Source organism: Zalophus californianus, chromosome 11 (genome assembly GCF_009762305.2).
Source record: "Zalophus californianus isolate mZalCal1 chromosome 11, mZalCal1.pri.v2, whole genome shotgun sequence".
NCBI lineage: Eukaryota > Metazoa > Chordata > Mammalia > Carnivora > Otariidae > Zalophus > Zalophus californianus.
The window spans coordinates 100,524,774-100,664,956 of NC_045605.1; the positions used below are offsets into that span (position 1 = coordinate 100,524,774).

At 43.9% G+C, this 140,183-nt stretch overlaps 6 protein-coding genes and 1 long non-coding RNA gene across 21 annotated transcripts; 5 read left to right on the forward strand and 2 right to left on the reverse strand.

The window, feature by feature from the left end:
• Positions 1–1,235: 1,235 nt before the first annotated feature.
• ZDHHC5 (zinc finger DHHC-type palmitoyltransferase 5) lies at positions 1,236–27,556 on the forward strand. 4 transcript variants are annotated; one of them, XM_027581384.2, is made up of 13 exons: positions 1,236–1,572; positions 3,699–3,749; positions 4,889–6,084; positions 15,495–15,616; positions 19,620–19,777; positions 21,317–21,489; positions 21,639–21,741; positions 22,573–22,664; positions 23,097–23,229; positions 23,822–23,945; positions 24,374–24,486; positions 24,940–25,808; positions 26,213–27,556. In XM_027581384.2, exons 3-13 carry the CDS (start codon positions 5,981–5,983, stop codon positions 26,376–26,378), a joined length of 2,157 nt encoding a protein of 718 aa, XP_027437185.1. In that variant the 5' UTR covers positions 1,236–1,572; positions 3,699–3,749; positions 4,889–5,980; the 3' UTR covers positions 26,379–27,556. The 4 variants fall into 4 exon arrangements, with proteins under 4 accessions (XP_027437185.1, XP_027437184.1, XP_035579048.1 ...); XM_027581383.2 differs by lacking the exon at positions 3,699–3,749; XM_027581385.2 differs by lacking the exons at positions 1,236–1,572; positions 3,699–3,749; positions 4,889–6,084 and adding an exon at positions 15,343–15,407.
• A 151-nt stretch (positions 27,557–27,707) lies between these two features.
• Positions 27,708–35,035, reverse strand: MED19 (mediator complex subunit 19). Its single transcript, XM_027581390.2, has 5 exons — positions 34,674–35,035; positions 30,339–30,595; positions 30,076–30,172; positions 29,448–29,542; positions 27,708–29,235 (listed from the first exon to the last, which is right to left on the reverse strand). The coding sequence occupies exons 1-5, from the start codon at positions 34,939–34,941 to the stop codon at positions 29,167–29,169; spliced, it is 786 nt and encodes a 261-aa protein (XP_027437191.1). The 5' UTR covers positions 34,942–35,035; the 3' UTR covers positions 27,708–29,166.
• Positions 35,036–35,226: 191 nt separating this feature from the next.
• Positions 35,227–44,432, forward strand: TMX2 (thioredoxin related transmembrane protein 2). Of its 2 annotated transcripts, XM_027581387.1 has the most exons (8): positions 35,252–35,515; positions 41,446–41,506; positions 41,751–41,864; positions 42,130–42,206; positions 42,444–42,550; positions 42,733–42,798; positions 42,891–43,020; positions 43,564–44,432. In XM_027581387.1, exons 1-8 carry the CDS (start codon positions 35,327–35,329, stop codon positions 43,708–43,710), a joined length of 891 nt encoding a protein of 296 aa, XP_027437188.1. In that variant the 5' UTR covers positions 35,252–35,326; the 3' UTR covers positions 43,711–44,432. The 2 variants fall into 2 exon arrangements, with proteins under 2 accessions (XP_027437189.1, XP_027437188.1); XM_027581388.2 differs by lacking the exon at positions 43,564–44,432 and having other exon boundaries at positions 35,227–35,515; positions 42,733–42,787; positions 42,891–42,983.
• Positions 44,433–44,880: 448 nt separating this feature from the next.
• SELENOH (selenoprotein H) lies at positions 44,881–46,624 on the forward strand. The gene is made up of 4 exons (XM_027581391.2): positions 44,881–45,161; positions 45,248–45,393; positions 45,511–45,641; positions 46,417–46,624. The coding sequence occupies exons 1-3, from the start codon at positions 45,040–45,042 to the stop codon at positions 45,609–45,611; spliced, it is 369 nt and encodes a 122-aa protein (XP_027437192.1). The 5' UTR covers positions 44,881–45,039; the 3' UTR covers positions 45,612–45,641; positions 46,417–46,624.
• A 154-nt stretch (positions 46,625–46,778) lies between these two features.
• On the reverse strand, positions 46,779–54,935 carry BTBD18 (BTB domain containing 18). Its single transcript, XM_027581382.1, has 4 exons — positions 54,661–54,935; positions 54,416–54,491; positions 53,345–53,512; positions 46,779–49,386 (listed from the first exon to the last, which is right to left on the reverse strand). The coding sequence occupies exons 3-4, from the start codon at positions 53,466–53,468 to the stop codon at positions 47,327–47,329; spliced, it is 2,184 nt and encodes a 727-aa protein (XP_027437183.1). The 5' UTR covers positions 53,469–53,512; positions 54,416–54,491; positions 54,661–54,935; the 3' UTR covers positions 46,779–47,326.
• A 379-nt stretch (positions 54,936–55,314) lies between these two features.
• On the forward strand, positions 55,315–56,406 carry LOC113914851. Its single transcript, XR_003517544.2, has 3 exons — positions 55,315–55,580; positions 55,935–56,079; positions 56,312–56,406. It is a non-coding gene; the product is annotated as an uncharacterized LOC113914851 (long non-coding RNA).
• Positions 56,407–60,958: 4,552 nt separating this feature from the next.
• CTNND1 (catenin delta 1) lies at positions 60,959–107,405 on the forward strand. Of its 11 annotated transcripts, XM_035722996.1 has the most exons (22): positions 60,959–61,204; positions 76,930–76,991; positions 83,930–84,049; positions 85,298–85,589; positions 87,796–87,867; positions 88,825–88,977; positions 89,391–89,926; positions 93,057–93,520; positions 94,841–95,024; positions 96,033–96,150; positions 96,629–96,782; positions 97,178–97,195; positions 97,654–97,722; positions 98,525–98,652; positions 98,754–98,904; positions 99,356–99,548; positions 99,900–100,014; positions 100,571–100,658; positions 102,754–102,816; positions 103,593–103,696; positions 104,103–104,189; positions 104,476–107,405. In XM_035722996.1, exons 4-22 carry the CDS (start codon positions 85,395–85,397, stop codon positions 104,485–104,487), a joined length of 2,904 nt encoding a protein of 967 aa, XP_035578889.1. In that variant the 5' UTR covers positions 60,959–61,204; positions 76,930–76,991; positions 83,930–84,049; positions 85,298–85,394; the 3' UTR covers positions 104,488–107,405. The 11 variants fall into 11 exon arrangements, with proteins under 11 accessions (XP_035578889.1, XP_027436213.1, XP_027436218.1 ...); XM_027580412.2 differs by lacking the exon at positions 76,930–76,991; XM_027580413.2 differs by lacking the exon at positions 60,959–61,204 and having other exon boundaries at positions 76,952–77,060.
• The last annotated feature ends 32,778 nt before the right edge of the window (positions 107,406–140,183 follow it).

Here is a 140,183-nt window from a genome sequence, read left to right on the forward strand (position 1 = left end):
ACAAGAATGAACGAGACCCTGATACATATGCCATGTCAGAGGAGGTAGACTAGACCCCGGAAAACTGAAGGTAGACCTTTTCCCCTTTACCTTGCTGCCTAGTACTAAAGTATTAGACCACAGTTAAACCAAGAACATTTGACACCAAACCCGAGGACAGACCGCAGGAATTAGAATCACACTTTACAGGTGAGCAACTTTGGCTTCAGAGAAGTGGCTGCTGGAACACTTTTTTGAAAGACTGTTATGTAATAGCCAGAGCTCCTTTCAAAAGAGAAATGGCCTTGAGCTAAATGAGGAGAGAACACCTGACCTTGCTCTTGGGTTCACAGCTGGGTAGGGCTAATTAGGGCAAAAGTATGGCTCTCGAATCTGTAGAGACAGCCAGCAGCTCGCCAGGGACGGCCAGATTCCAGCCTGTGTTCCCGGCCTGGGGCGAAGTTAGGAAAGCGGGCGCCCATCCCTTGTGCTGCAGTGAGAAACTAAGGGAACGAAGCCAAGAGCCCGCTCGCGCTCTGGGGGGCTGCCACCGCCTCAGGCGGCGCTCACTCCCTGCGCTTCCTTCCACGGACGGCACTAGCTGTGCGGACTGCAAGTCTCTCGCCGATGTCCTTCCTCTTCCTCCCGGGCCTTTGGCAGGAGCTTCGCCCCACACGACCCTACCAGTCCTGGCGCCCCCTCCATGCGGGAGCTACAGCCAGACCGTTCCATTAGCTCGCTCCACCGAGGACGCCTCCATTAAGATCGCTTTAAATAAAGTTATCGCCATCGGAAAAATAAAAAAAGGCGGTGGGAGGGTGGGAGCTATTCAGTCGCCAAGCGGTTGGCCAATGCACGAAGGGGCTGATCCGGGAGGACGGCGGGGCCGACCGATGATTGGTTGTGCTGGAAGCCTGTCTGGACCGTACCACACTTAGTCGGAGGGGGTCTGGAGAATGAGGATGGCTCCTCGCTTTTGAGTATTTCCAGCACTCACATATAACTATTTTTACTTCCGAGGATTTCTTCTTGAATACTGTTGGAATTGAAAATAGGACGCAGGAAAACGAAAGACTCGCCCAGCCACTTCCCCATTTCTGACTCCTGCGCAGTACGCCAGTCCTCCTGTCCCAGTCGTCTGCGGAACCCGACGGCCGTGCGCGCGCGCGCTCGTTCTCTAGCGTGCGTACGGCGCTGTGCTTCTGCAGCCAATCAGGCCGCGAGGTCGCCGCGGTCGCCGGGTTCGCGCGCACGCCCTAGAGCGGAGTGGGGGTGGGGGCTATGGGTGAATGGGAGAGTGAGCGGAGGCGGGCGCGGCGTCGCGAGCCGCATGAATGAGAGAAACGGGCCCCGCGCGAGACGTCGCGCGCGCCCGGGACAGGGAGCCAATGGGAACGCTGGGAGGGCTCGAGACCCGGCGCTGAGGGCAACGGCCGCGCGCCGGCTCGAAGACGAGCGTCGCCGGGCGGGGGCGCGCGCAGCAGGGCGGGCGTGGAGCGTGCGGGGGCCGCGCGCGGCCTCTTAGAGGCCGGACGGCACTGCCAGGAGGCGGCGGCGACAGCGACGGCGGCGGTGACGGGAACCGCGCCGGGGGTGAGTACCGGGGACACCGGCCCCTGCGGAACCGGAAGTGCCGGGCCAGTGAGGTGGGAGGGGAGAGTGACCTCTAGGGAAGGGGGACCGAGGTGGGGGGGAGGTGGTTTGAGGCCCCATTCCTACCCCCGGGCCGGGTCATCCAACTGCGGCGGGACCCGTGGGCCCCGGAAACGGACGACGAGTAGAGGCCGGGGATCCGCGGCCGCCGGGGCACTGAACGGGTTAGTGCCCGGTCGCCCGGTCCTGGCTCGGGACCTCCGCGCCTGGCGCTCGGCCGCCGCCCCTTCCGCCCCCGGCCCTGCGCCCCGGGGCTCTGCCGTCTCCCGCAGCCTCAGTGGGCCCTACCGCCGCGTATTCCGTCTTCTCGGTCTCAGCCAGCTCTGCCCCAAATGGTGATTCTCCCTACCCCAGCTCCGGGGTGGGGACGGGGTGCTGTTCCCCTTCTACCTCCCCGCATTTCAGGTCCCTTGCCCCCTTTTGCTGATACTTACTTTGGCTCAAGCCTCATCCTGTTACCTGTTCTCTCCCATCCATCCGCTTCCTCCCTACCCCCACCAGTTGGGAGCTCCGTGCTTTTAGTACTTTGTACTTTTTGCCACTGGAGCTGGAATGCGTTTGCCAATATTTTACCTATAGGGATCTCTTTGTGGGACAGGGAGGTGGAAAGTGTTTTACCCACTTAGCCAAATGAAAACACGCTAATGAGAAGTAAGAAAGTGACTTAAAAGTTATGGAAAGAGGTGTAGGATCGTTTATGTGTTATACCCTAGACCATTTTTTGCGTTGGATTTTTCACTTCCTGGTTAATGCCACCTTGTCTAGGTTGATCTTCTCTCACATCGCTACCCTTTTATCCCAGTATCCCTTGTACTCGATCAGATCTCTTCAGAATGCTCAGTATCACTCATTTTTAATAACCCACCTAATGGTTATAAGAATTGTATTGCCATGTACTTGGCTACTTCCGTATGTAATAACACCCTTATTAAACTTCTGCTTGATTCCAACCAACATCTTGATATTTGGGTTATTCATGATACCTTGATTACTTTGTGTTCAAATTTACTATATTGCAGTGTTACACTACTTTATTTCAACAAATGATAACTTGTGTTATTGGTGGTACTGCTGATCTCCATTCACCCCTTTGAGGTACCTACTTGTATTAAATATTTATACAATATGATCTGTAGTTTATTTTCTATGTACATATTTCCATTCCATAGTTACTTTGTGCCTGAGTATGTCACACACATTCTTGTACACCTTTCTCATGCTGGTACAGATCCAGACTGCTGGTTGTGATGAACCACACTCACCCTGCAGTCTCATCTCTACTGCCCACAGCACATTCTTCTGCAAAGACTTGGTGCGTCTTTATTATACCCAATAAATTGTTCCGTTTTTGTCATCTCCCTTCTAATGTATATTCCCTAAACATTTCAAAGGTTGATCACTTTTGTTTCCCTGTATCGTACTCCCCAAATTGTATTGCCTTTTATGACCCTGCATTACTATGGCAATATTATCCCATGTGACTTTTCTCCTGTCAGAAAATATAATCTGAAATAATACATGGTGTCTAAATGATATTACTTACTCTAGATAAAATTGTAGCAGTGTAGCTTTCCATCTTCTCTACTGTTTGGGGTTTTGAGGGGAAAGGTTTTTTTGATTTTTTTAAATTTTTTATTTTTTTTTTTAAGATTTTATTTGACAGAGAGAGACACAGCGAGAGAGGAAACACAAGCAGGGGGAGTGGAAGAGGGAGAAGCAGGCTTCCTGCTGAGCAGGGAGCCTGATGCGGGGCCCTGTCCCAGGACCATGGGATCATGACCTAAGCCGAAGGCAGATGCCCAACGACTGAGCCACCCAGGCGCCCGGAAAGTTTACTTTAATAGTACTGCCCACAAACCAAGAATTTGCTTCTTGTTCACAAAGTTACTTAGGCCTAAATTGAGAAGGTTGGGCTTTGATTCCTATAGAAACTGTTAAATAATCATAAAATCACGGGCTAGAGGGGGTTTATCTTTTTTTAGGTCTTTAACAATTTCTTGTACTCTCTGAATGTTCACTCTATTCTAATATTGCTCTTTGGCCCTCTAATACTCTGTTTTTTTAAGGAGAGAGACAGTGCATCTTGAAGGAAGGTGTCTTTGCCTTCCATGCCACAGGTAAGAGAGGAAGTGGTGAATTCCAGGGCACATTTGTATTTCACTGTCTGAATCTTCTGACGTATGAATTTCTGCCACCGGTATTAAGGGAAATACTGAACTGCTTGGGTCAAATAAACTTTTATTTTTAATTTTAACAAGTAAAATTTTTGGTCTGCAGATTCCAAGATGCAGTCACTGGGCAAGTAGTGTAGTGGATGAGAAAGTGGTAGAAAGGCTTTGTGTTGGCAAAGGGGCATGTGAACTCTGGTTCTTAACCTGACTGCTCAAGTGATTAAGTAGAATGGCCTCAGGCATTCTCTAGCCTTCAATTTTATTGAGTGGGGTAAGGGACTGTGTCACCAGATAATGTGAGTTAAGTGCTTTGAGATCACAGATGAAAAGCATCCTATAAAATCCAAAGTGTTACTTGGCTACTACTGTCAACAGAAATAATTGTTACTCTTAATCATATGGGGAATGTGGGGCTCAGTTGACTTCTGATAGGCCAATGTAGGAATAAACTGTTGAATTGGGAAGAAAAGGACCAGCCTCTGTGGTTGACTCAGTTTCTCAGAGCAGCTCACCTTTTAGTTCAAGGACAGTCTTCACCCAGGTCCTTTCATGGCTTATTCCAGAAGACCAAAAACTCAGCTTTTGCCTCTTCAGGGTTATAACTAAAAAGCGTAGAGAGATAAGAGACAGAGACATACATGGAAGGGAAATGAGACATACTGTCCTAATTTTGAGGTTACTTTTTTCTTTTTTCATTGTTGCAATAAATACTCACTTTGTCCAAAGAGAATCTCTTTTCTAGGACTGCCCTTCACTGCTGTGCCCTTGTTTGTTTTTAGATTTTGATATTCTTGATACTTGTAACTGCCCATTTGTGTCAGGTGAGATGCACCCCTTATAAGAGCTAATGCTTTGATGACCTCAGGCCAGGTGAAACCATGTTCTCTTTCCAGTATGAACAGCACTTAGAAGAGTGAAGGATTCTGAATCCTTTCCCACATGCACATAAGTGAAGTGTATGCCATAAAAAGGCACTTTTTAAACAGAGTAGCCTGTGGGGTGTCAGCCTTGATGTTCTTAAGAAATTTGCTGAAAGAATTTATCTGGTGAAGATATTTGTGTTTTTTTTTTTTGTTGTTTCCCAGGTGAGGCACTGTAACCCAGTTGAATTCTGCATCTAGAAAGCCCAAGACTGAAGAAGATCAAAGACATTGACTAACCTGGAAACAGGGACTTCTTTGGAACTTTGCTTTCATCCACAGTACTGTTTTAGAACTATCATTGAGTGGAATTGATTTCTTCATCTTATTTTGTTAATTGGGAAGAACATGGCTTCAGGGATTTTACGTTTCCCTTTAGTTTTGCATGAACTCGATAGGAAACGGAGCCCTTAAAGGGCTTGGGAATAACAAGAAGAGATTGAAGACAGACAAGCTTGCTCGTGCTCTCTCTTTCTGTTTTCCCTCCCCCTTGGAAGAAAAGGATTTACAACTCAACCTTGTAACAGCTGCGGCCCAGCTTTAGCCATCAAGAGAAAATAAATAAAATTAAACCACCATTGCCAGACTACAAGCCCTGAAGTCAAGGTGTGGGAGTGGTGGCATTGAGAAAACTGCCTAAAAGGGACCAGGACTGCAGTAAAAAAAGCTTCTCTTTAAAACTGGAAGGGGCCTCAGGTTCCCTTTTGGATTAAAATAGAAACACCGGGCACACCTCTTTTAGGTGCAGCTCACATCTGGTGGAGTGTGGTAGTCGTGGAGGTGCTAGAGTGTCTCCTCAGAAGAATTTTTCCTTGCCCGAAGTGGTCTTCCCTACCCTGATATTCTCCCCTGCTTGTCCTTTGAAGACTTGCCTCCATCCATGAGCTATTCCCTGACCTGTCTGACGGCCCATGTTCTCCACCTGCAACCATTTGTATGTGTACAGCCTGTTTGTCTCCAGTTTTTAAACTGTACAACCTGTGTTTCTTAATCTCTCCCTCTTGCCTTGTTCTGGGGAGTGGTTATTCATCATTTGGAATCACCTTTCCCCCTCCCATGTGTTTTCCTTCATTTGAGATCTTTTGACCTTTGGTTTTTTTTGGGAGGGGGAAGGGTGATAATTTTAGATTTCTGTTTCCCTGGTTTCCTTCTGTACTCTTTTTCTCCGTTGTTCCCCTCATCCCATTTTCTTGTCTGTTCTGCCGCTGTGTGGGCCTGGGCTATGCGGCAGGGCAGACCTCCCATCAGAGCTCCAACATGCCCGCAGAGTCTGGAAAGAGATTCAAGCCCAGCAAGTATGTTCCGGTCTCAGCAGCCGCCGTCTTCTTAGTGGGAGCTACGACCCTCTTCTTTGCCTTTACGTGAGTTTTCTCCCAGTGGTGGTTTTTGGGGGGCTCCATGGGAGGTGAGGGGGTTATTTGTCACATGAGTTTTGCTAGTTACTCGCCGTGTGCCTGGGTGTCTTAATGTCTGATAGAGGCAACAACACATCTCAGAGACATGGTAAGCACAGAGAGAAAGGCCTATCCTGTCAGCCTTGTTAGAAATTTTACTCTGTTGAATCATCTCCCTTCCCCTGCCTCCCTTTCTTGGGCATCACAGATGTCTTTGTGTTTTCTTACCCAGCTCTCCATCATTAGATGATCGTGAACTAGGAAGGAAGTAGGAGGAAACCACCAGAGAGGCTTGAAGCAGCTTAAGCAATTGGTTCTGCGAGAGAAAGAACTAGAGGTTTTTCAAACAGTAATGGTTTTTCCCCAGGATGTCGAGCTGAGTGTACTGGAGAATTGCAGAATTGATTTAGGAGATAGACCAAGGAGACAGCTGGGCTTTTCCTGTTGCTCAGATGGTTTTCTCTGCACATTAAGAGCCAAAGCCTGGACCAGTGAAGGCCACTGGGAAGGGGCAGATTTTACTTAGGAAGAGTCCCGGCAGGCTGCCTTCACATCCCTTTCTGCTGGAGGGATGGCAGTCATTCCTGCATTCCCTGGTCCTGTTAGGAAAAGCGGTTGCCACCGAACATTTCCTGCTTAAGATATTCAGACTTTGTTCATCTGCCGGTCACTGGAGGAGACTGATTTATCTTTCCTCTTCCCACAGTATTTTAGCTGTTGACCACCTGGCCGGCCTCTTCGCTGTTCCCTGTTTATGAATTAACGTGTAGCAGGCTTCTGAACCTTAAACTGTTGAGTCACTGAGTTAGTGTTCTAGTTGTAGCTCTTGGAACAATCAGAGCATGCTAGATTTTTCTGGGGAGTTCACTTTGCCATGATTTCAGGCTCAAACCTAATTGTGAGATGCTATTTAGAGCAATGGGAGGTTGCTGGGAAGAGGAAGGAAATGGACTGAAGTGGTAGGGAATAAAAGCAGTTTGGACTCATTGAAGGATGAATGAAGCAGGAATTGCTGGGGAGGGGGCAGTTACTATTATGGGGAGAAACCTAAGAACCGATATTATCTGAGGAGGGGAGGAAACCCTCCCTTCCCCTCTAAATTGAGCTTCATATATCAAAAGGAATTCTAAAAGATTTGGATTGTTTGGCCTACAGAGTCAGTAAAGTAATGATGTTTTTCTGTTGAGTTTTTAAACAAGGAAAAAAATGAATCTCTTATCTAAGGTATGAGCATCATCCTGCTTTTTACCCGTTCTTCTGGAGGGTAGAGGTCATGGATTCTTTGGCCCCCAGCTCTCTAGCCTGAGCATGCCTGTTGATTCCCTCAAGGATCTAAAGCAGCCCTACTCTTCTCTATACTCTTCTTTATCTGACTTTTCTCATAATTTTTTTCTCTTGCTTAAATTCAGCGTGTTTAGTGTTCTATCCTTCATGTATTGACTGTCAATAAGGAGATGTGAGTCTTCAGTTTTAGACTTGTTTTTGTAAAGATTTTTTTTTTTATTTGAGACAGAATGAGAGAGAGAGCACGTGAGGGGGGGGAGGGTCGGAGGGAGAGGCAGACTCCCCGCCGAGCAGGGAGCCCGATGTGGGACTCGACCCAGGGACTTCTGGATCATGACCTGAGCCGAAGGCAGTCGCTCAACCAACTGAACCACCCAGGGGCCCTAGACTTGTTTTTGTTTCTGCTATTATGGCCAGCAAATAGAATCAGCCTTTTTTTAAAAGATTTTTTATTTTTTATTTATTTATTTTTAAGATTTTATTTATTTATTTGACAGAGAGAGACACAGCGGGAGAGGGAACACAAGCAGCGGGAGTGGGAGAGGGAGAAGCGGGCTTCCCGTGGAGCAGGGAGCCCGATGCGGGGCTCGATCCCAGGACTTTGGGATCATGACCTGAGCCGAAGGCAGACGCTTAACAACTGAGCCACCCAGGTGCCCCTTAAAAGATTTTTTAATGTTTAAGTAATCTCTATACCCAGTGTGGGGCTCGAACTCACGACCCTTAGATCAAGAATCACATGATCTACCGACTGAGCCAGCCAGGCGCCCCTAGAATCAGTATTTTATTTTATTTTTTTTAAGATTTTATTTATTTATTTGACAGAGACACAGCGAGAGAGGGAACACAAGCCGGGGGAGTGGGAGAGGGAGAAGCAGGCTTCCTGCTGAGCAGGGAGCCTGATGCGCGGGGCTCGATCCCTGGACCCTGGGATCATGACCTGAGCCGAAGGCAGACGCTTAATGACTGAGCCAGCCAGGGGCCCCTAGAATAAGTATTTTTATTTTATTTTATTTTTTTAAAGATTTTATTTATTTGAGATACAAGGAGAGAGAGAGAGCACATGAGAGGGAGGAGGGTCAGAGGGAGAAGCAGACGCCCTGCTGAGCAGGGAGCCTGATGCGGGACTTGATCCAGGGACTCCAGGATCATGACCTGAGCTGAAGGCAGTCTCGTAACCAACTGAGCCACCCGGTGCCCTAGAATCAGTATTTTATTTTATTTTATTTTTTTTAAAGATTTTATTTATTTATTTGAGAGAGAGAGAGAGAATGAGAGAGAGCACGAGAGGGAAGAGGGTCAGGGAGAAGCAGACTCCCCGCTGAGCAGGGAGCCCGATGCGGGACTCGATCCCGGGACCCCAGGATCATGACCTGAGCCGAAGGCAGTCGCTTAACCAACTGAGCCACCCAGGCGCCCTAGAATCAGTATTTTAACCAAGGGTTGGTCATATGAGATCTTTGTATCCTTGTAGCCGTTGTGGTTGTGTGTCAGGGGGGTGTGTTACAAGACCAGGTTGATACCCTTAGGCCTGCTTGATTGAGGAGGGTCTGTTTTCCTTCAAAAGGCAAGGCCTTGGGGCTCCTGGGTGGCTCAGTCGTTAAGCATCTGCCTTCGGCTCAGGTCATGATCCCAGGGTCCTGGGATCGAGCCCCGCATCGGGCTCCCTGCTTGGCAGGAAGCCTGCTTCTCCCTCTCCCACTCCCCCTGCTTGTGTTCCCTCTCTCACTGTCTCTTTCTCGTCAGATAAATAAATAAAATCTTAAAAAAAAAAAAAAAAGGCAAGGCCTTTGGGAAGCTGGGAAATTCAGGGGCCTGAGTGGTCTCTCTTTCAACCCATCTGTTCTTGAGATAGAGCAAGCAGAATCCTCATTCTTATTTTGTTAATCTGAAGCCATTGAAGTGCTTGGCTGGTTATACCAGTTTCGCCACAAAGAGTTGTCCTGACATAGGCATTTTCTGGACTGATAGTTGAAGCTATTTAACCTACTTTCTCATTCCCTGGTGCCAGAGAAATAGGGGCCCTCCTTATTCCATGGTCTCAGCCCCAGGAGAAAGAATTTTGGAGGACAGTAATGGACTTTGGAATTACTGCCTCTAATCCAGAGTTAGAAGAGACTTAAGTCATAGCTAGAGTTTCCCCTGGCAGTTTCCTCTGGGCTCTTTTCTTCCTCCAGTCTCCCCTGCCCACTTCATGGAGACAAACACCCTGTTTATTTTTTATCACCTAGCTCTTGGTAACTTGTGAAGTTCTCATCTCTTCCTTTACATCTGACCGTAGCAGTTCCTCTACAAGTATATATCTGGGCTGAGCTGCCTCTGTTGTCAAAAACTGTTCCCCCACGGATTATATCCTTTTTGAAGTTCAGTTCCTTGGAGGAAGCCCCCTCCCCTGGTTTAAAACTATATGCAACCTAAAAAACAATTTCTGGTTTCAAGTAGACAAGAGGAAGCCTTTCTTTTGTTTGTTTGGTTTTGTGTTTTTGACTTTAAAAAATTTTTTTAGATTTTTATTTATTTATTTAATTTATTTGTCGGAGAGAGGGAGAGAGCACAAGCAGGGGGAGCAGCAGGCAGAGGGGGAAAGCAGGCTCCCTGCTGAGCAAGAAGCCTGCCGCGGAACTCCATCCCAGGACCCTGGGATCGTGACCTGAGCCGAAGGCAGACGCTTAACCGACTGAGCCACCCAGGTGTCCCTTAAGATTTTATTTTTAAGTAATCTCTACTCCCAACGCGGGGCTCGAACTTAAAACCCCGAGATCTCTTGAGTCACTTGCTCTACCGACTGAGCCAGCCAAGTGCCCCAGAGGAAGGCTGTCTTTGAACCAACTCCTCTTTGGGGCCCTGAATCTGTAACTGTTCTGTCATCCTCTTCTTCTCTTCACCAGGCTGTAACTGTCTGTTCTTAGATCAGTCTAAGTCCCAAGTGGGAATGACTTCGGGACCTAGAGGACTGGGAGTAGGAGGGAGAGTCCCTTTCATTTGGCAGACATAATTAGTGGAGGCATGTAGGTTTCAACTCATTAGGAACAATTTACCCTTGGTGTTTCTCTGGCAGGTAGAGAAAGCTGTGAGCAGAATTTATCAGCTGGGTTTGGTCGCCAAAAGGTGATCTGCCCTGGAGAAGCTTGAATAGAACAGTTGAGGCCTTCCCTCCAGAACCCTGATCCCTCCCATTCACTGAATTTGTCCCGTACCAAAAGTAAGTGGGAGAGTTATTGGGGATTCTGTTTTAATTCTTTTCCTCTGTTGGGGAAGGAGAGTGTCTGCTAAATTAACCCTCCTCCTCCCCCCAATTAAATCCTAGACCCTGTGTTTAAGATAATGGGCCTGGATCCTCATCTGTCTTAGTTTAATCCCCTTTTGTGATTGGCAAGGGTAGGGGGCAGTGCTAAGTAAGAGGAATCAGCTCTGTTGGGGGGTCAGGAAACTAATTTTGGTAAAGTCTGTTAACCTTTGTGAATCTGTTCTTTGTAAAATGAGGAGGTTGACCGAGAGTAGTTTATTTAAGCACAGTGCCCCTTTTTCCAGTGAGATCTTACGTGGAACCCCAGTGTGTCAAACACAAGAGGAGGGCTGCTCTGGGTCAAGCGAGGCTGGTATGTGGAGGCCCAGCCACTTGGTGTCTCCTCTTTGCCTCTCTGGGGACCCCTGAGTCTTAGAGCTCCCGGCAGTGCCATTTGAAATAAATCACTGAACTGCCTCCCTAAAATCTCCTTGAGCTCTGAGTTAAGTCAGCCAGTGTCTCATTGTCGAGTTCTAAAGTTGGTAGGGAGGGCGTAGTGGTAAAATCTTCTGCTGCAAGCTGTCCCCTGTGGGAAGGATACATGTCAGGGTTGTCCAGAAATCCAGGACGGTCTTTTCCAGTGACCCATCCGTGAGAGCGCTTTCTTCTTTTCAGTTTCTGCCTCTGGCCCCTCCCAACCCTTTACCCACAGAGTTGGGTAACCCTAGTGCCTCTCCCTCTGGTCCTTTTTTTTCTTGACTGCAGAGGTGCTAGCACCTGATTTGAGTGGGAGCAGCCTCGTGATTTAGGGCATTAATTGAGCAGTGGATGTTCCTTTTACTTCCCACGTTGTTTTTTCATCCAGGAATAAGTGCCCAAGTCCTACATCTTGCACTCAGCTGCTTAAAAGTGTGCGTAAGACACGACATATCAGGTATCTTAGGAGAAACTTCCCCACCTAAGAGAGGAAAAATTGTTTTCCCATGGAATCTTGAGGATCCCCAGGGGCAGGAAGTGGGCTATTCATTCCAGCCTTGCTTCATCAACAAGGAACACTAGCCGTAGAGTCAAACTATGTGCTAGGCATGGGCGGAATGCTTAGACCTGTTCTTTAGGAGCTTAGTGCCTCTGTTTTAAGTGTTCTTGAATTTCTAGTACCTCACATAGGGGAAGTGGAATTAGGGATGAAGGTGGAGCTGGAATGATAATTGATGATGATGGTGATAGTTAATAATGGGGGGGGGCGTGTCTTCTATCCAGTGAATGCTCAGTAGTAAGCTAGCTGGTTTAAAAAGAATTCCAGGATCTTTTCAGATATTGTCTCCTTCATTCTAACATCTGTATTATGTAGCTGAAGTAATAAGATTGGAGAGTTTTCTGTAGATTACCTAAAGCTACATAGCAAAGCATCGATTGAGACGGGATTAAGATCCAAAGCTTCTTGACTCCTACTTTTTCTTACCAGCAACTTAACCATTTTTTTATGATAGGAAGTATTAGGGCTAGGAAACAGATTTTTCGGGAGTGTGGATATTTTTTATTTTTTTTTTTAAGATTTTAATTATTTGACAGTGACACAGCGAGAGCAGGAACATAAGCAGGGGGAGTGGGAGAGGGAGAAGCAGGCTTCCTGCTGAGCAGGGAGCCCTGTGCGGGGCTCGATCCCAGGACCCTGGGACCATGACCTGAGCCGAAGGCAGGATGCTTAACGACTGAGCCACCCAGGCGCCCCCAGTTTTATTTATTTATTTATTTAAAAGATTTTATTTATTGACAGAGTTAGCGAGAGCAGGAACACAAGCAGGGAGAGTGGGAGAGGGAGAAGCAGGCTTCCCACCGAGCAGGGAGCCCAGTGCGGGGCTCGATCCCAGGACCCTGGGACATGACCTGAGCCAAAGGCAGACGCTTAACGACTGAGCCACCCAGGCACCCCAGTTTATTTTTTTTTAAGTCATCTCCATGCCCAACATGGGGCTTGAACTCACAGCCCTGAGATCAAGAGTCACGTGCTTTTCTGACTGAACCAACCAGGTGCCCCAGAAGTGTGGGTATTGAAACCCACTCTCTCTGAAAACAGAAGTGCTGGATGGGTGGGCAGAAGAACCTGTTCTTCCTGGGTTGGTATAGGTCTGGGAGTCTCATCAGTGAGTCAGCCAGCCTTCTGGGCTCCAGCCACTCCCTCTGCTTTGGAACTCTGGGATTATTGCCGGAGGCTGAGGACCAGCCCTGACGGCTCCTCCTCAGTCCAGGCCTCGTCGTCTTTCTTCAGAGGCCGCAGATCCAGACAGGCCACTTGGAGTGGTCGCCTAGGAATTTGGCAAAGTACTGTAGCAACAGCAAGCCCCTCCTTGAGCCAAGTAGAATATGGGATGTGGCAGGAACAGGCTCTGCTTCACGCCTCTCCTTGGTGGGGTGTTCCATCAGCTGGAGTGTGAAGGTTGGAAGCAGTGGGTCCTTGATTTCAGTCAAGGGGCAGATGCTGCCTGGGAAGTGGAGTTATTTGCATCATTTCTAGATGCTGCCACTGTGGGGGTAGGCTTATTTTGGCAACAGATACTGAAACTGGATTGTAGGATTACACGATTCAGCTGGGATGAGTCGGTATCAGGAATGTCACAGGAGCGGGGCGCCTGGCTTGCTCAGTTGTGGAACGTGCAACTCTTGATCTCAGGGTCGTGCATGTGAGCCCCACGTTGGGTGTAGAGATTACTTTAAAATCTTTGCGGGGGGGGGGGGAAGAAAGAGTGCAGGGGTGACATTCATTATCCAGGGATGGGTGGGTGGCAGCGTACCCAAGAAGTTGGGCGATTTTCTTCATTTGGAAATGCAGAAACTGAAGAAAAAAATGGGGTCAGAAAGAGTGCCATTTGGGCCTGCAAGGGGCTGACATCTCATTCTCTCACCTTAGCTCCCCTCAGGGATCGAGGAACCTTTAGTCTGTCAGAAGCTCAAGAGGCCACTGTAACTATAGTCGTCAGTTCTAGGAATGAGACTTTTAAATCATGGGCACCTCAGTGTTATAAGGATTTAATTTCTTTTTCCCTTCTAATTATCTTCCCAGGCTGTAGGAGTCAAGTGAGTCACCCCTTCTCCTCTTCCCCTGGCGGAAATTGAAGCGACAGCGAAGTGCTAGGGAGGGGCTCTGACCTGGATGACTGGTTTTCAGTTTCTGTCCCTCCCTCCTAAGGAGCCTAGGAGGTCAGCCTTTGGGTGGGGCTGTGTAAGGACTCTTCTTGCTTGTATTCTACCCCAAACCCTGCCGGAGTTTGGGGACCTCCTTTCTGAACCAGAGAACCCCCCAGAGGAAGAGGCTTCTGTGGGAGACGTGGCTAGAGGAAAACGAGAGCTGTGACTGAGGGTCTGTTTTCCCCCTGAAATCCGTGCCTGCACCTCACTTCATTATTTTGTTTCCCAGTTACGTACTCACCTACCCAGAGAAGCAAAGAGTTCATTGATATTTACTATCTGGAAAGCCTACCACACTATAAATATTTACTTGATTTTTTTTTTTTAATGAATGGTGAATTTGAATAAATAGATGGGAGGTGGTAAAGGCTTGTGAGATGCTTTGCGACAATCAATTTTGTCTCTTATTAGTTTATATCTGAATAAGGAGCTCAGTAGCTATGAATTGTCTTGAATCACTGTTCAGGGCTGTGCTTTTTGTTTTGATGGAGACAGACCTCTCTCAACAGAATCCAGGACTACAGCGGATTCATTCTCCAGACTCATTTGCTGTCTTGTTCTCTAGGCTCCTTCGTCCTCTCAATGAACTCTTCCTTTACTTCTGGCTGGTCTAGATAAAGGGGACAAGGTCAGATGCTGTCCTCATTCTGGAGATTAAGTTCTCAGCCACAAAGCAGATTAGGGTATTTAGCCACTCTCTCGTAAAGGGAAGTTCTTTGGGAACTGAGATAGGAGAGAGAGGGCATTTGATAGTACTGACAAAGCAGCCAGCACTCAGATGTTTTTTGGAAACTTCCAGCTCCCAGGAAATCTGCAGAAAGGAAGAGTTCTTACAGCATTCCTACTTAGACTCATATCCTGAGAGAAACTGAGTTTAATCCTGGACTAGGGCATTCCCCTCTATTTTTTTGCGGGGGGGGGGGGGTCAAAGAAAAGTTACCTAAAGCATATCTCTTGATTTGGACCCTGTGGAATATTGGATATGTTTGGCCAGTTTCTTTTTCCTATAGGATTTAGGGCTGATTTGGTCTGCTCCCTTTTTTTCCTCTCCCCTACTCTTCTACTTGATTTACTAGTTCTAGATCTTGATAGCCATATTTATCTGTGTGGTCCTGTCTCCCTTGAGAACTAGCTTTTAGTTGAATAGATCTCTCAGGACTATCTGATGCAGTGAAGAAATTTTAGGCATTTAAGAGTGGTTGGAAGCCAGCTGGGAAGAGGCAAGGGGAGCCAGAGAGGCAGGTGGTATCCCATGCTTTGTGCCAGTGTGCAGGTCAGTGGGGCATGGCTGAGATCCAGCAGCCTTGGCCTGCGCAAGAGAAGGGACTGTAGCTGGCACCAGTTACATACTTCGTCCCTAGCTCTTCTGCCTGGTTAAAAGGAGATAAGGATAGATTCTAAAATGTGAAAAGATCCACAGGGGAAGAAGGAATCTGAAGAACACAGACCTTTAGTACAAGGGGTTATGGTAGGAGAGATTCTGAGTCTTGTACCTTGATCTAAAAGAAGCATTTCTGTGGGGAAACTAGACCCACTTGTTGTGAAGGATGAAGATAATTTGAGACAGCAGAGGTGAAGCACACACGATTTATAGGTATGGGGGCTGAACCTTTCAGATTTTTATATGGTTGGTGTCCCAAGCGTTAGGGGCAGCCCCTCATTTTCTTTATTATCTGTGCAGCTGTCCAGGACTAAGCCTCTATGTGTCACCTGCAGTGCCCATCTACAATGCGATTGTTTTTCTCTTTGTGCTGGCCAACTTCAGCATGGCCACCTTCATGGACCCAGGGATTTTCCCTCGAGGTAAGATCTCCTTCTCTCTCGGAAACTCCTCAACTATCTTTGAAAAATAATGGGTTATGGACATACGCATTTGGTCCTGGGCCTTAGGATTCTGAGGGTTTTGGGATACTTCAATAGTCTAATGATGAAAAGTGGGTCAGAGTCTTCCAGAGTAGGTGTCATAACTTCTAGTTGGGTTCATTCACATTGGGTCAACTTTTTGATTTTCAGTTACTCATTCAGCAGAGATTCATTTTGAGCATATGGGTCAGGTGTTATCCCTAGGCACAACAATAATTTAGTATGATTTAGACAGTTATAATAGGGTGGCGTGAACTGTAGTGAAGGCATGAACAAGATTCTTTGAGGCCATAGAAAAGGGTGCACTTTATCTGCCCCAGTAAATTGGGGAAATGCTGCGAGGAGGAGGCAGGAACAACTTTCAGTGGAGGAAGGCCGGGAAGCACATTTTGGGTCCAGGAAGCAGCATGTGCCACGATGCCGAACTCTGTGGGGTGGAAGATAAAGCACATGGTGGGGCCAGAAGGGGTAGTAGGAGGTAAATGAGAGCCAAATTGTCAAAGACTGTGTGCTAAATTAAATAGATTATATTTCTTCCTTTGGACAGTAGGAGGTCTTTAATTGGAGGAATCTCAGGATCAGATTTCCTTTTACAAAAAATTCTTGAAAGAATGTACAGTTACCTTTTGGGAGGCTATTGCCATAATGTAAACCAGATGAGAACTTGAAGTTCTCAACCAGTAGACTCAACAGATTTCTTCATGACCATTTGCTTATTGGGGGAGAGTGAGAGAGTGAAGGAATTGTCTAGGGTAGTCCCAAGGCTCCTAACTTGGGAGATAAGTTGGATGCTGATTTTTATAAACCAAGATGGGCGTTACAGGAATGTTGAACATGTTTGGAGGGAAGATAGCTTCTTAAGACATGTTGAACTCGAGATAGTATGGTCATTCAGATATAGTTGCCCAGTGGCCAATTGAGTAGTCAGACTAAGAGACCTTGGTCTCAGAGGCTTCAGCCATGTGGTGTTTGAAGCAACAGGAGTAAGAGTGTCTACAGAGAAAGTAGAACGAGATTAGGAAAGAATCAAGGTCAGATCTGACCAGCATTGGCATTTTAATAATGAGCAGAGGAGGAGGAGCCATTGGAGAGTGATTGGGCAAGAAAAGTTAGTAGGCGAAGAAACTGGACAAAGTGGGAACTAAGGAAGGTTCATGAAGTTCATGATGGTTGGCAGTATCAGAAATTAGATCCAATAGTATGAAAACTCAAAATTGCCCATCGTTTTGGTAACTAAGGAATTTATGATCTTGACAGGAATAGTTCTAATAGTGTGTTTAGGTATGTATGTGGGAAAAATACAGTTAAATTAGCGAAACTGTGATGGTTTGGAAGGCAGTGAATGGGCAATGAGGAAGCAGAGCCCATGAGTATTCAGATTACTCTTTCAAGAAGTTAAGCAGAGAAGGCAGAAGATGCAGTGTCTTAGGAGAGAGAGAGGGCTTTGTTTTTTCTTTTTTTGTGATAGAGAAGATTAAAGCACTCTGGTAGCCTGAGGAGATAGAAGTGGAGAAGAGAGAGAAGCTGGAACTGGAAAAGGGGGATAATAGAATTACCTCCTAGAGGGAGGATGTGCTTTCCCATGCATTTTGGAAGGGTTAAGCTTACAGAAGCAGCAGGCTGTTCTGGCAGAGGAGGTGAGAGTCAGGAACTGTCAGTAGAGGTAGAGAGAAGTTGGTAAGAGTTGGTGCTGATAACCAGTATTTCTCTCACCTGTGAAGTTAACTTGTAAGGGTGAGGCATAAATCTGGAAGACAACTTTGGAGACATTGAGGTTTTCCTGAGATCATTGTGCTCACAAAGCCGGTATCACTGTGCTTTATTTGTGACTTCTGTCTCAAAGATTAGTTGAACCTAAGGAACTTGGGAGTCCCTAGCACCAAGGAGGGCTATTTTTTTTTTTTTAAAGATTTTATTTATTTATTTGACAGAGAGGGAAAGAGAGCACAAGCAAGGTGGGGCAGCAAGCAGAGGGAGAGGGAAAAGCAGACTCCTCGCTGAGCAAGGAGCCCAATGCGGGGCTCGATCCCAGGACCCTGAGATCGTGACCTGAGCCAAAGGCAGACGCTCAACCGACTGAGCCACCCAGATGCCCCAAGGAGGGCTATTTTAGTGAGCCTTTATTGTTCATAATTTAAATATTTATTGATCTGTATGAAAGGCATTATCCTGGTCATTTGGGATTAGTTTTTTTTTTTTAAAGGTTCTTGCTTTCAAATAGCTCAGTCTATAAAGAAAGATAGGGAAGATGTTTCTATGAATAAATATCCTGTACTGTGCTAAGTTATAAGCGTAACCTAAGAACCACATAGTACTTTAAGAAGAGAAGGTGCTCACTTCTGGTGTGGAAAGATCAGAAATTTCAAAATAAGTAGCATTTTAGTTTTTTTTCCTTTAAAAGAAAACTTTTTAATAGTTTTTTTTTTTAAAGATTTTATTTATTTGAGAGAGAGAATGAGAGAGAGCAGGAGAGGGGGGAAGGTCAGAGGGAGAAGCGGACTCCCCGCTGAGCATGGAGCCCGATGTGGGACTCGATCCCAGGACTCCAGGATCATGACCTGAGCCGAAGGCAGGCAGTCGCTTAACCAACTGAGCCACCCAGGTGCCTGAAAACTTTTTTTTTTTTAAGTAAAGATTTTAATAAGTAGTAAATATTCATTATGTAGAAAGCATAAAAAAGACAAATACCACCTGTAATTTCACAGCCAAAGGTAACTACTATGGGTGCGCCTGGGTGGCTCAGTTGGTTGAGCCAACTGATTCTTGGTTTTGGCTTGGGTCATGATCTCAGGGTCCTGGGATTGAGCCCCCCATCTCCCTCTCCCCCTACACCCCCCCTTGCGCTTGCTCGCTCTCAAATAAAATAAAAAGATAACTGTTCCTATTTCTTTCCAGTGGTTTGAAAATTTAGATATATAACATTTACATATAGCACTTATCTATAGCAAATGTATGTGCGTTTTTTTTTTTTTTTTAAGATTTATTTTAGAGTGCACACATGCAGGGGAGGAGGGGCAGAGGGAGAAAGAATCTCAAGCAGACCCCTGCTGAGCAAGGAGCCCTACACAAGGCTTGATCTTATGATGTCATGACTTGAGATCATGACCTGAGCCGGAATCAAAAGAGTTGATGCTTAACTGACTGAGCCACCCAGGCGTCCCTACGTGTGTGTATTTTTGTTTTCTATTTTCCAAATGGGATCTTTTTGTTTGTACAGTTCTTTACCTTGCATTTTTTTCACCTATTTATATTTTAAAGCATTTCCCCAGTCAGTGAAAGTTGGAAACTTAATTTTTAATCCCTGCTCCTTCATTTATTTAAACTTTCCTTCCCATGTGTATTTTTTCTAGATTAATAATAAAAAATAAAAATTGTATACTGTAGATGAGAAGGCAAATAGTGCCCTTTAAGTTTTGAAGTAGGATCGTGAGTTTCTGATAATTGAAATGGAAAGGGCATTCAGGTAAGGAGAATGGCTTGAGCCAGCAAACGATACTGAAATGTATACGGAATTAATAGAGTTGGGGAAGATCTTTTGGAGAAGGGGTTTGTGCATGGAAAAAAAGGGTTGCTGTTAGTTCCTCTCTTGGATTGCTATAGTTTTCGTGCACTTGTAGACATTGTACTGTTATGCAAACTCATTACATATGTGCTTTGATATGTAAATTCTTTACAAATATATTCGTAGTATGTAAACCAAGTGTCAGCATACCCATATCAGAGCTACCTCTGAGTCATATTCTCTTGAACCTCATTTTCAGTGTGTTCCAGTAGTGTCGTATACAGGGCTGATCTCACAGTATTAGTTATTAGTTCCTGTTCTCTCTTCCCCAGAAGACTGAATTCCTCGAAGGCAGAGGCCATATTTTAAATACCACTGCATCCCTTATGCCTAGTACAGTTCTGGCATAGTTGTTTTTTAATTGATTTTTTTCCCCTGCAGCTGAGGAGGATGAAGACAAGGAAGATGACTTCCGAGCTCCCCTTTACAAAACAGTGGAGATTAAGGGCATCCAGGTGCGCATGAAGTGGTGTGCCACCTGCCGTTTCTACCGTCCTCCTCGATGTTCCCACTGCAGTGTCTGTGACAATTGTGTGGAGGTACGAACCCTGACGGGGGTAGGCCTAGATGCCTAATCTAAGTTCTCTTCTTCCTACCCATTGAATAAGAATCGAATCCTCTGCATTCTGGGTCTTGGGTGCAGTATAGCCCTGGCTGACTATCTGGGCTGTATTCTAGCTCTTTCAGAAAGTGTTACCAATTAGATGAATGGGTAAAGAAGTGGTATATAGACACAATGGAATGTTACTCAGCTATAACAAGGAAGGAAATCTTGCCGTTTTCAACGACCTGGATGGAGCTAGAGAGTATAATGTAAGTGAAATAAGTCAGTCAGAGAAACAGATACTATATGATTTCACTCCTATGTGGATTTAAGAAACAAAACAAATGAGCAAAGGGAAAAAGAGAAACAAACCAAGAAACAGACTCTTAACTCCAGAGCGCAAACTGCTGGTGACCAGAGGGGCGGAGGGCAGGGGCGGGTGAACTAGGTGATGGGGATGAAGGAGGGCACTTATCCTGATGGGCACAGAGTAATGGAGAGAACTGCTAAATCACTAGACTGTACACCTGAAACTAACAGAACACTGTATGTTAGCTATACTGGAATTAAAATTTAAAACTTGATTTAAAAATTTTATCTTGGTCTTAGATTATATAACAGCTATAAATAGCAAACACTCTTATGTGTATATATGGATGTATATGTACATTTAATGTCTATAATTTAGATGAAATTGGAAATAAAGTATTATCAATGATGAACGCATGAGAGGTAGAGCATAAATATTCTTCTGTTATAGGAGGGACCCCAAGTGGGCATAGGCTTTCCCAACTCTGTAGCCTTCCTGACTCATCTTTTTGGTTATTTGTCCTGGCTTTGTGTTACCTCTTGCATCCACTACATCATGCTGTCTGTTGCCTTCAGATCTTACAGCTATATTTCTCTTCCTGCTTATCCTTCTGCATCCCCTGTCTTTTATTTTTAACCTTTTTTCCCCAATTTTTTTTTTTAAAGATTTTAATTTATTTATTTGACAGAGGGAGACAGCGAGAGAGGGATCACAGCAGTGGGAGCGGGAGAGGGAGAAGCAGGCTTCCCGCGGAGCAGGGAGCCCGACGTGGGCCTCAATCCCAGGACCCTGGGATCATGACCTGAGCCGAAGGCAGATGCTTAACGACTGAGCCACCCAGTTGCCCCTCCCCCAATCAGTTTTTACTTCACTCTAAGCAGTTGTCTGCCAGATTTTCCTTCCAGGCCTCTCTTTCTCATGAATCTTGATATTTTTGCAAAGCCTCTGATATTCATCCCTTTCAGAGTTCCTTGGTCACATTGGATAAACTCTTGAGAGAGGGCCTTGGCCTTCAATCAGCCTCTGGAAGGTCTTCCCCCTTACTGATCGATAGAGAAAGATAAAGTGCCTGAGCTTATTGTTAATTTGGCAACTAAATGGCGAACACGATGGCCTGTTACTGAAAGCAGCGCTTCAGTTCTGACATTTGGTCCCTTTCTTGACTGAAGTGATCTAGGGCTGTGGTCCAAGGATGCTTCTCAGTGTTTCTCTTTTTGCCCTTAGGAGTTTGACCATCACTGCCCCTGGGTGAACAACTGTATCGGTCGCCGGAACTACCGCTATTTCTTCCTTTTCCTCCTCTCCCTGACAGCACACATCATGGGTGTGTTTGGCTTTGGCCTCCTCTATGTCCTCTACCACATGGAGGAACTCTCAGGGGTCCGCACGGCTGTCACGTATCCTTCTGTGGGTTGCGGGCTCGGGAGCGGGGAGGAGGAGGAAAGTCGAGCATTGTGGTAGCGAGGGTCAAAGGGAAGGTGGTTCTTGTAGGGGCTGGGGATGGTGAGATCATGCTGCTCTGTTCTCCTTGATTCTTTGGGTTTAGAATGGCAGTGATGTGTGTGGCTGGCTTATTCTTCATCCCTGTAGCTGGCCTCACGGGATTTCATGTGGTGCTGGTGGCTAGGGGACGCACAACCAATGAACAGGTACGGGGAGAAGTGATGGGAGACCCCCTGTAGAGCTGGGCGTGAGAATCTTCGCCCTCTAATGAGTTGTGGAGTGCTTCCATAGATGGATGCCCAATGAATATTTGTTATGATATAGTGTCCATGCTCCTCATGAAAGCACAAGAACGGGACCATTTCTTTCTTTTCTTTTTAAGATTCGATTTATTTATGTGACAGCGAGAGAGAGGAGAGAGGCAGGCAGAGGGAGAGGTATAAGCAGGCTCCCCACTGAGCAGGGAGCCCGACACAGGGCTCAGTCCCAGGACCCCAGGACCATGACCTGAGCCAAAGGCAGACAGACACTTAACTGACAGAGCCACCCAGGCACCCCAGAACCATTTATTAGTTAACAGACATTTGCAGAATGCTCACCGTATACTGGACAATTTGAGCTCCGAGCTTACAGAAACAATAGTAGACTTAGGCCAGCCCTCAGGAAGCTCATAGTGCCGCTTAAAGAGAAACGCTTATTCTTGTGCTTATAATAAAGCTGACCTTATCTGCTTCCTTTTATGTATATTATCTTAGTTTTCAGTAGTGAGCTGTACATCCCCATTTCACATAACACTGATGTGTGGGGTCAGGTAGCTACTATGAGGCAGCCTTAGGATTCAAACTGAAGGCCCTGACTCTGGAGCTCCCATTCTTAACCATTATGACTATAAGTTTCTTGATGGTGGGGTTGTGTTTTACTCATTTTTCTATCTCCCAAATAGTGGGTGCACAATAATTGGTTATCGATTTGTGTTTTGGCCTTTGGAGGTCAAGGTCCATCGTCTGACTGATAGGGCCTGTTTTTCCTTCTTCTAGGTTACGGGTAAATTCCGAGGAGGTGTGAACCCCTTCACCAATGGCTGCTGTAACAATGTCAGCCGTGTGCTCTGCAGTTCCCCAGCACCCAGGTACACCTACCCCTTTGGTCTAGTGTTCACTCTTGGTCAAAACGTTTGTCTTTGGGCTTGTTCTCAGGGAGGGTTGGGTGGGAGACTGCCGTTCAGGGAGGGTTCTCTTAGCCTGGGAAGTGCCTGCAAGGGAGAGCCGTGGCATCCTTTAGTGGACCCCCTGAATTCAGTTGCTATTCTTCAGGTATTATGGCTACTCTCTTTGAGAGTTGAGGGTGAGATTCCCTCCAGAGTGTCTTGAACTAGGTATCTGCCCAGAAGCCTAGTCTTGGTGCTGTTCTTCATGGAATCTAAGAAATCAGTTCAATGCTGAGCTTTTCGCTGTCTTGGTCAGACTGTTCTTGTATTTGTAAGAATGTTTTATATAAGATAGGCATCCACTAGCTATCTTAGAATGAATGAATGAAAGTCCTCTCATTTTTTGACACTCAGGTATTTGGGGAGACCAAAGAAAGAGAAGACGATTGTCATCAGACCTCCCTTCCTTCGACCAGAAGTGTCAGATGGGCAGATAACGGTGAAGATCATGGACAATGGCATCCAGGGAGAGCTGAGGAGAAGCAAGGTGAGGAATTTAGGGAAGTAAAGTAGGTAACTTGGGGGCTTTCATGGCAAAGAGATGGAAACTTGCTTTCAGTTGACATTGCCTTTACAGGATTTCTCAATTTCAATTAACTTGTGTTAAAAATTACTTAAGTACGCGGGTGCCTGGCTGTCTGAGTTGGTAGAGCATGCGACTCTTGACCTTGGGGTCATGAGCTGGAGCCCCATGTTGAGTGTAGAGTTACTTAAAAAGAAAAAAAAAATTTTTTTTAATTACTTAAGTACATATCTTCTTTTTTCCATTAGATTGTAAGTCCACTGACAGAAGTGGAGTCCCTTCATTTCCATGTTTTCATAGGACTTAATGTAGCAGTTTCAGATGGTAGGAGCTCAACAAATAGTTGGTGGACATGAACACATAAGTGACGGAATTAAACCCTTGTTGAAAATTTTTCTTTATCCACTGTCATCCCCAAAATGGCTCTCATCCCTTGTCTTCTAGTCCCAGTTTAGAAATATATAATTGGCGCCCCAGCACCCCTCTAATACCAGTTTAATACTTTGAGTTGTCCTTATACCCAGTTCTCCAAATTGATTTTCCCTCATTTATCCAGTCTAAGGGAAGCTTGGAGATCACAGAGAGCCAGTCTGCAGATGCTGAACCCCCACCTCCTCCTAAGCCGGACCTGAGCCGTTACACGGGGCTACGAACACACCTCAGCCTGGCTACTAATGAGGGTAAGAGCAGTGGCAGGAGCGAGAATGTTACTGTGTGCTGTGGAGAAGACAGGCAGGCAAGGCCTGGGAGGTGATACTCGCATCGTGGCTGAGAAAACCCAACAGATGGGCGTTGAGCCACTTTGGACAGCTAGGGGAGGAGAAAGGCAATTCCATGTAGCTAGTGGCAGTGAACTGGGCTTTTGTGGGGCGGGGACGGTCAGCATCCAGATGGACCAGAGAACATCCTAGACATGTTTGTGCATTCTCTCACTCTGCGTTCTGGGCCGGTATGCGTCTGTCGTCTTGACTGCAGCTAAATCAGGTTCCTGGGACTTTTGTTTTGCTGGTATATCCATTCCTACCTTGTTCTCCCTCTGTAATTTAAGGAACTCTGGCCAGGAGAACGGCTTGTAAAGTGGTGTCTCCCTGGGCCTTTCTTCCTGCAGATAGCAGCCTCCTGGGCAAGGACAGCCCTCCCACACCTACCATGTACAAGTACCGGCCGGGTTACAGTAGCAGCAGTACGTCAGCCGCCATGCCTCATTCCTCCAGCGCCAAGGTACTGAGTACTCTGGAAGGAGGAGGGTTGTGATGTATGTCAGCTGTTCTGGGAAAAAGAATAGTGGGGGAGGGAAGGAAGAGAGGCAGAGGGAAGGGAAAAAACCAGACATTTTACTGATTGTTGACATTACTGGGATTTAATCTCCTTGACAGTGTGTCCTTCATCAGAGAGGGGCAATGTAGCATACTAGGTAAAAGCACTGATTGCAGCATCATAGCTGAGTTCAAAACCCATCATGGGCAAGTTACTTAACCTCTTTAAGCCTCATCTTTTGCATCTTAAAATGAGATACTATTTGTTCCAGCTCGCTGGTTTGCTTTAGGTGTGGAACAAGAGAAAGTGTGTAAAAAGTTCTAAGCATACTGGTGGGACATGACTGCTTGGGCTCTGGGGCCTAGCATCTGTCCCAGGAGGAGGAGCACTAAGAGCATGCTGTCGTTTCTCCCTCAGTTGAGTCGTGGGGACAGCCTGAAGGAGCCGACCTCAATTGCAGAGAGCAGCCGCCATCCCAGCTACCGCTCGGAGCCCAGCTTGGAGCCAGAGAGCTTCCGTTCTCCCACCTTTGGCAAAAGCTTTCACTTCGAGCCCCTATCCAGTGGCTCACGCTCCTCCAGCCTCAAGTCAGCCCAGGGCACTGGCTTTGAGCTGGGCCAGTTGCAGTCCATTCGTTCAGAGGGCACAACCTCCACCTCCTATAAGAGCCTGGCCAACCAGACACGCAATGGAAGCCTATCTTACGACAGCTTACTCACTCCTTCGGACAGCCCTGATTTCGAGTCCGTGCAGGCAGGGCCTGAGCCCGACCCACCTTTAGGCTACACCTCTCCCTTCCTGTCAGCCCGGCTGGCCCAGCAGCGGGAAGCCGAGAGGCACCCACGTTTGGTGCCAACCGGCCCAACACACCGAGAGCCCTCCCCAGTCCGGTACGACAATCTGTCGCGCCATATTGTGGCCTCCCTTCAGGAACGAGAGAAGCTGCTACGCCAGTCACCCCCACTCCCAGGCCGCGAGGAAGAACCAGGCTTGGGGGACTCAGGCATTCAGTCAACGCCGGGCTCAGGCCATGCCCCTCGCACTAGTTCCTCCTCAGATGATTCAAAGAGATCACCCTTGGTCAAGACTCCACTGGGACGCCCAGCCGCCCCCCGTTTTGGCAAGCCAGATGGGCTAAGGGGCCGGGGACTGGGGTCCCCTGAACCAGGCCCAGCCGCCCCATACCTGGGCCGATCTGTGTCTTACAGCAGCCAAAAAGCCGGTGTCACCCCAGCTGGTGTCTCTGAGGCAGAGGAAGTAGCCCTGCAGCCGTTATTGACACCCAAGTAAGTATAAGTCCATCCTGACCATCCGTGGACTCAAAATTAGCATAGCGTCCTACAGAAGGTATCATGACTTCACTTGTGTGCAAGTGGACTCAGAGGGGCCTGCTTGTAGATCGCTCGTTTCACTCTAGCTGCTGATTAATACTTTTTTCTTAATCCTGTCTTCCCAAAATGTATTTGCCTGAGAGTAAGAAAGATAGCTGCTGTTGGAGAGAAGGAATAAAGAGAGGAGATAGGGCACCAGGTTTGTTTTAAGCAGGGCAATAAAACAGGTAGGAATGTTTGGGTAAGAAAGTACGTATATAGAAAAGTATGTCAGTTTGTTCTCGTAACTTATAAAACGGTCTCCCTTTTCTGTGTTTTGTGTCCCACTTCCTGACACCTACCTCTTTTTCTCTTCCTAGAGATGAAGTACAGCTCAAGACCGCCTACAGCAAATCCAATGGGCAGCCCAAGAGTATAGGCTCTGCCTCCTCTGGCCCAGGCCAGCCGCCTCTCAGCAGCCCCACAAGGGGCGGAGTCAAGAAGGTGTCAGGGGTGGGTGGTACCACCTATGAGATTTCCGTGTGAGCCTTCGGCACCTCCCTTCCCCCCACGCCTCTGCGCCTACACCAAAGGGCCCCAGGTGGCCACCTTCCTTTCCTCAAGGGGTTCCCCTCCCCTGCATGGACATTTTTTTAAACCACCGATTCCAAGAGGATGAGGAGCGTTTTATAAAATGCAATGGGGATGGGGAGTCGGAGAGTTGGGGCCCTGAGACTGGGGTAGCAACGCCCTTCACCTTTTAAGACCTTCCCTTCGTTAACCCCTGGACCAGACTCAGTGGACATTTGTGCAATTGCTCGCCCTGGAGGGAACCAGATCATTTTTAAACCAGAAATAATTTTTTTTATTATTGTTACGGATTCTATTTTTTTCCTCTCTGCGTTACCAGGTGTGTGTGTACATATATATATATCTATATCTCTATATATATATATATATTATAAATATCAAAGAAATTATATATCTATCCTGGGATGGGAAAATGAGGGAGGGGTACGTAGGAGGGCTGTCTTACTCTTCCCGTTCCTCAGACCAGCAGGAAAGCAGCGGGGACATCCATCGAAGTCTTCCTCTTCCCAGTGGTTCCCTCTCTTTTGTCCCAGTTACCAACTAAGGAAACCGCACCCCCCTGCCGTTGGGGCGTAGTGATCAGGAAAGAAACCTTGGGAGAGGCGAGTCTGGGGTCTTGGTCAGAGGAAGGAAGGATTCGGGAGGAGAGTTCGTTTTCTAGGTTCATTGGCACTTAGTTTCCCCAGGAAAGGGGTCACAGCCCCATGACCCTGGTGGTGGTGCGGTCAGGACAAGAGCTTGACTGAGCTCCAGAAACAATACTGTATAACGCCCCCCCCTTCCTGGGGGAGAGGGATTAGGGTGGGCTGCTTCAGTCCCCTCAGAGCCTTCCCCCAACTCACACGGTTAACATTATTTTTAAATCCAAGGCCGGGAGAGATGAATCCAAAAAGCAATATTTTTCATCACATGCCAAAAACGGGATAGAGAGAAGGAGTGGCAGGCCTAGGCCCCTCCGATTGTCCCTTGGGGGTTACCCCTCAGCCCACCTCAGTATGGTGCTGGGTAGTGGGGGTACCTGGGTTCTAACCTCTAAAAAGGGGAGACCCCAGCCTCTAGACAGAGGCCCTCTTATTTTTTATTCTGATTAGCCATTTTAAACCAACAAGGAATAAAAAGAAATCCTGATCTAACCAGCTCCCCCTGACTTGTGTTATTTTGTCTGGTTAAGGCAAGGTGAATGATCTCTGGCGGGAGGTCACAAAGAAAACCTCGTAAGCTTCTCTGGTCCTGGCCCACCCTTAGGCAGCACTGTAGTGGGAATAACCACTTAAAACAACAGGTCCTGTTTTTATTTTGGTGATTTAATTCAAAAATTCCTAGAAGAAACCCTCTGTGACCACCTAAGCTCCTTGTTGTTTTAAGGCTTAGAGAACTCTCGACTGCCACAGTTTAATACAGAATTTCGTCTCTGGAAAGTAAAAATCTCTGGATGTGGCCAGAGGTGAGACAGTGGGTGATTGAGGGATGAAAGCCTGTTAGAGGCTGATTGCCTGGATATGGCTGGCACTTCAATATGATAGCTCACGGTGTCTCTTCTGTTTGTCCAAAGCAAAAAGGCTATGCCCTAATTTTAAATAGGCTGCCTCAGACACTAAATCTCCAGAAACTGGCCAGAACCCATTATTTTCACTGTCCATGACTTAAGCGCATACAGTCTTGCTCTGAAATCCCAGATTAAAACTGTAGCTCAATGAATGGTTTTCCACCTACTAATCTAGTAACAACCTTGGCTCATAGCAACAGATTTTAACTGTTCTGTGTCAAATTTATTTAAAGTCAGATTACAATAGCTTGGGTTTTCTCATGGACATTTCCAGTTACCTGGCCTGCTATAAAGACTGAAGGAATTTCTTTCACATTCTGCTAGTTTAGGCTGCCTTTCTGTGGCTATCTTAGAAGCTTAGAAATGTTTTTGCATCAGCCTAATAGCTTCATTCTCTTTAAGGAATGAGGCAGGGCAAAGATTCCTATAAAGACAGGAAAAGCATTTACTTTTGCTTGCCAGAAATTTAAAAAAAAAAAAAAAAAAATCACAGGCTTCACCAGGAATCAACCTTGTTGAAATACACTGGTGATTGTGGGTGCTTTTTCAGGTGGCTGTTCTGTTTTAACACAAAACTGACCTAGAAGACAGATGAGCCTTAACTGGATCAGCTCCTCCCGTGGAGCCTCATCCAGGTGCTTGGTCCTCAACATGATGGGCAGAGTGTTAAGTGTCTGCTGTGGACACGTATTAGCAAGCTCTGCCTCACTTCTGCACCATGTTCCCCCATCTCATTTTGGTGGTCTCCCTGCCTACTAATAATGTAATGGTAAGACCCAAATTCCCCTCAGATCTTTGAACGCCCTGGCTTAAACCCTGACTCTCACATGGAAAGGCACTTACCTCTTTAACAGGCAGCCACAGTTCAGCCAGTTTGATAAATGCAGATTTTTTTTTTTTTTTTTTAAAGAAAAACCCTAACAGATCAGACAATGTCCTAAATCAGACCAACTGCACAAAAGAGATGAAAAGAAACCTTCCTGGGAGAGGAAGAGATGTCCGTGAGAAAGCCAACTGGGCTGAGCCTTACAAAAGCATGGCCCTTCTCTCCTCTAATGCACTGATCTTAGCCCAGCGCAGTCAGAGCTGGCTCCTGGCCCGGTTGCATGGGACGCCCCCACGGCAGTGTCCGAGCTGGAAGGCGGCTTTAATCAGCAGGCTCCTTACAGCAGGGGAAGCCATCCCGGCAGAGCCCGGCTAGCGGAGGCTGCTGCTGCTGCTGGCCTGAGAGCTGCCCACGCCTGGGTGGTCTGGACTGTGTCGGTTCTGGGGAAGACAAGGAAGAAGGGGTAAGAGAACGACTAGGACCTAGCCGTGGCCGTGACAGCCGTGGCCGTGGCCTTGGTCAGTGCTGTACAGGAAAAAACTGCAACATGCCCTGGATTTTCAGTCGTGGGTCCCACCTGAGGCAAAGGACCATCGAGGACAGGGGGAGACGCGGAGACTCAGTGGGCTGCAGGAGCAGGTCCCTACCCTACCTTCTTTTTCTTCTTCTCTTTCTTCTTCCTTTTCCGTTCAGGATCCTCCTCTTTCTTCTTTTTCTTCTTCTTGTGATCAGAATCAGATGGTGTTTCTGTAGGAGACAGTATGTGCTCTCAAAATTCCCTACTGTAGAGCTCAAAGGTCCCTACTGCTAGGATCTCTGTGAAGACCACAGGAAAACCTAGTCAAGGGCAATTGCTCTTCTTTTTTTTGGTAAAGATTTTATTTATTCATTTATTTGAGAGAGAGAGAGAGAGAGCACATGAGGTGGGGGAGGGTCAGAGGGAGAAGCAGACTCCCCGCTGAGCAGGGAGTCCAATGCGGGACTCGATCCCGGGACTCCAGGATCATGACCTGAACCGAAGGCAGTCGCTTAACCAACTGAGCCACCCAGGTGCCCGGGCAATTGCTCTTCTAAAGGCCAGAGAGGACAGGGAGGCACTGCTAAAGCACCATTCCAGCTTTCTACCTGCCCAGGAGACCTACTTGCAGGAAATACTAATTACCTTTATACCAGTTTCAAGAGAACTGGGAGTCTGGGGCTCTGTAAGGAACCTGAGTTTTTAACTGGGGACGGTCTGACCAGATCCAGGTTTTCTGGCTTTGAACCGAACTGTTTCTTACCTGGGGGGACAGGGTCCTGGGTACGGCTCTGTTTGTGCTTGTGCTTATTCTTCTTCTTGGGAGGCTGAATATGCATCAGACGACACTGCTCTGGTAACTGAAGGAACCAAAGGAAGGTCCAGGTGAGTGGAGGGAGGAAACGCCCTGCTCCCATCGTCTGTTCTGCTCAGTAAGTTATGAAGGAACAGACTTGGACAGAAAAACCACCTCCACGCCTTTCAGGCCTCCCCGTTTGCCTTCTTCCTCCCCAAGAGGGGACTCACCGGGCCAGTGTGGAGGCGGAAGCCAGCCAGCATAGTCCCTGTGATAGGATTAAAAGAGCCACCAAGAATAGGGGGTTTCTCAATGAGAGAGCGGAGGCTGCTGTTATCATGGGAACCAGGCAGATCAATCATCCCTGGCAGGTCAGGCAGGAAGTTACTTAGCTTCTCCTTCACCTTCTTCCCACAGAATTTATTATAGGAATGTTCTAGGTTGTAGTGTGTGATCAGATTGGTGCTGCCTGTCAGCTCGGTGCTACCTAGAGGACACAGAAGAACAAAAAAATTATTAGTCCCAAGAGTAGAGAATTTTAAGTCACCCAGAGGGAAAGTGAAGGACTATGTTTTAGCCTAAATAGGGAATCTTTTATGTGAGAATTAGAAAGATTTGAACTTACTTTTTTAAGTAAGAAACAGCAAAACTAAATAACAACATATAATAAACACTAAAAATATATACCATAGAATGGTAAGTTGGAACGAGGAGAAAAATCCGCAAACGTCCAATGAGGGCACAGATGGAAACTACTCTACCCCAAAGCAAGAGACACTCTCCCCAACTTGGACTCACCACACTTAACATGATGCTTACTCTGTGCTAAACACTGTTCTGAGTGCTTCTCATATAATATACTAGAGAGAAATTATACTCTCTGACACAGCAGGATATTACCTCAGAGCTCAGCCACCATCAAGGTAAGAGCCAAATATGACCCAATGGCTTCAGTGTCTGGTCAAGGACTTTTTTTTCCGTTTTTTTTTTTTTTTTTTATTAGCAAGAAACATTAATTACCTTTACACAGGAAACGGGATTTTTTAGCTACTGCTGACTAACTTGTTACCACCATCTCCATTACTCATAATGCCAAGTATAATACTCTGCCTCAAAGAAAGAAATGTTCCCTTAGCAGCTGGACAACTAGAAGTCTAATCCTAGCAGTGCTCTATGCCTCAGTTTCCTCTCTTATCTCTGCAGTGGGGTAACAGCTATTTTAAGCACACTTAAATTTTTTTTTTCAAGGTGCAAATGAAAACATTGAGAAGTATAAAGTATTCTACAGATGCAAGGCACTATCGGTAAAATACTGCATGGCTGACTTTTTTCAAAAAATGGAAGCTTGTTAGTAATCTAGTAAGGATCTAGTGGCAAAGGGTGGAGCTAGCTAGCCTACAATTTCATCTACAGTTATGATGAACACGAAGAATGCAAATGATGATGAAAGTGGCTTGTTCAGAACCATTCACTTGGAAAAACCCAGGTTCTGATCTGAGGCCCCTGGGGGCCGAGACAGTGTCGCTCTTGTTTGTACATGTATCACCGGTGCCAAACACAGTACACATCTTTGGTGCTCAGTAACTTTAAGTGAGCAAGGTATTTTCCCTCCATACCCCAAGGCCTTACCCTATCCTTCCCTTTTTCCCTTCTCGTGCCAAACGTTTCAGAAATATGGTCTACTGTAACGGCAGAACATGCAGCGCCAGAGTACCGCTCCTCATAACTAGGCGCTGCCTCCTGCCATGCTAGCATCCTTCTGTTTCCCACCTCTGTCAGCTCTCCTCTTCCAGGGGCGTCATCCTCAAGGCCCGGGTGAGAAGGCACTCCTGCCTTTCCTAAACACTTTATGAGTCCATCCAACTTCCTGTTTTGACTATCAGTTCCATGAAGATGATTTATAAACCTCTCTCCCCAGCCTCCTACAAACTAATCTTACACTTCCAACTTCCTCTTAGTCAATTCCATGGAGATTCATTTTTTTTAAACTCCCAAATCTTCCCCACCTCACTCAGGGCTTCTCTATTTCAATACAGGGCACCCATATTCTCCGGATATTTTTAGAAGCAATACTCCTCGGTCCGTAAATCTCAATGGTTTCCTATTATCCTCAGGAAAAAGCTCAAATTCCTTTGGCACTCACGGTAAAATACATCTTACTGTAACTTAGTTTTGGGGCCTGATCAACCACTACTCACCTATGCTATGTTTCTAATCCATCCAAATGAGTCTCCATTATCTCCTAAGAAACCCACTTCTCATTTCCTTTTAGGAAGTTTGTTTTAGGAAAACTGATGTAATTATAAGATAATTCTTCCAAATTTTCTTCACCAATATGAAATTTTCAATGTCTGGCTCAAGTGGACAACTCTTTGTCATTTTTTTTTTTTTTTAAGATTTTATTTATTGGGGCTCCTGGGTGGCTAAGTCGTTGAGCGTCTGCCTTCAGCTCGGGTCATGGTCCCAGGGTCCTGGGATCGAGCCCCGCCATCGGGCTCCCTGCTTGGCGGGAAGCCTGCTTCTCCCTCTCCCCACTCCCCCTGCTTGTGTTCCTGCTCTCACTGTCTCTCTCTGTCAAGTAAATAAATAAAATCTTAAAAAAAAAAAAAAAGCAAGGACTAGACATATTCTCTCCCCTTCTCACCACATGCTGCCCTTCCTACATAAACCAGCATTTGCCCAAAACAAATACTATCTGTCGACTGCTTGATAAAAATAGGTACAATCATAAAGTTAGAGAAACTGCTGGTAGACATCAACCACTAACTGACCAAAGGAAAGTCAACCTTTCTATGCTTCAGTTTTATTCAACTGTAACATGCCTACCTCAAGGGGCTATTCTCAGTATCAAATTCTATTACATATATAACTGCACTGTGACCTTCAAAGCACTGTACCAATATGCGTTATTATTTCCCTCAATTCCTGATGTAGCAGTAGGACTTGGGAGGAATTGAAAGGCCATCTGGAGAATTAACATGTCCCAAATGAGTCTTGATTTCCATCTCCTCAAACTTGTTCCTTCTTGGTCTCAGCACTACCATCCACCCAACTATTCAACCCCAGAATTTACAAGTATTTTCAGTTCCTCTCTACTTCTAGATTCAATACTTCGTTCCCATAAGCTCTATCCCTAACATTTATCCTGCATCAGTTCACTTCTCTCCTCCACCACTACTGCCTAGTCCAAACCATCATCTCTTTCCTGGGTTACTAAGCAGTAACTTCTGACTGATTTCCTCACTTTCCATTCTTAATGTAGCTGTTTGGATGATTAAAAATAAGTAAATCAGATCATGTCACTTTCCTTTGTTAAAACGGCTCCCCCTGAGGGGTGCCTGGCTGGCTCAGTCAGTAGAGAATGCGACTCTTGATCTCGGGTGGTGCGTTTGAGCCTCACTTTCGGTACAGAGATTACTAAAAACAAATAAATAAAATGGTTCCCCCTGAACTTAAAATCTAAATACTTTACAAAGGCCTCTACCTATTCCTCCCCGCTTCATCTCCTATCACTCTTTCCCTTGAAACTTCACTGGAGTCCAACTGGTCTTCTGACCCTCAGATATTCCAAGCTTTTCCCTCACACCACGGCTTCTGACCTCATTTCTTGCATCTTATCTCTCCCATTCACACATGACTGGCTCTTTACATTTACGCTCAAATATTATCTACTCAGAGATGGCTTCTTTGATCACTCTAGCTAAAGCAGTTCTGCCTCAATTCTTTATCACATTTTCTCCTTGTAGCCCTAACCGCTATCTGATGTTATCTAGTGTACTACTCTGTGCCGCCTCTTCTGAAATGTAATCTCCAAAACAGGCAAAGATCTTGTCAGTCCTACTCACAGCTGTATCTTAAGCATTTAGAACAGTGCTTGGTACATAGTAGGTGCTCAACAAAACAAATTTTTGGTTCGATTCTAATCCCTCCTTCCGACTGGTGAAGACAGGCAGAGGCCCTCAGAAGGAGGGCAACATGCGGGTGCCTGGGTGGCTCAGTTGGTTAAGCGACTGCCTTCGGCTCAGGTCATGATCCTGGGGTCCCCGGATCGAGTCCCGCATCGGGCTCCCTGCTCAGCGGGGAGTCTGCTTCTCCCTCTGACCTTCCTCCATCTCATGCTCTCTCTCTCCCATTCTCTCTCTCTCTCTCAATAAATAAATAAAAATCTTAAAAAAAAAAAAAAGGAGGGCAACATGCCTCTAACCAACAGCATGCTTGTGACAGATTTGGAAAACCTTAGGTCTGCAGGAATGTTAAATCAGGCCTCTCGAGTTCCAAACTCAAACTCTAATTTCTAGGGAACCATAAACCAGTATCAGGGACAGAGTCAAATATGGTGTGAAACATGGTCACGGAAATGCATTCTCTCCCCCTTCCCAATGCAGGCCAAAAATTCATGTCATCCCTTTGGTGGTGAATCCTCCGACCCCTTCCAACTTTGAGCTCCAAGGTCCCGACACGCGTTGCCTAGGCTACCTCACACCTACCCGGGCGGGCTGGGAGCCACGCCCATCACCTCCTTGCTATGATCTGATTGGCCACCTTCGGCCAGGCCTAATACTCACCTGGAAGTTCCCGCATAAGATAGAAGGGACCACAACCAGCCACCGACTTGTCGGCGCCGGGAGGGGCCGTGGCCGCAGTGGGCTGCGGGGCCGTGCCGGGGCCCCCGCCCGGAGGAGGGGGAGGCGGAGGTGGAGGCTTTCCTGGTCCGAAGCCGAGTGCGGTTGGGGGTGGTGGTGGGTCAGCCTGAGCTCCGAACAGTGCCGAGAAATTCTCCATCGTCTTCTCCGCCCCGGCGCGGTCCCGGGGTCTGGCGTCGGTCGTTTTCATTGGACAATCCCTTCACGATGTCCCGCCCTCTTCCTCTAGGAGCCGCTTATCATTGGGTACCCCGCCTACCTTTTTCTGGTAACTACTTCCGTCGCTTTAGGAGAACGTTCCGGAAGTGCTATCTAAACTTATTAAATTCTTTTCCGTAGTCTCCGAGCGCCACGGTTGCATATCCAATAAAATGACTTAACTAGAGAAAACGACAGCTAGATCGACCAATAAAGTGTCAAATCCGCCTACCTTCCGCAGCGTCCAATCAGAGATATACTTCCGGGCGCAGAGGCAGTGCATCCGAGACTAGACCCAAAGGAAGTCTCAATGGTGGGAGAGGCGGGATCAGACCTCCAGACGCCGAAGCTGGGCGGGCGCTGCAAAGGCCGGAAAGATGGCGGTCCTGGCACCTTTAATTGCTCTGGTGTATTCGGTGCCACGGCTTTCACGATGGCTGGCCCGACCTTACTATCTTTTGTCAGCCCTGCTTTCTGTTGCATTCCTACTCGTGAGGAAGCTACCCCCTCTCTGCAACAGTCTCCCCACGCAACGCGAAGACGGCAACCCGTGTGACTTTGACTGGGTGAGCGGACCCCGCGACCTTCACTGTCCCTGCTCCCCGAGGTTGCATGCGGGAGCCCCGAGGTTCCCCTTTTTGAGGATACCTGAGGTTCCGAGCCTGTAGCGGACTTTACAGACTGTTCGAATGTTAGGGCCTGGACCATCATCGAGCCTAAACCTCTTCGTGCTTAATTAAGATGGGAAAACAGCCGGTGAGCTTGCTTAGCAGCCTGGCTCTTCGGATTCTTGAGTCCAGGGTTCTTTCCATCTCACCATTCATGCTGTTCAACAGTTGTACCCAAACTCTACACATGTTCAGTATTTTACAAGGCTACCCATTATATAAAGCCTCTTGAGCCAGTGAGGTAAACAAGGAGGGTAGTAGTACTCCCGTTTTATTCATGGAGAAATTGATCTCGGCGTGGTTAGGCGAGTTGCCAAACTAGTCACTAATGAGTCAACCAGTGAGTGAACGCGACCTGAAACCACTCTTTTGGCCATAGTTCCTGCATACTCCATCAGCCGTCTCTTAATTCAGTTAACATTTCCAGAGCATGCACTATCTGCTAGGCACTCTGCTGCATCCTGAGGATGCAAAAATGAACACAAGTGTTAGACCCGTTGAAAGAAATTGTAAAAAAAAAATCTCTCTCGAGAGTCTTGCTGTACTTGAGTAAGAGCGGAGAAAAACGAGTTGAAGCTCTGTGCTCTCAGCTGTACAGCCGCAGCAGTGTGCTGAGGGAGGAGGGTCAACCCGAGGTTTTGTCTTTTTTCCCAGCCCCCAAAGTGAGTCTTGACTTGTACCAGAACCCACTCCCTTATTTTTATTCTCCATTCCTTGTTAACGCTTTCATACTTCCTCTGTCCTTTCCCAGACAGTATTACTGATAAGCTCAAGTGTAGTCATGCTACTTCCGAAGATCCTATTTTTATAGTGGTCCCCTCTTATCTGGGGCAGCTGGATATTCATTGCAAGACCCCCTGTGGTTGCCTGAAACCCTGGATAGTACCAAACCTTATATATATGATGTCTTGTCCTATACATACATACCTGTGATAAATTAATTTGCAATTTAGGGACAGTAAGAGATTAACAACAATAACTAATAATAAAATAGAACGATTATAACAAAGTAACCTAATGAAAATGATGTCAATGGGATCTCTTTGTCTCCCTCCCTTAAAATATCCTATCGTACTGTACTCATCCTTCTGATGATGATGATATCAGATGATAAAGTGAGGTGACATGAAGTGAGGTGAATGACATAGACATTGTAACACAGCATTAGGCTACTGTTGACCTTCTGTTGATAAGTCAGGAGGATGATCTGTGTCCAGACTGTGGTTGGCTGAAGGTAACTAAAACCACAGATAAGGGAGGACTACTGTATTCCATACTGATTTAACCAAAATGGGACTCAAAGATGTAAGTGGGTAGTAGTAAAGATTTTTTTTTAAAATATTTTATTTATTTATTTATTTGAGAGAGAGAGAGAATGAGAGATAGAGAGCACGAGAGGGAAGAAGGTCAGAGGGAGAAGCAGACTCCCTGCCGAGCAAGGAGCCCGATGTGGGACTCGATCCCGGGACTCCAGGATCATGACCTGAGCCGAAGGCAGTCGCTTAACTAACTGAGCCACCTAGGCGCCCCAGTAGTAAAGATTTTAATAAGTATAGGGATCTTTTATATAACCTATTTCTCTGTATACTCTCATTTAATAATATGCAAAACATTGGAATTTTTTGTATTTTACTATTTCTCTGATGGAATTTTTTTAAAATTAATTACATAGAGTTCATAACCAGTGTTTGTTTTCCTGGAAAATCCATGTTTTACTGATTTACCTTGGTGACTGGGAAGTTAGGATATTAAGGTAAATAATGTTAGCAATAACAGATAAATAAAAATAAAATAAGCCTCAAATTTTCAGGGATGTAACACAAGTTTATTTACTTATTTTTAAAGATTTTACTTATTTGTCAGAGACAGAGAGCACAAGCAGGGGGAGCCGCAGGCAGAGGGAGAAGCAGGCTCCCTGCTCAGGGAGGGGTGTGGGGCTCGATCCCGGGACCCTGGGGTCATGACCTGAGCCAAAGGCAGATACTTAACTGACTGAACCACCCAGGCATCCCAAGGATTGATAAAATTTAAAAATCATTTAGCAGAGGTACCTGGCTAGCTCAGTCAGTGGAGCATACAACCCTGATCTCAGAGTCATGTGTTCAAGCCCCACATTGGGCATAGAGCTTACTAAAAAAACAAAACAAAACAAAAAAATAAAAAATCCAACCAAACAACAACAAAAGCATTTCTCAACCCCTGGTGAAATAATAAACCTAGGCAATGATCATCTGTGGATGCTAAAACCATCAGATGAAAGGTTGATGCATCCTCTGAAGGGATGCAATAGGGAGTCTCTAGCACCACCTGTGATGTATTTCTGGCAAAAGATTTGTGTTTCATTGTATTCAAGCCTCTAGATTTCATTGCCACTTTACAAGAAATATGGGAGATAGAAAATCATCATCAGAAGAACACATACCAAAAGTTTGCAAGCAGCCAAATCCAGAAAGTGGCAAAGTTGAGAGTACAGATGACTCAATGTCTTTAAAAGATGAGTAGCCTGGGGTAAAAAGGAAGAATAGATAGTCTTTAGAGATAAAAGAAGACCCAAAGAAATGCATAAGCCAAATGCATTGTGTGGATCTGGCTTGCTTGTTCCTGATTTGAACAAACAACTGCACAAAGACAATTTGAAATTATTGGGATCATTTGAAGAAGGACCAAATATTAAATGACAGTAAGGAATTATTAATTGTGTTAAGTGTGATAATGGTATTTTGGTTTGTTAAAAAAAAAAAAAAAGTCCCAGGGCGCCCGGCTGGCTCAGTTGGAAGAGCATGTAGTTCTTTATCTTGGGATTGTGAGTTTGAGTCCCTCATTGGAAGTAGAGATTACTAAAACAAATAAATAAACTTTAAAAAGGGGGGCTTCTTTAAAAAAAAAAAGTCCTTGGGGCGCCTGGGTGGCTTAGCTGGTTAAGCATCCAACTCTTGATTTTGCTCGGGTCAGCCTGGGTGTGGAGCTTGCTTAAGATTCTCTCTCTCTCCCTCTGCCCCTCCCCACCTTAAAAAAAAAGTCCTTATCTGTAAGAGATACACACTGAAGTATTTGCAGGTGAAATGATATAGTTAGAATTTGCTTTAAGTTTTTCCAAAAAAAATGGGTAGCATAGATGAAATGGAACTGTTTTGGCAAAAGGTTACTGTTAAATCTGAGTAGTAAGGATTAAAGTATTGTAGGGGAGGAAAATTAATTTTTCCTCTACATTTTAAAATTTTTTTTAAAGATTTTATTTATTTATTTGACAAAGAGACACAGCAAGAGAAGGAACACAAGCAGGGGGAGTGGGAGAGGGAGAAGCAGGCTTCCTGCTGAGCAGGGAGCCCGATGCGGGGCTTGATCCCAGGACCCTGGGACCATGACCTGAGCTGAAGGGAGACGCTTAACAACTGAGCCACCCAGGTGCCCCCATTCCTCTACCTTTCTGAGGTCTTGGCTGAGACCCCTGTAATAAAAGATAAAAACAAAAGATAAACAAGTTTGTTAACATGTATACCTCATGTATGTATGGGAGATATCCAGGGAAAATGAATAAACTCAGAGGTGGATTAGAACTCTGGCTTATATCACATCCTCAACAAAGAGCAATACATTTTTGGAGAAATGACTGAACAAAGGCTTCCAAGGACAGCAAACTGTGGGAAGGTAAACTAATGGTAGATAAAGACTCTCGTTTGTCTTTTTAGTTTCCTCTGGTGCTGTCTCCAGGCTGATAGGGTCTAAAGTCGTCTCCCTTGATTAACTTTTGTCGTGGTAGAGAGGGTTGGAGGAATACTTTCAAAAATTTATGTCCTGCTTTGGGGCAACTTGGGTAGCTCAGTCAGTTAATCTTGTGACTCTTGGTTTTGGCTCAGGTTGTGATCTCAGGGTTGTGAGATCGAGCCGGGTGTGGGGCTCCGAGCCCAGTGCACAGTCTGCTTGAGATTCTCTTCCCCTCCCTCCCCATCTGCCCCTCCCCACACTTGTGCGCGTGCTCTCTCTCTCTCTCTAATAAATAAATAAAATTTAAAAATAAAATATGTCTTGCTTTTAGACAGAGGGAGAGCAAGGAACTTTTTTGGTATCTATTTCTTAATTGCTTTTAGGCTGAAAATTTTAATGCAGAATAATCCAAAGTAGCATATTTTGGGGGGCACATTCTGCTACCTTTTAGTATCCTCTCTATTTTTATGTATGTTTGAAATTTTCCATAATAAACGGTTTAAAAACAAGGAACAAACAGAACAACCAAAGGGGCTCTGCTTCATGCCGTTTGTCTGGAACCCAGGTTCATTCGCCTCCCCCTATGGCATTAGGGTCATGTCATCATCAGCCAGCCAGCAGATGACGACAGGAAGCTGGAACGCGAGGACACGTGCTTGCTTCCTGCCCCGCACAGACGTGGCACATCGCTTCCACTCACATTCCACGCAGGAGTGTTAGTCACACAGTGCTACTTGGATGCAAGTAGACTGAGTGTCCAGCCGCAGTATGCACAGGAGGAAACAAACTGGGTTTGGAGCATACATAGCCAGTCTTTGCCATTGACCCACTGTCTTTAGACATTCTTCCTTTCATTCCTACATTTGGTCTCCTGCTTGACCACAGGTCCTTTTTTTTTTTTTCCCCTTTTAAGTTCATCTTTCCACGTTTGTTAAATGCCAATTGTAACCCAATTTCATTTGTGAAAATGTGCTGCTTTCTGCTCAGGTGTATTTAGTAAGGTCTGTCATATTCCCTAACCCGCTCTTTACGTGTCTGTTGCTAAAGCCAGTGGGTTACTTTTTGTTGGAGACTGATGCTAAAAACCCAGGACCTAAGGTCCGTGACTTCTAGCTGTAAATTGTAGTTGATTGGTTCTGTGTGAAATAGTGATTTGGGTTCCTGTATTGTAAACAAAAAGGTCTGGAAGGCCTCAGACCATCTAGACTCTAGTTGCCCCCCCCTTACCATGCTTTCTTTCACAGGGTCCTTGTTATGCATTACAGTCTGTACTGTTTGAAATTACCTTGTTTGTTTCTTTGTCATGATTATTGTTTGTCTCACAGACCTTAGAGCCTAGAAAGTGAGAAAGAACTGGAAGCCCGAGGTACTGAAAACGGCCTTCTAAAGCTCTGAGAGGCCCCCTTCAGCTCTCAAATCCTATTAAAAGTGCATGGATTGGGGCGCCTGGGTGGCTCAGTCGTTAAGCGTCTGCCTTCGGCTCAGGTCATGATCCCAGCGTTCTGGGATCGAGCCCCACATCGGGCTCCCTGCTCCGCGGGAAGCCTGCTTCTCCCTCTCCCACTCCCACTGCTGTGTTCCCTCTCTCACTGTCTCTCTCTTTCTCTGTCAAATAAATAAATAAATCTTTTAAAAAAGTGCATGGATTATCACTATAAATATTGGATGGCGAGGAATGATTTAATGTAAACAAAGCCCAAAAAATGGAATAGCCAGATATTGTATTAATGGAATATTACAGAAGGTTCCCTGGAAAACTTTTATTTGTTTTGTTTTGAGTCGGTAATATTGTCTTACAGTATTATACGGTACTAGGCTTTACACAGTTCTTTCATACCCATTATCTCATTTACTGCTCACAGTAATATTTTGAGACAGATACTGTTCCACTGAGGAAAGCAAAGCTCAGAGGTGAAGTGATCTGCCAAAGGGCACCAGCCAGTTTGTAGCAGGGTAGAACCTGACTGGTGTTTTTCCCACCACATCTTCGCCAACTCCAGTTGTTTCTTTACTGGTACCGTTCCCAGTTTGGATCTCTGTGGGTTTTTACTCCATATCGGGCTCCCTTACCCACCCAAAGCATCGGTGTTTATGGCATTCCTGTCACTTTGATTCTGTTCCAGAGAGAAGTAGAGATCCTGATGTTCCTCAGTGCCATTGTGATGATGAAGAACCGCAGATCCAGTAAGTGTAGCCTGTTCCTCAGTTACTTGAGCTTAGGCCACATGCCCTCCGGAGCTGCTTTCATTCTTGTTATGAGAGGGGCACTATTTGGCGAATGAGTCCCTTATTCCATGCCAGGGCTGAATTTGATCTTGGACTTCTATCCTCTTACCCCTCTCCCATTTCAAAGTACCACAAGAAGAGTGACAAAACAGGATATGGGAGTATGCCGCCCAGCCTGACCTGTGACATCTTTGTGTTTCAGTCACTGTGGAGCAACATATAGGCAACATCTTCATGTTTAGTAAAGTGGCCAATGCAATTCTTTTCTTCCGTCTGGATGTTCGCATGGGCCTGCTTTACATCACACTCTGCATAGGTAAGGAGACTGGTTGTGGGAACCAAATTCCAACCCCAGACAGGTCTCTCCATACCCTTCTTCCATCTCTTGTACTTCATTAATTATGTATGTGGCTCAGGTGATAAGAATCTACAGAAACTTTAAGGAGAAGAGAATGCATCAGTGGTCTGCATATGTCCACAAAGTGTATTCTTTGGTGCCTAAAATCTTTGACTCAGTTTGAAAGTAAATCCCCTGCTGCAGGCCTTATATGTTTCCTCTGACATCTTTTTTCCGTGTTTAGTGTTCCTGATGACGTGCAAACCTCCCCTGTATATGGGCCCTGAGTACATCAAGTACTTCAATGATAAAACCATTGATGTGAGTTCTCTTCCTCTCTTCTGTTTCTTGGGTCCCTTGTGGGTGATTCTGTAGTTGTGCTTTTTACTCACTAGGAGGAGTAACTGCTTCAGAATGGAAGTCAAGAGCACTGTGGTTCCTTACTGGAGCTAGGGAGACTGGGGAGGGAAAGCCAGGGCGAGGAATTAGATGCTCAAGTCTGAACCTTTCTGGGAGCCTGTGTGATCCAGCTCACTGTTTCTTCCCTGTGTGTGGCAGGAAGAGCTAGAGCGGGACAAGAGGGTCACTTGGATTGTGGAGTTCTTTGCCAATTGGTCTAATGACTGCCAGTCGTTTGCTCCTATCTATGCTGACCTCTCCCTCAAGTGAGTACTGTATAGGGAGGGATGATGGAAGCAGAGGTGCTGTACTTTCCCTTTCATGGTTTTTGGCTCTGATTTCTGCACCTTGTAACCAAAGGCGTTTCTCCCCCGCTCCGCAAATATCTGTATTTCCACTTCCCTTGACCCGTTCTCTTTCATTATGTTAAATAATATATTTTTCTTAGGTACAACTGTACAGGGCTAAATTTTGGGAAGGTGGATGTTGGACGCTACACTGATGTTAGTACACGGTATGTAAGGGCCTGGACAGAGGGTCTGAGCCGTAAATCACTTGGAGTGATGTAGACAGATGCATTTATGGAGTACTTTCTGGGCCCTGTAGGTACAAAGTGAGCACGTCGCCCCTCACCAAGCAGCTCCCTACCCTGATCCTATTCCAAGGTGGCAAGGAGGTCATGCGGCGACCACAGATTGACAAGAAAGGACGCGCTGTCTCTTGGACCTTCTCTGAGGTATCTGAAAGAGTGAGCGAGTGGTTTGGAGAAGGGTGTAGAACAGTAATGGGCTTTGGAGCCCAGCCTGGGTTTGATTCCTGGCTCTGCCACTTGGCCCACTAGTTTTGAGAGTGTGGACTAGTTACCAGATTTCATTCACGAATTCACTTAGCAAATTTGTTGTGTTTCTACCGTGTGCCAGAACTCCTAGTACAGGGGAACAGTTATTAAGATTCAGTCTCAAAGGCCCTTGTCAGTATAGTCTGTAGGCCTGAGGTTCCTTAGCAGTAAACTGAAGAGAGTAACACTTGGATTGCAGGGTGGTTTTGTAGAGGACATTAAATAATGTAGCTGTAATTTCTTGGCACAGTGATTGTCACATAATGGGTACTCAACTGTACAGGGTTGACTCTTCCAGGTACCCAAAAAAGGAGAGTTAGGTTAGAGTAGATTTCTGTCCTTTCCTTCCTTCTTTCCTAGACTGTGTCTAAATACTTCTTACTTCCCAGTAAGGACTCTCCAACCAGAACCCTGATGTGCGTATGTACCTCTTTTGTGCAGGAGAATGTGATCCGAGAATTCAATTTGAATGAACTATATCAACGGGCCAAGAAGCTATCAAAGGCTGGAGATAATACCCCTGAGGAGCAGCCTGTGGCCTCGACCCCCACGGAAGTGCCAGATGGGGAAAGCAAGAAGGACAAATAGAATCCCTGCCTTGTCAGTACTTCCTCACCTTTGAGGCGCTGCCCCTCCTGTAACCACAAGCCTTGCCTGAGGCCTGGGCCTTTTATTTATGTTTTGTCCTTCGGCTATCCCTGAGTGGGGCAGGGGACTGGCTGCTTCTGATTTTAAAGAGGCTTCGGGGAATTGACAGGCATCCTCCAGGACGGCCTCCACTGCTGTGGCCAACTTTCACTGGAAGAAGGGAGAAATCTACCATGGATGAGGAAATGCTTTCCCTCCAAGCTTGGGTCAGTTATCAGTTACTGTCCACCGCTCACATGTCTCCACCATGCTGTGTTTTCATCCCTCCTCTTAGTGGACCTACACAGTCTGCTTAGATTATATTCAACCTAACAGAAGATGCCTCTGTATGGAGTCTGCGCTAGGATTTCTCCCTCAAGGACCCTTGCTTATTTAGGCACTTCTGGCTTGGTCTGTGGCCTTCTTTAAAAAGTATAAGGCTAATTTTGCCACTGGTCCCAAGGAGACACCTTTAACCACTGAGTGTACTCATTGAAGATAATATTGAATAATCCCCCTATGTTTTGGAGTTTGGGAGGAAGGGGAATAGGTTTGAGACATTCCTTTGTGTGGTGGGGCCTCCCGGAGAAAGCCCTTGGGCAGGAATGGGGTTTCCACTTACTCTCCTACCTACTCCCAACACCCAGTTGATGGTTTTCCGTAATAAAGGAACTGGGATTGCCTTTTGTTTGCGCCTTTGTGTGTTCCTCGCCCATTAGAAAAAGCCTGGCCATTGCGGAGGAAGTGCTATCTCCTCCTCAACTTCAAAGGCCATCCTGATGAGTTTCTCCAGCTGCCCGGCATTGGTCCCCAGGATCAGGGAGAGTCAGGGAATGCTAGTTACCGTAATCCCGGACGGAGTACTGACCTCGCCGAGTTAGGTTGCGGGTTTGCTTTGGGATTGGCCCGAGGTTTCCAGGGAGCAGGTGTGTCGGCGGGGGTGGGGTTTGTGTGTCGTGGTCCACGCTATTTGGCCCGACGGAGGCTTACAGAAACGCCTGTGTGAAGCCAGGCTTGTTTCGGAGCTGCCTAGTCCGCGCCCCTCCACAAGCGCGGGTGGTTCGGTCTGGGGCTCCCTGTCGCTCCCCCCCGCCGCGGGCAGAATGGTTGTGCCCAGGGAGCCCGCCTCCAGACCACGTGTGCTCTCGGCCACGCTTTGCGCAGCTAGGGAGAAGCTTTGTCCCGGCGGCGGGCTTCCTGGCCTGTGGTTTGGAGCTCGGAGCGGCGTTGGCCGGACCCCTATTCGCGCCCAGCTCGGCTCGGCTCGGCTCCCTGCCGGGCTCCAGGCCCATGGCTTCTCGCGGGAGAAAGCGGAAGGCCGAGGTGGCGGTGGTCGCGGCGGCGGCGAAACAGGAGAAGCCGGCGGGCGGCCGGAAGGCAGTGGAGGCCGCGACCGTCGTAATCGAGCATTGGTGAGGGGTCTAGAGAAACCCGGGGAGGCGGGCCAGGGCCTCGCAGGCCAAGGCCCCAGCCTCTGACCTTCCCCATCTCTCTCTAGCACGAGCTGACGCGTCTACGGGCGCAACGCCGCGGCCCTGAGCCAGGCGTTGCGCCTGGAGACCCCGGAGCTACCGGTGGAGGTGAATCCTGCCAAGCCCCGGAGGGGCAGCTTCGAGGTGACGCTGCTGCGCCCAGACGGCAGCAGTGAGTGGCGGCCCGGGAGCAGGCGGGAGGCGCTGGTCTCAGCCCGCGGGCACCTCGTCATTTGGGGGACCTGCTGGTGTATTCCAAAGTGACTAAGCTTCCTCGGTCATTTCCCAGGTGTGGAGCTCTGGACTGGGATTAAGAAGGGGCCCCCACGCAAACTCAAGTTTCCTGAGCCTCAAGAGGTGGTGAAGGAGCTGAAGAAGCACCTTTCCTAGGGTGTGTTGGGCAGAAGTCCTCACGCTGAGGTATGAAGGGGGGGTAGGGGTGGATTTGGGGTATTTGCGAAGCAGCCCTCACAGTCCTCTCATTTTACACATGGTCTACAACTTGTAACTCTTTTCTTGCTCAGGATTTCCCCTTTCTGCTGGTAGGAAAAATAGAAATCGGCAGTAAAATTGTTTCCTCTTACAGTGCCCTTTGCTAACTGCATGTTTCACTGTCTTTGGGCTAAGTTGTAGGCTGCTGATGGTAATGTGAATGGCTTTTTACAGAAATGCAAGTTGTGCCCTTTGAAGATGCGGTTATTGCCCTGGCGCGGGGCGCGGGGGCGGGGTACGGACCCTTTTTGTATTTGTTAGAAATTTATTTTGCACACCTGATGGCACTTGTTTCTTAAAGCTGGTGGTGTAAACCCCCCCCCGTTTCCTCTTTTGTGAGTTAAAATCGTTGACACTTGTTTTTATTTTTCTCCCTATTAATGGCACAATTTTTGTGTCATCTCACGTGTGCTTACCCCTACCCTACCTTTTTGTGTTTGTTTTTGCTCCTAGTATGTTTTTGTTAATCCCATGTGAAAACTACAGTAGTGTCACTCGTGGCCCCAAGGATTTGACTGGTCTTTATCCCTAGTACTTGGACATGTTGTCAGGCACTTGATATGCTGAGTGAAATGTGGGGGAGGATGCAATCCTTGAACTCCCCCTGGGTTTGTGGGTTCTAGGGTGGGGGACACAGCTTCCTCAGGCTTTAGGATTGCCTGGGCCCCTTCTCTAACCTTTTTTTCACCTGTCATGTTTACAGCCTCCTGTCCCTGGTGATGTTGGAGCATTTATGATGGAACATGGCCAAACTTCAGTCATGTACCTGAAGCCATGGTTTCTTCCCCTCCAGAGAGGATGGTTCAGTTGTGAGGCGACCCTCTCGTAAGGCATTGAAAAGTTCTTGGATTTGGTTTAATAAAAGTTGAAATAAAGTATTTGAATAATAAAGTAAAACAATCTTATGGTAAGAAATGGACAAAACCAGCCTTTTGTGGGATTGGCTCCCCTTGTATTTTTCATATTGAGGTCACAAATTAACCTGGAGCTCCTAGGTTCTCTGGTAGATCATGTGAAATACTTGCAAAAACTGTGGGGGGAAAAAAAGTAAATTATTTTTTTTTAAAAAGCATCTATCTTTTTCAACTCACTTCTTGGAAGTGATGATGGAAGTTATGTCTTTTTGGTCTCTGCAGAGGTTTGGCTAGACCCACCATGCTGGATTGAATAAGCCACACACCTACCCACTTGTTCCACCCCAGCACCGTTTCACACCTTCTGGAACATTTTCTGTTTCACAGAGGGTATTCTTTCTCATTTATCATTGAATTAGCAGTGACTAGATGCCTCATAACTTAGGAGACCTGGTGTTCGTTGTTATTTATGACCCAGTAGAGTTGGGGACCACACAGTTTATAGTTTCACTTGTTTATCACTAACTGGAAAATATACTACAAAGAAATAAGATGGTTCAAGTGCATAATTCTGTACCCATGGTACTACTTTTGCCTGGCTCCCAAAGCCTAGGGAGGAGAGGAAGGGACCTAAAGAGAACTAGGAGTACACCTGCCTTTTGTGCTAAGAGGACAGGGCACGTGCTAGCCTCTGCCAGTAAACCTTTTGCTAGCCAACATTTCCCACCCTCCCGCTGCCCCTAACCTGTACTTCCTGTTCTACGTCAGTATGTCCACCTCTGTGTCTGACTCTGAGGAAGGGTCGGGCCACACAGAGGGAATACCTGTGGGCACCAGCCTCCCCTCTGATGTCCAGTCCACCACATCAATCTCCTCCTCTTCGGAGCTGGCAGGAAGTAGGTCCGACAACTCAGAGTTGCCAAGTACCTCCTTGCCTGCCTCTGGAGCAGAATACAATACCTCATCCATACTTAGGGACACTTCTGGCCTAGTCTCCATACAGTTTGAACAGGGAGGTGAGAGGTCCTCATAGGACCTGTGGGGAAGGTCAAGAGAGTCAGTATGAAGCTTATCTCTCTGACCATCCAGTGGTTGGGAACTGGTAATTTCTAGATCTGGAGTCCAAGAGCGTCCTACTGAAAGTACCTCCCCTTCACTCACCTCAGAGGGTATGACAAGGGGGCTAAGGGACTCAGTTGGCTCTTTGTTCTCAGAGGGCATAACAAGGGGGCTAAAGGGCTCAATTGGTTCTTTGTCCTCACCAACAGGTTCCTTTTCCAGTCCCGTGAGCTCCCTGGGCCAGAGTTCCATGTCTGGCAAACACCATTCCTCCCCTTCGATCCAGTTCTTTCCTGTTTCTGTCAGGTGATAGCTAGGGGTCCTGCAGCCCTGGGCTCCAGGACTTTCCAGAGACCCCATGGGGGGCTCAGTGTCTGAGCCACACAGCATGAAGTCCAGGATCTCCTCCAGCTCACTGGTGGCAGCAGCACTTGTGATGCGGTACTCCTCGGCTTCGCAGGGCTGCCCCAGCAGGGCTGTGTCAAATGCATAGGGCTCTCTGCAGTCAATATCCAACCCAGATTCCTTCCCTACCAGTTCTGGACTGGACCCGAACTCAGACTTCACCACTGGGTGGTCTGGGGAGTGGCTAGCAGAGAGCAGAATGTCTTGTAGCCTAGAACACACTGGGGAGTCCTGACACAGGTCTACTGGAGCAGATGACTGTTCCTGCTCATTAAGTGAGGATGGCTGAGTACTCGCAGGCTCTTCTGAGTATTGAGGGTCTGGGATCTGAGGGCTATCTTGAGAGTTTTTGAGGGGAGGCTCTTGTACCACCTCCCAGCACGTCCCATTGACAATCTTCCGAAGTTTCACTCTTCCAACCTGCCCCTCTTCTGCAGAGTCTGAGTTCGGTGCCCTGACTTCAGGGCTCCGCTTCTTGCTCCCACCTGTCTTTCCAAGGCCAGATGGGCTTGGGATGCTCTGTGGAGGACTAGCTCCCCCCGGTTTCTCCTTGTCCTCTGGTACTTTATTGATATTCTTCTGCCGCCAAAGGCGCCGGCCAGGGGCTGTGGGTACTGAGCTAGGTCCGCTTACCATGCTGGAAGGCTTCGATGTACAGGTATCAGGAGACGGCTTTGAGCGACTCAGTCTGATCTTTCTGGGCAATAGCCGCTCATCCACAGAGGGATACATACCGGGTGGGGAAAGTGCTGTAGGAGCAAGGGCAGGGTCACTCTTGTCCTCTCTTGGTCCCTGACTGTGGCTTGATGGTGAAGAGCTTTTTTCTTGTGGAGTTGGGCAAGCTCTGGCCTTCTTCTTGAGCAGATTGCCAGACAAATTCTCTGCATTCTGTCGGTTGCTTTTTTCCAAGGGCCCCTCCTCCTTCCCCGAGGACTTCAATCTTACTGGCCGAAGAGGACAAGGAGTCTGGGTTGCAGGCAGTGGAGTCCGAGGGCGGCGGCTAGATGCCACCACCCTGGCAGAGATTGGTGCAGCACTTGGAGGCTGTAAGCACTCCCGGTTCAGTCTTCGGCTCTGGGGGGCCTTCACCAACTTCCCACCCTCTAGCTGAAGGGATTCTAGCTCAGATACACGGAGCTGACGGGCAGCAGAAAGCACATCCTGGGCTTCTTCTCGAGATACTTCCATCTCTGAGGTATACAAGAAGTCCACCAGCTTCCTGAGTGTCCTGATCTTCAAGCCCCCCAGCTCCAGCACCACTTTCCGACCCTGAGCTGGCCTCTCCTGCTCCAGGCGCTCCGTGAAGAAGGGGCTGCAGGCTGACAGGATGCAGCAATGAGCTGGGACTGCCTCACCTGGAAGGAAATCCACTTTGTTATCTCATGCAAACTGGCATGTTCATGGGCTAAGCAGGGTCTTTACTACCCAAATGTGCTGCCCTTTCTCTGTTTTCCTCCATGGGAGTTCAAATAGAAATTTGTTCCTTCTGTCTGCCTGGAACCTTCTGTCATTACCCAGCTAACTCCATTTTATCCTTCAAAACCTAGTTTAGGGGCCCTGGATGGCTCAGTTGGTTGACTGTCTGCCTTCGGCTCAGGTCATGATCTCAGAGTTCTGGGATCAAGCAACGCGTCAGGCTCCCTACTCAGAGGGGAGTCTGCTCCCTCTCTGCCCCTCCCCCCACCGCTCCTGCTCTTTCTCTCTCTCAAATAAATAAATAAAATCTTAAAAACAAACCCTGAAAATCTAGTTTGGGCGTTACTTCTTTCAGAAAGCTTTTCCCCAAACCACCTCAAGTCTAGGTTAGGTGCTTCCGGGCACAGAGAGGTACTCTAGCTCTCAGAGCACTTAGCTATCCATATTGTAAGTGTCACCTCCTTCACTGAAGTGAAGCTCTATGAGGACAAAGAGTATTATCTGTCTTGCTCTCTGAGGTAAACCCACTGCTTGACACACAGGAGGGGATCAAATTTTTTTTTGGACTCACATGAGAGTTTAAAAAATTTTATACAAGCTGTTTATAATAGAATGTGAGCTTTGGATATACACAATCAGGGTTCAATTCTCCCCTGACCCTCTTAGGCACTGCCTGCCAGGCAGTCATCTATCCTCAGCCACCTTCTTTATGGGCACTTCCTTGGCAATCTCAGTCTGGCTTCAACTTCCAAAGGCTTGCTGCTGACTCCCAGGTCCTACTTCTGCCCAGATAACTTTTTCCTGAGACACTAAACATGCCAGAGCCTGCATCAACCTTTCTAGAAAGTGAACTCCATTCCCTAACCCCAAAACCTCCCATTTCTTACTAAAAAATAAGTATCCACTTTATCCAGCTGCCCAAGCCTGGAAACTACAAGTCATCTTTGATTGTTCTCCTTTACCCACTGTGTCTAATCAAACATTAATTTTTATTTATTTTTAATCTTACTTTAAAGTAACCTCTACACCCAACATGGGGATCGAACTCAAAACCCTGAGATCAACAGTCGCAAGCTCCACTGAATGAGCCAGCTAGACGCCCCTCAAACATTAATCTTTAAAAAAAACAATTTCTTGAGTCCTTACTGCATGCCATGTAATGTACTAAGTAAGCGTTTTACCAGTATTCATTCATTTACTCTTCACTGCAATTCTGTGAAGTAGCTGTTATTACGGATGAGTAAACCGTGGCATAGCTAAGTAACATACCCATCACAATTACACAGTTAGCAAGTCACAGGGAGGGGATGTGAACCCAGGGAGTTTGGTTACAGAGCCTATGCCCTTAACTGCCCCAAGTTTTGTAAATGCTTTTTGTTTATAAACCATACATTTTTCTCTATTCTCAATGCCTTAGTTTTAGGCCACCATTCCCTCTCTGGATTCCAAAATGGCCTCCTATCTGGACTGAACAACAATCCAATAATTCTTCTCATGCAGCCCAAGTGCTATTTCTAAAGTAGACATCTGATCATGACCACCTTCTTAATACCTTTAAATACATTTCCCAGGGCGCCTGGGTGGCTCAGTCGGTTGAGTGTCTGTGAGTCTTGGTTTCATTTTGGGTCATGATCTCAGGGTAATGGAACTGAGCCCTGCATCAGGCTCCACACTCAGCAGGGAGTCTGCTTAAGATTCTCTCTCTCCCTCTTCCTCAGCCCCTCCCTGCTTGCACGCACACTCTCTAAAATAAATAAATTTTTCAAAAAAATACATTTCCCAACGTTCCCAGGATACGACCTACTTCCTTTGCATAACACTTCAGAACTTACACACTGCTGCTAATTTCGCTAGCCGTATCTCTCATCAATACACTTCTTGGAGTCTGCCCTCTAGCCATAGTGAGCCACTCACAGATCCTTGGTCGTATCTAAATCTCTGTACACGCTGTTCTCTCTGCCTGGGAAAATCTTTCCCCGTTTCCTCCGACTCCTGTTTGTCCTCCAGATCTCCACTAAGAGGTTATTTTCTCCAAGAAAATCACCCTAACCCCTGTCCCCCAACCTCCTCACGTCTGGGAAGGTGCCCCTCTCTTGTGCTCCTGTATCAGCCTTTACTTACTCCAATGTTGTTAGATTGCACAGTCACTCGGATCCACTGGTTACCTCAGGGTTTCTCTCCCCTTTTCATGATGTCTGTACAAGGAGGGATTTTATCTTCATACATACTGTATGCCCATGCTAGAGTACACGGTTCTAACAAACAACAGGCAATGGATTTTTTTTTTTTATTTTGAATTAATGAATGAATCCCAACTCTACTTACTAAGAGCACGAACAGGCAAGTCACTCAACTCCCAAAGCCTCAATTAACTCATCTGTAGAACTGGAATCATATAACATTATCTCACAAGGCTGTTGTAAGAATCAAATGAGACACTGGATGATACTGTACGTACTCTTCAAAGTATGGAGTGCTACACGACAATGGTTGTCATAATCCTTTTTTATAAATGAAGAAACTGAGCTCCAGAGAGATGAAGTGGGACTTGCCCATTTGTCACTCAGCTTCTAAGTAACAAAGCTAAGACTCTGACTCCTAGTTTTGGGCTTTTTATAGGACACCAGGCTCAGGTGGTTAGGGGTCCGACTCTTGATCTCAGCTTGATCTCGGTCATGAGTTCAAGTCCTTCACTGGGCTCCACACTGGGCATGGAGCCTACTTAAAAAAAACCAACAAAAATACATGATACCAGGCTCTACTTCATACTGACTGAACATTCCAAGTGTAAAGGAAAGGGGTAGAAATAAACTATATATTTTTAGGTCTAACAACAAACAACAAAAACCATCAATTTGAAGATGAGAAAAATTAATCAAAAGCTTGGCAAGAAAATGGGAAAATATGTAATAGTATTGTCTAACACTTATATTGTGCTTAGTATATTAAAAGCGTTGTGCTAAGTGCCGTGTGTATGTTAACTCCATCTTCACAATCATTACATTATTATCCACCTTTACAGAATTTCTATGCCTACTAAACTTTACATTACTTTTTTTTTTAAAGATTTTATTTATTTGACTTTGACAGAGAAAGACACAGCAAGAGAGGGAACATAAGCACGGGGAGTGGGAGAGGGAGAAGCAGGCTCCTGGCTGAGCAGGGAACCCGATGCGGGGCTCCATCCCAGGACCTTGGGATCATGACCCGAGGTGAAGGCAGACGCTTAATGACTGAGCCACCCAGGCGCCCCCATTACTTTCAATTTTTAAGAAGATTTTATTTATACACTTGAGAGAGAGAAAGAACCAACCAGCGGGGGCGGGGGGTGGAGGGTGGGGATGGAGTGAGAAACAGACTCCCCACTGAGCAGGGAGCCAGACATAGGGATCCTTCCCAGGACCCGGAGATCATGACCTGAGCCATAGACAGATGCCTGGCCAACTGAGCCACCCAGGTACCCCCCTACTTATATTTATTTTTAAAGATTTTATTTATTTATTTGACAGAGACACAGCAAGAAAGGGAACACAAGCAGGGGGAGTGGGCAAGGGAGAAGCAGGCTTCCGCGGAGCAGGGAGCAGGATGCAAGGCTCGATCCTAGGGCCCTGAGATCATGACCTGAGCTGAAGGCAGAAGCTTAACAACTGAGCCACCCAAGCACCCCCCCCCACTTACATTTTTTAAGAGAAAAAGAGCACAGTCTCATTTTCACTCTTGGAAACAGTAACTGTCCTAGAAACAAACAGCTCTTTACCAAATAACTTATAGTGCTCAAGGGCAATAATACATTTTCTTGGTTTTGTGCTCTACTCCCTGGCCCTGAACTCATTTTATCTTATTCTACAGTGAGTATTCTATAGTGACTTTTCAATTAAGTCCCCACTAGTGTCTTACCTTCTGCCTGCAGAAGGACATCACAGAACACACCAGTCTGTTGCTGGTGATGAAGCTGCAGAAAAGCTAACCGGAGAAACCGGGGATTCCTGTATAGGATTTTGGAACTGGCGGGAGAACACATGTTGGTCTCTTAACAAACCTTCTAGGTTTTCACAGATCAGATTCCTGTGGACGAGAAAGTATATTTCAGAAGAATCGCTGTACCTAATTTGTTTTTTGTCTTTGAAATGGTAGGGAAATCTTGAAAATGGGAAATAGCCATGAGCTGAGTTATCATAAGCCCAGAAATTGTGCCAAGGGTCTCTCAAGAAATATCATAGTGGTTGCATGTGGGAGCTTAGAAGCAAGTGTAGATTTGAATCTCAGTTCTGTTATTTATTAGCTTAGCTGTATAATTTCAGGCAAATGACCTAACTTTTCTGAGCCTCACTTTTCTCATCTATGAAATGGTAATGATAACAGTACTTACCTGGTAGGGCTGTTTTAAAGATTAAATGAGTCAATGCAGGTAAAATTGCTTAGCGCTGTGAGTGCCTGACACATAATAACTATCACTTCTAAAATGGTAGCTATTGTGGTTATCCTTAAGCCTTCTTCATTCACATTGCCAGAGACTCAGTGCCTACAGTGCTGACAACTCATATTCTTCCTGAGCAACACACTTCTGAGTTCCATAGGTATAATCCTCAATTTAACTTTTAAAGAAACAACACTGAATGGAAAATTCTCTAGGAAGTTGGTACACACCTCTTCTTTGAGCTCACTCTATCACACTAACCAGCAGAGGGTGCACAGTAAAGAAAAGCAGGTGCTGGACTTGGTGGGAAAATCTCTCACAGAAATAAGGACGCTGCCACCCTTGCTTCAGATGTTCTTGACCAAAGCGAGCCTAATGCAGCCTGGAAATGGGCAAAGAATCTGGCCTTTAGGTTTGTCAGTCTGGTTAATCGCCTGGCTAACAACGGAGCAGGGATAATTAGGCATTCTACCCTTCCTGATACAAGCTGGATATTCTGAATTCAGGCTTACTCCATTTCCAGCTTTTTGCACTGAAACCCCCACACTCACTGCACAGCTGGTGTTCCTTTCCTGGCATGCAGTTTTCCGTCAGGCGGCACTGAGGATCTGAACAGTTCCCGTCAAACTATCAGGAAAGAAAAGAGTGGAAAGGTTAATTAAGAAGGGGGTAGGCTCAATTCCAATTTCAGCCAGAGAGATGGGGGCGGAGGATGGCTGCTCTTGCAAGGTCCCAAACAGAGGCTCTGGGGAAGCTTCCCAACCCACCAGGACCCGGCCTTGTCCCCAGACCCAACCTGGAAGAGCTCTGCAGTCGGAGTTGCGCTTGCCGACCTCTTTGTGCTTGGGTCCTCTGTCCAGCCTGCCTCGCTTCCTCCACAAGTCCAGCCTCAGGCGGGAAGGTTTAGCAAAGCAGCGCAGGTGGGCCAATGGCCTGAGGGTTCCTCTCCCCGTCCAGAACCGAGGAATCGGGGTGGGCGGAGAAACCTGGGCGTCAGGGAAGGCCCTGCAATGCTGGGCGTCCCGCACGCTCTGGGAGCCCCGGCCCAACTCCTTTGAAGAGAGACCTCTCGACGCGAAGGTTTCTGGGAATGGAGCGTGGGGTTCCCGGAGGCCCGAATTCAGGGCTCACCGTCAGCACCGCGCCCGGCCGCACGGGCTTTGCAGCCACCCCCTGTTACCCTCTTACCTCCGCGGGCCCCGCCACCCTCCTGCACGGGGACGTGGTGACAGCGAGGGCCTGAGGCCACGCGACCCGCGCCACACACCTCACGCCACCGTCCTCGCGCACGGCGCGTCGCGGGGCCCGACGTCCTTCCTCCTCCCCCAGCCCTCGGCCTGACGTCTGCCTGAATACGTCATCCCCATTGGCCGAAGGCCCCTCGGACGGCCAATCACAGGGACAGGAGCACTTTGGGCGGGAGGCTAAGTCTCGAGGGACTTGAGGGCTAAGCCAAGATGGTCGGGCTGTGAGAGGTAGGCAGGGGAGCCTGCTCGGGCGGGATCCTGATGGAGGCCGTCTTTTTCGTCGGCAGTGGACGAAATCACAGTGACAAGAGAGTCAGGATGCCCCACTAGGGCAGGCTCCAAGGCGGTTGCAGGACACCTCTGTCTTCCCGTTGAAGGGGCTGTCAGTAAATGGCCCTGGGCCTGTGAGAGCGCCGCAGGCTTCCTGGAGGAGAAAGCCCGTGGTTGGCTCTCCTCACACCTTCACCAGGTCTGTCTACGCTCGTTAGATCCTTAGTCCAGGGATGTTCGGGAAGAGGTCTTTAGGCTAGGGTCTGAATTCAGGCTTTTCACAGATTCCACTCCACCCTGAATCTCGGAGAACTGGTGCGACCAAGGGGGTTGCAGAGCTTCCCGCGTGGGGTGGCCTCGGGTGTCCTTCCAGGGGTGATTTATTTAGCGCACCTGACTGGAAACAGCTGTTTTCAGGGGTGATATAAAAAAGTTAAATGATTTCACGATTAAACGTTTAGAGAGAATGCCAACCCACGTTATAAATATGGACAGCGGTTCTTACGTGTGTGTGTGTGTGTGTGTGTGTGTGTGTGTGTGTGTGTGTGTCTAGACGAAGATGGCTGAATCCGAAGCCACTGGTGACGGAGTGTGGTGAATTAAAACGGAGCAACTTCCCCTGAGGCCAGCTGGAGGCAGAACGGGAAGATGCCTGAGAGAAGGGGACCCTGCAAAGGAACAGATGAGAGTGTCGAGAGGTGAGTAGTACGTGCGCTCAAATACGCCTTTGTTGATATCTAACACCTTTTCAAAAAGGATTTGAGGAGTATGTCAATTATACTATAATTAAATATTTTTAAAGGATTTGGGAAGGTTGAGTGAAATATAGGGGGTAGGGTGCATTTCCAAGTCAGGTAATATTTTCCTAGTTTGGGGCCTGCTCTCAAGGTGGAAAAAAGATCATGGAACAGAACACATTTTTGGTTGCAGTTGTGTTTTGAAGATGAAGCAACTCGCGAAGGGACATAAAACTTAGCAGAAAGAGGACACACACAAGCAAGTAAGAAAGAAAAAAAAAGGACGAGACAGAACAATGTTTGTTTATCGCATCTTACTGTGGAATCAAGACTTGAGTGGGCAGGTGAAATACCAGTAGAGGTGATTCTGTGGACTTGTAAGAAAAATAGAATTATTATATCCTCTCATGAATTTATTGTTACTACGATTAATTTTCAGGAAATAGGACTCACATCTTGGTTTCTTTCTTTCTTTTTTTAATCCAACACCATTTAGATAAATCTTATGATAGTAGAGTTTCTAAAGGGAATGATAAACGGCCATCCTACCCAGGGCTTTAAAAGTGCCAAACATTCGATGGTAATGTGTAGCCACCAGAGGGTAGAAACGAGTAAAAATATTTTGTCTTCCTTTGTATGGATAGCCAGTGCTTTTTGTTGATTTTTTTTTTCGTTTCTTCTCCTTGGCATTTATGGTTTTAGCTATTTTAGAAGTAGAGATAGCACAGCACTCAGCCCTACATAATAATTTTAATATTTAAAATTTTTTAAAATTTATTTTATTTATTTTTAATATTTCTATTTTGAATACAAAATTATTTCCCAGCTCTTTCCTAATCTTTTACCATTTTATGGAATCTTGTTTTTCTTTGTGTGTTAAGTGGTGATGGCTGTGGTGGGCTGGGGGGGTGGATTACACTTTGAGAGTTGTAAAACCGAACACTGAATGTAATATTCCATGCGTTAAAAACAAAACAAAATGAAAGAAAGAAAACAAAGGAAAGAAAAAAAACCCCGAAATAAAAAACAACCATCTCTGAACATATCCTCAACTCATTGACTCCTCTCCATTTTTACTGCTACCATTATGGTCAACTCCGTATATACTGCAGCTTGACCTTCAAATTAATTTCCTTGCTTTCACCCTTGCCCCTCTTTACTCCATTTGTCACATAAGCAGGCAGATCTTTTCAAAATCTGAGTTAGATCATGTTATTCTGCTGTTGAAAATGCTCACAGGCTTCCCTCTATCTGAGAATAAATTAGTCAAAACTTTCTCTAACCTGTAGAATCCTTCATATTTCTATCACTCCCTCCTCATTTCGACACTCTGCTGGATCCAGCAGGTTTCAGCCTCATGCTTGGGGGCTTTGGCATTAGTAGTTACCATTGCTCCTATGTTCTCATGGTTGGCTGCTTCTTCCCATTCAGATTTCAGCTTAAATGTGAAACTCTCTGGAGAGTTTGTCCTTGACATCCAGTGTAGCACAAGTCACAAGTCATTCTCATCAGTCTGTTTTAAATTTCTGCTTAGTGTTCCATCTGACATTTATTAATCTTCTCTCCCTCCACTAGAATGTAAGCTTTCTGAGAGCAGGGAACCTGTCTACTCATTATCTGAAGAGTACCTGGCTCATAGTAGGTGCTCAAAATAACCCAAGTGGAACTTGTCTTTTTACTTTGGGTCACCTGAGTCCACTCAGGTGTAAAAAACAGTTTTTCCCACTGAGTATTAATCCTTGTGATGCTTTATTTGAAGACAGCTGTTTCAGATAGGTTTAACAAGTTTTTCACCACTGAGTTATCTTTTTTTTTTTTAAATAGGCTCTACACCCAATGTGGGGCTTGAACTCACAACCCCGAGATTAAGAGTCACATGCTTTACCAACTGAGCCAGCCAGGCGCCCCCTGAGTTATCTTTTTTGATTTGTATATAACTTTATTTCAAATGTTATCTACAAATTCATTAATATAACATGACTTACCCAGGATTACATAACTGGTAAGCCAAGAGTCTTCATTTACTCATCCATCTGTTGCTAAATGTGAAACATTAGGCTGAGCTCTGGGGATACACCATGAACTAGAAAGACACCATTCATGTCTTCATAGAGCTTATCTTCTGGTGAGGGAGACAGGAAAGCAAACACAAAAGGAAGGCAAAATACTTGCAAGTTTTTAGTGGTGATGTGAAGGAAACAAGACCAATCTATCGCTAGACGATCATAGAATATTCTAGAATATGGTTCTGATCTAGGAATCAATGAAGCAACAAATGTTTCTTCCCCCCCCCCAAACATTTCTTGTGCTGGTTGTTTTCCTTTGGCAATCATCTTTGGCTTTTGAACTTGCTATGGAGGATCAGGAATACTAGATGGAAAGTAGAGGTAGAAGATGTGATAAGAGGGATGCCTGGGTGGCTCAGTCGGTTAAGTGTCTGCCTTCAGCTCAGGTCATGACCTCAGGGTCCTGGGATTGAGCCTGAGTCGGGCTCCCTGCTCAGCAGGGAGTCTGATTCACCCTCTCCCTCTCTCTCTGCTCCTTACCCCACACATGCATGCACGTGTACGCGTGCTCTCTCTCTCTCAAATAAATCTTTTTTTTTTTTAAGATTTTATTTATTTGTTAACAGAGAAAGAGACAGGAAGAGAGGGAACACAAGCAGGGAGAGTGGGAGAGGGAGAAGCAGGCTTCCTGCCGAGCAGGGAGCCGGATGTGGGACTCGATCCCAGGATCCTGGGATCATGACCTGAGCCGAAGGTAGACGCTTAACGACTGAGCCACCCAGGCGCCCTCAAATAAATAAAATCTTAAAAAAAAAGAAAGATGTGATAAGATAGTAGAAGATTCCTAGATAATGAGAGTTAAAGGTTGTTCATTTCTCTGTTAAATGTATTCATTTCCCAGTCTGGTTTGTTTAAAGCCCACCAAACAAGTGCTGGGATGCCTGTTTGAGAGAAGTCCTTTTCTTGGCCACTTGGGATCAAATATGAGGGTCTGTGAAACTGTAGACAGAATATGAGGGGGTGGATAATGACTGGATCAGCTTAATTAGAAGGGCACATACTGAGGAGAAGTAGAATTCCAGTTTAGATAGATAAGGAAAAGTCAGATTATGGTTAATAAATGTGACTTTAGTGTATTGAATGAATACACTTGAAAGCAGACGAGGAACTTGGCCTTTACCCTGACCACAGTGTAAAATGATGGAAAGAACATGGGCTTTGGAGTCAGATGGATGAGGGGTTCACTTCTCAGCCAGATGATCTCAGGCAAGTTTCCTCACCTTGTTGAACCTTGATTTCCTCATTTGTGAAATGGTGGTAGTACTATCTCCATGGTGTTGTTTTAGAAGTTAGAGAGAGTGAGTGCAAAGTGCCTTTCACATGATAGATGCTCTGTTATTGTTTGCTCTTATGGGGCATTGGTGAGCCACTGAAGGTTTGGGGGCAGGGTTGGTACTGGTAATAATAACTCATTCTTAGTGAGTTTATAACCAAATGCTGTACGTTTTAAGAACTTTATGTGTATTTTAATTCTCACAGCAGTCCTGTGAGAGAGATATAGTTATTATCCCCATTTTATAGTTAAGGAAACAGAGGCTCAGAGAGGTTATATAATTTGTCCAAGGTCGCATAGTAATACATTTACTGAAGTGTTCTTGCAGAGGAAGGTTTGCAGCCAGGCAGTCTGAGTGCAGAACCTAAGCTCTTAACCATTATTTTAGATTATGAAAACTTTATGAAGATCCATTTGGCAACAGTCTACAGGATAGAATTTAGATTTTTCAGTAAGAAAGAAAAAGGAAATTTTGAATTCATCATTATCAATCTTTGTTTAGTAACCACCAAGTGACCATAAAATACTAGTCTTTGTCAAGCCTGTTAAAAAAAAAAATCCAGTCTCTGTCCTTCGTGGTGTAACAGTGTAAGAACATATTAAGTATAATTCTTAACTCAAAAGAATACTCGTATAATCCTTTACTTGGGTTAAATGTAAAAAGAGAATGTACGAACTAGAGCATCTTGAGCTTGAAGTGCACAGAGAAATTGAATTTTCTTAACAGGAGACTTGTTTTTTCTTACATATGCTGTTATCCCCTCTAAATAAATTGCTTGCTTATTGAATTCCATTTATTCTCCCCCTCAAACCCACATTATTTTGATTTGGAGACAAATGGGAAGACAGTGATTTTCCTCAACAGCCCAGTGGATTCAGCCTCTTTCTAGTTGAAAGTATAGACACTAAAAACTGTTAACAAGTCCAGGCATTTATTTTTTTCTCATTAGCTCTAATGCAGTTAAATTAAGACAATGAAATTGAGAGTTTACCTCAGATATTCCCTACCATCCCGATCAATACATAATAGTCCTATTTCTAGGATTTTTCTCTCCTTCCCTTCCTGTCTTCTTTTGGGAAAATGCCTTGGGGTTGAAAACAACAAACCAAATAGCAGGCAAATAAAATCAGCTCTTCTATTTCCCTACCCGGAAAGGAAGGGAAAGAGAGCAAGAACCCGACCATCAAAGAGAACTGAAGCTTAGGCGTGCCATCCTAAAAAGCCCTTGTTCCTTCGGCATCCCCCCCTCCCGCCCGGAGCTCTGCAGCAATTCCTCAGAGATTGTGTAGCCTCCACTTTAAATATAAATATATATATAAAACTTCCCCTGTCTCTTTCTCTCCTCCTCCCTCTCTCCTTTTTATTTTTTTAATTTCCTATAATGAAGTTTCCTATTGGATAAAATCAGCTCCCTGATTTATGCCTGGTTCCTATTGGAAGTTCTCAGGGGCTGACATCACTTAGGAAAGCGAGGGGGTAGGGCTGCCAGATCAGTTTGTCACCACCCAGGCTCCCTAGCCTTTGGCTGGGTGCAACTTCCATTTTAGGTGTTGGATCTGAGAGGAAAAAAAAAAAAAGAGAGACTGAGAGAGAGGGAGAGAGAGAGAAAGAAGAGCAGGAAAGATCCTGAAAGGAGGAAGAGGTGGCGAAAAATCAAGTACCTTGCTGGATTTGTCTTTCTCAGCACATTGACGAAGCCTTGGGTTTCTTTCTTAAAGGAGTGGTTTTTAGAAGTCAACATTTGAGGTGTGTGCCTTTTTAAAAAATGTGTGTACAGACGGGTAAAGGAGGAGAAGCCAAGTCGAATTTTTGTCTTACGGTAACCAGAGGGAAGTTAAAAAGGAGAGAATCTGCTCTGCTGACGGGTGACTTTTAAGCAATTATTAGTTTTTCGTTCTACTTTGGGGAATTTGGGTATTATATTAAAAAGTAAAATATTCAAGACCCAGAAACAAACTTCTAGGTCTAATATAGAGATGAATAGATTCAGAGGGGTGAGAGCAAATTTACATTTACATGTAAATTTACATTTTGATGTGTTCTCTGATTTTATATTTTTCTGGTTTAAGCTAACAAACTTCTGTTTTCAGAGCCCAAACCAAAAGTTCGGTTTTTCGGCATGTTGCGTGTGGGTTGGGAAAGGAATTTGTCCTGGTCGGAAGCTAGTTATAAGATGGTTCTTCGTATGTTTCAAAACTTTTTTCCCCGTTATCATTAGATTTATGGAAGTGGAAAGTTGTAGGGAGCTTTGCAGCTTTAAGTGGTGTTTTTTTTTTCCCCCATAGAGTTTGAACAGCCCAGATCAGTTTCAGCCCTGCTGTTCCTGGGTGGATCCCTCTTTTACTTTTCCAGGTGCGGTGGGTGGGAGCCTCATTCTCCTGCTAGACATAGCCTCCCTGCTTTGCTTTATAAAAGAAAACAAATGGATCCATGTTAAACTGCCATTCCATTTCTTCCTAAGACTATCTTTGATGGCAGAGATTTGTGGAGGTGTCGTAGGTTCAGTTTGCAAGTATCATAACGTTTGGTTTATGTGTTTCAAGGGATAAGGAAATTCTAATCATGCCTTTTCAGTTCACCTGAATAAAGTGGCAACACACCTGGAAATATTTTCAGCTTTGTGCTCTCTGAAAGGGCCGTGGATTAAATAAGTTGGGGCTAAGAGAAAACAATGCAAACTTTAGGGTTTAGAATGCATTTAAGAAAGCACAACAGGAATTCTTATTTTTAAGCCATCTGAAAGTTGTTTTTCGGAGGTGAGTTTTTTGGTTTGGTTAATTTGCTGTGAAATCAGAAATCTGTAAGAGCTGAAGGCCCATGACTGCTTTTATATATTTAATCTTAAGATTTGTTTTGATTTTGTTTTTGCAGATACATTCTTGCAAAAATACTGTTTGTAGATAATTATATAGCCAACTCATCAGTAGCTGAAAACTGAGTGTTCCCTTCTTTCTGTCTTTGAAAATGCAAATCGGTCTGAAAATTATAGCTGGAATAGATAAACTGTCCTGATTGTAACAAGATGGGCCTTAATAGATAAGCTGCTCTTTAGCTTTAAACTGGTATGTATCTTTAGTAATCCTCTGGTTTTGTGCCCTCCCCCCATTCTTTTTAGACCACAACACTTCCTTGAATTTCTTTGCCAGAATGAGAGTGTTTCTTGAAAGATGATTTCATCCTTGTGAGGTTGTGGCTTCAGAGGAAACAACTTTGTTCCTTCTTTTAATATAAGCTATTCGAGGGCTACAGTAAAATCTTGATATCTGGATCTCATAATTATAGCAAGTGCAGTTAAAAAGAAAGGAAAAAGACAATGTGTAGAGTCTGTTGGGCTGTAGTTCTCATTTAATATTTTCCAAATTTTCTTTCAAACATTTCTCTGCCTTGACTCCAGCCTAAGGGAGGTTTCTTGGTGGATCTTCGGAGGGTTGGTCATGTTGCTGCCAGTGTCGGTTTTCCACTCAACCTTTAGGGGGAGGGATAAGGGAATCTGAAGGAGGAGTACAAAGGCAGTTTGAAAATAGGTTCTGGATGACTGAGTGGTGGTGATTTGGTTCCAGCTTTAAGTACTGGGCTTTGTGTAGCTGCAGTGAGCATCTTAGTAACTAGCGTACAGGACTATTTCCACGACTGAGGCTTTGTTTTGACTGGTGTGTACTATAGAGCCTTTTGGTTGATAAGATGGAAGATTTGTCTTTTACCTTACCTCTACTAGTTCTTTCAGGAAATATAAGGGGTGCAAATAAGTAAATCTTTTGTGTTTTGTTTTGCTCCTCAGTTTGGTTTTTGGGTAAAAAATGACAAGTAAGTATGAGTTGTGCAGATTTTTGTTTTATTTTTTTGTTTGACTCCTATATACTGTTGGTTTCTTTGTTATATGACTAAGGTACGGTCTGTGTATTCCAGGTGGGTGTCTCTCTTGGGTGGTTAGAGTTCTAGTGTCTTTCTTAGGGTTCCAAATTATGGAGAGTCACAGGGACAAGGATATGTTCTCTGAGTATAAAAATTGGGACTGTTGGAGATGTTAAAAAAAAACAACTCCGAGTAATTGCAATTCAGCCTTAGGTTTATGAGGTAGTTGCTCTCTAGGGATGGGTGAGACAGGAGGGATGCAAATAAATTAAGCATAGATCACTATACAGTTGGAATAACAAAATGATTAGCTCTGTATAATTTATTGTTTTCTATTTTAGAACCTGATGGTCCCCTGTTACTTCCAGCCCTCTCCCCCCACCCCCTTGTTGTTTTTTACTGCATGCTAAGCATTTTGCATAAACTATTTACTTGATTTCCCACAACTGTTTTTTAAGGAATGTGAGCCTCAGAGAAGCTGAGGTTTGCTGAAAATCTCACTGCCTGTAAGTGGCCAAGGCCAGGATTAAATCCTCGTCTGACTAACTACAAAGTCCATGGACTTAGCCACTAATGTACTACTGTTCTCTGGAGAGAACAGAAACAAGAACCAGAACTAAAATGAGCCCTTGATAGAGGCAGAAGTGTTTAATTTTGCAGAAGGCCTGCCCCCACTTAGATTTCCAACCCCCTGCATGTTGGGATAATATATGTAAAAAATCCATTTTCCATAAATCCCATAGGGAGCCGAATATATTAGAATGGGTATTATCTCAGTCTTTAAAACAGGGATCTTCCCATATGCTCATCGTTGCTGTCCTGATTTCTTAAACTTACCGGAAATGCCTCCAACTTTTGATTATCAGTGAAATTTCTTCTTCCAGACAGTTTTCAGGGATGTGGTTTGGAATGATCTTGCCAACTTGCAGGGAGAGGCTTCTAACAGTAGCTCAAAAATGTTTATCACACTGTGTTAAAATTGTCTACTTATTTTTGTCTTTCCCTCTAGACTGTGAGCTGCTTGAGTGTAGATGCTGTGTTACTTCTGTGTCCTCTTAGCACCCAGCTCAGTGTCTGGTATATACCGAGGTGTCAGTAAGCCTTGGTTAAATAAGGCACTTGATGGGAATCACTGAGGGACTTTTGTGGGGAAGGCTAAAAGGAAGTTGAGATAGGAAGCAATACAACCTAGATTAATGAAATCACATTGTGATTTAGAAACTTCTGCTGTGGTTTGTAGTTTCGACCTTTTACACATTTACTACCTCTCATTTTTAAGGTTTCTGGAGATAATTGAAGATTTAAAATTTTAATTAAAAACAAAATTCTGTTTCTTTTCAGGGAAAGCTGTCCAAAGAATAGTATAAAAAGTAAGGGTCCTAATGTTTTATAATCTAGGCAGCTGTTAACTTCAACCACTGAAACCTTAAATACTGCCATTGTCTAGGGGAGAGGCAACTGCTTACCTGAAACTTCACTAGGGCAGCAGCAGGGACGGATTGCTTTCAGACATGTTGGAAGTGAGTGGTTTTAAATATACTAGTTAATAAAAACATAAAAAGCTTGGGATGATAGTTTTGAACATCAGTGTTCTAAAGAAGGTATGTTCGGATATCATTGTATTTTTTTTTATCAGTGCTTCCGCCATGAAACTTCAGGAGATTTTGTTCACGAAGTGTATTGGGAAGTTTATGAATTTAAGAACCCAAATTGGTTTTCATGGGTAATTTAGAACGGTAGTAACAAGAAACTTGCCTAAAAGAATGATGCGTGGGTTATCAGTATGTGATTTCATGTTCTCTTCCATTGCACAATGATTTAAATGCCTTGATCATAAAGCTGAAACATGGATCGCTCTGCCTAAATGCAGCTGCCTGCAAGGTTTCCAATAGAGAGCATTGATACAGCCTGGCAGGGACAGAGGAAGGAGGGAAGAACTGATATTCTGGTTAGAACTAGCAAGGGGGAAATAAGTGTATGGATAGATTTGTATTTGGTTATATTGTATAATGTATTTTTGGGAGTAAATGCACCCCCCCCGTATTTGGGATTACATGTCATTGGTTATTAAATATTAAATATTGAGAATGGAGCCCGCATTTACTGTTGTGGTTCAGGGACAGTGTTACCCATTTTTAGGCCTGTTTCTTCAGTTGAGTCCTTCAGTCTGGAGTGATGTGGGCAGTTTCGATCAGGCATTTCGTGGGGACATTATAAGGATCGTTTTCTTTTAAAGCCTTCTTTGCTGGCCAACAGGTAGTTTGGTCATCACTTTTACAAAAGATATCCCATTATATGATGATAAAAGCAACTTCAAACTTTTAATCTTGAAAAAAATTTCAAACTTAGAGGAAAGTTCCAGGAATAGCGCAAGAACTCCTGTGTATCCTTCAGTCATCTAGACACCCATGGTTAACCTTTTGACTCAAATGCTTCATTATTCTGTATTTTTTTATCAATATGCTGACCGAACAGAATTTCCAGTCTAGGAGTTCCACACATCTGGAGAGGCAAGGCAGTGTAGCATAGTGGTTAAGAGCATGGATCCCTGAGCTAGTCTACCCGGGATCAACTCTTGCTCTGCCACCTACTAGCGTTTGCCTTGGGCAAATTGTTTAACCGCCCTAAGCTTTGGTCTCTTGGTAAAATGAGGACAATATTATCCATCTCATAGAATTGTGATGCTTAAGTGATTTAATAAATGTAAAAATGGTGCTCATGGTAATGCCTTGTAAGTTTTTGCTATTAGAATGGATGCTTTAAATGAATTCAGATATCTTTTGTCTGTTGGACTAAATAAATACCCTTTAAGGTCTCTTAAAACCTGATATTCTAGGGTATAGATGTTTGTATTAGGGAATAAATGGGCTTCCTGGATGAGTAAGCTAAGTTTTTAAAAAAAATATTTATTTATATTTAAAGATTAATTTATTTACTTGAGAGAGCACGCATGAAGCAGGGAGGGGCAGTAGGAGAGGGTGTCTTAAGCAGACTCTACCTTGAGTGGGGAGCCCGATGTAGGGCTCCATCTCAGGACCCTGAGATCACAACCTGAGCCAAAGCCAAGAGTCTGGCGCTTAACTGCACCACCCAGGCGCCTCTAAGATTTTATTTTATTATTATTTTTAAAGATTTATTTATTTATTTATTAGAGAGAGAGAGAGAGAGAGAGGGACAGCGACAGCGAGAGAGGGAATACAAGCAGGGGGAGTGGGAGAGGGAGAAGCAGGCTTCCCGCAGAGCAGGGAGCCCGATGTGGGGCTCGATCCTAGAACCCTGGGATCATGACCTGAGCCAAAGGCAGACGTTTAAGGAACGTGCCACCCAGGTGCCCCTAAGATTTTATTTTTAAGTAATTTATACCTAACGTGGGACTTGAACTTACAGCCCCAAGATCTTGCATGCTATACAGACTGAGCCAGCCAGGCACCCCAAGCTAACTTTTTTTTTAATGGGGAAAAAAAAGTGTGTAATAATAGGCAAGTCTGGGGAGTTATTTGGGCAGGGTTGTCCAAACTATAGAGATGGATAGCTTTTAATAAAGTAAAGTGAGGCATTACTGGGAGAAAAGAAACAGATTGCAGAGCTTGAATATCTTACAGTAATTTCTTCAGAGACTTGGAGACTTTAGGGAAAAGCAGCCATACAGGTTTCTCCCATTTTTTAAAATATTTATTTTAGAGAGTGCGCACCGGTGTGCATGCGCCCACCGGCTAGGGGGAGGAGGAGCAGACGCAGAGGGAGAAGCAGGCTCCCCGCTGAACAAGGAGCCTGAGGTGGGGCTTGGTCCCAGGACCCTGAGATCATGACCTGAGCCGAAAGCAGACGCTTACCTGACTGAGCCACTCAGGTGCCCCTCTTCCATCTTTTCCATCTACAAGAGACAGCACTCTAGCATCCAAGGGTAAACTTTCTTTAATTTTGCGGAGAACGGACTGGAAGAGCTTTGTTTGGGCTTATTATTCTTGACTTTGGACCAGATTCTCTCTTTTTTTTTAATTTTTATTTTTTTAAAAGATTTTATTTATTTGACAGAGAGAGACACAGTGAGAGAGGGAACACAAGCTGGGGCAGAGGGAGAGGGAGAAGCAGGCCTCCTGCTGAGCGGGGAGCCCAATGCAGGGCTTGATCCCAGGACCCTGAGATCATGACCTGAGCTGAAGACAGAGGCATGGCTGAGCCACCCAGGCGCCCCTCTTTTTTTTTTTTTTTTAAGATTTTATTTATTTATTTGACAGCGAGAGAGGGAGAGGGAGAAGCAGGCTCCCCGCAGAGCAGGGAGCCCGACACAGGGCGATCTCAGGACCTCAGGATCATGACCCGAGCTGAAGGCAAGACGCCCAACGACTGAGCCACCTAGGCGCCCCTGAACCAGATTCTTTATCCCACTAGGATTTTGTAAAATAATATTCAGCTATGAATGGTTGTACAGGAAACTACATAGAAATGAAGGCAGGCTTTTACCATCCCTTTTCTTGAAATAAACTTGCCTCTTTTATGTTCAGGAAACATCATTCTCTATTTTTTTTTTTTTTAAGATTTTATTTATTTGACAGAGACACAGTGAGAGGGAACGCAAGCAAGGGGAGTGGGAGAGGGAGAAGCAGGCTTCCTGCTGAGCAGGGGGAACGCGATGCGGGGCTCCATCCCAGGACTCTGGGATCATGACCTGAGCCAAAGGCAGACGCTTAACGACTGAGCCACCCAGGCGCCCCTCCCCAACCAACTCTTTACATTTTTTTAACCCACATTTCCATCTACTGATTCTTCTACATTTTCTCCTTTTTGTTTGCTTTCCTGATCTCTGGTGTCCCCTATCTTTTCTCTTGAGGTTGGTAGTCTTCATGGGCATTGTTTTGCCTTGCTAACACTTAATATGGAAGAAGTTTCTGATTCTTATCATAGAATAAATTGTACTTATGTACTAAAGGTACAAGTATTAGGATACTGCTTCTGGTTTATTCAGTTAGATCTAGATTAAGATAAATTGTGATTCAAGAAGATCTCTTCTAGTAATTCAGATTAGTTTTTATCTTTTTTTATTTTCAAATCTCATCCATATTTACTAATTAATTACTCATTTTGGGTTACTTGACAGTGGAGCAAAAGAAATGTACTTTTCCAAGAGTAAATTACCAGTTTTGTGTGTGTGCTTCCTGTGTTTTTCTCTATTGGAATGCAGTAGCACATTGACAGACTGCTTTGTGGTGTGAAAAGATTTTTGTTTTAGGGAGCTTATATTTTAAGAAACCAAAATATATTCTGATGGTTGAGGACATAAGACACTTTATAGAAACTAGGTCAACTTTTCAGTACTTTTATCAAAGCACCTACAGTTTCCATTTCTTTGCAGGTGAAGTGAATCTCATTGAAACAGTATAGCTGGTGTATATTCAGCACACCTTTAAAATAGAGTAGCCTGTTTTAAAGGAGAAATTAGTGCCAATCTGATTTGTTTCCACTGTTTCTGTGTTGGAATGGGGGAAGTTCTGTAACCTCTCTGCTGTTCTTTTCTCCATTGACTACTTTGTAAACCAGGGCAGAGTTGGTCATTTGAATGTGTACCCTGCTGAAGGTCAGCCAAATCTGCAGGTCAGGCTACAAGAGACCCCAGCTGATGGGCCAAAGATCACAATTAGAAAAAAAGTAAAGTTACATTAAATGGAAATCAAAGATGTCATTAAGTGCATTTCTGAAATTAAGCATCATCACAGATCTTTCAGAAAGAGGGCTCCCAACAGTAAGCAAGAAACTTTTTACTCTTTCCTATTTTTATTTTTTAAAAAAATTGCCTTCTTAGGCTATTTTAAGAAAACATGACAGCATTCCTTCTTTGTCCCATCCTGTTATCTTACTACCTTACAGGAGCTCTTATATACATGTGAAAATACCTGTTTTGCAACCATTCATAAGACTCAGAAGACAATATATGGCCCAACATATTAATTGAAAGAGTGCCTGCCTGGCTCAGTCGGTGGAGCACGCAACTCTTGATCTTGGGGTTGTAGATTTGAGCCTCCTGTTGGGTGTGGAGATTACTTAAAAATAAAAAAATCTTTTAAAAAAATTAAGGACTGAATTGTTTTGCACATGTATATGTCACTCTCTTTGTATAGAACTTTTTTTTTTAAGATTTTTTTTTATTGAGAGCGAGAGAGAGTGAGAGAAAGAGAGCCCAAGAGGGGGTAGGGTCAGAGGGAGAAGCAGACTCCCTGTTGAGCAGGGAGCCCTATGTGGGACTCGATCCCGGGACTCCAGGATCATGACCTGAGCCGAAGGCAGTCTCTTAACCAACTGAACCACCCAGGCGCCCTTGGTATAGAACTTTATTGCTAGAAACTTTTTTGGCAGGAGAGGGCAGGATTTCTTTACTCCAGATACTTAGTTTTAACAATACAGTAGTTATCTTTTAAATCTCCTAACGAGATGTAATGAATAAACCTTTGTGTGCAAAAGTATAGAAAGAAAAATGAACAGAGTTGATTTTTCTAAAATTTAACTTTTTGTTTTCATTGGAAAAGTGAAACATCTTCATTCATTTAAGAGAGATTTGAGGGACACCTTAGTGGCTCAGTCATTTAAGCATCTGCCTTCAGCTCAGGTCATGATCCCAGGGTTCTGGGATCGAGCCGCGCGTTGGGCTCCTTCCTCCGCGGGGAGCCTGCTTCTCCCTCTGCCTGCTGCTCCCCCTGCTTGTGCGCATGCTCTCTCTCTCTCTCTCTGACAAATAAATAAATAAAATCTTTAAAAGAAAAAATTTGAGAGCCTGTGGTATGCTATGCACTAAAATATAACAGTACACCAGATAGACCTCACAGAGTTTATATTCTAGTTGGAAGAGATAGATAATAAGTAAATGTATAGTATTCCCCAGTGTGGTGATATTACTGAGAAAAAATAAAGCAGAATATGTAGAATGGTGAATAAGAAGTGCAAGGGTAGGAGTGAAGTTTTTAAATATATAGAGAGTGGTTGGGGAAAGCCTCGCTTAATAAGGTATGTTTGAGAGAGACCTAAAAGATACTAGGGTGAAGTCATGTATATATGAGTAGAAAGTGCAAAGGTCCTGAGGCTCGTTGTTACCAGTGAGCAAGAGAGATGGGAGAAGTAGACCTACTCAGAGAGGTTCGATGGATATGTGTTGGGGGGAAGAGGGGATAATTTAGGACCTTGTCATGCACTGTACAATGCAAAAAAGTATCTCCTTCCCACTTTAGACCCCAGAGACAACAGCTGGTAACGACTTTTTGTGTGTTCTCTGTAAAGAGTTGAGGCAATACCTGACCCAGCCTCCATCTTTTTTTTTTTTTTAAGATATTATTTATTTATTTGACAGTGAGTGAGGGAACACAAGCAGGGGGAGTGGGAGAGGGAGAAGCAGGCTTTCTACCGAGCAGGGAGCCCAATGCGGGGCTCCATCCCAGGACCCTGGGATCATGACCTGAGCGGAAGGCAGTCGCTTAATGACTGAGACACCCAGGCGCCCCCCCAGCCTCCATCTTTGTCCCATTGTAGAAGTTTCATGTGAGTACAGTCAGCACATAATTTGCAGAGTAGCAGATCTTGCATAGGTTGATGACCCTTGTCTTGGAGAATATAATAGCTTAAAATAAGCTTATATGTGTTTGGGAAGTAAGATAAAAATTTCTTCCCTAGAGAAATATATTTCTCTACCTTCTTATCTACATAGTCAATTTTCTATGAACAGGAGAACTGACAACCTAGATCTGGTATAGTTTCCTTTTGAGTACATTTGTTGCTTTGGTTTATGACCAAATATGCCTACCCCACTTAATCTGTTGCTTTTCCTTTTGTTCCTTTGACCAAAAAGCTCCTGCTTCCCCCAAGTCCTAATCATTGGTATTTAATGGCTTCAGGGACCACGTTATAGGTCATCATATTCATATTTCTGTTTTGCACTGGTTTCCCTTTCCATATGTATGTTTAAGGTTTAAGGGTTATTAAAGCATATACTGAGCTGGTTGGCTTTGGTGGGATTGAGGAATAAGCACCAACTGTTTAGTGATTGATGTTCTATGGCAGCCACATATGGGAAAGTAAAAGGATATTTGATTTCTAGAGTACTTGTGTCTTGAATCACCCAATCTTACTTTCCCTCTCAAGATAATCTGGTTTAGCTACTCTTGTCTTTCAGTGAAAGAATCCCTCTGTTGCCCTTTCTCTAAATTTGGAGTTTAGCCCTGCACTTGACCTGGTTACCCTCTGTCCTTCTCTTTAATTATACCTATCTAGTTGTCATCCTGTTACTTAATATCATCCTTGGGAGATGACCTCAATCAGGAAACATTTATTTCCTTACCATCCCCTTCTCCTTTGGTCAAGTAACTGTGTCATCTTGCATAGGAAATACTCTAGGCAATCACAGATTCCCCTAATTTTGAAGTTGCTTTAAATAACTTCTTGATGCGTATTACTTCAACATTTATAGATGTTTGTAGTTGTCTTTTTAAAAAATATTTTCGAGAGCGGTGTGCACACGTGAATGGGGAGGGGCAGAGGGGGAGGTAGAGAGAATCTCAAGCAGACTCCCCACTGAGTGCAGAGCCCCATGTGGGGCTCAGTCCCACGACCCTGAAATCATGACCTGAGCCGAAACCAAGAGTCGGATGCTCAATCAACTGAGCCACCCAGGCGCCCCGTGTTTGTAGTTGTCTTGAAAGTATGTTTTTCAATGGCATTCTTCTTTCCTAAATCTTTAGTGACACATGTTTCCTGTGGAAATATTTCTCTTTATGGTCCTTCTAAAAACATTTTGCTACTCACTTGCTCTTACTCAAACCAGAAGTTAAAGTGACTTTTGCTTGAATAAGTGTCAGAGGTAACCCTTGAATCAGTATTTTCAACTGGACTAGAATTATCTAGGGTTGTGAATTCTAGATTTGGGACTTTGGACTTCTTTTGGGATGGGATATGGAACCAGTCTTTCAAAATGTTGGCACAGCTCTTCGTTTCTTGGAGGGCAGTTGAACTAAGTTGTTTTAAAAATAATCAGGGTTGTCCAGTCTGCAACTGGACATACTCTCCAGTGTACAGCTTAGGATTCCAAAAAATGAGAATTCTTTTCTAGGTTCTGAGTCTAGAGTACAGGATTTAGGACTGTGTCATTCTAGCCATCCTTATATTTAAACCCATGCTTTCCAGCAGCCTCTAATCCAGCCTGGAATAATGATCTGAGCTGTCTGGTGGACAGTAATAGGCCCAATACAGTATTTAACATACTTTCAGGGATCATTTCTATAGTTTGTTAATAACAAGTGCCCTTCTTGCTAGAGGAGTGTGTGGTGGTCAGAGGGTTGTCAGGGGTAGGCTAGTACAGTGATTCTCAACAGCTGACTATCAATCATTTTGAGAGCTTTTTAAAAAGCATGAATTCCCAGGCATTCCCTTTAGAAACTGAGGTATGGGGGATGAGGAGGTAGATTTGGGAGATTGTATTTTTAATTTTTTTTATTCTTTTAAAGTTTATTTAATCTCTGCACTGGATGTGGAACTTGAACTCATGACCCTGAGATCAACAGTCACATACTCCTAAGACGGAACCAGCCAGGTGCCCCAAGATTGTATTTTCTTAAAAACCTTTCCAGATGATTCTGATCACTTAGGTTTGAGGACCATAAAACCTGAACATTTGAGTTAAGCTACATATCTATGTGATTTCTCAGTTGGGTGGTTATTTAAATTAGTATTAGAAGTAGAAAAGAATAGTTCATGGTAGTGGACATTGTGAGAAGGTGACTGATTTGAAGTTTTTACCTCTATACTGTATTGTGTAGGAATTACAGATGTCACTGCCTGATTTGGGGGTTATGCCAGTACTTAGCATGGTATGGAGAACTCGCCTGTTGTGAGGGAGGGAAACTTTTAGACCATATCTCCACTTCCCCTCTCCATTTTGAAATTGTGGAACAGATTCAGGAGAGGATGTTCTCATTGAAACTCAGCTGGACAATTTGTTTAAAACTCGACAGGAAGGGCCAATGTTACTTCCTGTCTGAAAAGGAAGTGCTGGCTTCCTTCCCTTCCTCCTTGGCTAGCTCTGGCCAACTTCTAATATGGGTGGGGGAGGGGCTGATCATGTTAATACTTTTCACTGGCTACCCATGCCTTGGGAAATCAGGTTACCATCATTGTTCAAGTGTGGAAACATCATGTTCGTTCCTTTCTTTCTTCATTTGAAATGTGGAGATGGATGCTGTGTGGTCTCTTGTGTCCTTGCCCTTGTGTAAGAGCCCTGTGTTGTGTTGGCTCTTGCAGTCCAGGAAGCTTCCTAGTCTCCCAGACATTACTTTACATTCAACCTTATACCTCCCCTGTATTCCCTGACATTTGAAAATAGATCAAGGAGCTGTAGGGAAGAAACTGAAATCCATTTGACACTGAGGGGTAAGTTGCGGAAAAGAGAACATAATTGGGCAGAAGGGAGTGGGTGACAAAGGTTTCTTATTTTTAAATTGAGCCAGGAAAACATTCCTTCTAAGTGGGGCCAGTTGGCACTCTTCCTGCTATTTTAGTCCAGGCTTCTCCTTCCTACTGGCCAGTCAATTGTATTAAGTGTTTGATGTGAGTTTGAACTGTGGTCTCTGGGGTTGGGGGGAGGGAGAGTGGTGGAAACAGCTGGTGCCTTCATCAAGCTATCTCAATTACGCTTCTTTTCAGAGTGTTTAGGGGTGGGGGGGTGGAGGATTGGAGGAATTGGATGTATGTTAGCAGAGCCCCAGCAACTCCCATGTAGTGGGATTGGATTCTCAGGCACTCTTAATACCATGTGGGATGCTGGCTAGTTGGAATGTAGCTAAACCTTCTTCAGTCACATTCTTTTCTCTGCCTCCCCCCCACCCCAATTCTTTCAGCTTTGGGCTTCATTTGGAAAGAGGGGTATTGGGAAATTAGATAGCAAAACAGATTCATGCTCTTCCAACCACTGAGTATTCAGCTTAAGTCTTGGCCCCCCTCCATTGACTCTCTCCATACCCATTCATTACTCCTTTGGTTGGGTTTTCTAAATATGTCTGCAAACAGCCAGAGATACAATTAGAACCAGGACCTTTGGTGAAGTCATGCTGAATTGTAATCGGTTGGCTATACTGTTCCCTTTCCTTCCCTCACACCCTGGGGTGACTTGACTGTATTTCTGAGTCAGCACTGCTTTTCTGTCTCACCTGTTCAGTTTGAGGCAGAGAACCCACTAAGCATCCTTTTGGAGCAGCAGCTTTGATAAGGGTCAGTCCTCTGGGGTGAGTCTTTTACAGCCCTCTTTTTTTTTTTTTTTTTTTTAAATATCTGTGAAAACCCTCCTAGATTTTTTGGTCTCCTTTTGTGTAATTACCTCACATGATACTAACTTAATTGACTGATTTATTTGGCCTGGGCTATGATGAGGGAGAATGGGATAAAAATAGTAACAGTTGGGGGCATCTAGGTGGCTCCATCGGTTAAGGGATCCACTCTTGGTTTTCGCTCAGGTCATGATCTCAGGGTTGTGAGATCGAGCCCAGCCATCAGGCTCTGCACTAGGGGCTGAGTCAGCCTGAGATTCTCTCTCCCTCTGCCCCTCCCACTCATGCTCTCTCTCTCTCAAATAAATAAAATCTAAAAAAAAAAATACTAACAATTGGAACTTTTTCATTTTTTTTTTAAAGATTTATTTTATCTGAGAGAAGAGAAAGCGCGAGAGAGCCCTCGTGCGGGGGAGGGGCAGAGGGCGAGGATCTAAAGTGAACTCAGGTGTCTCCACCCTGAGATCATGATCTGAGCTGAAATCAAGAGTCAGATCCTTAACCACCTGAGTCACCCAGGCACCCCTCAGTTATTTTTGAGAGAAGGGAGTTAGTCTGATTCAGTGCTAGGTAAGAGATCTTAAGCTTTTGTGTGTGTGCTTCAGTGATAGTTTGCAGTGGCTAGGCTCTGCCATTGAAGTTCTGTTCTAAAGCCTAGCGTTGCTAAATACCCATTTTTTCTACCCAACCCTAGAATGGCTGACTGTTGTGTGTATTCCTGCCCCACCTCCTTCCACCTGGTTATGTCAGATCCAGATATGAGTTAATTCCTTCTAAGTTGTGCTGATTCAGACTTAGGGTCCTTTTACATCATATACTATCTAAATGAGGGTCCAGCCCAGACTACTTCTAGCAGATCCAAGAAGAAGGGGGAAGGAGTTTTTAGGAGCAAGGAAAGGAGAATAAATGATGAGAAATGATAGCATACTAGTCCCCTGTTCGGAGAACTCTGTGCTGAGCCTGTGCAATGCTTTATGCAAAGGGAATGGAGCCCTGTGGGCAAAGGGTGTTCCTTGGATTTCAAGAATCTCAGTCTAATAGATTAGCTTGACTTCTATCTGAATCTTTGCTTCTGGGGTTTAGGGCTAACATCCAATGGGCTTGTACAAGATAAGAGAAGAATGCGTCATTTATCCCATTCTTGGAATTAGCTGAGGACCCTTATTAGAAAGGAAGGCCCCACCCCCACAAGAAAGTCCAAATCTACAGCCCCTGACCCACTCCAGGGGGAGTAGTGAGCAGGAAAAGCCAAGGTTGCTGTCTTGACCTCTTTGCCTCCAGGACTACTGTGTAATTCTAGTCCTCCCCTTATTCCCTAGGGAGGTAGAGAACTTTGCTCCCAGCACCTGCTGGTGCTTATCCTGCCTCTTGGTAGGGTGGAGCCTGCTGCCTTTGTTTGTTCTCTGTGGGGCCTCTAAGAATCAACTTTATGCTTGTGGGGAAAAGGGTTTGAAAGACTTTGAAAGCAGTGGGAATGGGTGACAGGATGTTTTAAAGTCATTCTCCAGGTGGGAATATTCCGTTGACTGAAGCCAGAGTGGCAATCCGATCGCCATCCTGAAGTTTCCTTTGGGATGTATTGCATGTATCAGAACTGAGTATCAGCGCCGCAGCAGCTTTCAAATCCCCAATGCTGTGCCTCCCAAGTGAAGAGACTTGCCAAGTAGGAATCTTACAAATCCCCTCACCCGCTTCAAACCCTTAAATCCACACACAGTATCTTTCTGCAGATTCTCAAAGGCCTTAGCTTTGTCCTATGTAGTGTTGGCTTGGGGCAGGGAGGAGGGTTGTTTTCCCGAACATGATAAGGAACTGAGCAGGGCAAAGTGGGAGCTCCGACTGGTGATTGGTAGACAGGATGCCCTGGAATGCGGTTGGCCTGCAGCCCAGAATCCAGCACTTTGTATTTGTTTGTTTCTGGGAGACTGTGGTCTGGTGCTACTGTGACAGGAAGTGAGAAAGCTGGGAGTGGGGGAACGGAGAGGGGCCATGTCTTTGTGGTTCTCCTGTGAAATCTCTTTGTCCCTGGAGAGCAGCTCTGCTCCAGGGCTCTACTGAGAAGAGAGCAGCCTTTGTGTGTCTAATGGGTCTCGGAGCATCTAGCTACTCCGAGGGATTAGGGAGTGTGAATTCTGACTGTGGCCTTTTGCGTCTCAGCACTTGAGTTATATAAATGGCCTCCATCTCCTAGCATTGGGGAATTTCACTGAGTTTTATGTGTGCTACTGTTATTTATAGATCTCTAGGATTTAATTAAGAAAGGAATTTTAGAAAGAGATAGATGTTTGTTTATATAATGTTTATTCACTCTCTATATTGCAGATACTTTGTTGGGCCTGAAAGGGACAGAGAGAAACAGGCGATGCTGGGGCCAGCATTTTACGGTATACCCTTCCAATTGGCACCCTACTACACAGAGAAACCTACCCATTCTTTGATTTCAGTATTGGGAGGTACTGGCAGTTCATTGTTTGCACATAACTAGGGAATGGTTGGTAGTTTCCTGGGATTTCCACCCTCCCCCCAAGACTGAAATAGCACCTGTAGCATTCTCTGTGCCCCTCCTTCTTCCTTTCCTCCCTTGTTTTGTGTTTTCCCTGCCCTCCATTCCAGCTGTGAAACAGGCATCTCTTCTAACTTTGTGGATTGGGTGGCTGAGTCCTCAACTCTTGCCAAGCTGGCTAGTCCCTGAGCATACACACACAGACCGGCCTTTGATTGCCCAGGAGGACAGCTGCCCCAGAGGCAGATTGCTAACATACCGCTAGAACAATCCCTCCCCTCTGTTCTGATGCTGGCCAGCACAATCTTCCCTGCTTCTAGTTCCTTCTGTTTCCTACCCAGCTCTGATCTCTGCTTTTGGTTTAGTGAGATGCCACATTAAAAATGAGAGTAGGGATATTTGGGATTAGGTTTTCTACTTTGAGGTGGGGATGATTTGAGAATGTGGCATGTAGCCAGATTTCCAGAGCAGGCCCTCCAGAGGAAGGATAGGTGATTATGTAAGAAGTTGTGTTACTTTTGCCCCTAGCACCTTCCCTCCTGAATTCTTATTCCTTTATAAAATGGAAAGTCTGAGGTAGAGTGCAAGCTATTCTTCCTCAGAATCGAGTAAATTCTTGCTCACTAAAGTGAAGGTAAGACCCAGGGACGCCTTTGTGGCTCAGTCAGTTAAGCACCCCACTCTTGATTTCAGCTCAGGTCATGATCTCAGGGTCAGTCAGATCGAGCCATGTCAGGCTCCGAGCTCAGCACACGAAATCTGCTTGAGATTCTCTCCCTTTCCCTCTGCCCCTCCCCAAGCTCACGTGTGCACACACACACACACACACTCTCTCTCTCAAATAATCTTTAAAAAAAAAATAAAGTGAAGGTAAGACCCAAAAATCTGTCTGCTTCCACACCATCCTCTCTCTGACAAATAAATAATCTCAAAAAAATAAAAAAAACCAGGATGAACAAGGAAATGTTGAGAATGCCATAGAAAGTAAGGGGGTTTGGTGAGGAGCTGCCTCTTTAAAAAAGGAATGTGAGCTCAAACAGTTGGGTGACCTCTAGAAAACCCTAAGGTTAAGCTTTTCCTCCATGAAATTTTTTTTTCTAGCCTAGAGTAGGGAAGGGTATAAGGTATCCTAGTTAATTTTAATTTTGGGATTTCTGTTTTATGACACAGGAGTTACACAATACCTTCCTAGTCTGATTAGACTTTTTCTCATTTCCCATTGTGTACTTGACCTCCCTCTCTTTTTCTCCCTTCTCCTGTAGGAAGGAGAAAGGCATTTGGCCTCTCCCCTTCCTCCAGTCTGACACCTCCTTCTTTTTGCCCCTCCCTCTTATCTTTGTTTCCTTATCGGCCTCTCCCTAAAGCTTTGCTTTCTCCTTATAAGGCTAGGTGAGGCTCCTTTGGCCGGGTTGCATCAGGGATCCAGGTAAGGAACTCATGTGTCTCAGACTTTCAGGATTGAGAGAAAATTCAGTGTTGTCTGTCCCAGTGGAGGGCCTTGGAGAAGCACGTGGGTAATGGGGGTGGAGAAGGAGGCGGCCTGGCCTGAGAGATCAGAAGGACTTGTTAGACCAGTCCTGTGTATGTGTCATACGTGCCCAAGAGAGAAGCAGGTTTTGTTTCTTTCCATACCCTTTCAGTCCTGGGCCCCTCACTAGCTGAGAGCCACACCCTTCCTTTGCTTCAAAAGCCAGTTCAGCATTCAGCCATTTAGTATGTTATGGTTTGGGGGGTTCCCAGAATACTCGGTAGGGGAAAAGAGAACAAGGAGAATGTTCCATCTGGTTTCTGAATTTAGGGTCAAAGTGATGGAGTTGATTTTTTTTTTCTTTTAAAGTCACAGTCACGGTAAAAACTAAATTCTGATATGTAAGTTTGGGTCAGGATAATAAGACAAGTGAGTTTAAGGTGTCCTGTTGATGTGTGGAGATTGCCAACTCAACCTCCTTTTAACAAGTAACTTTTATATATTCATTTTCCTTCTTTTCTCTGAAACTTCAATCAGAAGTATCACTCTTTCCTAAGAGGACAGTGATTTGTCAAAGACTTAATTCATCAGAGAGGTTCATGGTGGACACATTAAGATCTAGTCTTTCCCTGTGAAAATGAAAGTCCCCACTCTGCCTTTTGGGTGCTCTTAAGTGGAGAAGCTGGGCCTTGCATCAGGCAGATCCACAGGGAAGCTCAGAAACTGCTAACACCTAAGACAAGGCCATTTCTGGAATACCAGTTTGTAACTCTGAGAAGTGGTCAGTTGAGATCGTGAAGTGAGCAGAGTACTCTCTAGGTCTTACTACAGATTACGTCCAAGGAGTTGGGCTTAGTGTGAGAGTTGTCTTCCCAACAAAGGCGAGGGAATACTGGAATTGTTCTCACTGAGCTTGGGATGGTGGAACATCAGGTGGTGGGTGAGGTGCTTAGACCTTGGACTCTGGTACTAGCACTCTTGGTGATAAAAAGCCAAAGAAAAACTATTGACAAAATATATTCCTTTAATTTAAAAATAAGATGGCGGTTTTCTGTGTGTATGGTTGAACAGGAATAATTGCTTTGAATTTTAGAGCACATGCCATTTTAGGCAAACATGCCTTTTAGGGATGAAGAAGACCTACCTTTGTTGGCTTGAGCATTATGTAGTACAGCTCTGTGGTGTTACAGGTGCTATATTTTATTGATTGGTATTCTTCAGTGTGAGGCTCAGTGTGCCTTTTTTTTTTTTTAAGATTTTATTTATTTATTTGTCAGAGAAGAGAGAGAGCACAAGCAGGGGGAGCAGTAGAGGGAGAGGGAGAAACAGGCTCCTCACTGAGCAAGGAGCCCAATGTGGGACTCGATCCCAGGACCCTGGGATCATGACCTGAACCGAAGGCAGACACTTGACGACTGCGCCACCCAGGCGTCCCTTAGTGTGCTTTTTTAAAACAGCCATTTGAGGGGCGTCTGGGTGGCTCAGTCATTAAGCGTTTGCCTTTGGCTCAGGTCATGGTCCCAGGGTCCTGGGATCGGGCTCCCTACTCCTCGGGAAGTCTGTTTCTCCCTCTCCCACTCCCCCTGCTTGTGTTCCCTCTCTCGCAGTGTCTTTCTCTGTCAAATAAATAAATAAATAAAATCTAAACAAAACAAAAAAACCCCAGCCTTTTGAAATCCCTAGGATGACATAGGAGTTTTGCTAATTTTTGCTTTTGAAGGTAAGCATCACTTTGTGACATTGGTTTTGATTTCATAATAAAAAGGAAGGAAGGAGGAGAGCTGGCTTTGGGATTGGCTGCAGAAGATAAAATTTCTTTCCTAAGAAACCCAAAGACTATTTTGTGGGGCTTACAGTTCTCCCTGAGGACAAATAATTTTTCCTCTTTCCACAAGGGTTAGCTTGCCTAATTCTGTTCATGTCTTTGGATACACTTATCAGAATAGCATGGATATAGGAGAGAAGTTCAGTCACCTAGCCTATAGTTTTACATATATTAGCCCATTAAAGCTAAACCCTGACAAATAATAAAAGTGAAGATTATAGGGGTTATAACTTCCCCTGCGAGCTAGTTCTCACAGCTAATTTTGGGCAGAGCCAGGACTTGAACCCCAGGTCTTTTGACCCCTAGTCTGGAATTTTATTTTGTTTTTCCCTTTGAGAGTATGAAGAATTCCTGTAGTTTACTGGGCTACTTGTAAAGCAGGGATGGGAGCATGTGGTGACATGCGTGGTTTATGCAAAGGTCCTATTAACACCACCAAACTCTAATCCCTTGTGTTAGCTATTTGTGGTAGTGTTTCTATCAGTAACCATATTTATAGCTTGCTATATGTCAAGACATTTTCCTAAGCACTTTTTGTAGATTGTCTCACGTACTTCTCACAACTACCCTTAGCTGTATTTTATTTCCCCCATTTTATAGAAAAGGAACCTGAGGTTTAGAGATTAAGCGGTATTTTGCCCAAAGTTCTACAGCTAAGAAGCAGTGGAGCTGGGAATTGAACCTAGTCTGATTCCAAAGCCTGTATTCTTAACTTCTAAGAATCATATTTCCAAATTACATTCCTATGGCCAGGTTACAGTAGAATAGGCCATTCCAGGGACTGTGTTATTGCTGATATTTTTTTACCCAGCTACCTGGTTGGCATCGTCTCTTTGGTCCTTCTGGGTATTTGATCCAGTTTAACTTTTGGTTTGGGTTTCTTACAGAAGAGACTGAATTTTTACCATTGTCATTGCCTGAATGCTGGAGCCTTGCTGTAGACTCACAGGTCTATAGGACCTACAGCTTGTTACGAGTAAAACCAGTTACTTAGGGGAATGGCAGGGCTCACTTTATGTGTGGCCTTTCTCTCCTCCTCACTTTGAGAATTCCTTGACGGCCTTTTTGTAGTGAGAGCCAGTGTAATTCATTTGAAAATATTAAGAAAGGTGTTGGCCTGGACTCCCATGACTTTCTTGACTCTAATTGCCAAAGTCCATTAATGGTTTGCAGATTCTGGTCTAAAGCATAATTTGTTTCTGTGTATGGCACGGACGCACGGACAAGACTCTTTCCTCAAGTCTGAGTTGTGAGGAGGCCATGCGCTGGAGCTCGCCAGCAGCTTCATTCTCTTCCCCCGCTTCCGCTTTCTTTTTCCTTCCATTTGTTTCTGTTGTCCCACTTAAGTCTTATATGTAGACATTATGAATAACCCTTTAACATAAGGAAAAATGGAAGCCCCCAAGCACCCCTCCCCCACTTTTTTCCTGTGATGTTTGGGCAGAAAGTACAAGGACTATGGGGGAGAAGGACTGGACTGTCCATCTTATCCTGGGCTTGTACTTTCTGGACTTGACAGCATGTAGTAGAACGAGAACACAGGCTTTGGAATGGAATAGATATATGAGTTTAAATTCAGAATTTGCTATTAACCAAGACCTTGGGTAGTTTCTTCACCTAGAGCCCATTTTCTCATTTGCAGTAAAACTTCCTTAAGGTTGTAAGTATTACCATGATAATAAATGTAAAACACTCAGTAATTGTTAGTTCTTTTCACCTTCCCTTTCTCTGTGGTCATAAACTGCAAAGGCCTCAAATAAGGGGTCAAGAACTTACTATAGCAGATGTGTAATGCTGCACTCTATGTCCCAGAAACACTGGTCTAGGTGGGACCTCCTAGTAAATAGAGTTGAAGCAGGAGAACCAGCTCATCCACTCCTTAGAACCCAGTTATGCTTTTGATCTGGTTAGTCTCATCTACTAGTTCACAAAATAGTTTTGGGCTGAGGCATTACCATTAAGTAATATAATTGGGAGATAGAAACTAGCTCTTGAAACAACTTAATACCTCACACTTGTATGACATACATTATCTCACCTGATCCTCTTAGCAACTCAGTTAAACTGGGCTGGTGGTGTTGGCATCTCTCAGATGAGAACATGGCAGTGACCTTCTGCCATTGTTGGCTAGTGGCAGAGCCAGGACTGGGACCAGTCTTCTGCATCCTATCCTACACAGCCTCTGCTTCTGCCCTCTTTCAGGCAGAAAATCTCCCCATGCTATTAGGCCTAGGAATCTGATCCTCTCTTTCTGGTTAAGTGTGCTGTCCTCTTCTCCAAATTAGAGCCTGGTGGTCAGCCTTTAAAGCCATGAAGGATGGGAAAAGATCCTGCATCCTGATCTAGAGCCCTGGGTAGTTTTCCTACTATCCTTCCTTAACTCCCTTTATTGAAGGGGTAAAAAGTAGCTGTTTACGGCACGATGACAATTTCTCTGCAGCAGGGAGTGTTGTCACTGTATGCCCCATAATAGTGGTAGTTTGGGCTTTTATTAGCAAAGAAGATTACAGGGTGGAGCCTGCCAGAGTGGTAACTGCAATTCAGGCCCTGTTGAAATCTAGAACTGAAGAATCTCTCCTGAGCTTAAGAGTCCTCTTGGTGTGGAAGGTTCATAGGTCATGGTACATAGCGGTTAAGGACAATGCTTAAAATGAAGCAATAGAGATGAGGATGGAGCAGCATTTTTTTTTTTTTTAAATGAGGATACTTTTTAAAGACCTTTGAGTGGCCTTTTGGGGTGTAGGGTGGGAATAGGAAAACTCGGCAACAGACTGGAAAGAAGAACAGGAGTTGATAAGTGACTGTGGGAGCCCAGAGTCAGGGTCGGAGGAATTTAGAGAAGGGCTGCCATATTCTTGGATTTCGGTGCTTGATCCACTGGAAGGAGTCTTAGTGATGGAGGATTAATTAGGGAGTTTATTGGACACCTGTCTATCTGTTCCTCTAAGTGCTCTTGCTTGCAGAATGCTGCATATACTCTAAAGCAAGCAGGCCCAAGTGTTTGTTTGGTAGAGCCCTGGAGAGCGTGGGAAAGGGAACTGAAGCAAAAGGCTCAGCCTAGGCTAGTCCCCACATGTCTTCCCCACTACGACTATTGCACTGGTTTCTCAATGTCTTTGTGGGCATGCTGGGACTGGGCTTTGAGGTTTCTGCCTTAGAGGTGGGAAGGGGGGTGAAGGGCATTCCAACAACAGAAATTTTTCCCCCCAATTTGATTGCTGGGAATAGGGGGTAAGTGACTTTTTATCCATATTATAACCTACTCCTGGTTCTGTGCAGAAGTACTCCATGACAGTAGAATCCCAGTTTTAATAAAAACTACATCCAAGGTCCAGGTATCTGAAGACAGAGCAAAGTCCAAAGGGCATTTGTCACATTAAGCAATTCCAAGTCATATTTTACATGACTCCCTTCCATTCCCAGATTTTCTTTCTCCCAATACCTGCCCCATTCCTCTTATTTTTTAATGTTTTGTGTATATTTTATTTTCCTCTCAATCTCATTTTTCCTCCAAATATTTCTGCAGCTCTCTCCTTCCTGCTTCCTCCTTGCTGTGGTGGCTGGGATGCTTCTCCCATGATTTTTTGAATCTAGACTGGGCTGTTCTCTGTGTTAAAACCAATCAGTTACGACCTTCTCTTAACAGGTGTGTATGGAAATACGTTTATTAAGAATAAATTTTTTAAGTGCCTTTTTTTTTTCTTTAGGGGGTTGAGAAGAGGGTGGGGAATAGGGGAGGAGTTTATTTTAAAACCTCTTGACATGGTATATGTTGGACTGGCCATAAAGTCTCCTATAGCCTGTTTGTAAGCGAGAAACCCTGTTGAGTCCAATGGTGTGACTACAGTGCCCCTCCATTTACTGGCCGGTTTGTAGTTAATACAGTAGGGTATGGGGAACTCTTCATTTTTATATAACAATCGTTTATTGTATAAATAGCACACAAATCCTCTACATACTTGGATACTTACCCTGAGCTGGAATAAATAAAGATGTAAAAATATAGTTGGTTTTTTAGAGCTTTCTGCAGGATAACAGGGATGTAGGAAGTTCCCAGCCATTGACTGGAGGTTAGAATGTGAAGTGAACTACTTTGAGTGAGGGGCAATTTCAGATTTTGAGCCTAATATTCATTTTCCTACTCCCCAAAGAGGTGAAGTTCGCTGCAAGTGGAGCCTCTTTACACACATAATTTTTTGTGGTTTTACTGCTCTCTTGTCTCCTTTAGCCAAGGCCCACGGTTTGCCTTCAGTATGATAGTATGGTCTTGAAAAGTAGAAAGACTACTCCATAAGTGTATTCAATATGAGGGCCTTCATTTTGTTACCTGCGTTTGATGGTAGGAAGTTTTTTACTATTTTTATTTCTGATTGGCATTTTAATTTAGCATATTCATTTAGTAAATTTTGCCACCACTGAGGCAATTTCAGTGTTAAGGTTTGGGGAGGTAAGTAAGATCTGTAGGTCTCTACTGCTCCCTTAATTCTAGAAATGGCTTGCCGCTGCAGGACAGTGAATGCTGGGCTGTACTGTGGAGTTAACAACTTTCATTGAGTTAATGCCAGCAAATTTTTCCAGGGAAAAATAATCTAATATTAATCTCCTGTCATGACTACAGCCCTTAGCCATATTCTCCCTCTCCTGCCAACAGTGTAGACTTGGATCTAGTTGCACCTTTCCATTAAGTGGTTATTTCTGGTCAGGTGTTAAAGGGTAGTGGGCAAAGGATCCTGCTTGAGCGGACACTGGTGATGGGCTTCTAGGCTTGGTGGTGGCTGGCTTTCTGCATTGCAGTAAAACCACAAGAGGGCATCTTTGGCTCTGGGATTAATGATTCATCTGTCTTCTCTGACCTGTGACCTTTTCTCTCCTCTCCCTTACCTTCTCTCGGTAGTGTGAAGTGAGGGGGGCCTTCTCCCTCCTTGCTCCTCCCTCTGTGATCCACACCTTCCTTTTTACCCTGCCCTGCGGCGGCTCCGCCCCTTACCTTCATGGACGACTCAGAGGTGGAGTCGACCGCCAGCATCTTGGCCTCTGTGAAGGAACAAGAGGCCCAGTTTGAGAAGCTGACCCGGGCGCTGGAGGAGGAACGGCGCCACGTCTCGGCGCAACTGGAACGCGTCCGGGTCTCACCACAAGATGCCAACCCACTCATGGCCAACGGCACCCTCACCCGCCGGCATCAGGTAACCCCTCTCTCCATCAGACCTGCAGGTAGGACTTTGGCATGGTTATAGAGAGGCTATGATCCTACTTGGGAAACTACTTTCCTCATGGTGATGGGCTGTCCAGTGCCCGTGTATCATGGTGAACCTTTCCAGTACTGATGTAAGAGACGGAATATTGTTGCTCTGCTGAGTTGAATGGCGTATTACTAGAAGCATCTATCTGACTTCCTGTTTTGCTGGAGTGGGGTTTCTGGTTTGGGATGTAATTCTAGTCATGGTAGATCATATATCTTGGAGCTGTACTCAGGGTCCTTGGTTTTCTCTGATTTTTTTCCCTCAGCTTGGTATCAAACATAAAGGAAGGTAAATGCCTGCTTGGTGGTTGGCGAGGTTGGGCATCTTGTACTCTCAGCTGCAGTTCAGGCTCCCTTAGGGAACAGTCTGCTCAGAAGGTGTGGCAGTATCCATAAATTGTGTATTCCTGCTCCATATAATCCTTATATGCTTGTTTTGTTAACTTTGCAAATCATGTCTTGGAGGGAGGAGGTCATTGTTAATTCTGTTGGTTAGAGCTGGAGGAGCATCGTGCTGTTATTTAACCCAGATAGCCACAGGAGCCAGTGGTCTCTGGGTTGGCTGACTCTTGAGTGACTTGGGGGAGTTGGTGTTAGAAATGAGAAGTATCTTGTGTTTCCTATGGTTTCTCTGGTCTGACTTCACTGTGATGTAATCTGTCTGAGGTATGAGTGTGATGTAATCTGTCTGAGGTGGTGTGTGTGTGTGTGTGTGTGTGTGTGTGTGTGTGTGTGTGTGTGTGTGTGGAGTAGACCTTGCTTGGTAGACTCCATCTTAAGAGATCTCCGGTGGGAACTACTAACAACAGTGCTTATGCTCCAATAGTCCTTTCCATTGATTACTTATTTATTTTTTAAGACAGAGAAGGTCCCTCATGCTGAGGAGCATATTGCGTGAGAGGACAAAAGCCCATTTAGGGGACTCGGAGGCAGTGTTTGCAACGTTCTAGGATTTTTATGGGAACCAGAATAGAGGGTTAGGAATGAGAAGTATATATTGAAAGGGGAGAGCAGGACTGCTCGGGCTTGGAGGTGGTGGGGAATTCCAGGATTTAGTACTAGGTTTCTCTCTTTCTCTCTTTTATTTTTAACTTCTGTTCAGTAGTGAAGCCACACCCTTCCTTCTTCCTGAAAGTAATGTTTAACTTCCTCTCCCTGCAGCATTACACTCCCTATGTAATGGGAGTAGGGTGGGGGAAGTCTCCCAAGGTGGATCTCGCTGTTTCCTATTGGAAGAGGAGCAGTCAAATGTATTTTTACATAGTATAATGTTGTTAGATTATTTCCTGCTGCTCAAAAGAGAGCAGCTTACGTTCTGTGGCTCTAAAAATTGGTGGTGATGATGTTGAGACAACTGTTTTTGCTTGAGGGGAATTGGGGTACTCATTTTCCTACTTGGAAGGGGAGACTCCTGTCTCTTGCATCTCTCTCTCTCTTTTTTTTTTTAAGATTTTATTTATTTGACAGAGAGAGACACAGTGAGAGAGGGAACACAAGCAGGGGGAGTGGGAGAGGGAGAAGCAGGCCTCCCGCAAAGCAGGGAGCCCGATGTGGGGCTCGATCCCAGGACCCTGGGAATCATGACCCGAGCTGAAGGCAGATGCTTAATGACTGAGCCACCCAGGTGCCCCTCTTGCATCTCTTTCTAAAAAGCTGGCTGATGTGGGAGTTTCCGTTGGTAGTAGAGCATGAAGATGCATGGAGCAATAAAGAAGGATTTGGAAACTCCCCAACCTAGCCTTTCTAACTTTCCTTATATTTTTAAGGACTTAACCTGAGTTTCAGCTATTTACTCAGCAAATAGTTTTTGAGTGCCTATTATGTGCCAAGCATTGTTTCAAGGTACTGGAAATATACCATTGAACAAAACTGACCAAAAAATAAAAATACAAAAAATTGTCTGCCCTCATAGAGCTTACCTTCTTATGTTCCAGAGACCCAGTCTGCCAGTGCCAGGCCCAGTTCCACTTTTGAGGAAAGTGCTAAAACTAAGGAGTGATGTGGTTCTTTTATAAGTACTTGACAGAAGGACGCCAGGCCACAAATACCTTTTTGAAAGCTCTTTTCCTGTTTGGAAAAAAGATTACTTGTATTTGATAGAGCAAAGGAAGGCCACAAAATGAATTGTCTTCTTGTGGGCTATGTTTCAGAACGGCCGGTTTGTGGGCGATGCTGACCTTGAGCGACAGAAATTTTCAGATCTGAAACTCAACGGACCCCAGGTAATGTCTTTGGCTCGAGGTCTGGGTTGCTTCATTTTTCTCTTAACTTCCCTGCCCTATGAGAGCATATTGGTGTCTTGCAAAGTGCCTGGTACATTGTAAGTACCCACCCATTAATTAGCTGCTTTCATTTAGGAAAATAAAATAGTGGAGCTTAAATGTATACATGTAGTTGTATTTTGGAATAAGTTTTAATGGCCGCTGATCCTGTATTTGATCCCTCAATTTACTGCATCCCTTTTCTGGAATGGGCATGCTTCTGTTTCTACCTGAAATTTGGCTGGTCTTGAGCCTTAGGCAGTTTCTAAATAGTAACAGAGCAGGTCAGAAGATGGTTTTTTGGGGGATTTTCTGGTTCATCTTAAAAGTTCTTTGCTGGTGAACTTCTTTTTTGAAGGATCACCCAGATATAGATGTAGCCACAGTTAACACAGTTCATATTCACTTCGATGACCAGAACTGGGAAGTTAAATCTGCTGTCTCTGTCACTTGGGTGTTGATGTGGCTATAGTTAACTCAGTTCATAGTTGTTGTTGTTTTTTCTTTTTAAAAATTTTATTTATTCATTTGACAGAGAGAGACACAGGGAGAGAGGGAACACAAGCAGGGGGAGTGGGAGAGGGGGAAGCAGGCTTCCCGTGGAGCAGGGAGCCCGATGCAGGGCTCGATCCCAGGACCCCGGGACCCTGACCTGAGCCGAAGGCAGGCAGGCGCCCAACGACTGAGCCACCCAGGCGCCCCTCAGTTCGTATTTGTTAAATGATTAGAACTGGGGACTTATACCTTCTGCTCTTTTGTACAAGTTCAAAAGGTGGGGTCAACTACCCCACTAAAAATCCTGGGGCCCATGGAAGATGCGTGAGGAGTCTCTCACTAGGGAGACTACTTCTCATTGGGTTGGACTGTTGATATATATGGCTTCATAGTCGTTCCTTCCTTTTCCTCTTTTTCATACAGGATCACAGTCACCTTGTGTATAGCACCATTCCCAGGATGCAGGAGCCAGGGCAGATTGTGGGGACCTACACAGAGGAGGACCCTGAGGGAGCCATGTCTGTTGTCTCTGTGGAGACCTCTGATGATGGAACTACTCGGCGCACAGAGACCACAGTAAGCAAAGACTTGTATAAGGTCTGGGATGATAGAGGAGGTCTTCCTATGGTCTTTATTGGTGGGGGGTAGAGATTAAGCACTTAGGGTGGATGAGAAGTATTAATCTGTAGTGAAGGCATAAAGAAAGTGATCTCTGGCCAGATGGGGAAGATAGAAGAGGTATGGGAAAATTGAATGGAATGGGGAAGGGAGAAGTCTGCAAGGTCTACAGTAGCTTCCCTTACGGGCATAGTTAACTGCCAGCACAGATTTCCTGCCTGGGCACTTCCTGTAAGGTAGAGAGAAGGGTAGTTGGTAAAATGTAAGGCATTTCAAGTTAAAGTGAGCTGGGTGGGGGTTTGTTTCATTTCTTAGAGAGGTCTAGAATGTAGGCTTATATTATTTACTCTTTTCTCTTTTCTTACGTGAAGGTCAAGAAAGTGGTGAAGACTGTGACAACACGGACAGTACAGCCAGTCCCTGTGGGACCAGATGGGCTGCCTGTGGATGCCTCATCAGTTTCTAACAACTATATCCAGACTCTGGGGCGTGACTTCCGCAAGAATGGCAATGGGGGACCTGGTCCCTATGTGGGGCAAGCAGGCACTGCTACCCTTCCCAGGAACTTCCACTACCCTCCCGATGGATATAGCCGCCACTATGAAGATGGTTATCCAAGTAGCAGTGACAACTATGGCAGTCTGTCCCGGGTGACCCGCATTGAGGAGCGGTACAGGCCCACCATGGAAGGTTATCGGGCACCTAGTAGACAGGATGTGTATGGGCCCCAGCCCCAGGTTCGGGTAGGTGGGAGCAGTGTGGATCTGCATCGTTTTCACCCAGAGCCTTATGGGCTAGAGGATGACCAGCGTAGCATGGGCTATGATGATCTGGATTATGGCATGATGTCCGATTATGGCACTGCTCGTCGGACTGGGACACCCTCTGACCCTCGCCGACGACTCAGGTAGGGAAGAAAAGGGTCTTAAACCAAGACAAGACAGTGAAAAGGGGTAGCTCTTCCTTCTCTAAGTGTCTTTTTGAATCAGAGACACTTGCATCTTCCCTTCTGTGACTACCAAATACTGGTTTTTTTGTCTTTTTCATGATGAAAGTCCTATATTCTAATTATCTATAGATAATGACTTGTAATTGGGCTACATCCTGAAGAGTGGTCTTTGCTTCCATGCCAAGAGTTGCTGCAACTTCTGCCCCAGATCTGGCTCCCTTTTGGTGATAGCTTCACAAAGGAGCTTGGTGCTTGAGGGCTATGGGGGTACTCCTTTGCTCCTGTTAATTTCTTCAGCATCTGGTTTGGTAGTAAGAATTGAGGGTTTTAGGTTTTCAGGGCCAGAATAGACAGTTAAGGGTGTACGTGAGAACCCTCTCTGTGGTGATTTTAGTCTCAAGTTAAAAACAAACCTTGATCTCACCAAACCCCTGCCACTTTGTGTTTTGGTTCTTACATTTGATTATAAAGTGAAATGGGGGTGGCATCCTTTGAGGGTGGTATGTTAGTGACATTCTGAAAGGTCACTAAGCAGCTGCCTATTCTAACTACACATCCCTGGGGATTCTTTGGTGATGTGAAAAAAAGGAGTGATTGATGTTTGGGCTGGTAGAAGGTTTGCCTTGGAAGAGTGCTTTGGAATGGGGGTTGGCAAACCTCTTCTGTAAAGGACCAGGTAGAACTATTTTAATAGGCTTGCAGGCCATATATCGTTTTTGTTGAATGTTGTTGTTCTCCTTTTAAAACTTTTAAAAATATAAAAACCCCTTTTTAGCTTTGGGACTGGACAAAAACAGGTTTGGCCCATGGGCTGCCAATCCTGCTTTAGAATAAATCAGAGACATAGTGTTTTCTAGGCAAGGAAAAATAATCAATAAAAGAGAAGATTTACATATGTCTTGGTAGTAAGGCTATCCTAGCAGCTATTGTTGAACTTCTGTATGGGGTCATAGTCTAAAGCAAATGCCTTGGTGCTAGTTTTCCTCATATTAGGTAGCTTTGGTTAATAGTGAACTGGGCTGGGCCCAGGGTAGAGGCCCCATTATCTAAGCCTGAGTCATTCACCTTTTAGGTATTGTATCATTTGGACACCTAGTCCAACTCCCATGTGACTCACCTTTCATTGGGACAGGGGGCAGCAGGGTGGGCACCAGACTTCAGCTGGTGCTACTTGAAGCAGTGGTAGATAACAGCTATCACCAAAGGAGTCTGCCCAGGGCGTTGGCCGTCTGCTTGTTAGCAAGTCTGCTTTTCTGACTTCCTCATTAGTAGAGTGATTGGGACCTAGGTGGGTGTGGGTGGCCAGGTCATTCTCTGCTATGGCAGTTGACATAAAGAGAATGTTTTGGGCCTGGTTCTGGGTCCATTCCAGGGTGGCACTGGACTTGGAAACCTGCTTGACTAGCAAGAACATTAGCTTCTTCCTGTTCCAGGCCTAGGAGAGTAATACAAGGTCAAACGGAAACAGTAAGGCAGAATGTTTAGTGGAAAAAGCACTGAACCAGAAGACTTCTAGTTCTAGTTGTGCCTTTGCCACTAGCTATATAGCCTCAAGCAAGTCATTTAATCTTTCTGGGCACAGCTTTGTTATTTGTAAGACAAAGGAAAGAATGTCTTGATCCACTGCTTACAAGAGAAGGAAATACAACTGAGTGACCAAAATCTTGGTTGTGGCAATTGTTTTTGTAATTGCTTATACTAAAATAATAAAGTAAAACATGCTCACTACAAAACTAGAGAAGAAAGGCACACCGGCCATCGAGAAAGAACTATGGTTAACATTTTGGTGCACTTGCTTTGAGTTCTTTTTTCTAATGCAGTAGACCTACTCGACATACTCTGACCTTATTTTTACCCTACTAAAATGGAATCTTCCTTAACATTACTGTTCAGTAGCCTCCTTTTAAAACTTAGCTATATAACCTATTCATTTTTTTCGATGCTATTAAAAAATAGGGATTTTTACTAAGTGCTTTGTCCATCCGAGTTGCTGTTGAGTGGTTGATGTTGACAGCTAAGAGGCAGGGCCTCTGCTGCAGCCAACCTTGAGGGTTTGGTGACAGTGGGAGCGGTTTTGTGGAACAAACAACAGGCTTATTTGGAGAGTTCCACACAATAGATTCTCCTTTCTCCTATGGGAGCCAGAGGGTGAGATGAGCTCGCAGATAATGGGTCTCTTCCTTCCCGGTGGTTATGAATAAATAATAGTGTGACAGATTCACCCTCTAGTGGTTGCTGGTAGTACTGAAATTAGGAAGAATTCTCTCTGGTGAGACTTCTCTCTAACCCTTCCGTTGCTTTGTCTCTGTTCTTTTTCTTACTCGTTGGGTATCCCAAATGCTGTGTTGTTCAGTAGCCTCTGTTTTGACAGAATTCAAGGTATTGTCTTTAGAAATCGGAGGCTAGCAATCATATCTGGAACACATTTGTTGAGTAGCAGAGGTGACGTTGGGATGAACTGTGAAAATTAATGTTCAAGCTTCTACCAAAGCCAGGTCCCCCTACGATGTAGCATGAAGGCCTGAACTGTTTTACTCTTACCACCTCCTCTTTTCTAATTTCCAAAGTAAGCTAAGGAGAGGCTTAAATAAGTGTGTTTAAGGGTCTAATCGCAGCAGCTGTTTCCTGTGTGTAAATGCCTCATTTCCTGTTTAGCTGAAGGCTTGTAAGAGTTGTTCTCAGACATTGTTTGCTGACTTCTTCGGTTTAACTCTGTCGTCTGAAGGTTTATTTCAGTCTCTATCCAGAGAGCTTAGCTGTCAGGTGTCAAGTGCTAAGCAGTCAGGATTTGGTTCTGTTTTTGTGATTAATGTCTCTGAATGCTTGTTACTATCATCCGAGCTAGTAAACTTGACAGGAAAAAGGTAGCTTTAATCTAACTGCAGATGCCTTTAAAATTGTTCCCTTATCTCCTTAAGAAAAATTGATCAGTCTGTCATTTATGCAAAGGAAAGGTAAGATCTAGTGTACTAGAGTTGAAGTTACTCCTGCCTCCAGCCTTGGAGGTGAGGGGTCATGGGAGCTCACCAGGAAACCAGACTCAGCAACTTGATGTATTCTTTTCCTCTTGGTTCTTCCAACACTGCAGGAGCTACGAAGACATGATTGGTGAGGAAGTGCCGTCGGACCAGTACTATTGGGCTCCTCTGGCCCAGCATGAACGGGGAAGTTTAGCGAGCTTGGATAGCCTGCGTAAAGGGGGGCCCCCGCCCCCCAACTGGAGACAGCCAGAGCTGCCGGAGGTGATAGCCATGTTAGGATTCCGCTTGGATGCCGTCAAGTCTAATGCAGCTGCATACCTGCAGCACTTGTGCTATCGCAATGACAAGGTGAAGACTGACGTTCGGAAGCTCAAGGGGATCCCAGTACTCGTGGGATTGTTAGATCACCCCAAAAAGGAAGTGCACCTTGGAGCCTGTGGAGCTCTCAAGAATATCTCTTTTGGACGTGACCAGGATAACAAGATTGCCATAAAAAACTGTGATGGTGTTCCTGCCCTTGTGCGATTGCTCCGAAAAGCTCGGGATATGGACCTCACCGAAGTCATTACTGGTGAGTTACGGGCACAAAGGCAACTGCTCGGTTGGGGTTACTATGACCCCTAGAGATGTTGAGAGCTAGAGGGACTTTTTTTCTTAAAGATTTTATTTATTTATTTATTTGATAGGGAGGGAGAGACAGCGAGAGAGGGAACACAAGCAGGGGAAGTGGGGGAGGGAGAAGCAGGCTTCCCGCGGAGCAGGGAGCCTGATGCGGGGCTCAATCCCAGGACCCTGGGATCATGACCTGAGCCGAAGGCAGATGCTTAACGACTGAACCACCCAGGTGCCCCGAGAGCTAGAGGGACTTTCATTCCTTTAATTTGGACTCAGGGTTGTGAACTGGTAGTCTTTGGGGCAGATCCATCTCACTGATTTGTTTGGATCACACAAGGTTTTCAAAATTTTAAAGAATTTGTTGCTGATATTTAAAATTCCAAGTTCTTGGCTTCTATTAAAAATGTGTGAGAACTGGCAACAATAGATCTGTTTTGCTACCTGACAGTAGTTGGTCTGAACTGACTGGTAGGCGTGTTCTCCCATTTGCAATAATCCTGAACATACGCCGTTATCTTTAGCCAACTACTGCCATATAGCATGTTGTCTCCCCAACACTGAAGCTGAGTGTCTTTTGCTATTTTTCTACTCTCTTGTAATTTCTTTTAAATATCTGCTTGTCCTGACTCACCTGCCTGGCATGTGTAGACATTTGAGCTTGTGATCCTTGCTTTAGAAGAGTTGTTTTTCATATTGTGGGTTATGATCCATTCGTGTGTATTGAACACGGTTTTGTGGATCCCAGTGAGTATTTCAAGAGAAAGAAAGAACAAGAAGTGGGGTAGACTGTTCGTTCTCCACTAGGGCTGATCTTGCCACCAGGGGACATTTGCAATATCTGGAGACAGTTTCGGTTGTCATAACTTGGCTTGGGCGGGAGGGAGTGCTGCCGGCACCTAAGGAGCAAAGGCCATAGGTACTGCTCAGCATCTAACAACGGACAGGTCAGCTTCCCACAACAAAGAAATATCTGGCCCAAGAGGTCAGTGGTACTGAGGTTGAGAAACTCTGGTGTAGATAACCCAGAGAGCATTGCTTATATATAGTAAATATTGTTCTATGAAACTTTATTTCGTGATCTACATGTATGTATGAATATGTTGAGCCATAATGTATATTTCTTATCATGGGTCACAAACAAAAGCTTGAATATCGTTACAAGGTATTTGGTCATTGTGGAAGACTGAGAAATGATGGAGTAAGGGATTCTCTTTGGCATTCCTTAAACATACTGTCTTGGGTGTTGGAGAGGTATCTGATGAGTTGTCTCTGCCAGGAACCCTGTGGAATCTCTCATCCCATGACTCAATCAAAATGGAGATTGTGGACCATGCACTGCATGCATTGACAGATGAAGTGATCATCCCACATTCTGGTTGGGAGCGGGAACCTAATGAAGATTGCAAGCCGCGCCATATTGAGTGGGAGTCAGTACTCACCAACACAGCTGGCTGTCTTAGGTAACATAAGGGCTTCGAGAGTATGAAGATTGAATTTTTTAGGACTAACTTAAGTTTAAAAAAGAAATTCTTTTTTAATTCTTTGGCCCATCATTCCACTTCCATTCCTATCCATATTGCATACTGTGACTCCAGCCTGTTCTACCTTTGTCACTGCTTGCTTGTGTGCCCATACTTTTGCTATGTCAGTTTACTTGTTCCCCTGCACATCCTCGCTTCTGTGCCTCTTTGAGTTTGTTCATTTAATTTTGTAAACATTTGTTCAATATCTACCACGTGTAAGGCAGTTGTCTAGTCCTGAGTTTGAGTGTGTCTGTGGCCCTGTCCTCAGTGACCTATATTTCAAGTAAAGCTGCAACAAATGCAACATAAGGAGTACAAAGTACGAGAAGGGTAATAGTGTTGGGGGAGATGTGTTCTTCGTTCAGACCACAGTGCCCTTGTCTCTCTCTCTCTCTCTTTTTTTAAAGATTTTAAGTAATCTCTACACCCAAATTGGGGCTCAAACTTAAAACCCCAAGATCAAGAGTTGCATGCCCTACTGAATGAGCCAGCTAGGCACCCCCTCCTTATTTATCTTTTGAGGCTAAACTCAAAAGTGCCTTTATTTCATGAAAGTTTTCCTGATTTCTTCTTATATCCTATAAATGCTATAATATATTTTTTCTCTCTTTGGGATATACCCCTGTGTGCTCTGCCCCATTCTTCATTTGTACTTCCATGCAAGAAGTATCTATTTGATCTTAAAGTATTGATGTTGGTATACCTTATTTAGCCCCTCCCTAGTCATGTGTGTGTGTCTCCCCCACCCCGGCCTTGTTATAAATGTCCTAAAAGCAGGAATTGTCTTACTCAGCTTTCTCTCAACTGCAGTGCCTTGCTTATAACAAGTACTCACTAATTGTTATAGTAAAAAGAAAAGGTATGGAGGCGGCTTGTAGATGTTGAAGATATTAAGGGAGGATTTCTAGATCTGAGTCATCTTGAAGCCTCTCCCTTCCCCCTCAGGAATGTCAGCTCAGAGAGGAGTGAAGCTCGCCGGAAACTTCGGGAATGTGATGGTTTAGTGGATGCCCTAATTTTCATTGTTCAGGCTGAGATTGGGCAGAAGGATTCGGACAGCAAGGTGAGTTAATGGCTGAGTGAATTCCATTCACAGCAACCATGAAGGTACCTGTAGTGCAGACCTCACCATCTTAGGCTTTCAAGTGACATTAGGTTACTGTACCAGCCCTGGCTCCCTAAAGTAGATGTTCACCTTAGAAGAAAACAGTTTTCTTTAGAATTTCCTTCACCTATATCATTTATTTTAAAGCTGTTTAGCTGTATTTCCAAGGTTATATATTTTCCTAAGTAGGAAAAAGTCAGGGTGATCTGTTTTGTGCACATACCAAATGGTGGCAGAAACCTTCCATCAGCCTGAGGCGGCAAGGATTTTGAGAAGCTTGGTGCATTTAAGAGGCTTTGTGAGTGATGACCGATGGGGCTATCTGTACTTCTGGGGATCAGTATTTTAATACTTGAATCATGGAAACCTGGACTTGTTGGGAAATCACGATAGGCATTCTCCTCATTCACTGAGCCCTTTATCTTGTGTTCCCAAGCTTGTGGAGAACTGTGTTTGCCTTCTTCGGAATTTGTCGTATCAAGTTCACCGGGAGATCCCACAGGCAGAGCGTTACCAAGAGGCACCTCCCAATGTTGCCAACAATACTGGGCCGCATGCTGCCAGTTGCTTTGGGGCCAAGAAGGGCAAAGGTGAGTCTGGTTCTTTGTTCCTTGCTCTTTAACGTAGGACGGGAAAGGGAAGGAACACTTTTAGCTTTAGGTACAAAATACTTGCTGAGCAGTATGTGAGTCTGCCTAGTCAAGGATGTCTCCTTGCTCTGCAGCTGCTTCCCTTTGTCGTGTGCCTCATTCAAGGTGGTGATAATGGTGGTGGTGGTGGTACTGGTTATCAGTTTGGGGGCAGCGAAGGACAAGAACTCAACTAATCTGGGGCCTTCTCCCCCATTCCTCCTTTGTGTTTCCTGTATTTTTTCTTTTCCTCTCTGCTTTCCTACTTACTTGCCCGTGGTCCTGTTGACATCGCTCTCCTGCATTTTTCTTCCTTCCTTTCTCTCTGCTTTCCACCTTGGGTGACGCCCTGGAAGATGAGTGGTTCTCCAGAGGTGAGTGGAATCTTTTAAGGCGCTTCCCTACTTCTAATTTGCATGCTTCGGTTTTAGCTTCCCTAGTATTTCCTAACCCTTCCCTATGGATGCATGTAGGAGAATTCAGTTGAGGAAGACCATTGAAACAAGCTCAGCTCTTTGGAGCCAGTGGCTCATGGCATGCTCTTCCTGGGCAGCAGTTCCAGTGGCCAGCTCTCGGGACAACAGAAACCACGGTGCTCATGCTCATCTTACCCGTCCACTGCCTGTGTTCTGTCCTTGTTTCTGCGCAGCCCCCGCCGGGACGGGGGAGGGGAGCTTGGTTTTTTGGTTTTTTCTTTTTGGTGTTTTTCCCCCCGCTCCTCTTGATGCATCTCTGATCCGAAAAGATTTTGACTGAAGAATAAAAAGTGCACCAAGTGGACTCTTTCCTTTCTCAAACTTTTTCCCCTTTCTCCTTTTTTTAATTTCCAAAGGGAAAAAACCCACAGAGGATCCGGCAAACGATACAGTGGATTTCCCTAAAAGAACTAGTCCAGCTCGAGGTAAGTTATCTTTTTCCTTTTAGTCTCCAGGACTCTGATACACATAGTCCACAGATGAGTGTCAGATAGCGTTAGTGCAGTATGATCACCGTTCTCTTTCCTCCCACTCTGGATGTGGAGTGATGGTGAAGCACTGGGAAACTGGTATAGCAGGATGACTTGTTTTGGCAACTTTTTAGATTACTGGAGGACAGGTAAGGTCCTGATGACAGGCTAGGCCAGAGATGTAGGTGCCCTAAGTAACTGCTACAGTTCTTAGGACTCAATTATTACCTGTTATAAGAAGTCTCTTTCTCACAGTTTGGGTGTTTATCAGTACAGTGGGTTTAAAATTCATAGCTCTTCATGGGTATGAAAACTTTACATGTTGTTAAATCTAGGATAGGCCCTTTTACTTAGTCGTAGTAAAGGTGGGCAGAATGACTCAGTTAAGTTAGGAAACCATTCATTTGAGATGAGGAATCTGTAACCCTGAGTGCTATGAGTGGGCAGATGAATCCCTCTGAGTGCCAAGGCCAAAGTAAACTGCAAGAGAAGAGGCAAGGTAGAAGGAGAGAGGTAGAGTTGCATATGATGAGTTGATGTCTGTTCTTCTCTTACCGTGGATGAATTATTCTTAAGAAGGCATGGACTCAAGCCTCTGAGTTGGCTGTTGGGTGGGTGGGAGAGTATAGGGAGCCTAATGATATGGGAGCATAAATCCGTCAATCCAGAGTACTGAGTCTGGACTTCAACCAGCCAGAGCCTGGCGTGTTGTAGGTACTAACTAGCCTCCTCTGTTTTCCTGCCCTTTCTTGTGTAGGCTATGAGCTTTTATTTCAGCCAGAGGTGGTTCGGATATACATCTCACTCCTCAAGGAGAGCAAGACTCCTGCCATCCTAGAAGCCTCAGCTGGAGCTATCCAGAACTTGTGTGCTGGGCGCTGGACGGTGAGTACCTTTTAGAAAATGGATTCAGAGTGGGAGAACTCAGCTAACTAGTTTGCTGCCATTTGTAATCTGTTCCACCTCTTTCCATGTGTTACTTCTAGTATGGTCGATACATTCGCTCTGCTCTGCGTCAAGAGAAGGCTCTTTCTGCCATCGCCGACCTCCTGACCAATGAACATGAGCGGGTAGTGAAAGCTGCATCTGGAGCACTGAGAAATCTGGCTGTGGATGCTCGCAACAAAGAACTCATTGGTAAGGAGTTGGATGTGAACCATTAGTTCAGCATCTAGTACAGAGCCTTCCATTTGGCTGATGCTATTTAGTTTATTATTGAAATGACAGAGGAGGGATCCCAGCTAGCCCTCTGTAGTTTGCAACTCCGAGGGTTCTAGTTTAATTGTTCTTTGAAAGACAAGAAGTGATGACTCTCTGAAAAGACTAGCATATTTGATACAAAGTATTCACGTTGTTTCAGTGTGACTAGAGGAGAGAATAAAGAAAGGAATAAGAAGAACCATAAATTCATGGCTATTCCAGGTCCTTTGCTTTTCTGGTATGATAATCCTGTAGCAGAATGAAGTTGATTCCTGTGGACAGTACCTGCATTTTCTATGATCAGTGTAGTTAAGTCTTATTTTAGGCTCCTCATAGCCAGACTTGGCTTGTTCTCCCTGCACACATTCCTTTCGTCTTAATGCTATAGGTAAACATGCTATTCCCAACTTGGTAAAGAATCTGCCAGGAGGGCAGCAGAACTCTTCCCAGAATTTCTCTGAGGACACCGTGGTCTCTCTCTTGAACACCATCAACGAGGTTATTGCTGAGAACTTGGAGGCTGCCAAAAAGCTTCGAGAGACACAGGGCATTGAGAAGCTGGTGTTGATCAATAAATCAGGGTGAGTTTAATTCTTAAAATGACAACTGGAAGAGTTTGAGTGTGAGAGGGAGCTGCTAGGAAGGAGCACTCCCCTTTTGCTCTCTAAGGTTATTTTCCCTTATTTACATGTGAAGTGTAAAGAGATGTTGCTCTGTTTTTTTGTCTTAACGTTGAGCTATCCAATGATAACCTGCTTGTCCATCAAACTTCTTTGTGTGTCACTGTTGTGGACAGAATACAGAACTTGGTGAATACTTGATCTTGCCCATTTTGGCATTTCTGTAGTTACACTGTATTAGAGAGTACAGGTTCTCAGCTTCTTCCCTGGTCTTAATGTCCAAATTCCATCTGGTATTACTTTCCTCCAAAGGAACCGATCGGAAAAAGAAGTCCGAGCAGCAGCACTTGTATTACAGACAATCTGGGGCTATAAGGAACTACGGAAGCCACTGGAAAAAGAAGGATGGAAGAAATCAGACTTCCAGGTAGAGCAGCTCTGGGGCCTGAGGCGTGTACCTTTTTGTCCTGGGTCTCATGTACCACTCTGTCTTTGGTTTCTTCTGCTTCACTGTCACATCGAGTCCTACTTTATCCTAAGTCTCTGTTAGTGAGGAAATCATTTGGCTTACTCCTCCTCCCCAAAAGAGTGGTGCCTATGCTTCGTTTGCTGCCCGAACAGTTGTGGTCTTCCTCTGCATCACAGCATGCTGTTAGTGCTGGTCGTGACGAAGGAAGGTGGCCTTTTTGACTTTCCCCCAAATCTGCCATAGCCCTTTGAAGGAATTTGCTGGAGACTGTGTCACCTTCTGATAGCATGAGTGTTTGGTACCTCTGTTGTCTCCTGAACACCATTGGGAACATAAATAGAAGCTGTAACATCCTTGTTTGTTTCACTCTATAGGTATTTATTTAACCTATATGAGTCATCTTTCGGTAAGAGTTGTATTTGAGAATAGGGACCTCAGTCTGTGCCCACTGGGGAATAAGATGTGGGTGAATTCAGTATTCTGAGACATTGTTGCATTTTATGTTTGCCTCCAGGTGAATCTAAACAATGCTTCTCGAAGCCAGAGCAGTCATTCATACGATGACAGCACTCTCCCTCTGATTGACCGGAACCAGAAAACAGGTGCAGTATCCAGGGGCATACCCCTCTGCTTTTATTCCACCACTGCTGTTCTCTAGTGGACGGACTACCTAAGAAATAGAATATATATGTATTACTGAATGAGCTAGTCTTTTGGTAGAAGGTAATAATACTTCACCTGGGGATTGTACCACAGAAGCTGGTAGTCCTGAGCGTTAGAAAATGAAACAGAAGAGGCAGGAGCCTGGGTGGGATCCTCTATCCTTACTTGCAGACTTACAGTGACAGGACAGTGAACCCTAGTCTTGCCGTATTCTGTCTTTGAGAGAGAACGGACATCTGTCATTGTACAAATGTAAGGTGTACAACACAATGGTTTGATATATGTATATATCACCTAATGATGATATTTTGCTTTTTAAATTCCCATAAGTAATATATGGGCTGTTGAAAAATTGGAAACTACAGACAACCAGAAAAATAACAACAACGAAACCACTTACTTCCATTACCCAGTAATAACTGCTGCTCTTTGTGGTTTTTATCTTTTACACATTTTTGCTATGTGAGCAAATACACTTTTTCCCAAAAGACGAATTACATATTTTGTTTTATGAAATGTTTTCTTTTTCATGGAAGTGGATATTGTAACCCTTATTATCTTGATGACACTTGGCTTTTGCCTTAGGGCTCTTGAAATGTGTGGGGATCCCCGTGTCTGTTGGCATTTGTGCTGATTGTGCAAAAGCCCAGGTGGTGCACACTGGTGGTGCACACTGGCGGCGACGCCAGGCCAAACCAGTCCTCGCAGTCTTTATTACCATGGACTCACAACTTGAAAAAAGAGCCAGTTTCACTTAAGAATGTAGTTGATGGGGCTGTAAAAATTAATTTTACTGTTTCTAACCTTGAGTATGCATCTTCTCGAAAGATCCTGTGCTGCATACATAGTGTGATGGTTGACATGACGAAAAGCACTGGTGCTATAGTTGGAGTTTCTAAGTGGACTGGCCACTCTTTTTATGGAATGCCATTTTTCCTTGAAAAAAAAGAAAGACCCAACTACAGCTATTTAGACTTGGATATTTGCAAGATATTTTCTCAAAAATAAATGCAGTGAGCTTCTCACTTGGAGGAAAAATAAGTGACTGTACTTGTTGCCTGAATTTTCAAGTGAAAATAACTTTGGCAAACTTGTACCTGCCATTATGAGCCTGGGAACACCCCAATACTGAAAAGACTTTTTAAAGAAATCAGTGATGATAGTAATGAATGTGTTATTTTATTTTTTGATGTTGTATAATGAAATGTCTTAACATTTAGAAGATCTGCATTACTCTATGAACCAGTATTTTCCAAGTGACCAATGCATGATGTTTCAGAATGCTGCATGGGTAATTGACCCATTCAAAGTGCAAGAGACATTTTAATTTCGTGAAGTATGAAGAGATCATTCGGATTCAGATACTATATTGTTGCTACCCTTAGAGGAACTGTACTTGTTGAATGTTAGTGTACTATCAAAGAATATCCAGTTATCTGAAAAGATTGTTAAAATTCTCCTTTTTCCAATGTTTTATCTGTGGGAGGCTGGATTTTCTTCATATACTTCAGCTAAAATTATATTACCACAGATTGAATGCAGAAGCTGATACTAGAATCCAGCTATCTTCTTTTAAGTCACACTTTAAAGAGATGTGCAAAAATGTAAAAAACAAAACCAAACCACCCTGCTTTTTAAAAACATTAAGTTTTATGTTAACATGGAATAAGTTTCTTGTTACGTTTAAGTGAAATAAATATTTAAAATTTCTCAGTTCAGTAAAATAGTAAAACGTATGACCTACACCAGTGAACACTTTTTGGATTTTCATAATTTTTAAGACTGTAAAGGTGTCTGGAGGCCAAATAATATGACAGTTGCTGGCTTAGCATGAAAGGTTTCTCATGTTAGGAGTCCTTTGGAAAGGGATCTCTTTAAGTCCCACGAGGGCTTTGTCTGCTGTCTGGCACATAGTGGGTGCTCAGTAAAAATTTGATGAGAGGGAGGGAGGACCGACCAGAGAGTAATTTTTATGATGAGTATAGAATTTGAAGAGTTGGTTTTTGACCTGGATAACTTTCTGACTCCGTATAGATAAGAAACCTGATCGGGAAGAAATTCAGATGAGCAGTATGGGATCAAACACAAAATCATTAGGTAGGTGATGAATTCCTGCCTGAAGACATACAGTAATATTTCACTGGGATGAGAACTGTCTGGCCTTGCAGTTTTTTTCTAGCACCTTCACCATTTACCATCCTGGGAGAGCATTCATTGGCTGGACATTTCCATTTGTAAGGATATGAGGAGATTAGTGAAACTTCATCCATCAACTTTCTTCCACATTCCCACATACTCAAAGGTTTAAAAACAAACAAACAAACAAACAAACTTCATTCCCCACCCGTACCCCCACCTACTACAGAATCAAGTGTGGGTCCTTAAACTGTTAAAGCCTTTCACCTGCTGGCCTCAGGCTCCCTCTCCATCTTCCTTCCATGTACTCTGTTTCAGCCCCCCTGGTCTAATTTGCTATTTTGTCTCTTTATACTTTTTTGATTTTGCTCAGGTAATACCTCCTACTGGAATGCCCTTCCCCTTTGCTTTGCTAGATTTTCTTCATCCCCAAAGGCTTAACTAAGTCCTGTCTCCTTTGTTAGGTCCTTCCTGACTGTTGACAGTGCACCTCACTCTCTCTCTCCTTAATTCCACTACCATTTATAGACAGCTTGCTTCTGTTTAGCTTTATTATTCTATGTCCTACAAGTTCTTTTTAAGTCTGGGACCCTAAGTCAAGGACCAGACCTTAATGCCTTTCTGGAACATTTGACAAAGTTTACTTCCCAACAGGGGTGCCTAATTCACACTTCTCTACTTAATATATATTGTATATATACACCAGAGGGAATATCCTGTTGTACTTTTTTCACTAGATAACAACTATTCCACACTGAACGAGAGAGGGGATCACAACAGAACACTGGATCGATCCGGGGATCTAGGTGAAATGGAGCCATTGAAGGGAACACCTCTGATGGTAAATTCTCTTTTATATACTGTTGTCCTTCTAAGGCTAGTTCTGTTTTGAAACCTCCATGTTTTGTGAAATAGGAAAAAAAGTACGTAGTGAAAGACAGTATTCTTTCCTGGTAGGGATTTTCAGGTAAAGTAGGAGTTTTGACTCACATTGGGATTTCTTGGGTCATAATTCTGCAATGGTCAGGTGAAGGGAAGGAAGACGATAAATGTATTGGTGATGTGACTAATGCTAATTGATCTGTCCTCTTCCTGTCCCTGCCTTTTCTCGAATATCTTGTCCTTTTCTTACTAGTTTCTTGTTTTGTTTGAGTTGACCAATTGTGGGATTTTTCCCTAGATCTGGCACATACTCACGAGGTTTCTATTTCCTTACTCTCATACTAACAAATTGCATGTGTTCACAGCAGGACGAGGGGCAGGAATCTCTGGAGGAAGAGTTGGATGTGTTGGTTTTGGATGATGAGGGGGACCAAGTGTCTAACCCCTCCATGGTATGTCCTTCAGCCACCCCCAAGATCGTCTTGAGGAAGGAGGCCCCTGTGTGCCAGCATTTTGCCAATCATGCTGCTCTGATCAGGCCAGAGACCCTAGTCTCAGCCACTTGGAGCTTGGGGGGTGCTGCTTCTGTGATTGTTGCCTCCTATGAGGCTGGGACATGCCTCTGGTGATCTGATTCTTCATTATGTGCTACTTTCCTCCCTCCAGATTTGCTCAACTGTCGTTTGGTTCTTTGCATTCCCAACCCTATTAACATCTTTCTCTCTTTTTTCCCTACAGCAGAAGATTTAGCACCACTATCTCCGCTACATCTGAGCTTATAATATATGTACTTTTATTTTTTGGTGGTGAAATGGACTGATGATTTTTCCTTTTCTTCGCTGGACTATTGTGCCAACTGCCAGGCTGCCTCCTGCCCTTATTAGCCCCAAGTGGCCACCTTCTTTCCACCAACTCCTAACTTCTTCCAGTGAAGCTTAATTGTCCCTCCTTCCCCCTCCAGATCCCCTACAGTTGCTCCCAAGAAGCCTGACTCAGTTATATGCATATCTCGAGAAACTGCTGCAGATTAGCTCTTTTTACCAGTTCTCCCTGGAACTCTTGGCCTTGTATGGAGGGGGGAGCGAGTGGGAGTCCTCACTGGAAGCCATGGGAAGAATTGGAAGTTACAGGCTGTATATGCAGTATCCAGCACTCTGATAAACTGATGATTCTTAATCAAGATTTTTTTTTCCTGGTGGGGAAGGGACTTTTATTTTTTTGGAGAATGGGAAGTGAGAGCTCTTCCCTTATCCCTGATGACTATTTTTGAATCAAAGAAGGCTGGCAACATTGGCACATTCCACCTGGCAAGGGCTCTTGAGTAAGTGAAGGTCTCCTAGAACTGAGATTAAGAAACCTTGCTCTCCTCATCTCCAGGGCAGGGACCATCATGGACCTACAGACTCCATCTCTTCTCCAAGCCTCATGCCAACCCTGGGCTGCTGCCGTTGCCCCTTACCGAGGCTGTCCTCAATCTTCCTCTCCCATCCTGTGATAATGTCTGCTGACTTGGCCTGGCCATTTGCAAGAGGCTGTAGAAAGAGGAGAATGTATCAAGGAAGACTTTCTGGGTGAGAAGGAGCAGAAAGATGTCTTCTGGGGAGGAGAAGAACCTCTAGGAGGAGCTAGTAGGAATGTACGTGAATCAGTTAGTCTGAAACTGGCAGGAAGCTTTGAAGCTGGCTTCCCCCCCCCCCCCCCCCCATGTCTCCTTTCCTCCCCTCATAGCCCTGCCCTCCCCTGCCTCTTCCCTGGATTGGTTGGCTGACAAAAGGACTTGATGTACATACTCCCACCCCCTTTACCCTTAAAAGGTGGGGATTGCCCCTGGTTTTGCCTCTTCTTTGTGCCTTTGGCCTGGGGTGCATCTCCTCCTTCCCTTCCATGTGCCTTTCTTTGCCTCTGCGGTCTCATTTTCATGATTTTGCAAATTATATTTTGTTGCTTTCTTACCCACTATTGGCCCTAAATAGCAGAAAGGAGAGGTGACCTGGAGAACATCAGATTCTCCTTTGGGAATTGGTAGAGCCTCTGATTTCAGCCATTCAGCTTTTGCTCAATGGTATATGGTTGGGATTTTGCAAAGATCCTGTTCTGATGAATCTCAAAATGTGGGAGGAGTGAGTGGTGCGACTCTTTCTCCTTAGTTGCCCAGAATTGACTGTCATCTCTGAAGTGGCTGGAGAGAAGTCAGCCCTCCCTCCCTGCCTCCCCCACCCTCCCACCCCAATACCGCCTCCTCCTCTCAGTTTACTGTTTGTTAGTGGGTTGGACTAGAGGAATCAGCTGCTATGCTGGTTGGGTTTTGTTTTTGTTTTTTTTTAACCCTTCTCCTTTTTTGCCGTTTACTCCTCCCCTTAATCTAAAGGCTCTGTTCAATGCAACTGGAAATCTTTATCCTTCTCTCCCCACCTCCCCTTATATATCGAGGCTATGGGGTAGGAGAAAAGTGCACAACCCACCCCTCTTCCCTTCCTCTATGCATTAGAATCCCTTATTTACCCTTTTTCCCCCTCCGATTTCTTCCCACTCCTTTTCTGGCAAAAAGGAGCCTTTTCCCCTCTTTGACCCTAAGAACATACTGCACAGGGGAAATTGCCCCCATCTGGACCTGGCTCCACTCTTGGTTTCTCTGGTCCTCTTCTGCTCTTTTCCTGGTGCTCTTTTTCTTGGTGGGGTGTGGGTAATAGAACAGCCATGGGCTTTTGGGGACCTTTAACTAGTTTTTTTTTCTTTTTTGTTTATAAAAACACTAAACATTCAATTCCAGAGAACCAAAAATCCCACCTCCCCACCGAACACTACTAAGGGGCATGTCTTCTGCTCCATACCTTTCCTGTTTTTCTTTCTCTCTTGTTAATGCTTTTAAAAACAAATGAGTTTTTTATATAAATAAAGTTTTTAAAGTGTGTATGTGGGGGGTCTGTGTCATTTCTTCACTTTAAGCTGTATCTCATCTCTCCTTTTCATCTTGGTTACTTCCTTATGTGTATGCGTGTCCTTCTCTCCAGAGCAGCCAGAAGGGGGTTGTACCAGGATGGATTTATTGTGAGCTCAGTCCCAACTCTTACCAAGCAATGCTCTTTTTAATTACATGTGAAACATTTTTCTTCTTAAGATTCTTAAAAATGAAATATGGCTAAGTAGAGCACAGGAAACTTACTGCTCACTTAGAGATAGGAAACTGAAGTATATGGAATTAATGACTTTCTTAGTCAACTGGAATTCTTTTGCAACATTTGATAAAATGAATGTTGAACAAAGCCCATTGCAATACATGGCCCTCTTGAACATTGAACATTTATGACTAGAACCAACTCCAGCTGCCCTCCTATAATAAGAAAATGTGTAATTAAAAGGCTCATGTATATAAGTACTGAATACTGGGCCACAGTGTTGCTTTTCAGGCTATCCGTAATCCTTTAGTAAGAAGACAAGGGACAGACCTAGACCTGCTGTTGTGTCCTACCAGTAATATGGATGGGTAGCCAACACTTGTAGGGTTGCTAGAGATTGTCTTTACTGCAGAGGCCAAGGATTAAGACCTGTGGAAAGAGACTTATTTTTCTGGGGCCCCTATTTCCTGTTATATAATTAAAAAACTCAAGAATTTATGTAAAATGTTTGCTGTATGCCCAGTCTTTAGATTAAAAATCTATAGCTTCTGATGATGGTCATGTCTCAATTTTGTTTGAACTAGGTCTTGGGTATGAAAACTTTCTCGGGCTAGTGAGGAAATCTAAGCATTGTAGCTGGTCCCTTTTAAAGCTTGTGTCTAAACAGTTGTAGTTTTAGACTAGAAGGATGAATCAACAGCGCCAAAAAGCTATGAGAGTTTGCTTTCCAAAGAGGTTTGGTAGCTTCACTTGAGATGGTTTTCTAGCTCTGTGGAAGAACCAGGCTACTGGTGAATAGTCTTTATTTCTGTTATATTTATTATCCACTGATAATGAGCTATAAACAAATCTTACACTTCTCCCCCCTCCCTGGGTTGGTCCATTTGTTTCATTAAATAAATATTTACTGAGCATCTTCTATGTGCTAGGCGTTGTGGATGTTAGGGTTAGAGAATGAAACATGGACACTTTCTCTTTACAATCCATGAGAATCCTATGTGGTTAAGATCTGTGGTTTTTTATTTTTTTAAGCTCTAACCCAACATGGGGCTTAAACTTATGACTCCAAGATCAAGAGTTGCTTGCTCCACCAACTGAGCCAGCCAGGTGCCCTGATTTGTGGGCTTTTAAAAACATTTCTCCTCTCTGCCCCTACCTAAAATAAGGTGTTAAACAGAATGATCCGTAAATCCCCTATATCTCTTAAGTGTCCTGACACTAATTTAGAAATGCTTTTGAAGCCTATTGGTACCTCCTGCTAAGACCAACTTTAGGAATCCTGTGGATTTTGTCAAGATTTGCTGATGTACTCCTTGACCCTTTAGAGCCTGAGTTGTTTTCTGGGAGTGGTTATAGATGATGCTCCACCAACTCTTCTATCTTAGTGAGGCTTTTCTTTTTTTCTTTTAAACATGTTTGTGAAATAGCTCTATTGGGTCCTTCTGTGACATACTTTCTGGCAGCTCAAAGCTATGACCTCACTTGGACACTTGTTCTTTCTTGCTGAACTTAAAGTACTTTGTTACAAAGTGGAAATATCTGGGGCGCCTGGGTGGCTCAGTTGGTTAAGCGACTGCCTTCGGCTCAGGTCATGATCCTGGAGTCCCGGGATCGAGTCCCACATCGGGCTCCCTGCTCGGCGGGGAGTCTGCTTCTCCCTCTGACCCTCTTCCCTCTCGTGCTCTCTATCTCTCATTCTCTCTCTCAAATGAATGAATAAAATCTTCAAAAAAAAAAAAAGAATAATAGCACCTTTAAAAAAAAAAAAAAAAAAAAAAAAAAAAAAAACAAAGTGGAAATATCTCCCCCAGGAAGAACTAAGGACCAACCAGCCTTTCTAGATCATTATTTCTCAATTTTGTCTTTTTATCTGAAGTATAGGATGGCAGAGATTCATCTTGGTATTTCCATGGATAAACTTAACAGACCAACTAGACCTCACCTTTTGGATCTGAACAAGTGCACAAGAATTACCTGGGAAGCTTGAAAAATGCAGATCCCTATGTTCAATTTCCAAAAACTGAATAAAAGCGACTCAGGAATCTGAAATCCTGATAAGTCATCTAGGTTATTCTGATGCCTGTGGTCAGTTATTTGCAACTTGAGACCCCAATCTGGTTAATGACTCGCTTAAGGTTCTAGCCTCAAACTGGAATCTGGGGTGACTGTCTCCCACTCCACTGGCACTATTACTAGTTCCGTGGTGGGTGTGATGATAATCATAGTAAGGGAGAATTCATAGAGAAAACTTCATTTCAAAGGAATGAATTGCTTACAGTCGAATTGGAGGTAATTGTGATAGGCTGGTGTGAAGGTAGGAAAGACTTCTTATCTTAACAAGTCGTGTCCTACAGATAACGTCTAGGCTGCTGAGAGGTGAGGCTAGTCCTTGATAGGGGGCCCGGTAGTGCAGAGAGAACCTTCTGGAGCTGCTGACTTTGACGAGTGTGTCACTTTTGGCTACAAAGGGTACCTGGACTGGGGAGCATGTGGCCCCATTGGCCAAAGCCAAGGAGGTGTGTCTGGAAACTAAAATCACTCCCCAAAGACAGGCTACCTCAAGAAAGCAGAAAAAAAAGTAAGAAAAGACATTGTAGGAGGGGATTTCTTTTACACATCACCTATGACTTCTGACTTTCCTGTTGTCTGACAGTCACTTAAAGCATTAGTTATTCAGCTGACCCACCTGGAAGTTAGAGGCAGACATGGATGAGAGAAAGCTGGAGAAAGTGAGGTAGGGAAAGCATGAAAATAATTATTTTGGTCTGTCTGCATTATCATAATCCTGACTTAGTTTTTCTCCTCTTCATGTGGTCTGAAGTGACCAGGGCCAGCTATCCACAAGTGGACTGAGTCAAGAGCTTTAAACTTGTTAGTATACATTGTAAGAGCCATAAACATTATTGTAAGCATGGTGTTTTATTTTTAGCTGAGGAAAAAGTGCTGCATTTCTCTCTGTATACATCTCTGTTGTTGAAAAGGACAAGTTCTTCCAGTGAGGATGTAGAAGGGAATACTATCTTGCTGTCTTTCCTCAGATACTCTAGTGTTAATGGGCACAGTCTGAATGCCCGCCTTAAGGTGGTTGTGCCTGAGGAAAAGTATGGGTTATCTGTGGTGAAGTTGTGTGAGGGACTTAACTCTGCTCTTGTCTTCCCGCCTTTTTTCCCCTCACATTTAAGGCAAGGGAAGGTTAGCACTGGTCTTTTGTGAACTTTGGACTCTGGGGCTTTTTATAACCTCTTGTCAGAAGCAAGGGTGGGCGGAGTGTAGTGCGTATAGCTGGGACTAGCTCAGGCTTCTGTTGGCATTTGGTGGATTAGATAATCTGAAATGTCATTTCAGCAGAAACAAGCAAGATGCTGGGTAAATGTATTTATAAATAATACTTAAGAACACATTGATGAACAAGCATAAAAATAAGGAATCTATGAATCTTCAAAATGAAATGAAAACTGGAATCCTAAGAAGTAAGCAATTGCTAAAAGCTAGCTTTTACCCAGAGTTTTTGCGAAACTCAGCAGACTTTAAGCATCTATTTTAGTGACTATACAGGGTATGGGAAACAGGAAATGAGTTTTGCAGGTGACTCCAGGTAAAGCTGGAATACCCTTAGTGTCAAGGTAAACAAGAACTGTATAGAAGGGAGCAGCAAGGAATGTACTTGTCTCAACCATGGTGCTAGGTGGGAGGAAAAAGACGTACAGTATCTTCCCTGAGAATTCATAACCACAAGATGGCTCTCTGTGGGTTTTCAGTACAAATTTCTGTGCACTGCCTGTGTGGTCCAAAAAAATTGTAAGTGGGGAATTTAAAGTGGCACTTAGTTGGTCATGCCTCCAGGTGATTTCCAGAAGCAAATCCAATCCCTGTAATGCTTCAGTTCCATAGAGATACTCCTAAGGCAAATGAGCAGTCCTGCTCCAAAATGATGATGCACAAAGAAATAAGGCCCCATGAGTGAAAAGGATGGACAGAAAGAAACAGAGGCTGATCCTTAAATACTTGAGATGTTGGCATTGTCACACAGATTGTAATGAAATAACGTTTGATTATAAACGAAAGTTTGAAAATAAGAGAGGACAACAATCCGGATTTGAAAAAAGTCGTTTTCAATTAGGAAAAAGACAAAGTTGAACTAAAAACTTAGATGAAATAGGTTGGAGAAGTTGAAGGGCTACTAGTGAAATGGAATATAGTTCTCAACAAATTATCCAGCATGAATACACACAAGAAAGAAGAAGGAAGAAGGGAGAATAGCAATGATGTTGAGGTTGGGACGAGAGAGTAAGATGTAATGCACATTATCTGAAGCTCCAGGAGGAAATTACAGGAAGAGGCAATATCCAAAGACAGGATGGCTGATTATTCAGATTTGGTGAAAAGCACCAGACCTCAGATTTAGGAATCCCAATGAATTCCAGTCAAGACAAAAAAAGCAATTCATTTCTAGAGACAGGGTGAAATGCAGAAGACTTAAAATCTTGAGCAGCTAGAGGGAAAACTGTAGAAAATAGCCCAGTGGGTAACTTCTCAGCGTCAACAATGAAAGCCAGAAACCTGGAATTCTTACCATTCATCCTGTTGAGAACAAAACTGTTATCATGGAAAATGACACTTGGGGGCTAAACTTAACATTTTCAGACAAAGGCAGGGTTTGCCTCTCAGAAAAGGTAAAATCTACAGGATGTTCTTGAGGCAGAAGGAAAATGATCTCAAATGGCAAACCAGATTCAAGAAAGGACACTAAAAGACTGGTAAATGTTGGTAAAAGTAAGAAAGCATTAACTTAGAGCAGTATGTAATTTGTGAGGGGGGATATGGACCGGAATGAAAATACTGGACAATAGCATGTCAGTTGGGGGTGATTACAGCACTAATTTTCATGTTCTTATATTTAGGGGGAAAGATAAGACTTGTGTGGAACTGTGCATATTAGCTAAATAGCTGAAGAATAGAACATCTAAGTTCCAAACCATTCTTAGGAGGTAAAGAGCCTACCTCTATTTCAAAGCCCTGGGGCATATAGTGTGTGGTCAACAAAGTAGATATGTGTAGGGAAAGAGTAATGAGTGAAGTATAAGAGGGGAAAAGAGAATAGATTCAAGCAATTTCCATTAAATTGAAGTTAAAATTTAAATGATTATTTGCTGGCTGGTATGTGAGTTGGTCAGTCTGACCTAAAGACAGAAGGTCAAGACAGAGTATTTTCATATTTTGTTGACTTAGTTGCTGATCCCTTGAGTACAAAGTCTTTGCCTGAGTGGCCTCACCCTATCCTAATAGGGCTCGACTCAGAGTAGGGCTGGGCTAAGGCTGGAGGCTGCCTCTGACATGAGGGAGATGTACCTTTTGGTGGGTACTGCCGGTTCTAGGTTAGAAAAGGTCAAGGGGGAGCACGGGACTCTTCCCCGCCCCCCAGTCTTTTTCATTAGCACGCATGGGTTGGGAGGAGCAGAGGCAGAGGGAGAAGCAGACTCCCCACTAAGCAGGGAGCCTGATGCGGGACTCGATCCCAGGATCCTGAGAGCATGACCTGAACCCAAGTCAGATGCTTAACCGACTGTGCCACCCAAGTGCCCTGCACTGGACTCTTCTAGCCTCATCTCTGGGTCTTAGATATTTCCTGGGCTCTAAGGGGTGTAGGACTCAGGGATGTTGGTTCAAATTTTGGGTTGTTGATAAATCTCTGTAACATACTTGCTTTGTTTTTTTTAAAGATTTTATTTATTTATTTGACAGAGACACAGCCAGAGAGGAAACAAAAGCAGGGGTAGTGGGAGAGGGAGAAGCAGAGGGAGCCCAATGCGGGGCTCAATCCCAGGACCCTGGGATCATGACCTGAGCCAAAGGCAGACACTTAATGACTGAGCCACCCAGGCACCCCTGTGACACATATTTGTAATATACATTTCTTTCTCTTTGATCCACTTAAAGCATGTGCACCTGCAATGGAATGCAAAGATTTTCTATGAGACCAAGATGTGCTAATGTCTTGTCAAGTGCCTATTGCTTTAATCATTTATTTTCTCTTTGTTGGGGTTAATACCTCTGAAATTTGGCTTACAGGTTTTTGAGATGATTCAGAATGATAATATATATAAAAGAACTGAGCACCTAAACTCAGGCTCTGGAACCAGACTGCCTGAGTCCGAAGTCCTTATTCTGCTACTTAGCTGTGAGACCTTGGGCAAATTTCTTAAGCCTTTGGTGTCTTTCATCATATGTAAAATGGGGATAATAATACCTACCAGTAGGGTCATTATGAAGATTAAATGAGATGATGTAATTGCACTTAGAACAGTGTGGGCACATAGACTATTTCTGTATTGTTATTCTATCAATCACCAGGTACCTGTCTTCTACATATATGTATATATAATCTATGTTTAGCTGTGTGACTGCTCTGCTCAGTTATTTTGTCCAACTACTTCAGGGATGATTTCAAGGGCAACCCAAATAACAAGCAAATGGTGCACATGTCCAGTCTCTGGTTGAGGAAAAGCCAGCGGTAGTCACTCACTGGGTACTTAGGACTCTTTGGTCCCAGCCCTATTCTAGATGTGAGGACCTTTAGGAATGAACCTTACAGAATTCACAGTAAGCGCTTAGAGACTACTCTGCCACAGGCCCAGGTGGACGTGTCCCTTAAAGCTGGTGGTGCTTGTGACACATAGACTTCTCTGAACCAGAGGTACCACAGTATTTCTGTATGTCTGAAACCTTGAGACGTACTTTTCATACAGAATCCGTGAGAGATACGAAGGGATTCAAGGGAAAGAATGAGTAAAAATTCCTGTGTGGGGGGCTGTAGGGGGGAGGGGTGAAATAGGTGATGGGGATTAAGGAGTGGGCTTGTGATGAGCATTGGGTGTTGTATGGAAGTGTGGAATCAGTATGTTGTACACCTGAAACTAATAAGGCACTGTAAACTAATTGGAATTAAAATAAAGAATTCAAGCAGTGTAGGAATTCAACAGAAAAATGAGTATAGTAACTAGATGGAAGTCAGTGCTTTTGTCTAGGTATCTTGGTATATTTTTTACTGTTACTTTTCAAGGCAAAGATTTTATGAAATTAAAATGAATAAAGAACCTTAATCAGAAAAGAGAAGCTACACGTATTTGCTGTATGCTAGGTCCTAGGCTGGTGATAGAGATGTTGCAGTGACCACACACACTTGTCCTCAAGGCACTTGTGGTAAACTATCCTGAGAGCATAGAGTTTTCAGCAGTGAAGTGACCAGGTCACTAGCTACGGAGAATGGTGTGGAAGGTAAAGACAAGATGACCAGTTAGAAGGAGCTGCAAGACTCAAGGCAAGAGATGGTGGCTTAGACTAGACCATAGTGTAGAGACAAAAGTTTATCAATTTTAGGTCTGTTTGGTAATGGTGGTAAGAATAGCTAATATTTAGTGCTTTCTATTTCTGAGATGTTGAATTCTTTGAGTATATTATCATTTAATCTTCATATCAACCCTGTAAGATGGGGAATGGCATGAACATAGATAGTAATAGCAAATGTTTGGGACCAACCTTTGTGCTAAAGGCTTCATGTGCATTATTCTTTAATATTTACTACAACTCTGATCATCCCCATCTTACAGATGAAGAAATGAAATCTTAGAGCAGTTAAATAACTTGCCTTTGGTTACACAGTGACAAAAGTCAGACTTTGACCGGATTTGTTGGATTCTAAATCCCATAGTTTTTTGTCCATTTTTTTATTGAGGTATAATTGACACATAACATTAGTTTCAGGTGTACAATATCATTATTCGATATTTGTATACATTGTGAAATGATCATCACAATAAATAGTTAATATCCATCACCATGCATAGTTGCAAAATTTTTTTTTCTTGTGATGAGGACTTGTAAGATCCCTTAGCAACTTTCAAATATGCAATACAGAATTATTGATTATCAATATATAGGTTAACCTGTAAGTCAGACTTTAAGCCATGGGGGTATCTAAGCTATGGGTCAAGGAGTGTTCATTTGAGAAGAGCAGAGGGTTTAGATTCCAACTCTGGAGTCACATCAATATTTAGGAAGGGAAGGGAGATCCTGAAAAAGATTAAAATAAGGTCTGGAAAATCTGTTTCCTAGAATGATGTCACTAGGGGCTTGAAACTAGAGAACTGTTTGGGTTAGGAACACTTTTCTCTTTTAAAGGCACCTGGGCGGCTCAGTCTGTTGAGCATCTGACTCTTGACTTCGGCTCAGGTCAAGATCTCCGGGTTGTGAGATGGAGTGCCATCAGGCTCTGCACTCACCGGGGAGTCTGCTTGAGGATTCTCCCTCTGCCCCTTCCCCTGCACTTTCTCTCTCAAATAAATAAATCATTAAAAAAAAAAAAAAAGCCTGCATGGCTTCCAGTGAGGAGAAGTAACTTGCAGCAATCAGTAGGGTTTGCTTTGATCTTTCATCTTTGGATGATATATTTGTTTTTCTTCTGATTTTCCTTTAGTGTTTGTTTGGATCTTGGTCTGAGGTTTGGGGTCTGGAGTCTTGGAACCCTAGAGGGCATGGATCCAATCTTTTAACTCTTCCTCCCTCTGATGTAAAACTAAGGTTCAGTATCCTGAAGGACCACTGTATCAGTTGGACAAAATGGGCAATAACTCAGATTCTTCATACTTCTATCCATGTACGTGATTGTCCTATCTTATCTCTACTCCTCTCTTGCTTGCCCCTTGATCCCTCTCTTTCTTTGCTTTCCCTCTTCATTTCTCTTCCACTATATCTCTGGTTGCTGCTACTCCAGACCTGCACTACCTGGTAGCCTATTAAGAATCACAAATCTCTAGTTCTATGTCTCCCTGCTCAGAATTTTGTCATTTTAAGAGTGGTGAGCATAGCCCATAGAGTGAAGCCATCTTCCATCCTGTGACTAATAGAAGGAAGCTACTTCACGGGAGGTTGCCCTTGTAGCAAGTCTTCCCTGCAGAGCCGAGATTCCCAGCTCACTCCAGATAGGGATCTCCGAGGACCGGCAGGACTGACCTGGGAACACACATCCATCCTCTACTCTTTCCATCCAGGGCCCTTACCCTGTGGCTCACACTGTTACAGTAGACTTCCTGCCACATCACCCCATGCTTTCAGGGATCAGATGGGACCAGCAGGCTGGAGACTTGTCCTTGCAGGGCAGTTCTCCAGCTATGAGTAGAAGTAAAATACCAAGCACAGAGCATAGCGGGTGCTGAATTTAGGGGTTCATGGACTCCACCTGTGATAGAAGAGATGAATGGGTGTCCTCTCCTGGCAGAGCCCATCACCACCAGGCATCTCCACCTGCAAGAGGGCATGCACATTCAGCAGCATATACCTTAACCCCATCCTGCCACATACATTGATTTTTTTTTTTTAAATCTTGGTTTAAATGATAAAAGCTTATATAGCTTCCCCCCCCAAAAAAAAATTTAATACAGCAGATTATTGAGCTAAAACTCTTCACTCCCTTTTATGTCACTCCTCGGGCATAACTACTAACAATTTGTTGTATATTCTTCCAGATGTCTTTCTGTATGTGCTTACACAAGATATATTTCTTTCTAATGGAATTAATGTATGCATGCTCTACATAATTGTTCTGTGATTTGTGTTTTCCCATAAAAATATGTCATGGACATCTTTCCACTACATCTAGGTCTCCCTTGCTTTCCTCATGATTGGCCAGTTTACTTCTATAAGTCTGCCATAATGTTATTTAGACCCTGGCACATTCCTGCTTCTGGGCTAAAATGGAACCCAACCGTCCAATTCCTCAGGAGATTGGGTGCCCATGATCCTATGGCTAGGGTGAGCAGACCTCCCCTCAGCCTGTCCCTCTCTCAGTGGTTCAGCCTCTCCACCTCATCACCCCACCTCCCCAGAGGATTTGAAAATAAGCTTCCTACTGCTCTGTGCCCCTGGGCAGAGATGCTACGCATCGCACCCTCTCCATCCCTCAGAACACATGGAGGGTTTTGACTTTTGACTTTTTTACTTGGATTTCATTTGAAGAGAGGAGCTGCTCTGCCTGCCATCTCCAGGTATGATTTGAGTGCAGAGACAGAAAGTAGGACATAGTTGGCTTTGAGGGCTGGCCAGCCATGTGAAGGCTGCAGCCTGCTTCTGACTCGCTACTGATGGAATTCCTAGGACCCTGGGCCCACTTGATTCTGATTCTTACCATGTCTTCTCTGTACTTTTGAGAAGACAGGCTTCGAGCGCTCCTCTCTTGGCCTGGTTAATAATGTCTGACCACGGACACTTGGTAACTCAGCTCTGACTTCATCTTTACTTCTTGTAGAGTGTCTTGAATTCTAGAAATTCTCATTCCAGTGATGGTTACCTCATTGCCAGTCAGTTGCTTTGTAACTTGCATTCTGTATAATGTCACTGAAATGATACTTTTCTAAACTTAAATCCCGACTCCATTAGTATTTCACTAATCCTGGAAGTATTTGTTCAATAACTATTTTATAACCAAAAGCCATTCCTGTCTTTGAGGAGTTCCAGTCCTAGGGATGGAGGCATTAAATTTGAGTTAATGAGATAAGCATTATTATAATGATGACTTTCTAGCATTATAAGGGGGGTAAACTGCTGGGAAGGAGGGCAAGGCTTCACTGAGGTGGTGATTTAGGTTGGTTTCAAAGGATATCTAGGATGCCACCAACTGGAGAAGATGTGAAGTCATGCAGGTCAAGTGTAATGTGCTAAAGTACAGAAGTGTAAAAGGAATATGGTTCACTGGGTATCCTAGGTGAGGGGAAGTTTCTCTTTATAGAAACATTTCATCTAATAAATGACAGAGTGATCAAAGTAGAATATCATCACTTTGTAATCCTTAATAACTAGATCTTGGGCATTGAGCATTAACAGCTGCTAACATCAAAAGAGAGCCACTCAGACACTATCTGCAGACTGGTTCTGAAAAAAAATATCCTAAATCTAATCAAATCTCTAGATCCAATTATTATAAGAAGTACAGAGGATGGAGGAAGTGTTAAACTATACCAGGGGGATGCAATTAGCAAAATGGGGGAATTATAAAACAAGTGACCCAATTTATAATGATAACATTATAAAATGATATAATGATTTAATAAGGAACAATGATGAAAGGATACCTACAGATGAAAAGAAAGTCATCAGTTCATCTCAATATGTGAGTCTTAATTTGGATCCTGATATAAAGATGATATTTTGTGAAGATAATTAGAAATTTGAACACCGGATACTTGATATTACCAAGGGGGTTATTATTATTTTTCAGATGTGACAGTGGTATTGTGGGTTATAATTAATTTCTTGTCACTTTGAGCAATGCGATGAAATTTTAATGGATGAAATGTTATGAGGAATTTGCTTCTAAGTAGGATGAGGCAAGAGTAGAGGGGAGGTATAAATGAAATAAGATTGTCTGTGAGCTGATAACTGCTGAAGCTGGACTAGGTATATGGAGGTTATAATATTCTACTTGATTCTTATGTTTCTTTGTAGTTCCCCATAATAAGATTTTGTTTTTGTTTTTTAATGGTGATAACCAATTTGGGAGCTAATTGTTCCAGGTAGCCGAGGCATGGGGACATGTAAATAGCAACAAGAAATAGGACTAGCAAGGGGGGTGGCGGCGGCAGCAGTGGGGCTTGGGTTATGAAGTTCTTTTCCTGTCTTACACAGGCAAACGGGTTTCAAAACCACCATGGAGACGTAGGGTTCTGTGCTGGTGCCTCCTGAGCAGGCACAAGGATGGGAGACGGGCTGAACAGAAAATACACCAGTTCACCTACACATTTTAACAGCTTTGCTTCTAACTGCTTTATTAAATCGGGCTTCTGGGTAATATTTTAAAACAAGATTCTGCGGTGTTAAAAATTTTTCTCTAACCACCAGGGGGAACAATTGAATATTTTATTTTATTTTATTTTTTAAATTTTATTTTATTATTTTATGTTAATCGCCATACATTACATCATTAGTTTTTGATGTAGTAGTCCATGATTCATTGTTTGAGTATAACACCCAGTGCTCCATTCAGTACATGCCCTCTTTAATACCCATCACCAGGCTAACCCATCCCCCCACCCCCCTCCCCTCTAGAACCCTCAGTTTGTTTCTCAGAGTCCATCGTCTCTCATGGTTCATCTCCCCCTCCGATTTCCCCCTATTCATTTTTCCCTTCCTACTATCTTTTTTTAAAAAATTTTTTTAACATATAATGTATTATTTGTTTCAGAGGTACAATTGAATATTTTAAAGGTTATCACTTGAGCTGTGGTGCAGAAGATTGGAGGTAGTGAAATTAGCTGCGAGACTGTTGTGATATCACAAATGAATGAGAAATTTGTTTTGAGAGGAATTTAGCTAATGAAGATTTGGTCCAGGAGGTAAAAATATTCTACAATAGTATGTGCAATCCTCAGAAGGAGAACAAAGAGGGTGAGGAAATAATGCTCACTCATTTGACAACAAAGTCAGTCTCTCTGAGCACCTACTTGAGTACGGGCTGCACCCCAGCTCCCTCTGCTAGCCCATTCTTGGCCGAGCACCAGGAGAGCTCCCATCCTCCTGGCAGCAGGCTCAGCCTCACTGATGAGAGTCTCTAGCCTGGTCCTCCTGTGCACCATGACTGATAGTGTAGGGAGTTAGGGAATGACTCCAGGTGTTTGGGCTCATGGTGACCACTTCTGTCATCGATGCCCCTGTCTCAACTACAGTTGCTTCAGATATACCCCCACCACATTTACCTGACCATACTCTAACTTAGTATAGCAGTTTTAACTCCAGACTGTAAGACCCAACAGTGAACTCACTTTTCTTCCCTTATCTCCGAAACCCAGGAATCTGTCTTCCTAGGAATATCCATGGACATTTCCTCCTATTGCTTTCCCCTGGAGCTAATATCTCCCTGATCCCTGTGCCTTTAAGCCGCACCCCCAAGAACCAAGTTGCCTATGGCTAATAAAAATAAGCTATCAATGTTCCAGACTTGTAGGGGAAAACGGCTATGTTACATCCCTCAGGGGCCTCCAGCCATTGGCTTTCACTGTTTCTGATGGTTTGGCTTTGTGGGCTGTTTTTTGTTTGTTTTTTAAACTTTGCCCTTGCCCCTCTGACTTGATGCTTGAATGAAGCCTCCTTAGTTGTTTTTGTGCTCATCAGGATGGTTCTTAGCCCTCTTGAATTATGGAATTCTTTGAGAATCTGATAGTTATGGACCTTCTCTAGAAAAGTGTGCACACAGCATTTTGCCTACAATTTCAGAGTCTACATTTTTAAAGCTGTGCTCAGCGGATCAGGAAGCCTTTTGGTGGTGTTGAGGACTGCTTGTCCTCAACAGTATTCTTGGATCTACCCCAGATATATTAACTCAGAATTTCTGGAGGTAGAGCCGAGGAACCAGCAATTCAAACAATATCCCTGGTGATTCTTAAGTATGCTAAAATTTGAGAAATGTCTATTTCATCTTCTCTGCCAGCCACTTAACAGTGGCTACAGGAGTTCAAACTCTGCAGTCTGGGTCCTCCTTCAAAGAAAACAGCTACAGTTGACCCTTGAACAATGCTGGGGTTAGGGGCAGTCAAAAGTCCACGTGTAACTTTTGACTCCCTGAAACTTTACTAATAGCCTACTGTTGAAACTATATGCTAATATAAACAGTTAACATATTTTGTATGGTATATGTATTATATTCTGAATTCTTAAAATAAAGTAAGCCAGAGAAAAGAAAATGTTATTAAGCATATCATAAGGAAGAGAAAATACACTTAAAATATTGTACTTACAAAAAAAAAAATCCACGTCTAAGTTCACCATGCAGTTCAAACCCATGTTGTTCAAGGGTCAGCTGTGCTATCCTCCAGGGCTGCAGTGAAGCTCCTGAGAAGCTCTAGAGTCTGACACTGGGGCTGGGTCTCTTTCATTTTCAGGCATAGCTCTGGATTTGGAGCGCCACGGTGTCCTGTTCCAGAGAGCCACATTTCCCTCTTTCCTTTTATCCATTTTCTATCAGTTCTTTCTGTGTTCACCTTCCCCAATCCAGAGTGCAAGCTCCCCTGTCTGGAGATGCAGATTACCACCCAAAGCAAGATGTCCTATGCTTTTGTGTGTTTGCCTCATGTAGGGCATGTTATTCCTGTGGGTAGCCAGTGGTTCCGAGTGAGAGGGCCCTAGGAGTGGGGTCGAGGGATACGGGAAACAGATTTGCAGAGTTAAGCCTAGTGCTGGCCGGCCCAGCTATATCCTACCAGTTTGAAACTGATGACAAGAGTAGGGTAAGTCATTGGGTAGCTTCCTTTTAACTGATTCCTTTTACTGGCTATAAAAACAAACAAACAAAAAAACTTTTAAATGTAATTGAAAGCAATTTAGAAAGTGCAAGAAGTTTTTTTACAAAAGGCAGAGGGTTAAGTCCATAGTAATTTTAGACCCTGCCACCCTGAGGCAACCACTATTAACATTTTGGCACCCTTCCATCAAGTGTTTTTCTATTTTTTAAAAAACTTAATGGAGCTTCTATAACGTAAACAGCTGCTTCTCTTATCTAACATTGTTTTATAACATTTCCCAGCCAATTCTTCAAGACCATAATATTTTTTCATGGCTGCATGATATTTAATCAAATGGATATACCATTATTTATTTAACTTTTGCTTGGTTGTTGGATACTTAGGTGTAATACTTATGTATAGTATTATAAATATGCCGTAATAAATATCTTTGTGCCTAAATCTTTGTCATCTGGATTATTTCCTTAGAAGAGGAATTTCTCAGTTAAAAGTACCAAACTATTTTCCAGAAAGGTTAGCTCAATGGGAGTGGCTTACCACACTTGGAAGTTACACTACATGACAAAAACACTTCAGAGGGCTTCCACACAAGCAAGATATTACAGTGAGGGGTGGGTAATTAGGGTTGAGAGGCCAGGATAGTTGGAAGCAACCTCCTTGTCCTCCGAGGAGGGGTCTACCTTGTTAGTACTAGAAGCATAACGTTTCAATCTTGCATCACTTTCTCTCAGACTTGAGGCTTGAGTAAACATCCCTACAAGAGTTTTGGACGATGACCCCCAACCTAGTTTGCCATTGTTATTCTACACTCTCTGGAGACTTGCCTCTGTAGCTGCTGTTCTTTTCCCTCTGGCCCCTCTCCTGGGACTGCTGTCATCTTGTTCCCATGCTGTTCCTGTCTTGAAGTCCTTGTTGGCCGACTCTGGATCCTCAGCTCTACTGACCAAGGGGCTTTACTCTTTCAATTTCTTACCATTCCCTCCAGTCAGGAACTTGGAATGCCTTCCCCAGAGAATGAGCTGGGGAAGAGTCTCATGCAAGTAAAACTCCAGGGTCCTATCTTATCCTAGAGCTTCTGAGGTGCATTTTCACATCAGGTCTCCCCTTTTGCCCACTACACCCCAATTAATAAATGAACACATCTCTAAAATTTCCTAAGGCTAAGCTGTTTGAAACAAAAACATTTAGGTATAGAGATTACTTAAAAATAAGATCTTAAAAAAAATAAAAGAGTTCTCCATATATTTTAGATAACAATCGTTTTTCAGATAAGTGTTTTGCAAATATTTTCTTTCAATCTGTGGCCTGTCTGAAAATTTTTTTAACTTACAAACTTTTAAATGACAGAATTAACAAAAAAGGAAAAGATACGTTAAAGTACTCAGACATCTAACAGTTCTCTACATAAATAACCAGAATAAAATGAGACATGACAAATGGCAAACATGTAGCCAATATGACACATGGTTAATGTGTTCATCATATAAAAAATTTATATAATAGATGATCAGAAGAATTGAACGAATAAATCAGAAAAGCTTATAGAATTAATAAGTATATGGAAAACTGTTGACTCTTGGTAAAAACAAATGCAAATGAAAATGACGATAAGGTTCTCCCACTTTGGGGGCTTACCAAATTAGCCAAAGAATTTCCAATGCTAATGTCTAACGTGTTGAAAGGTGTTCATACATTGCTGACGTGTCTAAATTTGCTAATAAATCAAGGTCTTTAAGATGTCAATAATGAAGCATAGTTGTTAAGAGTGCAGACTTTGGAGTCTTAAAAACTTGATCATAGGGCGCCTGGGTAGCTCAGTCGTTTAGCGTCTGCCTTAGGCTCAGGTCGTGATCCCAGGGTCCCGGGATCAAGTCCTGCATAGGGCTCTCTGCTCCGCGGGAAGCCTGCTTCTCCCTCTCCCACTCCCCCTGCTTGTGTTCCCTCTCTCGCTGTGTCTCCCTCTGTCAAAGAAATAAAATCTTTAAAAAAAAAACCAAAAAACAACAAAAACTTGATCATAAATCCGACTCTGTCTTTGTACTTAATATTGGGAAAACAATGCTGCCCATTTTTGCGGTTGTTGCGAGGTCTAAATGAAAGAGTACCTGTACACTTGGAAGAGCCACTGACACATGCTGGAAGCCCAGTAAATATTAGTTTTTATTGTTAGTAGTAGATTTGTTGTACAGTCAGTGATAGCAGGAGGTTATCCTGGTGCTCTTCAGATCCTAGTACATGGACAGTGATCTACCCAGAAGGGAAGGGAAATTTCACCAAGATTTACTGATGAGGCTGTGACAGGAGCCTTATACCTTGTCTCACCTAATGATACGACATTCAAGGAGGTTGATACCATTGTCTTTACTGTAGAGACAATAAAATGAAGACTGAAAAGACAGACTTACCCAAGGTCACACAGTAAGTGGCAGAGCTGAAACTCCAACTCAGTTACATCTGATGCCATGCTCTTTCTTTCCTATTATTATTATTTTTTAAAGATTTATTTTATTTATTTGAGAGAGAGAGAGCACACATGAGCAGGGAGGGGGGAAGGGCAGAAAGAGGAGGGGAGAGAGACAATCTCAAGTAGACTCCCCTCTGAGTTCAGAGCCCTACACAGGCTCAGTTTCACGACCCATGAGATCATGAGATCATGACCTGAGCTGAAACCAAGAGTCGGTCTCTCAACCAACTGAGCCACCCAGGTGCCCCTCTTTTCTACTTTTAATGAGGAGGGTAGTCAAAGAACACAGAAGCTAATAAATATCAAAGCTTTTCTTTTTGCCTCTCCACCCCCACTCCTATTTTCATTTTCCACAGAGAAACATCCACTGTTAAGAGTTTCATCCAGGGACGCCTGGGTGGCTCAGTTAGCTAAGTGTCTGCTTTCGGCTCAGGTCCTGATCCCAGAGTCCCGGAATCAAGTCCCACATTGGGCTCCTTGCTCAGAGGAGAGCCTGCTTCTCCCTCTGCCTGCAGCTCCCTTGCTTGGCTCTTTCTCTCTCCCTCTCTCTGACAAATAAATAAAATCTTTAAAAAAAAAAAAGTTTCATCCAGAAACTTTCCTATATGTTTGTGTGCCTAAAGATAGGTACCTCTAGGTTTGCAGTTTCCTCCCTCCTTCCCTTCCTCCACTCCTTCCTTCTTCCCTCCCTCTCTTCCTTCTTTCCTTCCTTCCTTAAACAGTGATGGCTCTGTGTGTATTGTTCTGAAACTTAACAATATACTTTGGACATCTGCCCAGATTGATCTTTATGCATAGTATTCTATCATATGGCCCCACAAAATTTATTTACTCTTTTTCCTATTGATAGACATTTTGGTTGTTTCCAATTTTTGCTCTTTCAGAAATGTTTCATTGAGGGGCACCTGGGTGGCTCAGTCAGTTAAGTGTCTGTCATCAGCTCAGGTCATGATCCCAGGGTTCTGGGATCGAGCCCCATGTCAGGCTCCCTAAGGGGAGCCTGCTTCTCCCTCTCCTCCCTGCTTGTGCTGTCACTATCTCTAACTCTCTCTCTCAAATAAATAAAATCTTAAAAAAAAGAATGATTCTAAGATTTCAAGTTTATATGGTTGAGAATAATGGTACCATTAACCAGTAAAAGAAGAGGAAAACATTAAAAAAAGTGTTTCATTGAATAACATTTTGACCATCTTTGTACATATGTGAAAATAGCTCAGTAGTATGGATTCCAAAATTGGAATTGTTTGATCAAGCAATCCCCCTTACAATATCATATTGGATTTTGGTCCTGCTTGGAAAACATGGCAGTGATATAAAGCATTTGTGATGCTTACCAGAAAAAGTATAATGACAACAACTAGGCTTATTCTCTCCAACTTCCATCCTCATTCCACCATATTCTGACAACCTGGGCCTATTCCAAAGTCAGAGAAGAAGGAGGAGTCCTTTCATGAATTAGGGAGTGGTAGGAAGTTATTACTACTTGGCCATCTCCTTTAGCCTCTTAGAATGAATGTCGCTCAGTTGTTCTTTTAAGCTTCTTACTTACATCTTGTCAACAGAATGGCAAGGAGTTGTGATGAGTTCTGTGGGGTCATGCTTCCATTTTTATCTCCTATGACTACCTTAGATTATGAGCATGTATTGGAGGATGCAGAGCTAGAACTAGCTATCGGGTATAGCCTGGGGTCTTGAAGTGGAATTATGCCACATGCATAGGTAAGTCTCAGACACTTGTTATATTTTTATCCATTTTTTTAAAGATTTTATTTATTTATTTGAGAGAGAGAGAATGAGAGATAGAGAGCACGAGAGGGAAGAGGGTCCGAGGGAGAAGCAGACTCCCCGCCGAGCAGGGAGCCCGATGCGGGACTCGATCTCGGGACTCCAGGATCATGACCTGAGCCGAAGGCAGTTGCTTAACCAACTGAGCCACCCAGGCGCCCTATTTTTATCCATTTTTATCCACCGTTGTGCTGCAGACTGAAACATTAACATGAATTGAGCTGTATGCCCATGGCTTTGGTAGCTGACAATGTGCTGAACACAGTGATAAGAGACTTGTACAGAAGTTATTGAGATAGTAGCAATAGGTATGCAAAATTTTGGAAACTTTAAAATCACAGACCTTGCCACAGCAATCAACAAAAAGAAATGAATTCAAATTGGTAAGGAAGAAATAAAATTTTCACTGTGTGCAGATGACGTGATATTATATATAGAAAACCCTAAAGACTCTACCAAAAACTGCTAGAACTGATAAATGAATTCAGTAAAGTTGCCGGATAAAAAAACCAATGTACAGAAATCTATTGCATTTCTATACACCAATAACAAAGCAGCAGAAAGAGAAATTAAGAAAACAATCCCATTTATAGTTGCATGCAAAATAATAAGATACCTAGGAATAAACCTAACCAAATAGGTGAAAGACTTGTACCCTGAAAACACTGATGAAAGAAATTCAAGACAACACAAAAAAATGGAAAGACATTCCATGCTAATGGATTGGAAGAACAAATATTGTTAAGATGTCTATATTACCCGAAGCAATCTGTACATTTAATGGAATCCCTATCAAAATACCAGCATTTTTCACAGAGCTAGAACAAACAATCCTAAAATTTGTATGGAACCACAAAAAACCATGAATATCCAAAGCAACCTTGAAAAGCAAAGCAAAGTGGGAGGCATCACAATTCCAGACTTCTAGTTATATATGAAAAGCTGTAGTAATCAAAACAGTAGGGTACTGGCACAAAATAGATGCATAGATCAATAGAACAGAATAGGAAATCCAGAAATGAACCCACAATTCTATGGTCAATTAATCTTTGACAAAGCAGGAAAGAATAACCAATGGGAAAAAAGTCTCTTCAACAAATGGTGTTGGGAAAACTGGACAGTAACATGCAAAAGGATGAAACTGGACCACTTTCTTACACCACACACAAAAATAAATCCAAAATGGATTAAAGACCTAAGTGTGAGACATGAAACCATAAAAATCCTAGAGGAGAATACAGGCAGTAACCTCTTGATATTGGCCATAGCAACTTTTTCTAGATATGTGTCCTGAGGCAAAATAAACTATTGGGACGTCAACAAAATAAAAGGCTTCTGCATAGCAAAGGAAACAGTCAACAAAACTAAAAAGCAAATAATGGAATGGGGAAAGATATTTGCAAATGACATCTGATAAAGGGCTAGTATTGAAAATACATAAAGAATTTATCAAATTCAGCACCCCAAAAACAAATAATCTAACTTAAAAATGGGCAGAAAACATAGACATTTTTCCAAAGAAGACATATAGATGGCTAACAGACACATGAAAAGATGCTCAACATCACTCATCATTAGGGAAATGCAAGTCAAACTACAATGAGCTATATCACCTTATACCTGTCAGAATGGCTAAAATTAACAAGTCAGGAAACGACAGATGTTGGCGGGGATGCGGAGAAAGGGGAACCCTCCTACACTGTTGGTGGGACTCAAACTGGTGCAGCCACTCTGGAAAACAGTATGGAGTTTCCTTGAAAAGTTGAAAATAGAGCTACCCTACAACCCAGCAATTGCACTACTAGGTATTTACCCGAAGAATACAAGAACACTGATTCAAAGGGATACATGCACCCCTATATTTATAGCAGCATTATTTACAATAGCCAAGATCTGGAAGCAATTGATGAATGGATAAAGAAAATAGGGAATATATGTACAATGGAATATTACTCAGCCATAAAAAGAATGAAATCTTGCCATTTGCAATGGTGTGGATAGAGCTAGAGTGTATTATGCTAAGTGAAATAAGTCAGTCAGAGAATGACAAACACCATATGATTTCACTCCTATGTGGAATTTAAGAAACAAAACGAACAAGCAAAGGAAAAAAAGAGAGAGAGAGAGACAAAGCAATAAACACACTCTTAATTATGAACAGTCTGATGGTTACCAGAGGGGGGATGGGGATGGGATAGGGATTAAGGAGTGCACTTGACATGATGAGCACTGGGTGTTGTATGGAAGTGTTGAATCACTATATCATACACCTGAAACTAATATTACACTGTATGTTAACTGGAATTAAAAGCAAACAAAAAAGATCTAATATAAAAAGTAAAATAAAATAAAATCAAAGGCATTTGTGAGAGCTGAGTATCAGGAATGAAGATTTGGAAGGAAATGAAATTATATGTGATACTTTATGTAATACACAGGTACTATATTAGTAATATATGTGATACTTCAGCAATACTTTTGACAGTTCTTAACTTTTTTATTCCATGACTTGTGGACTGAGACACTGCATATGATATGGTGTGTTAGAAAACTGTTATGTGGGGATTCATTTCTGGAATGTCAGTGTGAGCATGTCAAAGAGAAATAGATGAATGCTAGTTAAAAGTAGTAAAGGGAGGGGGTGCCTGTGTGGCTCAGTCAGTTAAGTGTCTGACTTGGTTTTGGCTCAGGTCATGATCTTAGGGTCCTGGGATCAAGGCCCCATGTCTGGCTCCGCACTTAGCAGGGCATCTGCTGGAGATTCTCTTCCTCTCCCTCTCCTTCTGCTCCTCCCCCTGCTCTCTCTCTCTCTCTCTCTCAAATAAATAAATAAATAAATCTTAAAAAAAGTAGTAAAGGGAGATTTTATCCAGTACTATTACAATGGGGGAAGGGGACTTCCGTGTAGGAGTGAGTTCAATTCCAAATACAGTAAGGACAAATAATGGGCTACAGAGCCAGGAAGCAGAGTGAGGGAGTCAGTGCATGGACTATTACTAGGTAATAGTCAAGGGTAGGGGGTTCTTGGTAAACTGACTTAACTGAATAGATAACAGGCCAAGGTGACCAGGTATCAAGATGGGAGAGGAGGAACTTGATGAGCTATCAAAGGTGGTCAGATCTCAAGGGTAGGGGATTGGATTAGTAGGATTCTTTGCTAAGACTGTTTTCAGCAGGCCAAGGACAGGGCCCAAAGACAAGCCCTTTTTGAAGAGGAGGCTCAGAAGAGCCTGTCTAAAGTTTGGTCAAGGAGCATCTTTGTCAGGAGTTCCATGGACCTGCTTCACAGTCAAACAGGCATAACTGGTTAATATCATAAAAAACAGCAACCATTTAAGGTCTTGCGATGGTTTTTAGGACATACAATAAATTAAGAAACATTTATTCAAGAAAAATCTACTTGGTAAGAACAGCAGATCTGTGACATTTGAACCATGACCTGCTCCCTCCCTTCCCTCTCCCAGCTCAGCCTGAAGGAAACACTACCCCAGGACTCCAGCAAAGAACACAGTGCTCCCTCTTCCCCCAACTCCCTATTCAGGACAGTGATAGCTTTCCAGGAGGAGGAGACTCAGACCACCAGCATTTCCCATCCACACCAGCTATTTCTTGCAGAGGTTAAATTACAACAAGTGCAGCTGAGAGGTTGAGGTAGAGGTTCTATCTCAGGGGCTGCATGCTACGAACACGGGGCCCAATTCCAGATTGTTTGTAGGGCAGAGATAACATGTTGCAAGAGGCAAACTGAGAAGATTAGAGGCTACTCTCCCACCCAGCACCTTCCTCGTAAAGCAAGGGTGTACTCAGGGAGAAAGACATCACCATCCCTGCCCCAAGCTCAGAAACCTGGCTCTGGGATTTTGCGCAGGGGAAGAGGCAGGCTCTAAAATGGAGAACTGTAAGCTTCTCCCTTCAGGACAGACTATTTGAAACCGAATGTGGGGAAGTTCAAGTCTAAGGATGCTCTTAAAAAAACAATGGGGGTTTTGTGAGAAAGCAATTAAGAAAGGGCTGGTAGCTTTATGAGTGATATAAGCTAAACCACAGACCAGCTAGTTTAGCAGAGAGAACCAGGGAAAGAACAAACAGAACAAACCTCAAACACTGACTTCAGAAACTACCCCTGCAAAGGAGTACAAATTTAACTGGATTAGACTCTGGAGTAATTTATGTCCCAGGGAATTGTCACAAACAATAGCACAATAGCACAATGGCAATTAGTGAAGCCTACGAGCTGGGAGTGATCAAGGAAAGAGAGAGTGGAAGAGAGCCCTGCTAAAATGTACTGTCATCCTAGGGTGACTGTGTACATGCCCAATACTGCAGTCTCTGAAGAGCAACATCAGAGACTTCACAATGTGGATGAAGTAGACTTCACTAAAAGAGTTCAGCCAGTTGATAAACAAAGAGCCAAACAATAATAACAAACCCTGGATGAAGAGGGAAGGGGCTGGTATCCAAAGTTGTGATGATTTATTATTTGGAGTGTCTAATTTCAACAAAAATTATGAAACATTTGAAGAAACAGGAAAATGTGACCCTATACATAGGATAAAAAGTAAGCAATAGAAACTGCCTGTGAGGACAGATGTCAGGCTTAACAGAGACTTCAAAGTGGTCATATTCAAAGAACTAAAGGAAATCATGATCAAAGAAATAAGAGAATATGATGACAATCTGTCACTATGTAGAGAATATAAATAAAGAGATAGTAATTATAAAAAGGATCTAATGGATTTTGTGGAGTTAGAGAGTACAATACCTGAAATAAAAAAAACTCACTGGAGAGGTTCAATAGTAGATTTGAACTGGTAGAAGAAAGAATTAGTGAGCTTGAAGATAGATCAATAGAGATTATTAAAAACAAACAAACAAACAAACAGGAAAAAGAAGAAGAAGAAAAATGAACAGAGCCTCAAGAGAAATCTGGAGTGAATATAATGATATTAGGCAAAATAGGTTGTTTTTTTTTTAAAGATTTTATTTATTTACTTGACAGAGAGAGACACAGCGAGAGAGGGAACACAAGTAGGGGGAGTGGGAGAGGGAGAAGCAGGCCTCCCACCATGCAGGGAGCCTGATGCGGGGCTTGATCCCAGGACCCTGGGATTATGACTGGAGCCAAAGGCAGACGCTTAATGATTGAGCCACCAAGGCACCCCAAAATAGGTTTTTATTTTTTTTAAGATTTTATTTATTTTTAAGAGAGAGAGAGAGAGCACATGAGCAGGGGGCAGGGGCAGGGGCAGAGGGAGAAACAGGCTCTCCACTGAGCAGGGAGCCCAATGCAGGACTTGATCCCAGGACTCTGGGATCATAACCTGAGCCTAAGGCAGATGCTTAACCAACTGAGCCACCCAGCCATCCCCAAAAAAGAGGTTTTAAAACAAAAAATGTAACTAAGATAAAGAGGGGAATTTTATAATGACAAAAGGACCAACCTGTCAGGAAGACATAACAATAAACATATATACCTAACAACAGAGCACCAAAATATATGAAGCAAAAACTGACAGAAAATAAAGGGAAAGATAGGCAATCTGACAATAATTGTTGCAGACTTCAATACTTCACTTTCAATAGTGGGTAGAATAACTAGGCAGAAGATCAAAAGGAAATAGAAGATTTGAACACTATACACCAACTAATCCTAACAGACATCTATAGAACACTGTCCAACAGTAGCAGAATATAAATTCTTCTCAAGTGTGCATAGAGCATTCTCTGGGATAGACAATATACTAGATCATAAAACAAACCTCACTAAATTTAAAAGGACTGAAATTTTTCAAAGTTCTCCAACTACAATGAAATGAAATTAGAAATCAACAACTGAAAGAAATTTGGGAAATTCACAAATATATGGAATAAACACACTCCTTAATAACCAACAGGTCAAAGAAGAAATAACAGGAGAGACTAGAAAATACATTGAAATGATGAAAATGAAGACACAATAATAAAATCTATGGGGTGCAGCTAAAGCAGTGCTGAGAGGGAAATTTATAGCTATAAGCACCTGTATTATAAAAGAGGAATGCTCTCTAATCATTATAACTTAACCTTCTACCTTAAGACATTTAAGGAAAAAGAGGAGCACAGCAAAATTTTTTTTTTAAAGATTTTATTTATTTATTTGACACAGAGAGACAGCGAGAGAGGGAACACAAGCAGGGGGAGTGGGAGAGAGAGAAGCAGGCTTCCCGCTGAGCAGGGAGCCCGATGCGGGCTTGATCCCAGGACCCTGGGACCATGACCTGAGCTGAAGGCAGACACCTAACGACTGAGCCACCCAGGGAGGAGCACAGCAAAATTAAAGCAAGCAAAAGAAAGGAAATAATAAAGATTAGAGTGGAAATGAAACAGAGAATAGAAAAACTACAGAGAAAAATCAACAACCTAAATGTTGGTTCTTTGAAAAGATCAACAGAATTGACAAGATTTTTAGCTAGATTAACCAAGAAAAAAAGAAGCTTCAAATTACTAAAATCAAGAATGAGAGAGGAGACTTTATCACTGACTTAATGGACATAAATAGATGCAGAAAAAAAATCATTTGAGAAAATCCAACACTGTTTCAGGATAAAAACACTTAACAAATTAGGAATAGAATGGAATTTCCTCAACCTGATGAAAGGAGCTATGAAAAACCCACAGCTAACATAATACTTTTAATGGTGAAAGATTAAATGCCCTAAAATAAGGAAAAAGAAAAGAGTATGTGCTCTCACAGCTTTTATTGTACTGGAGTTTCTATCCAGGGCAATTGGAGAGGGAGTGGGAAGGAAGGAATCCAGGTTGGAAAAAAGAAAGCAATATGACCCTGTATTCCTATGAATCCACTAAAAACTGTTAGAAGTAATAAAGGAGTTCAGCAAGTTTGCAAGATGATAGAGTATATATCAATCAATTGCATTTCCACCATTGAATTGTATACTTTAAATGAGTGAATTTTATGTATGATTTATATCTCAATAAAGTTGTTAAAAAATCAATTGTATTTCTTGGGGCACCTGGGTAGCTCAGTCATTAGACATCTGGCTTCAGCTCGGGTCATGATCCCAGGATCCTGGGATTGAGCCCCATGTCGGGCTCCCTGCTCCACTGGGAGTCTGCTTCTCCCTCTCCCATTCCCCCTGCTTGTGTTCCCTCTCTTGCTGTCTCTCTCTGTGTCAAATAAATAAATAAAATCTTAAAAAAAATCAATTGTATTTCTATATACTTGCAATGATCATTCCAAAAATGAAGTTAAGAAAACAATTCAATTTACAGTAGCATCAAAAAGAACAAGATATTTAGAAATAAATTTAACAAAAGGAGTGCAGAATTAATACCTGAAAACTACAACACATTGTTGAAAGAAATAAGAAATCTAAATGAATTGAGAGATGTTGGGATGCCTGGGTGGCTCAGTTGGTTGGGCATCTGCCTTTGGCTCAGGACATGATCCCAGGGTCCTGGGATCGAGTTCCATGTCGGGCTTCTTGTTCAGCAGGGAGCCTGCTTCTCCCTCTGTCGCTCCCCCTGCTTGTGTGCATACGCTCTCTCTCTGACAAATAAATAAATAAAATCTTTAAAAAAAATTGAAAGATGTCCCATGTTCATGAGTAGGAAGGTTTAATATTTTTAAAATGATGATGCTCTCCAAATTGGTCTACAGATTCAATTCAGTCCTTATCAAAATCCAAGCTGGCTTCTGGGAAGATATGGAGAAAGCTGATCCTAAAATTCATATGGAAATTCAAGGGACCAAGAATAGCTAAAACAATATTGAAAAAAATAGTAAAGCTGGAGGACTTATGATTCTTAATTTCTTTTTTTTAAGATTTTATTTATTTATTCATAAGAGACAGAGAGAGAGAGAGAGGCAGAGGGAGAAGCAGGCTCCCCGCTGAGGAGGGAGCCCAACGCAGGACTTGGTCCCAGGACCCTGGGATCACGACCTGAGCCGAAGGCAAGCGCTTAACCATCTGAGCCACCCAGGCACCCCTGATTCTCAATTTCAAAATTTACTACAAAGCTACAGTAATCAAAACAGTGTGGGACCTGGCAAAGAATAGGCATATAGACCAGTGAAGAATTGAGAATCCAAAAATTAACCCATACCTTTATGGCCAATTGATTTTTACAATGATGCCAAGATTATTTAATAGAGAACAATCTCGACAACAAATGGTGCTGAGACATCCACACACAAAAGGAATGAAGTTGGACCCTTTCCTCACACCATATACAAAGATGAACTAAAAATGGATTAAAGACCTAAACACAAGAGCTTAAACCAAAAAACTGTTCAGAGAAAGCATACAGGTAAATCTTCATGACCTTGGATTTGGCAATGGAGTTTTAGATTTGACATCAAAAGCATAAGCAACAACAACAAAAAATTTCTTAGTTAGCTCAGGCTGCTATAACAAAGTATCATAGGCTGGGTGGCTTAAACAACAGAAATTTATTTCTCAGTTTTGGAGGTTGGAAGTCTGAGATCAGAGTGTCAGTGTTTCTGGTGAGGGCTGTTTCTGGCTTGCAGATGGCTGCATTCTCATGAATGTTCTTAGCAACATTATTCACAATAGTTAAAAGGTGGAAACAATCCAAATATCTATCAACTGTTGAAAGGATAAATAAAATGTGGTGTATCCATACAATAGAATATTATTCAATAGCCGTATAAAGAAATGAAGTACTGATAAGTTGAAAACATTATGCTAAGTGAAAGAAGCCAGTCATAAAAGACCACAGTTTTATGATTCCATTTATATGAAATGTCCAGGCCAATCTCTTGAGATAGAAAGTAGGTTAGTGATCACCAAGGGCTGAAGAGTGGAGGGATTGGAGGATGGTGGCCAAATGGTGCAGGATTTCTTCTGGGTGTGATAAAGATGTTCCAAAACTGGGGTGCCTGGGTGGCTCAGTCAGTTAAATGTCTCCCTTCAGCTCAAGTCATGGTCCTGGGGTCCTGGGATGGAGCCCTGCTTCAGGCTTCCTGCTTGGTGGGGAATCTGCTTCTCCTTCTCCCTCTGCCTCTTCCCCTCACTCGTGCTCTTTCTCTCTCTCAACTAAAAAAGATTTATTTATTTATTTGTCAGAGAGAGAGAGCACAAGCAGGGGGAGTGACAGGCAGAGGGAGAAGCAGGCTCCCTGCTCAGCTGGGAGCCCAATGCAGGACTTGATCCCAGGACCCTGGGATCATGACCCGAGCTGAAGGCAGAAGCTTAACTGACTGAGCCACCCAGGCGTCCCTAAATAAATAAAATCTTTAAAAAAATTTTCCAAAATTAATTGTGGTGATGGTTGCCCAACTCCGTGAATAAACTAAAAGTCATTGAATTATACATTTTAAATGGGTGATGTGAAATAATAGAAAAAAAATGTATATTAGTCTCTGCCCCTGGTCCCCGGCACAGGAAACTAATACCCTTATAATTTTTCTAAGTAATAAGAGCACTAGGAGCATCTTTTGTTCTAAAATTTGGTCTTTGACCCTGATTCTTGACAAGAGTTCCTAAATCTCTTGGAATTTCCTGGGTGATAACAATGTCTTTTGTTTTAATGGGGTGCCTCTTGGTGGGTTCCTGAATGGGGGACTGGTCATCAGAAAGACCAAGCTATGATCAGAAGCTTGGAATTTTAAGCCCCACTGCCCATTCTCCAGAAAGGGGAGAAGGGCTGGAAATGAAATCATGATGAAGCATCCATAAAAATCCCAAAAGTGTGGAATTTGCAGGGCTTCAGGTTTGGTGAACACATCTACCTGCTGGGAGGGTGGTCCACCCCCAACTCCACAGGGGTCCACCCCAACTCCACTCCTGCACTTGGGACTGTCAGACCTCACCCTATATAGCTCTTAATTTGGCTTTTCATCTCTATCCTTTATTTTATTATAAACTGGTAAACTTAAGTGTTTCCCTGAGTTCTGTGAGCTCTTCTAGCAAATAATCAAATCCAAGGGTGGGTGGGCAGATTATGGGAGACTCTGATTTGTAGCCAAGGAAGACAGAAGTTGTGGGTAACCTGGGACCTACTCGGGATTGGTGTTGAACTAAGGCAGGGGTAGTCTTGTGGAACCAAGCTTTCACCTGTGGGGTCTGTGCTAACTCCGATTAGTGTCAGAAATGAATTGAATTGTAGGACACCCAGCTGATGATGCCAGGAATTGCTTGGTGTGGGAAAGATCCCCAAACATCTGGGGTCAGAAGCATTGTGAGTGTAGTGGTGTGAGGGGAAAGGAGAAACACAGGAGCAGAAGTGTGGTGTCTTTTTCCTACTTAAGTGAATTGTAGGGTATGTGAGTTATAGCTCAAAAAGCTGTTACAAATACAATTGTTGTAATTGTTCATACTTAGAGATGTGAAGGTAGGGAGAGTAATCATTAATTTGCACAACTGGCCCTTTCCTATATTATGTATCCACACCTCTAAACTTCCTTCCTTGACCAAATTGGACTTTTCTGTTTCAGCAAATAACCACTCTGAGTTACCTCACGGTACTGCTGTCTGCCAGCCAATAGCTTCATTTTATCAGTGCTGCCATCTAAATATGGCAATGTTTGTGTAATTATTTGAACATTTTATTGCATACTTGCCCTTATTTATAAAAGGATAGTGGAAAATGGAAAAATTAAGTGCTGATGTTAATGATTTTACAATTGAGACAAAGGAAGATATCATTTGGTAGGCCAAACACAGCAAATTTGATGCTTATTGAATTGAAGCAGGTCTGTCAACTGTGTTCAATTATAAAGGAAAACAACACAATTTAAAACACATGTACAAAATGCTGTAAGTACCTTGCCATAGTTTGTGGCTAAAAGGTAGGGTGCGGTGGTAGAGCAAATGTGTAGATCTTGACAATTATGTTTAGTAGAATATTATTCTGAGACACTGATTTTGTTTTTCTGATAACTTACTTTTTTTACCCAGTGGTCCTTCCCCACTCAAACTAGAGGCCTTGGCAGCCGTGCCTCAGGCTAGTGTTGTTACAGCCTAGTGCAGATACCAAAAAAGTCGATCCCTGGCCTTTGAGGTTTAAAATATGTTTTAGAAACCCAAGGCAGAGATAAAACTTTTGTGATAAGAAGCTTTTGAACTTCAAAAGATACAACCATCAATAACCCAGGGCAGAAACTCAAGCAGCTACCACGGGCATATAAGAATTTGTCGTCAGTCAGAGCCAGATTTTCTAGTGCCTTTCTTTCTCTCAAAGACTAGATAAAAGTTCCCTGGGCTTGCAAGGAGAAGACAGAGCTCAAGTAAGTTTAGAAGCTGGTGAATCCCTAGGAAGGAATCCTGTGGCCCAATCTCTAGAGGTCCTGTACCTTTCGAGGTGTAGGAACAATGGAGAAGAATGGGCCATGCGGCTGAGAGCCTGAGAGCTTTCCTTCAGACGCAGAGTGTCGTGGGAGTGTGGGTGGTACCCCCTGAGAAGGAAGAAGGAGTAACTGGTCTAGAGAAGCTTTCCTTTTTGGACATGGGGTCATGACCATGATCATCATGGTCTGGCAATCGGAGATCAAATGGGAATAGGATGTCTCAGTAAACTCCAGGGAGACCATGACAGAGGACCAGGCGACATCCCAGTCTATCCCATCTGTACTTACTGATACTCTCCAACCTCTGAGGAAGGGAAGGAGTGTGTGTACAGGTGGGTGTTGGGGAGGGGGACTCTTAAATTGACCCATATTGCCCAGATTTGACAGAAAGGATGTTTTTGCCATCTGGGAGATGAGGAGCTCAAAAGAGAACTTGCCAAGGGGCGGGGGGGAGGGAAAGTCACACTTCTTGTACAGGTGAGTTTGGGGCCTTACACAAGCACCTATTCTAACTGGGCTGGGAAGCAGCATCAGCCAGCCTCACAGAGGGAACCTCACAGTCCAACAAACTGCAATGATTTTCTGTGTCACAGGCTTCTTTATCAAGGGAGAGACCAGCAGTGTTTAAATCCTCTCTTTACAAATTATTCATGAGCATTGAAAAGACATTTCACAGTTATACAATCTCCTGCTCTATTGTTTGCATAATTACTATTAGCAGATCTTTATATCCGACATCAGAGTTAAATTTTTTATTTATTTGAGAGAGAGACAGAGAGAGTGAGAGAGAGCACAAGCAGGGTGAGGGGAAGAGGGAGAAGCAGACTCTCCGCTGAGCAGGGAGCCTGATGTGGGGCTCGATCCCAGAACTCTGAGATCATGACCTGAGCCGAAGGCAGACGCTTAACTGACTGAGCCGCCCAGGGGCCCCTACCAAATATCATTTTAAGTAAATCGGATGAACCAGGACTTTTTTGAGTTGCAAAGTTATAGCAGAAAATTGAATTTGATTGTCAGTATTTAAAGTATAATCTATTTTGAATACTTTAAATATTCATGTATATGGTACATAACATTCAGATATAAAATCAAATTAAGCAATTATATCATATATGAGACTTTATAATTCTTTTTAGCTCTCTGAATTGTATCCCTTCCCTTCCTCCTTTCCTACCAAACAAATAAAACATGTAAGTATAAAGTTCAAATTTCAGGCATTGCACTTTCCAAAACATGTTCCAGGAAAGCATTTCCAGGAAAGGCAAGGATTGTCTGAATGGGGAAATAACTTCCCTGTTCGCTCTCCATCCCAGAATATCTAAATAAAAAAAGATCAAGCCACTGAATCTTCCAATAGTTTATCTATTTTTATCATGGATTTGGCCCATCCAATTGCAGTATGAATTAGAAATGGATAAATTCACTGGAGTCAGTTCATTTACTACTTTGAGCCAAAGAAAGGCAGGGCATGGTGGAGATAGTGCTGGATTTTTTTTTTTTTAAAGTAGGCTCCACCCCAGTGCAGAGCCCAACGTGGGGCTTGAACTCACTACCCTGAGATCAAGACCTGAGCTGAGATCAAGAGTTGGACGCTTAACCAACTGAGCCACCCAGGCCCCCCGATTGTGCTGGATTTTGAGTTTACATATCAGGTTTTGGTTTCAGTTTTTTGTCATTTTATGGTATTTGTATTTACATACACTTTAAAGTATTTAAAAACTTTATTAAAACTCTATGTTTTTAAAATGTCATTAAATTGTGAAATATATCATGCATGTAAAAGTGTTATAAAACCTATATTTGAAGAATATCGCTAAAGTAAACACCCATGTGTGTACCATCCACCTTAGAAATACAATGTTACAAGTATCTTTAATGTGTTTAGGAATCATCTGGGGATCATGTTAAAATGCAGATTCTGATTCAGTCTGTTTGGGGAAGAGCCTGAGATTCTACCCAGCTCATTTCTACCCAGCTCCCAGACAATGCCAACGTTGGTGGTGCACAGGTCATGCACTTAGCAGTGTGATCTAAGAAGGCTCCTTTGTGCCTCTCCCAAATATCACCTGTGCTTTTCCTCCCACAAGAAGCGCTATCCCAAATTTTCTGTCAGTCACTCTTTGCTTCATTTTAAATAGCTTTACCATCTGTGAATGCATTTCTAAACATTATGTTTGTTTAGTTTTGCCTGTTTTAAAATTTTATACAAATGGAATAATACTGTGTGCATCCTTCTGTTACTTATTTCTGTCCTTACTTTACTTAAGCTTATATTTTAGAGACATGTTCATGTTGGTACATGGACCTGTAGTTCACTTATTTCTGCGGCTGTTTAATTTCTGTTGTGCAACTGTACCCTATTGTATTCATCCATTTCTACTGTTATAGACATCTGTGTTACTTCTGTTTTTTTGCTATGACAAACAATGCTGCTATAAGCATGTTTTATAATGCAGTGTGCAAGAATTTCTCTAGATTACATGCCTACTTATAGAACTGCTGGCTCAACTTTTTTTTGTTTAAAGATTTATTTATTTATTCTAGAGAGAGAGTGCAAGTGGGGTAGGAGCAGAGGGAGAGGGAGAGAATCCCAAGCAGACCCTCTGCTGAGCGGGGAGCTCCACATGGGGCTCTAACCCACAACCCCAAGATCATGACCTGAGTTGAAATCGAGAATGGGAAGCTCAACCAAATGAGCCACCCAGGCATCCCTGCTGGCTCAAATTTTAAAATTTGATGTCTAATTGTGGTCGAAGTGGTTGGTACAATTCACACACAGCCATTACTAACATGTAGATTGATTTTTTTAAAAAGATTTTATTAGAGAGAGAGAGCACACATGGGGAGAAGGGGCAAAGGGAGAGAGAGAAGCAGACCCCCTGCTCAGTGGGGAGCCCAACATGCCGTTTGACCCCAGGACCCTGAGATCATGACCTGAGCTGAAGGCAGACGCTTAACCAATTTAGCCACCCAGGAGCCTCTAGATTGTCTGATTTTTAATTTTTGCTGTTTTGGAGGGTATGCAAGTATATCTTGGAATTTTTAATTTTCATCTCCAGTTGCCAAGGAGGCTTTCAAATGTTTATTGGCCAACCAAGTCCAACATGTCTTATTAGCTTTGGTACCTTGGATGTGTTGCTTAACTTGGATCTTTTTTTCTTCATCAGTAGAAGGAGGGTAACGACATACACCTCACAAGATTTTGCCCTTTGGAGGAAGGACCTGCCATGGTAAAATGACATTTACTTAACTTACTTTTAGATAGCATTTTGACCAGTACTGCTCTTAGGAGTAGATCGCTGGGTGATGCATCTCCAAATGATGCAGCGATCAACAGAGAGGTGATGGGTTCAGAGAAGCAGCCTGGGGAAAAGAAAGGGCTGTATCAGTCTGTTTAAAAAAAAAAACAAAACGGGGGATGCCTGGGTAGCTCAATTGGGTAAGTGTGTGATTCTTGGTCTTGATCTCACCGGTTGTGGGTTTGA

Excerpts from the sequence above, each read along its gene's own strand:
- TMX2 (XM_027581387.1), top strand. The coding sequence starts at position 35,327 with ATGGCGGTCCTGGCACCTTTAATTGCTCTGGTGTATTCGGTGCCACGG. Across the intron at positions 41,507-41,750 it reads GATGAAGAACCGCAGATCCA|TCACTGTGGAGCAACATATA; the intron begins GTAAGTGTAGCC and ends TTTGTGTTTCAG. Across the intron at positions 42,799-42,890 it reads TACACTGATGTTAGTACACG|GTACAAAGTGAGCACGTCGC; the intron begins GTATGTAAGGGC and ends TGGGCCCTGTAG.
- ZDHHC5 (XM_027581384.2), top strand. The coding sequence starts at position 5,981 with ATGCCCGCAGAGTCTGGAAAGAGATTCAAGCCCAGCAAGTATGTTCCG. Across the intron at positions 19,778-21,316 it reads TCTGTGACAATTGTGTGGAG|GAGTTTGACCATCACTGCCC; the intron begins GTACGAACCCTG and ends TTTTGCCCTTAG. Across the intron at positions 21,490-21,638 it reads GGGGTCCGCACGGCTGTCAC|AATGGCAGTGATGTGTGTGG; the intron begins GTATCCTTCTGT and ends CTTTGGGTTTAG.
- BTBD18 (XM_027581382.1), bottom strand. The coding sequence starts at position 53,468 with ATGTGTTCTCCCGCCAGTTCCAAAATCCTATACAGGAATCCCCGGTTT. Across the intron at positions 49,387-53,344 it reads TGTCCTTCTGCAGGCAGAAG|GTGAGGCAGTCCCAGCTCAT; the intron begins GTAAGACACTAG and ends ATTTCCTTCCAG.
- CTNND1 (XM_035722996.1), top strand. The coding sequence starts at position 85,395 with ATGGACGACTCAGAGGTGGAGTCGACCGCCAGCATCTTGGCCTCTGTG. Across the intron at positions 88,978-89,390 it reads CTCGGCGCACAGAGACCACA|GTCAAGAAAGTGGTGAAGAC; the intron begins GTAAGCAAAGAC and ends TCTTACGTGAAG. Across the intron at positions 97,723-98,524 it reads AAGAACTAGTCCAGCTCGAG|GCTATGAGCTTTTATTTCAG; the intron begins GTAAGTTATCTT and ends TTTCTTGTGTAG.
- MED19 (XM_027581390.2), bottom strand. The coding sequence starts at position 34,941 with ATGAAAACGACCGACGCCAGACCCCGGGACCGCGCCGGGGCGGAGAAG. Across the intron at positions 30,173-30,338 it reads TCCGCCTCCACACTGGCCCG|TTACCAGAGCAGTGTCGTCT; the intron begins GTGAGTCCCCTC and ends TGGTTCCTTCAG. Across the intron at positions 29,543-30,075 it reads CCAGGACCCTGTCCCCCCAG|AAACACCATCTGATTCTGAT; the intron begins GTAAGAAACAGT and ends TGTCTCCTACAG.